Source organism: Haemaphysalis longicornis, unplaced genomic scaffold (assembly GCF_048455015.1).
Source record: "Haemaphysalis longicornis isolate Haplotype H1 unplaced genomic scaffold, Haemaphysalis longicornis Haplotype H1 scaffold_10, whole genome shotgun sequence".
Taxonomy (NCBI): domain Eukaryota; kingdom Metazoa; phylum Arthropoda; class Arachnida; order Ixodida; family Ixodidae; genus Haemaphysalis; species Haemaphysalis longicornis.
Genome location: NW_027526204.1, coordinates 8,581,455 through 8,722,736, shown reverse-complemented (window position 1 = coordinate 8,722,736; position 141,282 = coordinate 8,581,455). Strand labels below are relative to the sequence as shown.

The 141,282-nt window shown below is 49.1% G+C and overlaps 3 protein-coding genes across 5 annotated transcripts; 1 reads left to right on the top strand and 2 right to left on the bottom strand.

Annotated features, from left to right (window-relative positions):
- Positions 1–12,989: 12,989 nt before the first annotated feature.
- Positions 12,990–15,594, bottom strand: LOC144158094 (uncharacterized). Its single transcript, XM_077688751.1, has 2 exons — positions 14,644–15,594; positions 12,990–13,094 (listed from the first exon to the last, which is right to left on the bottom strand). The coding sequence occupies exons 1-2, from the start codon at positions 15,592–15,594 to the stop codon at positions 12,990–12,992; spliced, it is 1,056 nt and encodes a 351-aa protein (XP_077544877.1).
- A 33,841-nt stretch (positions 15,595–49,435) lies between these two features.
- Positions 49,436–81,155, bottom strand: LOC144158162 (uncharacterized). Of its 3 annotated transcripts, none has more exons than XM_077688838.1 (6): positions 81,006–81,155; positions 76,208–76,466; positions 63,840–63,985; positions 63,713–63,775; positions 62,214–62,349; positions 49,436–51,304 (listed from the first exon to the last, which is right to left on the bottom strand). In XM_077688838.1, exons 3-6 carry the CDS (start codon positions 63,961–63,963, stop codon positions 50,158–50,160), a joined length of 1,470 nt encoding a protein of 489 aa, XP_077544964.1. In that variant the 5' UTR covers positions 63,964–63,985; positions 76,208–76,466; positions 81,006–81,155; the 3' UTR covers positions 49,436–50,157. The 3 variants fall into 3 exon arrangements, with proteins under 3 accessions (XP_077544964.1, XP_077544965.1, XP_077544963.1); XM_077688839.1 differs by having other exon boundaries at positions 49,436–51,301; positions 80,687–81,145; XM_077688837.1 differs by having other exon boundaries at positions 80,687–81,144.
- A 2,172-nt stretch (positions 81,156–83,327) lies between these two features.
- LOC144158164 (uncharacterized) lies at positions 83,328–135,411 on the top strand. The gene is made up of 4 exons (XM_077688841.1): positions 83,328–83,346; positions 84,098–84,288; positions 86,447–86,573; positions 133,740–135,411. Exons 2-4 carry the CDS (start codon positions 84,168–84,170, stop codon positions 134,434–134,436), a joined length of 945 nt encoding a protein of 314 aa, XP_077544967.1. The 5' UTR covers positions 83,328–83,346; positions 84,098–84,167; the 3' UTR covers positions 134,437–135,411.
- Positions 135,412–141,282: the final 5,871 nt, after the last annotated feature.

The following is a 141,282-nucleotide window of genomic DNA, read 5'->3' as shown; positions in this document are numbered from 1 at the left end:
CCCCGACCTCTGACCACGTCTTACGTGGCGGCCGCTGGGAAAAAAGACGTTCTACGTCTCCCGCGGTGGTCGAGGGGCGGCGCTAGTTGACCGGCCTCAGAGCACTTGTAAATATAAACCCCCGCTTTAAAGTCGAAAGAGGAGCCGCTGCGGGATAGCATAATGGTTAGTGCACCGCACCGGTTATGTGGAGATGTGGGCTCGACTCCCGCTCCCGGAAAAAAACGGCGGATTTTTTCTCGACCTATATTTTCGCTTATTTTTCACGGTATCGAAGAAACATGACAAACACACGTCATTCGGCCCTATTAAATATTTCGAAAAAAAGCCGAAAAGCACTGGCAATGACGACTGCAACCTTGATATATATATATATATATATATATATATAAAAGTTGCAGTCCTTATTGCCAGTGCTGTTTGGCGTTTTAACAGTGTTTGATAGTGCCGAATGAGGTATGATTGCTTTTTTTTATGCAGGAATAAATAATTGAAAATTCAAGTCGAGAAGAAATGCGCCGTTTTTTCCGGAAGCGGGAATCGAACCCACAATCTCCGCATAACGCGTGCGGTGCTCTACCATTGAGCTAGTTCCGCGGCGACTCCTCTCTCGACTATACCGCGGGGTTTTGTATTTACGACTGCTCATAGCCCGGTCAACTAGCGCCGCCCCTCATATATATATATATATATATATATATATATATATATATATTTATATATATATATAATATACCGTAGAGCGAACAGACGAACGGGTAACAAACAAACTTTATTGACGTTTCGGCCTTGGTCAGGCCTTCGTCAGAATAAAACCCAAGCGCACGAGCATCAGCTTATAATGCTTCAAGGGCCAATCACAGCAAAGAGGGTTACACGTGCTGCGTGGTACATCAGAACAACAGATAAATCTTTAAAAGTGATGTGCGATGCAATATCAAAACGTAACTGGTTTTCACAGTGACATGTCATTCATGGCTGTAGCGAACAAAACAAAAACAGAAAAATGGAAGAGAGGGAGCAGTACAACAAAATCAGCATTCAATTACAGTGCAAAGTGGAAAGAGAGCAACCGCAACATTCGACCAATGCGTCACTGTTAAACAATATAAGATGGGGCCCAAGAAACTGATAATGGAGTAAAAACATGAACACTATACCAGTGAAACTGGGAGCACGCGCGAATTATCATACACGAATTCCCATACACAAAGATGTGTAATCAAGATGTGAAAGTTCACACAGACGACTATGAGTGCGCTAAAAAGGTCAGCGCGTCGATGTTTTTGTTTAAGCCTGATGTCATGGATTTAGATTTGTGAATAAGATAGGATTCTCTGACTTCTCTATCATTGTGCGAACGGAAACCGAATTCAAGAATTCTCACTTTAATTTAATCAAATGAATGGCCAGCTGCGTTTATATGTTTGGATAACGGCAGATTGGGAAGGGTCCTAATGTGTGACTTATGATTGTTGAAACGTAGTCTGAAAGAGTTGGCGGTCTGCCCAATGTACTGAAGTCGGCATTGCCTGCATTCTAGCAGATATATGTTCTATATATATATATATATATATATATATATATATATATATATATATATATATATATATAACAGAAATAAGAGTTGGCAGTCAAGAAAACCTTGGAAAGCAAAGGGGAGGATGTGGTAGATCATTGAAACCGATAAAGAATTTGGAAAGAAAGTGGAGAAAAAATGCCCGCCAGGTGGGATCCGAACCCACGACTTCCAGAATACCGGTCTGGTGCGATAACCACTACGCTACGGGCGGGGCGTTTATGCCGTCCACTTTCTGGGGTATTTATGTTTAAGTATTTTTGTTTCCTGTGCTTGGGGTTGGTAGCCAGCGCCACTCGGACTACTCGGGGTGAAGCGGAGCATCTTTTTAACCCCCGGGCCATGACTCGAGTGTCTACAACATGTTGAGAGTGGTCGACCAGCGTTGAACCCTCTTAAGCTTCCTATGGCACCAAGACTGCCAGAACCGTGGCCCTCGCTACGCATGTAGTGAATCAGAATAGGAAATGAGGGGCTCGTTGAAAATAACACCGAAATAAGAGTTGGCAGTCAAGAAAACCTTGGAAAGCACGAGTACGGATTTCTGGGCTAGTTGGTGATGCTTTGACGAAAAATTCATAGCGCATAAAAACAAGGACAGAGAAGAAGAGAGACAACACGGAGCGCAAAGGGAAAGCAAAGGGGAGGATGTGGTAGATCATTGAAACAGATAAAGAATTTGGAAAGAAAGAAAGTGGAGAAAAAATCTTGATTACCCCCCAAGCACAGGAAACAAAAATACCTAAACATAAATACCCCAGAAAGTGGAGGGGAAAATCGCCCCGCCGGTAGCGTAGTCGTTATCGCACCAGACCGGCATTCTGGAGGTCGTGGGCTCGAATCCCACATGGTGGGCATTTTTTCTCCTCTTTCTTTCTTTCTTTCCAAATTCTTTATCTGTTTCAATCATCTACCACATCCTCCCCTTTGCTTGCCAAGGTTTTCTTGACTGCCAACTCTCATTTCTCCGTTATTTTCAACAATATATATATATATATATATATGTATATATATATATATATATATATATATATATATATATATATATATATATATATATATATATATATTGTTACGAGGAAGGCGCAAGGAATACTGGTGTATTAGCAGGTATTTACAGAAAATCAATCCGAGTGGAAAGAAGCACCAGTCCGGCAAGGCGGCCGCAATACGAGCGAGAGACAAATCCTCGTCTTCCTCTTCGTTCCCTGTCAGCGCTAGGCGCATAGCCGGCATGGCGCGGGCACATAGCCCCATGGTCTCTCAGGCGGCAACCATGAGGTTTCACCACATCATCGTCGGAACACAACCCCCGGGACGAAAAGCACCGTCCCAGTGCTAGCTAGCAGGAAGAGGTGTGGGCGCGTGGTAGGGCTTGAGTCGTGTCACATGGACGATATCTGATTGACGGCCACTTGGTGAACCCGTTGGCAGTACTGGCGAAATCTCGTAGGTCACATCTGTTACCTGGCGCAAAACACTGTACGGACCGTTGTAGAAGTTTCTGAGACAGGCCCAAACGACGACTGGGTGACCACAACAAAACGAGTTTTGCACGAGCCACTTCGCGTGCGAGATGTGCCCGTGTGATTGCTTCGTTAGCGTATTCCGCAGCAACCGGGCAGGAAGGGAGGAATGTGTCCATCGGTAATGTCGGCTCACGTCCGTAAAGAAGATAAAGGGTGAGAATCCAGTCGTGTCATGCCGGGAAGAGTTGTAGGCAAATGTTACATAAGGTAACGCATTGTCCCAGTCTCGATGGTCAGCTGACACGTACATCGAAAGCATATCCGTGAGTGTTCGCTGAAGACGTTCCGTAAGACCTTTTGTTTGAGGATGGTAGGCGGTCGAAATCTTGTGGGCGGTAGAGCAGGAACGAAGAATGTCGCTGACAACTCGGGACAGAAAGTACCAACCTCGGTCGGTAAGAAGCTGTCGAGGGGCGCCATGCTGAAGAATGACGTCACGGAGTAGAAAATCTGCAACGTCACTCGCACAGCTTGTCGGAAGGGCACGGGTAATGGCGAAACGCGTAGTGTAGTCCGTTGCAACCGCAACCCATTGTTGCCCGAGGTAGATTCAGGAAAGGGACCAGTAAGTCGACGCCAACCCGATGGAATGGTACATTTGGGACGTCTATCGGTTGTAGCGGCCCGGCTGGCGGAAAAGGTGGGGTCTTGCGCCGTTGACAGGAGTCACATGCGTGGATGCAGCGGCACACTGACCTGTACAGACCAGGCCAGTAGAAGCGCCGGCGTGTGCGGTCATAGGTGCGAGTTAAACCAAGGTGACCAGCTGTGGGAACGTCATGGAGCTGCTGTAGTTCCGACAACTGCATGTGCTCGGGAACAGCAAGCAGCAAGGCTGGACCATCAGAGCGAAAGTTCCGGCGGTACAGCACGCCATCCTGGAGCAAGAAGGCGTGAAGCGACGGGTCGGCATTTGCAGACTCAATCTGTTCAATTATGCGTCGCAATGAAGGGTCGCGGCGTTGCTCCTGCCCTATGTGCAGGAAATCAGATAAGGCCAATTTCCAATTTATTTTCGTGTTCCCCCTTTCAAAATAAAACAAGAAAAAAAGTGGGGAACAACACCCGCACCAGCAAAGCTATGGCAGGTTTGCAGCCAATCAGATATAAATGAACAGGGGCTAGCGCCCAGAATGCAAATAAAAAAAAACAATTAGTCGAATAAGAAAAACACCAGAATACATGAAAATCACAACACGAAGAGAGCACGGGAGCACCACACTGCACTTTGAAGAGGTCGTAAACTCTAACACATACAACTGCTAGAGGCAGTATCCGCATTTCCGAATTCATGCAGTCTGTCTCCACCACAGAGCCCGGCTGCAGAGAAGCTCACCCCGAAGAACAGCACCAACGCGATGATCTGAGGATGAGCACAAGCTGTCCACTTCAGCACAGGTAGCAACCACTCACAGCACCTTAAATTCCATTAGGACAGGCCACAGACTAGAACTGACAATCACAGAGGCTCGCACTACACCCCCAAACAACACACATCGCTTCGGCGACCATTTCATGAGCGCGAAACGTCCGGCATGTTCTTGCTCACAAAATCGGCAAGCTCGATGAGGATTTGCACGGTCCGAGAAATGTCCAGGGCTTGTCGCAGATGTGGAGGCTCCAGGGGTAAGCGGACGACATGTTTGAGTCTGGTTATAATCGAGGCTGTCCTTGTGCAGTCCCGGAGGTAGTGGCTCACTGAAGAGGCAAGCTGTCCACAAAAACATCTGTTTTCAGGGAGCAAGTCGATCCTGTGAAAGTAGTGCGGGAAACGGCCATGTCCGGTAACTATGTGGGCGAGTCGTCTGGGCGGAGGAAAGCAGCGCGGCATAGCGAGCACGCTGGGAACCCAGCGAAACAACTCAGTGTCAGCGTTGTCGGTGTTCCATCGCTCCTGCCACTCTAACCGACCAGCCCTCAAAAATCTCTCCCTGACGATGTGCTTTGAAGCACGCGCTCCCACCTCTTCACCAATGGTCGCCGCAGCTTTGGCAACGAAGTCGGCAAGCTCGTTTCCCCACACCCCCGAGTGTCCAGGAACGTGAAACAGGAAAACGGCAACAGAGGAAACCAACAATCGATAGCTGTTCTGAATTTGGTGAATAGTGTCCGATGTGTTGAGGGGGTTTTCTATAGCAAGGAGTAGGGATAAACAGTTAGTATAGACGAAAACAGTGCTCGAGGGCGTGTTATTTTGAAGGTAAAGGAATAGACGATATAGAGCAATCGCTTCCGAATCATAGGAGCTTGTGGGAGGGCCAATTCGGAAGCGTTGGGTCGTTACTATAACGTCCGGAGCACTGAACACGACGAATGCGGCACCAGCAGATGTCATGGTGAAGGAACCGTCCGTATATGCGTGTAACCCTCGACTTGTAAAGAGTCGTGAAGCCGTTTGAGAGTCAATTCTGTTGTGCGGGATTCCCAAAGGAAGAGCAGGATGACAGCACGTCCTGTCTAGAGGGTGGTCCACCTCCGTTGGAGGAACACGTGTATTGGGTAAATCAACAGGCCGTTTAAGGTGAAACAAATTGAAAAGACGTGTTTCAATGACCAAAAGGATGGACAAAGGAAGTGAATTGGCCAACACCTCTAGCGCTGCGGTACGGGTGGTCGTGTAAGCGCCAGTCACTACAAAAAGCGGAGAGCGCATCAAGGAGTGAATCTTTGCCTTAAGCGAATAATGCTGCCGGTCACCCCACCATGCCGGTGCTGCATAAGTGATGGCCATCACTTATGCCGGGTGGCAGATTAATGCGGTGGTAGAGGAGCCGGAGGTGGTTTCGGTCCAAACACGAGTGTAACCTCGCAAATGCGGTGAGTGCGGTACACATCTTTTCAACTCGGCCGCGCAGGTGATTCGCGTGGGCAACGAATGTCAAGTGCCTGTCAAAGACAACTCCCAGTAGCTTTAATTCTGTGACCTGCTGCAATGTTGTTCCGCCCAGCTTGATTGTCGGCTTCCGCTGCGCTCCCCGCTCTCCCCTAGAAATCAGGAGGCAAGTACATTTGGTGGGGTTGAGTTGCAGCTTAGCCGTGCGTGTCCATTTTGACACTTGCTCAAGGGTCTCATTGGAAAGATGCTCAATGGCCCGCCGCGTCTTACCCTTGACTACAACGACCCTGTCATCAGCGTAAGCTTGCAGGTGCACATCCGGCGATACAGGAAGGCAGAGTAGGTCGTGGATCACAATATTCCAGAGTAGGGGACTGAGCGGCGAGCCTTGCGGGCTGCCTCTCACGGTTTGTGCCCGCACGCACCCAGCATAACCATTGTAATGAACCACCCTGTGGTGCAAAAATGACTGGAGCAGGCTATAAATGTTCGAAGGGCACCCGTGTGTTCGCAAAAAGTGCAGCAAATACGGGTGCCAGATGGAATCAAATGCCACCTTGAAATCCAAAGATATAAGGAGGACCAATGATCCTTCGTCACGCCAAGCCTGAAGGCGCGAGCGCAGAGAGTGCAGCGACGAGGTGGTACTTTGGCCTTGCTTAAAGCCGTACTGGTTCACGTCTAGCAGACCCGACTCGTGTAGAAAGAAGTAAATGCGTCCATTGAGCATGCGCTCTAGAAGCTTGCCAAGCAAGGACGAATACAGATGATTTTGTATGATGAAGGATCATCTGGAGGCCGGTTTGGCTTTAGCAGAAACGTCACCCTTGATTCCTTCCACACTGACGGAAAATTACCAAGACTGAGGCACGCATTGAATAAGGTAAGCAGAAATGAAGAAGTTCGTCCGACCAGGAGGGTCAACATATTACCGGTTATGCCTTCGGGTCCAGGAGATGATTTGATATTTATATTTCGAGCAGCTGATCGAAGTTCATGCCAGGTGAAAGCATAGTCTTGAGATGTCTGAACGTACGGAACTTGTACAATCAGTGTCCTCAAAGCTCGATGAGCGAGAGAGAGGATAAACATCTTTATTTGGAGCTTAATGGTGCAGGAGGGTGTCATGTCGGTGGTCGTCAGCCGGCAGAAGAGTTCTAAATAGCAGGGCTGCAGATTCCAAGGTGGAGGAGGTAGTTGAATCGTCGGGAGAGCGGAGAGTGGGCAACGCGGAAGGTGAAGTGAACTTTTGAAATGCAATTTTGAAAGGGACGCCAAATAAGTTCTTCTGGGATGTGTTGGTGAATTTTCTTCTAACAACTTCATTCTTGGCTTTCTCAATGGGACGCCTGTACTGACCTAGCCATCTGTAGTAGCAGAATCTGAGGTCTGCACGAAGTAGCGGATGACGACACGCTTGATACTTGCGCCGCAAAGATCTCACGAACGACCGTTCCCTCGCCAGATCATCCGACCACCATGCATTGCCCTTGTGTGGTTTAGGAACACTTTCGAATCTCTTCCGCAGTCGGGCCATTTTTTCATAAAACTTGTTAACGGTGTCTTCCAACTTCTGTGGAGATTCGATGCTGTTGAAAGGCACTGTTTCAAACCAAGGATCCTGGACAAGATCTTCGACCAGACGTGACTCAGAAGCCTTTGTCAGCCGCTTCCTTCGTGCAACGGGGGCCTCTTCCATGCCAAAGACAACGTAACGGTGGTCGGAAAGCGTCGGAGTATCCCGAACTTCCCAGAAAACTCTGGAAGACCAAGCCGTTCCGCTCGCCAAAGTGACGTCGATCCGCGTTTGCGAATGTTCGGTGGCAAAAGTCGGAAGGGAGTCCAGGTCATTCAAAATTTTAAGTTGAAGGGAAGGAACAAACTGCGACAACTGCTGTCCTCTCGCATTCAATACATCACCCCCCAAAGGGGGTTTCTAGCATTAAATTCACCAGCAATGACCACATTGTCAGCGTTGTTGCTGTCCAAAAGAGAACCAACGGAAGAAAGAATATGGTCTAGAGCCACAGATGGCGCAGCGTACACTCCTATAAAGAGTATTGACAGGTTAGGCGCGTTTAAAGTGAGGGCGATCACGAAAGGTGACACGTGAAGGGGAAACAGGTCCAAAGATACATTTCGGGAAACAACCATGCAACGCGGCGTTTGGGCATGGTGAAATTTAAACCACCGAGGCGGAATGCCTGGCACAGTCCCACTCCTAACATACGGGTCGCAAACCACCGCGAAGTCAATGTTTGCGGCTTCCATATAAGATACGAAATGTTCAGTTGCAGCACGAGTGTGGTCAAGGTTTGCTTGAAGAAAACGTAGTGATGCCAGTTGTGAGGTGAAACTAAGTTGAGCCGGGTAATTTGGGAAGCGTGCAGAGTGTCCTCGTAAATGGTTTTGGCGCGAAGTCTTGCAATGCGGGCTGTCAAGACCTGGCAGCACGACGCATTAAAGGTGTGGTTGAAACGCTCTTTCCCAGAGGCACGACACTCCCGGCACACCACGTTGTTCTTATTTTCTAGGTTGCAAGCATCTGCCGTGTGCGCCTCTGCGCAATACGGACAGCTTACACGTTCACGTGGGCATCGGGTTGCCACATGGCCGTAAGGGCAGCATTTCTGGCAGGCCGCAACGTAGAAATTCTCCTTAATGGTGCAGGATGTCCAGCCTATCAAGAGTCGGTCCTTGTCTTTGAGTACTTTTACACCGATGGAGAGACCTCAATTATGTGCACATTGTTGCCAGCACGATCCCTGAAGTAGGTCCGATTACGGAAGCCTCCTCAGGAATGCCCAGTTTGTTGCGCGCGTTTATGTTAGCCCGCAAGATTCCAGGAACAATGCTGGGGTCGACGCCAGAAATCTTGAATTGCGGAAGGCGACGTGGAGGCCGGGTAACCCTGAGTGCAGTTTTAATTTGTGCATTTGAAGAAATCGCCTTTTATAGATTCTCGATCGAGTCGCGGTCGGCAGAGACAACAGTGAGACCCGAGCGAGATGGAATCAGCTTCACCTGTTTAGCCCCTATCCCCGATGGGTCGTTACCGAATGTTGATTTCAGCAATGTGATGGTGTGAGGACCTGGATTTGCTGACGGATGAATCGGGGTCACGACAAGGACATGGTTGGGGTTGTGAACGGCTGTGAACCATCAAAACCAGAACGTTGAGGTGCGGTGGGAGCGGACTGCGGAGCTGTGGAGTTGGCAGAGGTAGTCTCTGTGGCGTGGTTAGGGCCCTGTAGGATTTGCACAAACGTTGGCTGGCTGGCGCCACGCCATCAGGAGCGGAATATGAATCCTGGTGGCGCCTATCTTCAGACACCTGCTTGCGTAGTTCTTCAATGCACCCTTCCGCCCGAGCAAGATCAGTGTGCAAAACAACAACCGTGGCTTGCATAGCAAAAACCAAGCCCATCACCTTCTCTCGTACAACTACCGGCACCTTATAATGATTGTCCGAGAGGCAACTCAAAAGCTCCTTCCCAATTTGCGTGGTGTCCCGAGCGTCTGCGGCCATCAAATCTTCATTTGTCCGCGGTAGGCGGTGTTGAGAGCTACCAGAGGGATTTTCCACGTCGTCTTGATGCGGATCATGAGGGAGATTGTCCGTGGTTATGAGGGAATGATCCGAGCTATGACTTCTGAGTCCCTCTGCTGGTGTCTCGTTACATTCCTCAGCGTGAGCAGAAGTTTGGGATAACGCAGATTGAAGCGTTTCCTGGCGCAGAGGCCTTGTTGCTCGATTTAAGGGCTCCATCACTGGCTAACTGTAAGCGGTGGTGGGGTAGCCGAGGGTATTGCAAACAACGGCTGCTAAGCCTAACTGCCGATTTCAGTCAATAAAAACCTAACAGCCGACAATTCGCACTAGCAGCCACTCACCCGCTTGACTGCAGACGTTCATATTCTTGATGCAACGGCCGGATAAAACAGAGAACCGGTATAATATCCAGGAAAGGTCGTACCAGCGCAGAGCACAAAATTCGTGACTTCTTCGTCGTTTGCCTCGGGCAGGCAAAACCCGAGGCAAACGACGAAGAAGTCACGACGAAATCAGATAAGGCCATGACACACGCGTCGGAATCAAACGTGCACGTATCAGGTGGGTCGACGGGGAGGCGGGAGAAACAGTCGGCATCTTGGTGTAGACGGCCAGACTTGTACGCGACGGAGAAGGTGTATTCTTGAAGGCTTAAAGCCCAGCGGCCCAGACGTCCTGTCGGATCCTTCAACGAGGAAAGCCAGCATAGTGCATGGTGGTCCGTTACAACAGAGAAAGGTCGGCCGTAGAGGTAGGCGCGAAATTTAGCAACTGCCCACACCAAGGCGAGACACTCGCGCTCTGGTGGTGGTGGTGAAACTTTATTTCCAAAAAGGGTCCTGAAGGACACCTGACCGGTGTCAAGGTGTAGAGGGCATCTCCCTCGTCGGGACGGGGAGCCCGACACAACATATGACCCAAGTTCACACGCCCATCACACTTTGAACACGATGCAGTTCCGTCGTAGTCCGAGTCGATGTGGCTCATCCTCCAAGGATTGGCGTATGAGTCCGTTTGTAACATGCGGAGAGTGACTGACTGCGCCCTGTTGAGTCCTTTGTGTGGGAGCGCAAATTCCCGTCGATTTAAGTAGAAGTGCTTGGTGAGCTCGTTGTAGGTCTGAAGTTGATCCTTGAAAGCCCTTTGTGGAGACGGGGGTGGTTGGGAGGGTGCGCGGCTGCTGAGTCCTCGCGCCGCCTCGTGTGCGGATTCATTGAAGTTCCGCTGTCCTCCCCCGAGGTCGCCCATGTGGGCTGGAAACCAGACTATCGAATGATTACTAATGTGTCTATCTTCCAATAACTTGGAGACTTTGGCATCAACCACTCCCCTGGCGAAGGCTCGAGTGGCCGCCCTAGAGTCGCTATAAATGACCTTATGTTGAGGATCAAGCAGAACAAGTGCAATGGCCATTTGCTCAGCAACCTCCGGATTCTTGGTAAACACGGAAAGTGCGTTGCACATCCGTTCTTGAGCATCAATGACGGCTATCGAAAAGGCCTGTCTTCCATTTATCTGAGCAGCATCTACAAAAGCCGACTCGGTAGGGCTCTCGAGAGCTGCAGCTAGAAGTGCCTTGGCTCGAGACAGTCTCCTTCCTTGATTAAAGACAGGGTGGACGTTTCTGGGGAAAGGACGGACCACGATGGAGTCTCTGATTTCTCTGCTAAGGTGTTTAACACTCTCCTTATTCTGTTCGGTAAAGATGCCCAGAGTGACCAGAATGTCTCTGCCTGCTCTAGTGCCTGACAGTCGACCTACCTGCGCAGTGTGCTGGGCTTCTGCGATTTCTGATAACGTATTGTGAACCCCTAGTTTCAGTAGGAGATCTGTAGATGCATTGATAGGAAGCCCCAAAGCTACCTTAAAAACACGACGAATCATGGTGTCGAGGCGTTTCTCTTCGGTTTTCTTCCAATTGAGCATAGCCGCGACGTAAGAAATGTGGCATAGGACGAAAGCGTGGATAAGCCTGATGGCGCACTCCTCGCTTATACCCCTATTCCTGTTGAGAATGCGTCGAAACATTCGTAACGCGTTTTCAACTTCCCCGGTAATCTTCTGTAACATTAAGTTATTGGAACCGTTTCCTTCGATAATTAAGCCCAGAACTCTGATGGAATTGACCTCCGAAATGCGATTGCCGTGCATGTCAAAAAGCGCAACGTTGGGCCTCCTGTCCTGCTCCCAACCCCTGGGCTTGCGCCCTGGTCTAGATGGGCTATAGAAAAGCAACTCCGACTTCTTTGAGGAGCATTTAAGACCCGCAGGGGCGAGGTATAGCTCTGTGGCCCTGACAGCTTTTTGCAATCGAGCCTCCAATTCACCGTCACTGCCCCCAGCACTCCACAGGGTAACATCATCAGCGTAGATGGTGTGTTCAACCCCCTCAATATCGAGAAGTGTTCTAGCTAATTTGGACATGACTAGATTGAACAAAAAGGGAGACAGTACCGAGCCTTGAGGAGTTCCCCTGTCTCCAAGCTCGAGGGGTTCTGATATAATATCTCCAATGCGTAGGGAGGCGGTTCTGCCGCTGAGAAAAGATCGAACGTAAGAAAAGAAACGCTCGCCGAGACTAAGGTCCGATATGGCCTGAAGTATAGCCGTGTGGCGTATATTATCAAAGGCTTTTTCTACATCAAGGCCCAGAATGGCCCTTGTGTCTTGAGTGACCCGATCTAGCAGCTTCTTTTTGATCCGGAGCATAGCTTCCTGGGTCGAAAGACCCGGCCTGAAACCGATCATGGTATACGAGAAAAGCTGGTTATCCTCCGCATAAGCGGAGAGCCTGTTAAGCACAACATGCTCCGCAACCTTGCCGAGGCAGGACGTCAGAGAGATCGGTCTGAGGTTTTTAGGTCCGAGAGGCTTGCCCGGCTTAGGAATGAGTATCGTATTAGCGTGTTTCCAAGTATCTGGGACGTAGCCCTCTCTCCAGATATTATTGATTTGTCTGGTTAGATAGCTGATGGAATTATCCTCAAGATTGCGAAGAACTCTGTTCGAAATACCATCAGGGGCAGCAGCAGATTTACTGTTAAGCTCCTGAATAGCAAAACGAACTTCTCCCTCCGAAAAATCTCCGTCAAGCGCGTGGTTGGGAGAACCCGTATACACTACTGGCGGAGGGACGAAAGTCTGCGTTTTTATAAGTGGCAAATACTGACCGGCTAGATCTTCCAAGAGCTCGTCATCCTTAGCTTCCTTCCGCGCCTTGTGAATTATTTTGCTCAGTAGCGACCGCTGGGTTGGCTTGGATCTGGAACCTCCCTCATCTAGTAGATGTCTGAGGAGACCCCAGCCTCTCCCTTTGCGAAGTTGGCCGTCTAAGGAATTGCATATCTCATCCCATTGTTGTTTACATAGAACTTTACAGTACTCCTCAATCTCTCTGTTCAGCAGCGCGATCTTTTTCCTAAGTCTCGTGTTCAGTCGTTGGCCTTTCCACCGTGCTAGTATTGATTGCTTAGCCTCAAGGAGATTAGCTAGTCAGTGGTCCATCTTCTCAGTTCCAACATCCGTGAGGATGGTTCTTTCTGACGCGTGAATGTCCAGCCCAAGCTGCTCGATCCAGCTCTCGAGCGGAGGATCTGCCTCATCGGGAGAGGCATCGGGATTAGCCCTCAATTTGCGGAACTTATCCCAATCAATCAGTTTAAACTCCCTCAGCTTCTTACAGACTACCTCGAAGCTGACGACTACAATATAGTGATCGCTGCCGAGGTCAATATCAGTATTCACCCAGCTAGGTTTCTCGATTCCCCGGACAAAAGTTAGGTCCGGCGTCGAGTCCCTGCACGTAGAAGTGCCGCATCTAGTTGGGTGACCCGGGTCTGTAATGAGAGTGAGACTAACGTCCGAGGCGTGCGTCCATAACCTTTCACCCTTGCCGGTGGAGTAAGGGTATTTCCACGCTTGGTGAGGGGCATTGAAATCCCCACCAACAATCAGAGGAGCGTTACCGGCCAGCCGTGCCACTTTAGTTAGGGTGGCCTTAAAGCTCTGCCTCGATTCTTTTGGGCTACTATACAAATTGAGGAGAAATATACTGCTGCTGTTGCCTATATAATTGTTAGGAATTATCTCCACAGCGATAAATTCTACCTTACAATGCGACGTACGGAGCTCGTGCCGGATATAAGGGATCTTCTTATTTATCAAAATAGCCACACCCCTGCCTTTATCCTCCCGGAGGCTCTCCGCCTTGTATCCCGTGAAAGGGAGGTCAGCCGCAAGAGTCTCCTGAAGCAAAATAACATGTGGTTTCTCAGCTTGTGATCTAATAAACTGCTGGAGGGCCGCCTTTTTTGGGTTGAATCCTCGGCAGTTCCATTGCCAGGCTCTAAAGGCTTTAGTTATCGAGGCCATCTTGACCGTGTGGGATTGCGTTATTTAGGTTAGTATTACTGTGGGAAATACCCTGCTCTGCCAAAGGGTTGGGATAGATCTTCACCATAGCTGGAACTACCGTATCATTCAAGTATGCCTCGATCTTTTGCAGCCTAGCCCCGACGCTCTCCTCATTGTGCTCAATACGGGTGAGTCGGTCGTTTATCTGCTTGATACTATCATTAATCGCAGATAGAGCCTCCTTGATTTCAGACTTTGCCTTAAACTGCAACTGACTGGGCGGAGTAAGGGCCCGCTTCTTGGGAGCTGGGCACTCTGCGACCTCGCCCTCTGACGGAGCAACCTCCATGGACCTTGGAACTTCGCTATCTGAGGGACGCTCGCCCTCTGACGGAGCAACCTCCATGGACCCCGGAACCTCGCTATCACAGGGACTCTCAGAGGACTCGGACTTGTTACGAGTAATCTCTCTGCGGAGCTCGATCAATTCGAGAGTGAGCCTCTCTACCGCCGCCCTGAGGCTGTTGTTCTCCTTTTCCAGCGATAGAATCCTATCTCTTTCTAGACTACGATTCGCTTGGGTCATTGGCTGATCCGCGCCTTTTTCTGTGCCCTTAACCTTGTTGGCCCACGAGTATGCGCCACCACCAGCCGCGAAACGCGCCTGCGGCCCTCTGGAGCGGGAGCGACCTCTGCTCCTGCTTGCGTCTCGCTTTTTTGATGACGCACGACGTCGGGACCGAGAGCGGCAGCGCGAGCTAGCTCGCCCCCTGGATTCGGACCTGTCGCTCACCGTCTGCGTCTCTTTTTTGACCATCTGTGCCTTCGCGCGCTCTTGACGTCTAACACGCACCACGTATGGCATCAAGTAGCGTTTCTTGCACGATTTATCCGCTGTCACATGCAAGCCCCCGCACAGCTTGCATTTCGGGTTGCACACATGTGGGTCACTTGGGTTGCGCACGCCGCAGCCCCTACATTCCGAAACACCGGGTGTCGGGCAAACGTCCTTCCGGTGTCCGATCTTTCCGCAAGCGTAGCACACGTCCACTTGTTTCCGATATAAGTAGCAGCGCACTAGAGTAGGTCCATATCTCACAAAGTTCGGTACACGAAGTCCATCGAATACAATAATAACAGATCCGCAGTTCTTGATTCTCTTGACGCCGAGCGCCAACGGGTTACGGTCGTTCAAAATGTTCCTTTCAAGGGTTGCAGGCCCGTCTGCGATGTCCACGTTTCTAATAATCCCCTTGCACGTATCGCTGGGGGCGGTCTCGTAAGCGTTGACTTCGAAGACCTTCCCGGCCACCGTTATGAACTTGATGCGAGCGTACTTGTCCGCATTTTCTCTTAGAGGGGTGCTGGCCACCATAATGTTTTGCGTAATGTTTGGGCAGATTACGTCATGCAGCGTTTGCTCCGAGCTCAAGCTTGCCGCTTCGGTAACCGCCTTACCCACGGCGGGGCCCACTTTCTCCAAATTCAATCCCCCTCTGGGGCGTATCACAATCTTGATGTGCTCCTGAGGCATGGGAGCCATGCGTGAGGCCTTTACCACCCGATTCACGACGCTGGAAAACGGCCGGCGTGCACTCACCTTCTCTTCGCTAGCGTGGCTATCGTGCTGCTCTCGGCTGACTTTTTTTTCCCTTCGGCTGGTGACCTTCTTCCAGCCCGATTCCTTGTCAATATCGTCTTCGGCGATGAAATCGCCTTCCACTTGCATCGAAGCCGCCGCCATGTCAGCTGTCGCAGAGTTCGCCGTGCCAGCAGCGAGGGCAGCCACCGGCGCGTCGCCGCGCTAGGCCTGCCGAGCGTTAGGCCTAGCGGTCGCCAGCGTGGCGCTCGGGGAAAAAGTTCAGTACTTCGGTGAAAAGATCAACCACCGGCGAAAACCTGGTATCCACAGAAGCGCTGCAACTTCCGGCGTTGGTTGAAGCCAAAAACACAGCGATAAAAGTAGATTATCCGACCGAAATCGTTCAAACAGTTGGGAGCCGATCTTGTCACGTCTGCACTGGTCGGCGCCCCCACACTCGCGCTCTGTGATCGAGTAATTTTGCTCGGATGTGGACAGGAGACGACTCGCATATGCAATAACGCGCTCGCGACCATGTTGCTTTTGTGCTAGAACGGCACCTATGCTGTGGCCACTGGCATCTGTCCGGACCTCCGTTTGTGTGGATGTGTCGAAATGCCCCAATATAGGGGATGCTGTAAGCAGAGAAACCAAGGTTGAGAATGCTTCTGCTTGATCGGGGCCCCAAAAAAAAGTCGCGTTCTTTCGGAGAAGCTCGGTGAGGGGACGGGAGATAGTGGCGAAGTCCACTATAAAGCGGCGAAAGTATGAGCACAGGCCGACAAAGCTGCGCACATCTTTGGTAGACTGTGTGGGACAATCTGCTACACCCGCACGTGTAGCATAGTGAAGAGAATAAAGCTCTCACGCCCCGCGCCTCGCGCCACGACCTTGACGTCATGCGCGTGGTGCCAGGCAGGCATTCCTTCCAACATGGTGTCAGAAGTGGGATGTGCTGACCGCTGCTCTCCGCCTGAACGACACGTCAGCACACCCAACCAACCCTCGTTCTGAAGCCGCTTCTGCCTCGTCTACGGGCCTTCCCTCGACTACAGACCTGCGTGCGACCTTCGCGAGCGACTCACCCTCGATGGCCAACAAGAACGGCAGCGCGGCCTCGTTCCAGATCACGGCACCTGACCCATTCACCTTCTCACCGTCAGACTGGCCCCAATGGAAGAGACGTTTCCTCCGCTACCGGGCTGCTTCAGGGCTCAGCGATCGACCCAAAGAATGCCAGGTGGATGCACTGGTCTACCTCATGGGACCCCAGGCAGAGGATATCTTCAATACCTTCAAGCTGACTACTGACGAACAGAAGAACTTCGACGCAGTGCTTAAGGGCTTCGAGGACTACTTCATACCTCGGCGAAACATCATCTACGAGCGGGCGAAATTCAACACCCGAGTCCAACTGGATGGTGAGTCAGTCGAAGATTTCGCAACAGCCCTACACGCACTAGCAGATTCTTGTAACTACGGGGAGCTCCGCGAAGAGTTAATTCGAGACAGACTAGTCGTGGGCCTCAAGAACCATAAACTGTCGCAAACTCTGCAGCTTGACCCCAGCTTAGACCTAATGAAGGCGCTAACCATCGCTCGTCAGAATGAAGCAGTCCAACAGCAGCAGGCAGAACTCTTATCGGGCACGCCAAAGGAAGCTGTCAACCTCGACGCTCTGAAAGTACGGCGTAGTAGACCCGTTAAAGACCCAGTTGCAACGCCACCCCCAACCACACACCACCCGAGGCGTTTCAAGAAATCATGCGGCTGGTGTGGCAAAGAGCGTCACGTGAGGGCCATCTGTCCTGCCAAAGACTGCGTCTGCCAGAAGTGCGGGAAAAAGGGCCATTTCCAAACCGTCTGCCGCTCAACAAATGCTCTTCGGAACATCGAGCAGGAGCCAGGTTTCCTGGGCCTCATGGCGACGACGGCTTCATCCAGGTGGGAAGTCTGTCCCCTCGTCGAGTCCCAGACCCTGGTATTCAAAATCGACACGGGAGCGGATGAGACTGTTATCCCGGAGCGACAATTCTGACAGCTCTTCAAGCACGTCGTTCTGACTTCCCCCGACCGGGTGCTTCAGGGTCCAGATGGAAAGACTCTGCGCATCTCGGGACTGGCAAGGCTTCGTTTCAAGCTCAATGGCCGAGAAAGCGTAGAAAACGTCTACATCTTACCCGGTCTGCGCACAGCCCTACTTGGCAAACCAGCCATCACCAACCTTGGCTTGTTCCCGTCTGTGAACACTGTTTTGGATTTAAACATAGAAAGAGATTTTCCCGACGTTTTCCAAGGGCTCGGAAAGCTGCAACAGGAGTATGACATCGTGCTCCAACCTGACGCAACTCCGTTTGCCCTGACGTCTCCACGACGGGTACCACTTCCCCTCTACGAAAAAACCAGGGCAGAGCTACAACGAATGAAGGAAGTTGGCGTAATTACTCCTGTCACGCAACCCACAGCATGGTGCGCGCCAATGGTCGTCGTACTCAAGCCTTCGGGGGCACTCCGAATTTGTGTAGACTACACGGAACTAAACAAGTCTGTACTCCGCGAGTGGCATCCCATCCCAGCTGTTGAACGCACCCTTGGCATGCTTCGAGGGGCCGCATGGTTCTCGAAAATCGACGCAACCTCGGGTTTTTGGCAGATCCCGCTGACTGAGAGAAGAAAATTGATCACGACCTTTATAACGCCCTTTGGTCGTTTTTGCTTCAATCGTCTACCCTTCGGCATTTGCTCTGCTCCTGAACACTTCCAACGACGCATGAGTGACATTCTGCAAGGCCTCGATGGGGTCGCCTGTCACATGGACGACATTCTCATCTGGGGTTCGACCAAACAGGAACACGATGAGCGACTCCGAAGTACTCTCGAGCGGATTCGACGCGCTGGTGTCACCCTAAACAAGGAAAAATGTCAGTTTGGCGTCACGAAAATCTCGTACTTAGGGCACGTCATCGAGAACAACCATGTTCGACCTGATGAGAGAAAACTCAAAGCCATCACAGAAATGCCTAGGCCAACTTCCAAGACTGAACTTCGACGGCTACTGGGCATGGCGACTTACCTCGGTCGTTTCGTACCGAACATGGCCGAACTTCTCCAGCCCTTGTCCAGCATGCTGTCTTCAAAGCAGGAGTTCGTCTGGGAGGCCGCACAAGAGGATGCATTCGGCAAATGGAAGAAACTGCTCTCATCCAGCCCAGTTCTAGCCGTGTACAGCAACGACAGGCCGACGAAGATCACAGCGGATGCGTCGTCCTACGGTCTCGGCGCCGTATTGCGCCAAAAGCAAGAGAACGGCCACTTCGCTGTTATCGCCTATGCCTCTCGTGTACTTACGGAAACAGAACGTCGATACCCTCAGATTGAAAAGGAAGGTCTCTCTCTCGTCTGGGCATGCGAGAAGTTCCATGACTACGTTTTTGGGATGAAGTTTTGCCTTGAGACCGACCACAAGCCCCTAGTTGCGCTTTTAGGCTCAAAACCCATCGACGACTTAACGCCTCGTCTACAGAGGATGCGGATGCGCTTAATGCGTTACGCCTACGAGGTCGTTTACGTCCCCGGCAAAGAACTGACCGCAGCTGATGCCCTATCGAGGTCTCCCGTAAGCCACGGCGAGACGAATGAGCTCGAGAGAGAGATTGAAGGACACGTGGGTCAGCTGTTATCTACGCTCCCAGTTTCACCACCTTCCTTGGACGAATTGAAACAGGAATAACAACACGACGAACTTTGCCGCCAGCTCCGTGCATTCACGCAGAAGGGTTGGCCGAGCCATCGCGACCTAAAACAAAACCTTAAGGAATTCTGGCCACATAAGGACAGCATCACCGAAGTCAACGACATCCTGATGCATGGCTTTCGGATAGTCGTGCCCAAAAAGCTACAGGAGTCAGCTCTCCGCGTACTGCACGAAGGCCATTTCGGCATCGACAAATGCCGTGCGAGAGCAAGAAATGCTGTCTGGTGGCCTACGATTGACACCGACATCGAGAATCTTGTCAAGTCTTGCCGGACCTGCCTCCAGCACAGGACTAACCGGAAGATGCCGCTGCAGCCGACAGAATTTCCTGACAGGCCTTGGCAGCGAGTCGGCGTCGACCTGTTCTTCATTGGAGGAGCATGGTGGCTAATCGTCACCGACTACTACTCAAGGTATCCCGAGTTGGCCAAACTCACGAGCCTGAATGCGAGGGCAGTAGTAACTCACTGCAAGTCAATTTTCGCAAGGCATGGAATTCCCGAAGTGGTCATCAGTGACAACGGTCCACAATTTTCAAGGGGACCTGACTCACCGTTTGCAGCCTTCGCCAAAGAATACGGTTTTAAACACGTGACATCGAGTCCCCGGTACCCTCAAAGCAACGGGCTCGCGGAAGCTGCCGTAAAAGTGATCAAGAGCTCCCTCGAGAAGACGGGCGATCCCTACAAAACGCTTTTGGCGTACCGGACGAGCCCACTCAAGAACGGTTACTCTCCCGCTGAGCTCCTAATGGGTAGGAGACTCCGCACTACTTTGCCGGCTTCTGCGGACAGCCTAGTCCCCTACCTCCCGGACAGAGACAGGCTGAGGGCATACGAGGCTGAAAGCAGGAAAAAGCAACAGCACCACTTCAACATCCGGCATGGGGCACGAGACCTTCCGGACTTGGACCCCGACACTGACGTATGGATCGTGGACCTTAAAAAATTTGGCACGGTCAAAGAGCAAGCGGAGGAGCCGAGGTCCTACTGGGTCGACACGGAGTATGGATCTGTTCGCCGCAACAGAACTCACCTGGTCGCAATGCCTCAACATTCCAACGAGTTGCAGCAACAAGAGACAGTCCCGCGGAACCCATTATGCACAAGCAGTGACCATACTCACAGCAAGAGTGGCCGGTGCATAATTCCGCCATCGCGGTTGGAACCGTGACCTTTTTAGACAGGGGAGGATGTGGGACAATCTGCTACACCCGCACGTGTAGCATAGTGAAGAGAATAAAGCTCTCACGCCCCGCGCCTCGCGCCACGGCCTTGACGTCATGCGCGTGGTGCCAGGCAGGCATTCCTTCCAACAGACTGCGGCTTGAGAAAGTGCTGGACGGGGCGAATTTTCTCAGGATCAGGTCTGACTCCATTGGCGTCAACAAGGTGGCCAAGAATGGTTATTTCGCGGTGCGCGAAGCGACATTTTTTCGAGTTTAACTGAAGACCCGCCCGTCGGAACGCGTCAAGTACGTCGGCAAGTGGGTGAATGTGAGTGTCGAAATCGGGGGAAAATACGACGACATCATCTAGGTAACAGAGGCATGTGGACCACTTTAAGCCATGTAACAGAGAGTCCATCATGCGTTCGAATGTGGCGGGCGCATTGCAGAGGCCGAACGGCATGACTTTGAATTGATAGAAGCCATCTGGTGTTACAAAGGCTGTCTTCTCTCGGTCAAGGTCGTCAATCGCAATCTGCCAGTATCCGGATCGGAGGTCGATGGAGGAGAAGTATTTTGCACCATGGAGGCAATCAAGGGCATCATCTATACGAGGCAGAGGGTACACGTCTTTGGTAATCTTGTTTACGTGGCGGTAATCGACACAAAAACGCCAGCTGCCATCTTTCTTCTTTACTAAGACGACGGGGGAAGCCCAAGGACTCGAAGAAGGCTCTACTATATCTCTGCGGAGCATGGTGTCTACTTCCTCCTGGATGGTTTTGCGTTCAGTGTGGGACACGCGGTAAGGCCTTCGGTGAATGGGGCTGGCATCGCTGGTGTTGATGCGATGTTTCACAGTGGTTACCTTACCGAGTGGACGGTTGTCAAGGTCAAAAATGTCTCGGTAAGAGTATAGGAGATTGAGGAGCTCACCGGCGTGTGCGGGCGGTAGGTCGGTGGAAACCATCGCAGCCTAATGGTGGTCGGGTTTTGGAGTTCGTCATTCGTCGTTGGAATGATCAAGGTTATCATCGACGGTCAGGGCGGCAACGTGGTAGTCTTGGAGAAGGGAAATCGTTGCGAGAGACATGCCCTCCGGTAGGAGCTGCGCAGAGGAGCCGAAGTTGATAAACGGTAGCTCAACGTGGTTGTCAATTATAGTGACCAGGGTGTGAGGCAACGCCACATTCCGCGTGAGGACCACATTAACAATGGGCGAAACCTCGTATACGCCGTCTGCAACAGGAGGGCTCGGCGTCAACGGGACATAAGCGGCAGTAAACGGTAATAACCGGGGTGTGGTTTGCGGATACGAACCGTGACTTCTGCTGAATTTCGTCAATCGCGGCGTCGGAACAGGGTTGTTGAAAAAGAAGACGCCTCGCCTCCCTCGTGCCCATCATCATCATCATGATCATGTTCTATTAAATCACGAGTTAGAACGGGTCTCGGCGGCTTGTACCTTTTCCACATTTTTGGTGCCGAAAACCCGTTACTCGACGTTCTCCGAGCTTGCGACGAACCGTCGGGAGAACAGGGAACAAGAGACCTCCGGAGGTGAGCCACGCCGAGCGGATTTTGGCTTACTTTCGACCGCCTTCTCACCTCTGGAGAACAGAAATGAAGCCGCCGTACTCACGAACCCGTTGATAAAGCTCGACGTCAGTCAAAGAAGAAGGAAGATTCTCGTCGCCATGTTAAAGCTTGTTTTGCCCTGTACTTACTGTAAATACAGTTTGCTTTTCTTGCTTTCCGTTCGCCTTTGAGATTCTTCAACAAGGGTAGCTCAAGATGGAGAAGGCCTTCGGAACAGTCAATTAAGGCAGAATGGGCAGAAAGGAAATCAAGACCGAGTATAAGGTCATATAGGCATTGGTCCAAGACTGTGAAAAGAACAACAGTTTGTTGGTCAGCGATGTTGACACGGGCAGCACATACTCCGGCAACCGAAGGCATACCTCCGTCAGCGACACGCACAGCACAAGGGGCAGGGGTCAGTACTTTACGAAGACGACGACGAAGGGCAGCACTCATAATATAAATTTGCGCACCAGTGTCAATGAGGGCCTTGACGGCCATACCGTCTACCTGTACTTCCAGTAAGCTATGTTGAGCCGGTATCGTAAGAACAGGATTTCGGTCAGGGGTCGAAAATGCAGCATCACCTCCGGGAGCTGCATTTCTCAGTTTTCCGAGGAGGTGCGTCCGCCCGGAACCGGTGACTGGAAACGGCGAGGCTGCGGCGAGCGGGACTGGTGGCGCTGCGGAGATGGAGAACGGCTGAATCGGGAAGCCTTGAACGGAAGTTTGAGCATATGGCGACGAATCGGGATTCACGAAGCGGCGAGGTCTGGCGTAGACGGGCGAAGAATCAACAGGGGGCTGTATACGAAAACCAGCGGGACCGGCAGTAACGGGCCACATGACCGACCCGACGGCAGCTAAAGCAAATGGGCCTATCGTCCGCTGTGCGCCATTCAGCGAGGTTTGTTGTCCGAGAGCGAGGAAAGACGAAATCAGCCCGCGGTTCGGCGAAGGCGGAGTTGGGGCGGACATTGTGGCAATTCGCGGCGCAGGTGGTAGGAATGCCCATGGTCGCAATTTCTTGGCGCACGACGGCCTGAATGAGGGGCAGCATATGCATGCCACTATCAGGCACTTGGTTGGAAAGTGCAGGGGGCCATTCCCTCCAGCTCCCGACGTACGATCTGAGTGATGCTTGCAGTTCGGGTAGGACTGACCTCAGCCGCCGAACCAGGGCGTGGGGAAAGGTCCTCACACGACGAAGTCGCGGCAGTGTTGGGGAGGCGGGCGTACTGCGGCGCGATGCGGCGACTTTTTGCCTGCTCGAAGCGACGATACTCTTTAATTATTGCGTCGACACTTGCAGACAAGCAGGAGGAAAGCGTCGTCGGCGATGCCCTTCAACACATTCGCTACTTTGTCGTCTTCAGACACCTGGTTGTCGACCTTTTGACACAGTGCGAGAACGTCCTGAATGTACGCAACATACGATTCAGTAGACGTTTGCGCACGGGAGGCCAACTTGTTTTTGGCAGAAGGCGGTTAGCTTCGGGCTGGCCGAAAATGGCGCGGAGCTTTTGCTTGAAGTCGTCCCAGCTTGTTACCGTGGCTTCATGGGTGTCGAACCAAGTCTTTGCTGCGCCCCTAAAAGAATAGGAGACGTTCACCAGCATCAAAGTGTCGTCCCAGCGGTTGTGAGAACTAACTCGCTCATACCGGCGGAACCAGTCTTCAACGTCGAGGCCATCTGTTCCGTTGAACATACCGGGTTCTCTTGGTTGGGACACGATGACGACCGGTGCGGTGCCAACCGGTGCTTGAGTCGATGACATGGTCTGTAGACCAATGTGGCGACCGCTACGCACCTCCGTGTCGGGTGAATTTGACTGATAGGGATCAGACCGCAACCTCCACCATAAGATGTTACGAGGAAGGCGCAAGGAATACTGGTGTATTAGCAGGTATTTACAGAAAATCAGTCCGAGTGGAAAGAGTCACCAGTCCGGCAAGGCGGCCGCAATACGAGCGAGAGACAAATCCTCGTCTTCCTCTGCGTTCCCTGTCAGCGCTAGGCGCATATCCGGCAAGGCGCGGGCACATAGCCCCATGGTCTCTCAGGCGGCAACCATGAGGTTTCACCACATGATCCTCGGAACAATATATATATTATAATGGGGTTTATTGGCAGGTCTTGCAAGAGGCACGAACGAGGTCTGGCCGTTTCAGAGTCCAAACGAGGTCTGGCGTCCGCGCGCAGGTCTCGCGCCGAAGCACTGTCGATGGAGCTGCCGCTGTGCCGCTACGGGGACATATACCCACTGGGGGATTTACGCCACTCAGAAGGCCAGCCGCTTTAGCCGAACACATACCCGCTCGGGGAGACTGGTGCTCTAACGGTCGCTCACTATCTTTGTTACAATCACCCCCGGGGACAGAAGGAGCCATCCTTGGCGACTCAGGGTGATGCGACGATAAGCGGGTCGTAATAGGGCTTGAGACGCTGAACGTGAACCGTCTCGCGGCCACGGAAGCGACGATCGGTACTAGGAGTGACCGGCTCGACGATGTAATTGACGGGAGACGTTTTTTCGACGACTCTGTAGGGACCCTGGTATTTCGTCTGAAGTTTGCTTGAAAGCCCTGGGGCCGTAGACGGTGTCCGTAGCCATACAAGGGAGCCAGCAGCGTAAGTTGGCGGTCCACTACTGTCGCCGTGGCGATACTGCTGACGTCCTTGGTCTGCTGCCGTGAAGGAGCGTGCCAGTTGGCGGCACTCTTGGGCTCGCTTGGCGATTTCCGAGACTGGAACACATTCCGAGATGTCAGGGCGGTAAGGAAGGATGGTGTCAAGTAGGCAGGAAGGTTCACGCCCGTACAGCAGAAAGAATGGTGAGAAGCCGGTGGTTGACTGCGTGGCCGTATTATACGCGTACGTGACGAAAGGAAGAACTAAGTCCCAGTTCGAATGGTCACGAGAAACATACATCGACAGCATGTCGCCCAGTGTACGGTTAAAACGTTCTGTCATCCCGTTGGTTTGGGGGTGGTAGGATGTAGTCTTCCTGTGAACAACGCGGCATTAAGTGAGCAGCGCCTCCACGACTTCGGACGAGAAGACTCGTCCCCGGTCGCTCAACAGCTCCCTGGGCGCTCCGTGCCGCAGAATAAAACGTTGAAGAAGGAAGGATGCGACATCGCGAGCAGTGGCAGTGGACAGTGCAGCTGCTTCCGCGTACCGTGTCAAGTGATCAACTGCCACAATATTCCAACGATTGCCTGCGGCCGTTCTGGGAAGTGGACCGTAAATATCTATTCCAACACGGTCAAAAGGTCGTGCTGGACACGGTAGTGGCTGCAATGCTCCCGTGGGATGTTGAGGGGGACACTTACGACGCTGACATTCTGTGCACGAGCGGATGTACTTGATCACAAATGTGTACATCCCCCGCCAGTAGTAGCGCAAACGGAGCCGCTGATACGTTTTCAGCACCCCAGCGTGGGCGCACTGTGCGTCAGCGTGGTGGTAAGAGCAAAATTCGGAACGCAAATGGCCAGGAATGACGAGTAGCCACTTCCTGCCTTCAGATGAGTAGTTCCGGCGGTAGAGCAGGTCGTCACGTATGGCGCAGTGTGAAGCCTGGCGGCGCGTTGCCCGGGATGCTGGAACTGTTGATGGACTCGACAGGTATTGCAAGATTGCGGCAATCCACCGATCCTTACGCTGTTCTGAGGCCATATCTTGTATAGCTAGCGACGCCACCGCGCAGTCTGCTGTGGACAGGGAACCAGTGTCGGACACGACGGGTGACCGAGACAGGGCATCGGCATCACTGTGTTTGCGTCCGGACCGGTATATGACTCGAATGTCGTACTCTTGAAGTCGAAGAGCCCAACGTCCGAGTCTACCGGAAGGGTCTTTCAGTGAGGACAGCCAGCATAGAGCGTGGTGATCCGTGACAACGTGGAATGGACGACCGTAAAGATAGGGACGAAATTTGGCGATAGCCCGAACAGTAGCCAAACATTCCTTCTCGGTAACGGAATAGTTCCGCTCCGCCTTAGTCAGGGTGCGACTGGCGTATGCAACAACGTATTCATGGAAGCCTGCTTTACGCTGAGCGAGAACGGCACCTAGACCGACACCACTGGCGTCAGTGTGAACTTCAGTAGGTGCAAGCGGATCAAAATGGCGTAGTATGGGTGGCGACGTCAGCAGGCTTCGCATAGCCACAAATGCCTTTTCACAAGCAGGAGGCCACTCGGTAATTTCTGCGCTTCCGTTGAGGAGCTGTGTCAAAGGGGCGATAATGGTGGCAAAGGTTCGAACGAATTGCCGAAAATAGGAGCAGAGACCAATAAAGCTTCGAAGGTCTTTCAGAGTGGTCGGTTTTGGAAACTCTGCCACTGCACGAAGCTTTTCCGGGTCCGGAAGTCTGCCGTCTTTAGAAACAACGTGGCCCAAGATTGTTAGCCTCTAAGCAGCAAAGCGACACTTTTTCAAGTTTAGTTGCAAGCCAGCCGAAGCAAGGCACGTCAACACTTGTTCAAGGCGCTCAAGGTGCGTGTGGAAATATGGCGAAAACACGACAATGTCATCGAGATAACACAGACATGTTTTCCACTTGAGGCCGCCTCGAAGGTAGCTGGCGCATTACAAAGCCCGAAAGGCATCACATTAAATTCGTAAAGCCCGTCGGGCGTAATGAACGCCGTTTTTGAGCGATCGGCATCGGCCATGGGCACTTGCCAGTAGCCTGACCGCAAATCTAGTGAGGAGAAGAATTCTGCCCCCTGTAAGCAGTCAAGAGCATCGTCGATACGGGGTAGCGGGTAGACGTCCTTGCGTGTAATCTTGTTCAGGCGACGGTAATCTACGCAGTACCGGATCGACCCGTCTTTCTTAGTTACCAGTACCACGGGGGAGGCCCACGGGCTGGTAGAGGGCCGAATTACGTTGCGCGCAAGCATATCTGCCACTTGCTCGTCGATCACGCGGCGCTCCGCAGGTGACACGCGATATGGCCGCTGCCGTAGTGGCGCGTGGGAGCCGGTGTCAATTTCGTGGGCGACATTCGACATGCGTCCCAAGGCGGCTTGGTGGCAATCGAACGATTCCCGAAAACGTTGTAGGAGGTTGATGAGCTGGTCGCGTTGGGCCGAGGTGAGGTCTTTGTTGATAGACTGTAGGAACACGTCTGGACTTGCCGTACACTCGGGACTAAGTGCACTCACAAGGAAGAACGACGGTTCGTTGGGCACGGCCTCTACATGCGAGGAATCAACAGCTTCCACGAACCAGACATTCCCCATGGAACAGTGTTGTCGGGCAAGAGGATGCGTTGCAGACCGCCATTAAGCTTGAACCAGAGCGAACATCGAGGACAGCGGAGGGTAAGAGGAGCAACTTGCGCCAAAGAAATAAACTCTACGGTGTGAAAATCACGGTTGTGTCCGCAGCGACATTGCAAGAAACAGGAACAATCACGGAGCAGCTCGGGGGAATATCGGTATCTTCGGAAACCAGCAACTTGATCGACAGTTCGTTCTGCGGCGGCTCCCACAACGGTAGATGTTCAACTTGCGCACGAGCACAATCGATTATGGCGTGATGACGGGATAGAAAGTCCCACCCAAGAATGATATCGTGAGAACATGACGGGAGCACAACGAACTCGATGACGTAAGTGATGCCTTGGATGAGGACACGAGCGGTGCACATGGCTAGCGGCTTAACCTCTTGCGCACTTGCAGTCCGAAGAGTAAGTCCACCGAGAGGTGTTGTGACTTTACGCAACGAGCGGCAGATACGTTCACTTAACACTGACACTGCGGCTCCCATATCAACAAGCGCTAGTGCGGCGGCACCTTCCACAGTCACATCTATAACGTTAGCGGGTGATATAAGAGGACTTCGGCATTTTGACGGTCGTGCAGTTCTTGCCTCGGGAACTGCAGCCGTCAGTTTCCCTCACCAACCGGATTTTGTCGGGGGCGCATGGGCGACACGGAGCGGCGACGCGGTGAAGAAGGGCAACGGCTCGAAAATGGTGGTGGCTCGCTAGTACAGGAGCTCGGTGTCGGTCCTGAATCACCGGGGGCGAAATACGGCTGAGATCCGTAGGCCGATACAGGGTGGACATCACGATCAAGTGGTGGCCGCCGACGGCACATCCGCGCCACGTGCCCGGGCATGCAGCATGCGTAACATATCGGCCGGTTGTCTGGTGTGCGCCAAGGATTGAGCTGTTGAGGTGCCGGTCGAGAATACCGTGTCGCCCGCTGGGGTGCCGTGTACTGATATGCCTGAAACGCGCCTGGCTCCAGTTGTCGTACGACTGAAGCGTAATTCATCACAGCCGGTGAAGCGAGAGGCGCAGCCATGAGTACCGTTAGGGTCGATGCTACTGGGGAAGCGAGTGGCGCTGCGGCGGTAGTTGAAAAGGGCGGTGCCACTGCTGACGCTAAGTGTGAGGTCAAGGGTGAAGCCACGGATACAGGCACATGTGGCGGTTGGCAGGCTGAGGGAAGTGCCTCGGCGACCTGTTCTTGAATCACTCGCCGCACAGTCGGGGGCAGCGGAAAGGCAGGCTCTCGAGCGCTAGGAAGCAGGGCCAGCTGCCGCGAAACTTCTGCACGCACGAACGCCTCGATGTGCGGCAGAAGAGGAGAAAGGTCGGAAGGTACGGCCAATGACGACAGTGTCCCTTGTGAAACGTCTTCGTTGGGCAGTGTGCGTTGTCGAGTCACAACACGCTGTTTACGCAGCTCGTCATAGCTGAGGCACCAATTGAGGACTTCGTCAACAGTCTGCGGGTTCTTGCCCAGGAGCATCTGAAATGCATAATCCTCGATGCCTTTGAGGATGTGCCTGATCTTGTCGGACTCAGGCATCGCAGGATCCACCCGCTTGCAGAGGTCCACGACGTCCTCAATGTAACTGGTGTAACCCTCGTCGTCTCGCTGTGCTCGCACGCGAAGCCGCTGTTCAGCGAGAAGCTTGCGCACAGCGGGGTGACCGAACGCCTTAATGAGCTCGGTCGTGAATTCAGGCCAGGTTTTCATGCGCGGTTTGTGGTTATGAAACCACGTGTTGGCGAGCTCGGTCAGGGAAAACTCGACGTTGTTCAGCTTCATCCCGTCGTCCCATCGGTTGTAGGCGCTCACCCTTTCGTAGGCAGACAGCCAATCCTCGGCATCGGCGTCGTCTTTGCCATTGAAAAAGGCGGGGTCGCGTTGGCGAAGAGACCCGGAGCACACGATGGGTGCCTGCTGTGGCGACGCCATTTCGTCGTCGATTTCTCGATGCAGGGGCGGGAGCACTCGCTTGCTTCGTAGTTCCAGGCTGGGGATCGCGTGAAGACTAGGACCTCCACCAAAATATAATGGGGTTTATTGGCAGGTCTTGCAAGAGGCACGAACGAGGTCTGGCCGTTTCGGAGTCCAAACGAGGTCTGGCGTCCGCGCGCAGGTCTCGCGCCGAAGCACTGTCGATGGAGCTGCCGCTGTGCCGCTACGGGGACATATACCCACTGGGGGATTGACGCCACTCAGAAGGTCAGCCGCTTTAGCCGAACACATACTCGCTCGGGGAGACTGGTGCTCTAACGGTCGCTCACTATCTTTGTTACAATATATATATATATATATATATATATATACTAAGGGGATGTATTGCTCAACGCAAGGTAGCCGACGGAAGGCTTTTTAATGACCGATATCCAAGATGGAACGGGTCCACATACGCGCGCCTGTCGTCTTCGTCGTCGGTGGTTTTCGTTTTGGTTGTCACTTTCGATGCTGCTTTCGCGGCTACAGAGTCTGGCGCACTGTCGTCTTTCGTTCACTAGTGCCTGTACCATTAATCTCCTTTACAATTTCCCCGGGGCGAATAGGAGCCATCCTGGCGACTTAGGGGCACGAGACCATGGCGGGTTGGAAGTATCGCTTCAGGCGTGCTACGTGAACGGTCTGTCGGCCACGGCAGCGACTGTAAGACGAAGGATTCAGAGGCTCGACCACATAATTGACAGGCGACATCCGTTCGAGTACACGATACGGTCCGTGGTACTTTGAAAGGAGCTTGCTCGACAGCCCAGGAGTCGTGGTCAGAATCCAGAGCCAAACGAGATCATTCGGACAAAATTCTGTGGTAGACGTCGACGCATCATGGCGGAACTTTTGGCGTCCTTGCTCGTCTGACGTGAACGAGCGAGCCAGTTGGCGGCACTCCTCCGCACGTCGGGTGACGTCGGAGATCGACGAGGCTTCAGACACTTCGGGACTGTAGGGGAGGATCGTGTCAAGCAGGCACGTCGGCTCGCGTCCGTACACAAGGAAGAAGGGAGAGAAACCCGTGGTGGCTTGCTTGGCAGTGTTGTAGGCGTAGGTTACGAATGGAAGAATCATATCCCAGTTGGAATGGTCGGATGATACATTGCCAGCATGTCCCCCAAGGTGCGGTTGAAACGTTCGGTTAAGCCGTTTCTCTGCGGGTGATGTGCACTAGTCGTGCGGTGGACGATGCGGCAGGCCTTTAGTAGCGCCTGAATGACGTCACAAAGAAAGACACGCCCCGTTTCATTGAGAAGTTCCCGAGGAGCGCCGTGACGTAGAATGATGCGGTTGAGTAGAAATGTTGCAACGCCGTCGGCAGTACCGGCAACGCAGCGCAGCGGTTTCGGCGTACCGTGTCAGTTGTTCGACGGCTACGATGACCCACCTATTGCCAGCCGCAGTGCACGGGAGGGGTCGATTCGTACCCGGTCAAAAGATCGAATCAGGCACGCCAAAGGCTGAATCGGGCCAGGCGCACGAGGGGGTGGTGGCTTGCGCCGTTGACAGTCCGTGCAAGAGCGAACATAACGACGAACGAAGCCGTACATACCACACCAGTAATATCGCAGTCTAAGGCGTTCGTAGGTCTTTAGCACGCCGGCGTGAGCACACTGAGGCTCACTGTGAAAATGGTGGTGGTTGTAAAGGCCTTGTCCCGAGCCGATGACCATGCCAAAAGTCCCGTCTTGTTGCCAAGAAGTTGTGTCAATGGCGCAATGATGGAGGCGAAGTTACGCACAAAGCGGCGGAAATGCGACCATAGTCCTATGAAGCTACGAAGCTGTTTGATCGTGGTCGGCTTCGGGAATTCAGCCACGGCACGAAGCTTGTCCAGATCGGGAAAAACGCCACCTTTGGAAACGACGTGGCCAAGGATCGTCAGCTGGCGAGCAGCAAATCGCCACTTCTTTAGGTTTAGTTGAAGGCCTGCGTCCTTCATACAAGCTAAAACTTGCTCGAGCCACCGTAGATGCGTGGAAAAGTCGGGTGAGAACACTACGACTTCGTCCAGGTAACACAGGCATATCTTCCTTTTGAGGCCACAAAGAGTATTGTCCATCATCCGTTCGAATGTGGCGGGCGCGTTCACAGGCCGAACGGCATGACGTTAAAGGGGTCCTGAAATACCTTTCGCCGATGCATGGATGTACATGTAACCAAATAAAGCAATGTATTAGCAATCTCCTCCCGCAAGAATTTTGTTAAAGCGATGAGTATTAGCTGAGAAATTGTAAATCAAAAACCGCGCATTATCGTGGAGCCGCGTTTCCTCCTCGTTTCAATGTACTCTCCGCTGTTGACGGCGCGCGAGCCTTCCCTCCCATGATGCTGCGCTCCTCAGCGGTGACGTACTTCCGCTATTGCGCTGCTCAGACAGCCGTCTGCTACGGGCGTGGCTACGGGCAAGTTTTGTTGACACCATGAATCCCGCACTCCGCTCAAGGATGGAAAATCGAACGAAAAATCTGGCCGCATGTGTGCGGCGGCCTGTCCTTGCCCTTTCGCGGTGTACGTTGCTACAGTTGCTTTTGGCGGCGAACTCGCAGCCGCACGGGGAGGATCGTGCGCTCATTCTCTTTGATGCACCGCGCACTGTTTATCCAAAAAGCGCCGTATCAGATGTGGCCCCGCTGGTGCCGGGTCTTATTTTGCGGCGGTAGTAATTCCTGCCGGCGGCATGTGAAAAAGACATTTTAAACCGATACAGAACCCGTGCACAAAACGCTTCAATCATGTGACCAGTTCAGCTTGGGGCGACGCGTGGTGGAGAGCAGCTACGTTGGTAAAACGTGTTCCGCCGCGACTCTGAGCTTTCTAGCGCTCGAGCGAGCGCCATTTCTTTGACAATCTCAAACATCGGTTGCCTTGGCAACAAGGCACGAACCACTCTAGAAGTCCGTTACGGTTCCGTGATCCCGGTTCAGCTTGGGGCCCCACCTCGCGACATGTGGGCACTGCAGGCGTACCACTCACTCCCATTGGGAAGTGCGAGATGCGTTTGGCATTACAGGAGGCGCTGGTGTGTGTGTTGTGGACGCCTTTGTTTCGCAATGGAATGCGACGTTGTGCTTCTGCGGGTGGATAGGGCTTCCCATGGTATGGATTATCTTTCTCGAGCGACGTACGACTCAACCTCGCATGGGGTATGTGCAGTGTGCGTGGCCAAAAGCCATCTCGGCTTGTGCGCCAGAGTTAAGTGACTTGCTGTTCGTCCACGCAAACCGCGCGCGAGGTGAGTGTCGAATTTACGACGGGCAGGAGGAGGCAACCCACCGTCTGTCAATCGCGGTTCAGACTTGCAACGCATGTTGTGACGTTGTGTTCGTTCGAAACGCGTCTCTGGATTGTTTTGAAGTTGAATAAAATGTGTGCGTGAAACCCGGGCATTCAATTCGGCTCAGGGCGTTCTCTGCGATTGCACGAAAGAAGTGCCACGGGGCTTCAACGCTTTCTTTATGGAACGTACTCAGGTAAGAGAATATCCATGTCGTGTTATGGCCGTGTTGCATTCAATACAAACGGTTAAGCGTTTGTTTACACACGTTTCGTTTGTCGTAAAATGTCCAAGCACTCGGGCACTACGCTGGCGGATCAGCCGGCGAGCCGACGCTGAGCAGACGACTTATCTCTTTGCCGGAAGTGCGTGAAAAAGTCGCCCAATAGCAGGATGTCTAGCTCATGACGAACATCTGGGAATCGATGACGTAGACATGTGAAGATGGCGGCGTCCAAAAACACGAAGGGAAGGGAAAAGCGAAAAACTTTGCAACAACTGCGCGTAAAAGAGTAATACTTGGCGCAGATGACGTTGACGACCCAATCTAACGATTGCGCTAGTTCATTTAGTGTGCTCAAAACGGCTTTCAGGGCCCCTTTAAATTCATATAAACCGTCTGGAGTAACCAAGGCTGTTTTCGGACGATCCGCATCTGCCATCGGGACTTGCCAGTATCCGGAGCGTAGATCAAGGGACGAAAAATATTCTGCTCCTTGAAGCAATCTAGGGCGTCGTCGATGAGTGGTAGTGGGTAAACATCCTTGCGAGTTTTATTGTTTAGGCAACGGTAGTCGACACAAAAACGGATGGAACCGTCCTTTTTCTGCACGAGTACTACCGGTGACGCCTAGGGGCTGTTCGATTGGCGAATGATACCGCGCTGGAGCATGTCACTCACTTGTTCATCTATTATGCTCATTTCGGAAGGGGCAACGCGGTAAGGTCGCTGACGTAAAGGCGCGTGGAAGCCGGTGTCGATAGGGTGGCTCACCGTCGTGGTACGACCAAGCGACGTCTGCGCACAGTCAAAGGACGAATGAAATTGACACAGCAGTTTTATCAGTTGGTCTCATTGGGGCGGCGTAACGTCGGCGTTGATGGCACGATCGAAAACTTCCAGGGATAGCTGAGATGCAGTGGCAGGAGGTGGGCACAGTCCGGTCACCTCAACGTGCGGCAGGTCGTCTAAAGCGGCGATGAAAACGGCGGATTCCACGGACTCGGCGCGTCCAAGGCAGTCGCCGCGGAGCAAAGAGGGAGGACTAGCTCCAGGATTATAAACGAACAGGGCGGATACTGAGCAAGGCGAAAGGAAGCAACAGACATTGGCGTTGGCAGAACAAATGCGACGGCGTGAAAAGTGCATTGACGTCGGAAGGAAGATGGCAGATTAAGGGCACAGGTACGGGGGAGCATGAAGGATTAGTGGTGTCGTCGGCGACAGAAACTATTAAGGAAAGAGGTGTTGCAGAAATTTCAGATGGTATATCAAGCGGCGAAAACAACTCAACTTCGGCTCGGGCGCAGTCAATGATAGCGTTGTGCCGCGCGAGGAAATCCCATCCCAGGATGACCTCATGTGAGCATGAAGGAAGGGCAATGAACTGAACAGTATACAGAACGTCTTGGATGAACACCCGGGCAGTACACGTACCTACTGGTTCGATCGAAGGTGCTGAAGCAGTACGTAAGGGTAGTCCAAAATGCGGCTTCATAACCTTTTTCAGGCGGCGGCAAAGCTCTAGGCGGATAACTGAAACGGCGGCTCCAGTGCATGAGCGGCGACTCCATCTATTACGATGTCGGCGACGTTGGTGGGTGAGAAGGTAGGTCTTGAACAGTTGGACGATGACGCAGCTCTTGCCTCCGGAACTGCGGCGCCTAGTGTTCCACTTCAGGAGGCAAGGAACGCCGACGCATCGGCCAAAATGAACGGCGTCGCGGGGATGGGTGACGGTTGGTGGTGTCACGCACGCGAGTTGGCGGGCGGAGACGTCTCGGTAAAACTGGTCGGAGCACGAGGCATCGGCTGCGGCGAGACATACGGCACGTTCCAAAAAGGCTGCCGTGCAGGCATCCCCCCGCGGCGGCAGTAACGCGCCACGTGTCCGGGAGTTAAGCAAACAAAGCAGATTGGGCGATTATCCGGCGTGCGCCAAGCGGTGGTCGAAAATGACGGGTCAAGCCGTACGGGTGGCGGCATCTGCAACAGAGGCGGCACCGGCAGGTAGCTGGGATACGTTGTTCTTCCTGTGAGCTCAGTGGGCTGTCGCGGCATGACCGGGACGATTGGTTGACTTGTGACGGCTTCGTCAAAGGGCCTGGAGATGGCGTCGGCGTAGGTTAGAGGTCCCGCAACAGGTAGCGTTTGCAACGAGGTCACGTACGTGGGCGGAACAGGAGGTAGTGTGGTTTCCGCGATGCTGGCACCGATGAGCGAAGCAGTCCCAGGTGCGTGTTGGCGGGAGCATGGTATGGTATCGGCCACCTTCTGCTGTATAGTACTTCTAAACGAAGGGGCAAGGGTGGTGTCAGACGTCGGTGTGCAGGAAACTAGGGAAAGCTGACGGGCAACTTCTTCCCGGATGAACTGCTGAATGCGCGGAGACAGATTGTTGTCGTCGCTACCAGAAGTTAAACTCGACACATCTGGGCCAACGGATCGCCGTGTGAGAGCTCGCTGTCTCCTGATCTCGTCATAGCTCTGGCACAGGTTGATGACGTCGGTGACCGTTAGGGGATTCTCCGCCAGCAGCATTTCAAAGGCGTCATCGTAAATGCCTTAGAGGATGTGCTTAATTGTAAACGTTGGCACCGCCATTTTGGGTCAATCGCTTGCCGCCAAAGCAAGCCACTGTAGCAAGACCGCGCTATAATTTTCGCCGCAACACGGTTTACTCGCGAAGTTTGACTCATCTATTTCGCGTTGATGGATCTTCAAGGAAACGAAAACAGCTATGTGTTGAGCACTTTGACCCAATAGCACGGACGGGACCCTTCAGAGGGTGTTTTCACCCTCTACGGAAATCCCGTTCTTTCAATCTCCGCCTTGTTCGTTTCGCTTGGCCTTGGCAGTTTCACACTCCCCGTTTCCCCTCTTAATTTGCTCGACACGTCGGCCTTACCTTGCGCGCGCAAAGCGCAAGGCTCGTGGGTTAAAAATAGCGCCGGACCGAACAGGTGTGGCTTCGTGTGCGGCGCTTCGCTGGCGGGCTAGCTCGGACGCATGGAGGGGGGGTGCAACATAGGCGTTGCTTTTTTTTAACTTGAGATTTCAGCTAAATTTCGCAAATCACAGTAGAACGCGCAAATTATAGTAGGTAGTTTAAATAAGTTATTAGCCCACCTGTCGCGTGAGATCGTCTACTAGGCTGGCATTTACCCGCACCCCGGTCGTACGACACCCCGGTCATACGACGCTTTCTCGTCGTCCCTTGAAAGTTGTATTATCGGGATTCCACTGCATATGCAAGACAGTCGACAACTTAACAGCTGGATGTCTGCTCTCCAGAAGTAAAAACCACATACATGAGTGAACACCACAAGTGAATACCACATTCAATACCAAAGTGAATATAATACAGTGGAACCACGATAATACGACTTTTAAGGGACCACGCGGAAGCGTGGTATGACCGGGGGTCGTACGATCGGCGTACGGGTAAATGTCGCCCTAATATATGACCTCACGTGACAGGTGGGCTAGGTGGACTAAGTACTACATTCAGTGCATTCTCGTGTAATTTGCAAACCCTAACTGCAAGCTGAAGTTTCCAAAAATAAAACGTCTATTTGGTGCCCGCTCCTCCCCTCCATTGCGTCTACGCTAGCTCTCCAGCCATGCACCGCGCGCTACCCGACCCGCGTGCCTTCCGACGCTACTTATAGCCCAGCCCCGCGCTATTTATAGCCCCGCCTCGCGCGTGCGAGGTAAGGCCAACGTGGTAGAGCAAATTGAGAGGAAAAAAGGCGAGAGTTCGGACCAACAAGACCAAGCGAGTACGAGACAGGAGCGGAGCGGCAACGTGGCTTTGGAAGAGCAGAGATAGGGGCGAGAGCGCGTTGCGAAAGAGAGTAACTTGAATCGACCAGGCGAAGAAAGCAGTTGTTGTGGTGCGTCGTATGTTTTGACGTTCGTCGGCTCGATGGTAGCTTCAAATTGGCGATCCTCCGGGTCACTTGTCTGGACTTTGACTTCTCGCTGTTGGCGCGTTGGTTGACACCCGCCAACCAGTACCCGCCTCCTCGGTTGCGTCTGCTTGCCTGCGGGCCTTCGCACATCAGGCAGCGGCAAACTAAAGTTAGGAATAAAGAAAGATCTGGACGAGTCGGCGAAGCGGTGTAAAAGATTACAAAAAAAATCACCATCATCCCGTAGGGGAACCCTGAGTAGTATGCGAAGCAGCCATGGGGTCGATTCAAGTTCCCATTAGTTTTCAGTTGGATCGCGGCGTTGCGGGAGGAGACTGAGGGGAGCGGAGCGCGCGCGCGCGTCATTTATACCGCGGAGCTACAGTGGCGCCCCCAGCGGAGTATGCAGTGGCTACCGTCGCGCCTCTAACCCTAAGCTGCTTCGCAATATCACGCGCGGAGCCGCAGGTGTTGCCATTCGTTGCGCAATCCCGGAGAGGAGAGGAGCGTCGGAGAGGAGGAATGCCGGAGAGGAGACAGGGAGAGGCGAGGAGGGGGAGGTGGATGCGCATGCGCAGTGGGGGTGTGGACGCCGCACAAGGGGACGTACAACGGCGGACGCACAACGGCGGAGGGAACAGGCGCGACCATAAGCTGCTCCGCATCTAAAACGCCCGTTTATCCCCGCCAGGATGCGTCGTGTGAAGCGGACCACGTGCACCCGAGCGTTGTACTTTCGGGGTTTTTAAGGCATTGTTTATATGGGCAGTTTGCTGGGACCGCGGTGTTTCGTCGTAAGACAATGGGCGTATCATCGGGGTTACACTGTGTCAAATTCATACAAAATTCAAATTTTGAACACGATCGACAAATGATTGCCCAGTTTCGCAGTTTACTGCGCTTTGCGGTAATTGGTTGCAGTAAGAAATGGGGGAGGGAAAAACAGAATATCTGTGGGTACTGTTGTGGCTAATGCGTTGTCTAATCATTTTGTTGTGGTTTGTTCTCGAAGAGTGTTTAAAGGGTTCAAGAGGCAATATTCTCGTGGTACTTTAATGTGGCCGTGGTACGAAAGATATATAAAATTCTAATTTTCCTTGCGCTTTAAAGCTTATACAGTAATCCCTCGTTATAACGAAGTCAGCGGGACAGCCAAAAATTTCGTTATAAGCGGTATTTTGATATAAGCGACCACTCGAACAAGCTAAAGCAGTTGAACTTTATATTGCACCACAACTGCAGGGAATCAAACCACAAAGTATTCAGTGAAGCAAAGCATTATTCAGGTGCAAAAAAGGCAGTGAGCTTTGTCTGTTTCAGGTTTTTGCCGGGCGCGAGAAACCCCTCCTCCGATTTGACCAAGCATTGCATGAGGCTGTGGTCGCCGCCCAATAAAGTGCCAGTGGCTGCGGTCAATTTATAGGGGGACCGGCTGGCGTCACGGAACGCTAAGCGAGTTTCGAGCTGGAAAGCGCCGCAAATGCCGTGGCTCGAGTCTGATGTTGTTTGTTGCGCTAAAAAAATGATTAAACGCTCATTTTGGGTGCACAGCGCAATCACGAAAATTCGCCGGTTTTGCACTGGGGGCTTTGCATGATGTCTGGGAAATGTTTCTTTGAGGTGTGCAGCAGTGAAGTTCGCAAAAAAAGTTTTTCGAGGACCCGTAGTCCACGACACTGCTAATTCTATGGTTCGAGTGTCGGTGTTCGTGCAGCGTCACGTCCACGCCCTTGATCAATGTCTAGGAACTAAATTCAATGAGCCTACCATGCACTCGGAACGTGTATAAAGTTGGATGGCGTGAATCGAGCATGACCGGTTCGGGAAATTCGCCGCGGAAAGCCAGCTTGCGTTGACCTGCCATGTTGGCAGCCTGACTCACCGCTGGGTCGCCGCCGCTCGGCCATGCCTCCGCTCGCCACTTCGCTCTAAGCGGGTCGAGCTCGTCGCGCACTTCGAGAAATGCGGCCTGAAATGCATGCGTTTGGATTGGGACCAGAACAGGTTTCAAATAAAGCGATATTTTGAGTAAAGCGATTTCGTTATAACGAGGGATTACTGTATATGACATTAATATGCGCGACTCCCAAGTAAGGTTGGATGTAAGCGTTATGCCCAAGTATTTTACATAATTACTTTTATCAATTTCATTAATATCAAGAGTGTAAGCAACGTTCAGCGGATTTTTCTTTTCAGTAAAAGTTACGCTTACGGTTTTTTATGCAGTATTTCTGTGGACATTTAGGGCACCTAAAGAAGAGCTCAGAAGTCGCGTATACGATGCACACCAGCAGTGGGACCTATTTGTGGAACCAACTGCATGTCTAAAAGAGCTTCAATTGTGCAAGTTATTACATATTCATACATTAGGGATAATCTACATATACTGGCTTCTTGATAAACACGTAGGCACCGCTCCTACCAGGTAGAGAAATGGTCGCCATGCTGCTGGCAAAGTTTTGAATTTGGAACAAACGAATGGAACAAAGTTTGACAGTGGCTGTTCTCACAGCAGCCGCGAGAATCATTTTTACAAATTTTCAATGGCCATCGCCTCCCATTGGTTGTTTAAGCCAACGTTTTTGTCCATCAGTACAGCAGGGCAGGCAGGTGTGCCATGTTGTACGCACATATATTTTTTGATGGAGCCAGGCATACATCGCATTCTGAGATAGTGAGCTCGGGCAAGCCAAACTACACTGTGCGTAGTGAAGCTGGTAAGACTCGACCCTAGAGTTGGCTAAGCAACCGCCGGTAAAGCTGCACGATGAAAAAGCTTTCAAGGAGGGCCTACTAGAATTCCCTTTTGTGCAAGAAGTTACTGCGGATAGCACTCAGAATGGTAAAAACAGCTTGATATTGGCCACCTGAGTTCCACTGTAGTGCTGTTACGCGGGCAAGAAGTTTTTGGTAGCAGGCGCTGGAAATGAAAGAACCGAAGAGTTCATCTCGGAGCAGCTCACAGGCTTGCGACGGCACCGGGCAGCGACGGACTCATCGCCAAAGTGGTGCCAGTGCACGCCCGTGCTACCAGGCAGGTAGCAGCCCTGGTGCTACTTGATATCAAGGGCGCCTTTGACAACCTGCAGCGCCCTGACAACTCCCTGGCCATGGAGGAGGCCGGCATTGCGAGTAAGCTGCGGGGCTTTGTCGAGGAGTTCCTGATGGGCCGCAAGACGAAAATACCGGTGGGCAATGCCCTGTCGGCGCCTTGGCCAGTGGACGTGGGCACTGCGCAGTGCTCAGTCGTCAGCCCTCGTCAACCTGGTCACAGCGGCACTGCCAGACTGCCTGCTCAGAAGAGGGACCCACAGGGTGTGCATGTCTGTGTACGCTAAAGACGTGGCTCTGTGGGCGGTGGCCTCAAGGCGGGCTTCCGAGGCGTCGGGCCGCAGGTGCAGGCGGCCCTGGACGCAGTGCGGGCCAAGCTCGCCAATGTCGGCCTGCAGCTGTGGGCCACCAGATGGAGGCAACGCATGCGCACCCGGAGACCCACGCCCGCTGCAGGGTCACATGCCTGCAAATCGACACCAGCAGCTCGGGTGGAAGTCCAGGGTGTGCTATCTGGGGATCACGCTGTTGTCTTTTGCCAGGCCGTCAAGGAGCTCCGTGCCAGGGCCAGATGGCCTCCTCAGCTTTGAGGAAGATAGCCGCCGAAGAACACGGCTGCTCCCAACGTGCAGCCCTGCAGATGTACAACGCCTCGGCCGTGGGGCTGCTGATGTATGAATGCACTGCCACTGCTCACCTTGTGGAAGCCGAACTGGTGGCAGTTGGACGCTGACAAGCGCAAGGGCCTCCGCCCGGTGACTACGACGTGCGAGGATGCGGCCATACCAGATCCACCCAACTTGATTTTCTTCGACTGTTCGGACGCCGCTGCCGCTTGTGGACGTTGCGTGCTAGAACACCCCGTGGGTGAGCGTCGCAAGCGGGCGCTGTTGCCACTTGAAAGACGGCGGCCGTGTTTCCCCCGGCGTTTGCATTTCCGCTGGCACCTCCGCTGGCGTTTACGGTTCCTGGTATCTCCACCTCGTAACGGAGCATCGGCGTCCCGATATGCATCACGCCACTATCAAATGAAACCGGTTGCGGAGTGCTCGTAAAAAAACCCAGCACCTTCGATGGCCCCGCTCAACGGCCCCCCGAAAGGTTCTTGTAAGCTGCCCTATCTGCTGCTGCGATCGTCGTCCAGGACGCACTGTGGCGCAGCTCAACATCCTGATCCGCTAAAGTGACGGATCGAGCTTGCTCAGGCTGGGCGTGGTCGCACGCGCCCGAGCCGTACGATATCAATCCTAAAACTATGACGTGATACACAAAGAACTGCAGCGTGCACCGTCAGCAGCTAGTGTGTTGGCAAAGTAACTGGAGTCCTGATGTCGGCAGTTTAGGGCCAAGTGCATAGCGAGGCACTCCACGCGTCTTGCTTATGCCAATGTCGAAAGGGTATTCATTCTGAGCTTTCGCGTGCATGCAAAGATTGAAATTCATTTAATATATGTCGCATGATATTAAAATCTTCATAAATGAAGGAAACAGTTTGCATAATTATTGCAGCTTTGATATTTGATGTCAGTACTCCTTTAAGTAGAGCCTAATCATGTTCTGAACGTTTAATAGTGGTGCTGCTTCTTAAGGTATTTTGTACTTGCTTTGAGTTTGATGTTAAGAAACTGTAACATTCTGGCCGCCCATTTCTGGTCATCAGTATTTTTATCGTTCTTTAAAGTATTTTTTGCTCTGCACTTCTCCGAAATGTCGAGGACACTTAACTGAACTTAGTCGTGATTAATGCTTATCGTGCAGGTCAAGCAATCTCCGCCCTTGCACTCACCTGGCAGAGGATCATACTTACATCAGAAAGGCGTCTTGTTTTGCTGAATCTTTGCCACTTAGAACCACCACACAACTTGCTGCCGACATAAAAGGGCTCTCCAGCCGAATCAGCCTTAGGTGTCACAGGAGTGAAAGACCTTTAAAATACCGCAGTGTCTGGAGTCCGTCGTAACCCAAAATCAAAAACTAAAGTTACGTCCGACGGAACTCTAAGCCAGTTACGTCCGACGTAACCCAATGGGGAAAACTAAAGTTACGTCCGACGGAACTTTAAACCAGCATCCAGAGTTACGTCCGATGGAACGCAGAATTGAAAGCTAAAGTTACGTCCGGTGGAACTTTAAGCCAGTGTCTTGAGTTACGCCCGGCTTAACCTGTAACACGTTACGTCCGACGTAAGTGAAAATTAAAGAAAGGTACCTCGGACTTTCGCCGACCTCTAAAATCTTACGGCACGTCGGAATAAAGTCCCTTCTCCGATGAAAGGACTTTACGTCGGACGTACCCGGTGCCCAGAAGCTAACAAAGGCACGGCGGACTTAGCCGGTGGATGACTGTACAGGCCCGTCGGATGCGCCCGCAGGTGTATCCTGAGGTTGTCCTATGTGGTTCCCTCCGGAAATACAAATCCGGTGCCACGGAGGAACAGCCTCTCGTGTGATCTCATACGATTTACATCGGGCGAGATTGCCGCTGGGATGTCGCTCGAGTGGTCGTCTTGTTAAGCCTCTGGTCAGAATGCGATCCAGTCTGGCTTCGTGGCGACAAGGTACCGCCTCGCGCTCGTGAACAAGTCTTAGGTTCGAATCCCCCAGCCCCAGAACTTTCTTTCCTCTCCTTCTTTTTTGTTCAGACAATGACCATTGCTATGCATTTCTGCATCATGTTTAGAAAATGGACGCCAGTGTATTGCGATGCGTACGTATTGCGTACGTATTGCGATGCTTTCATTACACGAAGCACTGCAACGATCACTCGATTTCTGGAAGCTGATGTGGATCGATACCATTTAGCTTACGGTCCAGACAGCGTAAAACACGGTTTAAATTTCGGGAACTTAGGACAGGCTCACCATAAACTTGTTACGAAAGAGGCACGAAAGTTAAATTTGTTACAGTGCACACAGAGTGAATGTTCCACAGTTGTGGGTTGTCGATGAAACACTGTTTCGGCTTGTCAAGGAAGGATAGACTTGATTAAAGGAGCCATGAAGAGAAAACACAAGTTTGGTTAATTCGAAAGATTCCATCGTTAGAACCATACTGACACCACTTTTAACACAAACTTCGCTCAAATAGGCTACATAATTAGGAAAAAAGGGAATGACCAAGCGACCCGCCAGCTCATTTCCCGCAACAGAACCTATGATGTCACACGAGAATGCTCTGCAATTGGCGAAGGCCGGCAAAAGCAAACGCAAGTTAGGCAGGGCTTACCAGTTTGCATAGTGAGCTATATGCCCGTTAAACATACTGCACATTCCTTTTATGACACTAAGAACGGTGGAGTAAACGGTTGAAGTTCCGAATAAACACGCAAGCGTGTACGCCAATGCGTACGAAACTACCGCCAGCCGAACTCGACATCTCGCCGTCGCCACCGTCGCGCAGACAAATTTTCGGGTTCGAGGCTCTTCGGGGCCAACGAACCGTCCCAGTACGCACAGCCGCGACCTTGCTTGGTATCGTAATCCCTTCACAGGAGGTTGGCCGTCATATCGCCAACCAGCAAAGGTAAAAATAGAAACGAGGGGAGTAAGGAACAGCAAGCAGCGACGAGATAGTGACAGTCGTCGCAGTTTCGGAATGGTGTTGGCTTGCTGCTATTGTTAGGAGTTCGTTTCCAGTTTACAACCACTGAAAACTTCAGTTTGTTCGAGTACTTTACAATGAAATTTCGTTGCTACGTTTTGAAATGCCCATGTAGTAGGGACAAATCGTCGAGGGAGTGCGACATCCCCGCCGGTGAGGAGATCTCCTTTCATGTGCTGCCCAACGACGAACCTCGGTGAAGCAAGTGGCTACGTTTTGTGAACTTTGCAAACGGAGGAGAAAGAGAGCTAAAGGAAGTACGAGTGTGCTCGCTTCATTTCCGAGGAAGTGATTACGGCAGGGACCCTTACGTTAGCTCACTCCTGGGACATGGTGGCGCTCGTCGCCGACTTCGTCAAATCGCCGTCAAAGCGCTCTGACCTTGGGGGAAAAAATGCTGTACACACCGCGCATTGACGCTCGTATCTTTCTGGTCGAAGCAGAGAGCTCGCGCGAACGGCTTTCCATACACGACACCGGCCAACTGGCATACGCGATACTGCTACTGAAATTGAACTATTATTAACCGTAATAAAAATACGGCACATACGTACCAGTCTGTATTCGTCCGTCGCGACGGGGCTGACGAGGCAGCGGTGCCGACGGCTGGGCGTTCGTCTGTTGTGGCTATCGCGAAATGGTCGCTTTCCGGTCCATCCGCGTATCCCACAACACCTGCCGCTCGCAGCATTGAGCGTTCAAGTGGTGTGAGGTTGTTAAATGCAAGCCCGAGCTTCTCGGCGAGAGTTTTGTTATCCGGATCAGGCGATTCCATGACTAGGGCTGCGGGTGCACTAGGTTTTACTAGTATTTTAAAAATGGCCGCCGTCTCGGTTTCGGCACGAGTTCCGGTTCCTGTTTGATTCCTGCGTGTGGGTGCTATATGGAGTCAACATACTAAGTATCTGTTTCATGGACCGGCTCGTATGACGCCATTGTTCACGTCACGAAATGTGCAATTTAGTGGGAGATTTAAAATTTTGGCTTAAATTGCCTTATTTCTCAGTGAATAAAGCATCATTTGCTTGCGGGAAAGTGCTTAGGGTACTATGAAACACCTAATCTTTCGAATAAAACAAACTTTTGTTTTCTCTTCATGGCTCCTTTAAAGGGACCCTGCAACACTCTTTGAGCAGTGCAAGTAAACCTGCGCAACGTTTAGATTACACTGCCAGGAATACCTGAGCCAAATATTACACGTGCACGTGAAGCGGTGAGCGCGCAAATCGATGTGAAAGACGCGGAAAAACAAACCGCTCTCTCTTCAGTTGTCCTCATTATGCATGGCCTGAGGGACGTCACATAGGCCATGGCTGCCCGATCGGCTGTCACTGGTCAACTTCGCGGGTAGATTCTCCCATTTCTGTCGTCGTCATCGCTGTGTACGAACCTCTTCTATGCCTGAACCTGTAGGCACAGTTTTGCCGTTTCTTTGGTGTTTTGAGTGCGCGCAGAGTTTGAGTGATGAGCTCAATACTTCCCTTTCAACGGGACCACTCGACTACAAACATTTATTGCTTCAAAAACGCCCTACCAGCCCGAGCGCGCACTTGCGAGCAGGCACCCATGCCTGCTTTTTTGTGGCACCAGACCGGAAATAGGCCCCTCCGCGTCGCGGAGAAAACTACCCGGCATGTGATATATCGAAGGCCGCCGAAGAGAACGCCGCGAGCCGCCCCCCTTTCCGGGAGAGAGCGCGCAGCTTTCGTCGCGTTGCCCGCGGTCGAGTTGAGGCGCGATTTCTCATCGCGCGTAGTTTCGTTAATTGTGAACGGATTTTCATAATTCTTGCGGGAGGAGATTTCTGGGACAATAGACTTTATCCCAAAATACAATACTAGCAGTCGATGGCAAGTGTTGCAGGGTCCCTTTAAAGCAGCACAGACATAGATCACAAGCTAAAGATGGGTCATCTTTTTTTGCGCCGCGTGCGGGGAAAAAAACTTACGAGTGGCGGCTGGCACCTAGGAAGGTTCATCAAAAGTGATAGAAAAAGTGATAGAAAAGTTTTTTTCTAGCAGTGGTCATTGTCTCAAAAAAAAAAGACAGGAAACCAGGGGAATTTGACCCTAGGACTTGTGTTCACGACCGTGAGGTGGGTCCTCGCCGCCACGAAGACAGGCGGGATCGCACTAACAGACGCCCAACAAGACGAACAATCGAGCGACCAAGGCAACCACATAGCACAACCTCAGGATACACCTGCGGGTGTGTCGGACGGGCTGCACTGTCACTCCGCCATACCTTCCTTTAGCCTCTGGGCATCGAGAATGTCCGCCGTAAAGTCCCTTCAACGGAGGAGGGACTTCATATTGACGTACCGTAAGATTTTCGGGGTCGGCGTACGTCCAACGTATATTTATCCGCTAGGGGTCTAGATATGTCCGGTGTACCTTTAATTTTCATTTCCGTCGGATGTAACTTCAATATAATTTACAGGTTAAGCCGGACATAACTCTAGACACTGGCTTAAAGTTTCTACGAACGGAACTTGAGTACTTGAAATAATTTTTTTCATAATCTTTGTGGACTCTGCGAATATTTTTAGGCCAAAAATAATTTTTGTACTCACCGGAATTAATTCATGCATGAGAGGGCTATACACTGTTTTAAAGTTCCGTCGGACGTAACTTTAGTTTTTTTTATTTTGGGTTACGTCGGACGTAACTCTAGACACTGCGTTAAAACAAGATTAGAAAAAAAGCCCTATACAATAGCTTTCTTTTTTGGAACATGTTAACAGGTCGATCAACCTCATGCCGACTGTAGGATGTGACTTGTTTTAGAGGGGCTCAAGCAGAGATGAGCAAGTAAGTTGTCGTTGCAAGACAGCTTCTGCGACATGCACCCAAGTTGGGCTGCCAGCAGTTTACATGCAAACAAAATTGTATGCAAGATGTTTGCAGTTTCATTGCATGGTTTAAAAGAGATTGGTGTACAAAATTTTGGAGAAAGTTGGAGTTTTGACGTGTATTATTTGTCTTAGGGGTTCCTGTGGAAATGTACCATTATTCATTTTATAAATTTTTTAATTGATATAGGAGCGTTAATTTGTACATGCAGTTCTGTGTTCTGGTGTTCTGTATTTTTTATTCAAGATACTCTTATGGCCCCATGGGCATTAATGAGGGACGTACGTGGTGCATGAGCAGATTAAACGAAGAATAATAACAGAAGAGAATTCTTGCATGCCACACGCATGCAAGAAAAAAATTAAAGGAAAAAGATACAGCAGAAACGTCAAATTGTGTCCATACGCATACCAAAAAACATACATGCAAGAAACACATTTAAAGTGTACTGTGTTTCAGCTATTTCATCATTTGAATTTTGAATGATAAGCTTCTAAGAAAATATTTCTAGTGCTTGACCTGTTGTCAAAATGGTATTTCTTTTTGACTTTTCAGTGACAGAGGTCTCAACAAGCATCTGGATGCACCTACAACGTTTGGCTGGGCACCTCTAATACCTGTCATATTCTTTAGCTGCGAAACTGGGAATAAATAAAACTAAAAACTGTCTCCATCCTTTGGTATAGTCCTTTTACATTTTTAAAGCAAAATATTCAGGAACGTAGAAATACTTTGGAGGACAATATACCAGCACTTGCATATCATCGCCCCCTGGCCACTTATTTGGTATTTGTGGTGCAGTTTAAACAACTACCAGGTAGTCAACATTCACAACCATTTCAAGTTGCACCTCCGGAGCTGAAAAGTTATAATTCGTTTGTCCGAGGAACATTCTTAAAGGAGTACTGACACGAAATTTCAAAGCTGTGATAACTATCTAAAACGCTTCCTTTTTATCAGGAGATATCTCCCAGCAAGTTTCAACAGCAACAGTTCAGCGAAACATATTTAAAATCCATTTTAATCTTCGCCCGCACGAGAAAGTCCAGAGCGGGCCGACATGACATCATGTGCTACTTGCCCCAAACTGCCGACGTCGGGGCTCCCGTGACAAAGCCGACGCGCTGGCTGTGGTTGGCGCGCGCTGCTCGGACGTGTGTACACGTCATGGTTTTGGGACTGACGTCATGCTGCCCGGGCCTGTGGGGACGGCGAAGATCTCGGCCGGTCTGGGCGCGCGCGTGCGCTCGCTCGCGCGCGCTTCCAGAGAGGCAGCGATGGGGCAAGAATGGTGACGTCATGTGATACATCCTGTTATGGCGGCCGCTCGGCGTTTTTCAGTCGAAACCGAAACTGGCACGAATAAACGACGCCGTAAATGAATGTTTCCGCTGCGCTCGACCGTCTAATCTGTCATTCTATGATTAGTGGGCTGGTAGGCACGCATAGCAGCGAAAAAAAACGTAACACGAAAATTTCGTGTCAGTACTCCTTCAAGGTGGTCACAAGAGGAAATGATAAAGATTGAGATGCAACACTGCAGGTTCATTTACAACAGCAGGTTCCAAAAATTTTGCATATTTTAATACTGCCCTTCACATCTGCTCTTCGAGCCTCTAAGTTGGAAGCAATGTAATGCTTGCTCTACATCGGTTACTACAAAGGGCTAGTGTCATAGCAATCAAGCATCCTGCAATAACACAAACTTGTTTAGAGCCACTAAATAAGCTACGTTACCATCTATCGCCAATAAATGCGCGCTTGAATGACCTGATCTGGAAACTGTCTCGAAGGGGCAATATTTCATCCGACATTTTTTTAAGTTTAAAAGTGGCACACTGCACAAGTAAAACTATTGCGATTACTGTTCTCTCGGGTACACGCGCGCGCTCCTAGGAAATTTCGCAGCTCTGCACGGAATTTTTCTTTTGCTTTTCTCATCGTTCTTGAAAGAAGCAAGAAACCTAAATGGAAAGGTAATTCAGTGTCAGAGAATTAATGAAGAAGACGTCCTCCAAGTTTGGTGATTACTTCGTGCGGCAGCAGTAATACTAGCCTCACGGAGGGGAAAAATGTTGAAGTTTATAAGAGTAAAAGAACCAGCCCATGACAAACTCAAGGCGATACCATAGACGCGGCTAGGCAGGCATGCTCCGCATTCATAAAAAAATTGTCATCAAGCAAGACACCCATCAGAACTGAAATAATTACAAAAGGAAGTGTCAGTTCCAGTTGTTTCTTGAGCCGTGTCAGTTCCGGATGTTTCTTGTACCGTCTGCTGCTAGACGCCGGCAGAAGTCTACTGGCTCGCTACAACAAATTCCCTAAATGTCCCCTACTTTTGTCCCCAACTGACAGTGGTTTTAGGAGCCAATTAAAACGTGGTATATTTTCCTTCTTTTAGCCGCATGCGGCCGAAGCTGCTGGCCGTGCTGCGAGGAGTCCGGCCACTGGACCAGGTGTGATTAGGGACCAAGGGCGTAGCTAGCGGGGGGGGGGGGGGATGTTTTGGTGTCGGAACAGCCCCCAAAATTTTGTGAGCGCGGTACTCCGCCTCCCCCTTATCGGCCTTTTTTCGCTCATGATATTTACACACTTCACCGATATTTAAAAATCTAAAAACGAAGATATTGTTACGGGACTAAGGTGGGCAATGCCTCACAGCTCCTTGAACCAACGACGGTGACGACATCCATGAAGTGCCTGGCGCGCACTTTGCGCGCCAGGCACTTCAGAGGAATCTTGTACACAACGCTACGTCGGCATTTCACAGAGACGTCTCTGTGCTTGATGGCGCAGATCGTGTGGCAGACACTATATCGGCCAGACCGGCAGATGCTTAAACGTTGCCTCCAAGAGCACAAGAACAAGGTCAGGGGCGTTGCCACCGACGGCTAGCTGGCTGCCCACTAAAAAATATCTCGGGAAACCCGTGTCATCCTCTGTACGACCAAACAACCGTCTTGCATTTTCAACGCTCGGGCCTGACAAGAGAAATTGTGGAAGCGGCAGAGATAGCAAGGTCGGGTGATCAATGCGTCAGCAGGCCGTGTGTAGCTTTATCGAAACTTGAATTGGATTTCTTGTCATAGGCGGCACGTCACTGTTTTTCTTGTTTTGCCCACCGTTTTTTTTATGTTTCCCTTTCCTCTCCCCTCTCTTCATGCTGGCCAGACGTGTTTATAAGCGCTGGCTCTGCAATAAACTTTTTGTTGAAAGTTAGCGCTTGTCCCGTCCACTCCTTGTCCTGTGTTTTTATTTAGCGCGTTTTCCGTCTGACGATGAACCAACACGCCCAAACCTTTTCCCTTCTGAATAAAAATGTGCTGTTTTAATTACAATAACTCCACTAATACTCATCACTTTAGGAAAATTCAAGAAGGAGGTGACTTCCAAAACATTGCTTTATTTAACACATGTAAATCCATGTATCAATGGTGGGTGTTTTAGAATGCCTTAAAAAGTGACTGTTTATGGCCAAAACTCTGACACACATTGTAAACATGGGGCCTTTACAGCCTCTTTACAATATTTTGCCCTCATTTACATGTAAATTTAAAAGAACTCGATTTTGACAAATGCTACAGGCATGAGATTGTTCTCCACGATGGAATCTTTCATATGTCAAACATACGTTTGGGCAAAACATTTTTGGATATACATAGCAACATACGTTTCACGAGTGCAAATGCTTCTGTATGAGCTTTTGTTAAATGTTCCAGTTTTACAAAAGTACAACCATTTACGAGTAACAAAAAACTGAGAAAAAGCTCTCCTGATTTATCGAACACACACAATGCTGAGGACAAAATCACTAGCTATATCACCCAGGAGACTTATAGTGTAACTATTTTGATGGATATTACACAGTGCATTGCATTAGAGCGATCCTTCATTAAAAAACCGGCAGCCTTTTCTAGTAAGCTGATTCTTTCAGATGTTCTACAAGTGTACGGGTTCCCACTGATGTGAAATTCTTCATGAGCAAGCAAGTCCCTTTTCTATGTGTAAATGTGACAGAGGATTCACAATTAGGGCCTGCTCTCAGAGTGCACTTTTTCATGGGAGACCAGGCTGGATCTATGAACAAAGCTCTTCTGACAGGTTCCACAGACATAGGGTTTTTCACCAGAGTGCTGTCTTTCATGAGTAACCAGGTGGGATTTGTGAGTAAAGCTCTTCTGACAGATGCCACACACGTAGGGCTTGATGCCAGAATGCGATCTTTCATGAGCAACCAGGTGGATTTTTTGAGTAAAGCTTTTCTGACAGGTACTACACACATAGGGCCTCTCACCAGAGTGTAGTCTTTGATGAACAACCAGGCTAGCGCTTTGAGTAAAGCTCTTCTGACAAGTGCTGCACACATATGGCCTCTCTCCAGAGTGCAATCTTTCATGAATAACCAAGCTTGATCTGTGTGTGAAGCTTTTCTGACAGGTGCTACACACATTGAGGCTCTCGCCAGAGTGCAATCTTTCATGTTTAACCAGGCTGCCTCTTTCAGTATAGCTCTTCTGACAGGTCTTGCACACAAAAGGCCTCTCTCCAGAGTGCAGTTTTTCATGTTTAACCAGGTTGGAACTTTGAGTAAAGCTTTTGTGACAGATGCCACATACATAGGGCTTGATTCCAGAATGCAATCGTTCATGCTTCACCAGGTCACCTTTTATACAAAATCCCTTTTGACAGGTGCTACACACAAAAGGCCTTTCTCCAGAGTGCAATCTTTCATGATCAGCCAATCTGGTTCTGTGTGTAAAGCTCTTCTGACAGGTGCTGCACACATACGGCCTCAGCCCAGAGTGCAATCTTTCATGATCAACCAGGCTAGCTCTCTGAGTAAAGCTCTTCCGACAGGTGCTACACACATACGGCCCCTTGCCAATGTGCAATCTTTCATGATCAACCAGGCCAGCTTTTTGAGCAAAGCTTTTCTGACAGGTGCTGCACACATACGGCCGGTCGCCCTGGTGCAATCTCTCATGGTCAACCAGGTGGCTTCTTTGAGGAAAGTTCTTATGACAGGTGCTGCACACATAGGGTTTCATGCCAGAGTGCACTCTCATGTGGCTGTCCAGGCTGCATTTTTCGTGAAACCTTTCTTTGGCACACGATTTCACTTGACCAGGGCGATACTTGCATTGCTGACAGGACAGGCAGGAGTGAAGCTTCCTTCTGGAATGAATTTTTTCACTGTCACTTGAAAAACTTAGTTGGCAAAATAAGACACAAGGATAAGAAATATTGACTGAAAATATTTCAAGAAATAAGTGAAATAATTGTGACCTCTGTGAGACACCAAACTACCTTTCTGCCCAATATATAAATTTACACAAACTCTGCACACTGCACACAGAACAGAAAAGTCAAGGTGCCTGAAAACTTTTTTCAAAGTTCCCTAGCATATAATAAAAAATTTTATTGTTTGACAGAATAGTATGGCAGCAGGTTACATGTTCGTAGATAACAATGCAAGTGCAGTACATTAAATTTTCAGCACACAAAAGAAAACTATTTAGGTCACACTTGTCCAATGTCTGGTAGTGGCAGTTAGGTATGTTATGAAAGGAATATTAATAATTATTCATCACGCAAACCCAAATACATAAACATTACGGGCTTATATGCGCGGTTGCAACAGCCAAAATACGATTTGGAGCAATTTTTGAAGCAAGAAAATCGTGGTTTTGGAGCAGGAAAATCCAAATTTGGAGCAGGCTATGGCAAAAATATACCGTATGCTCCGGTGTATAAGCCGCGTTTTTTTTCTGAAATTTTTGTTGGTGCCTTTTATCCACCGGTGAGTGCGACTTATGTGTGGAATGAATCCGCAGTACATGGCGGCTGCGCGTGGTCCGCGCGTGAAAAGGTGCCTGTGTGCTGCGTGGTGTCAGCGCTCGTTAAGAGACACAGCTCTATGGTCTAAATAATGAATTATTTGTTAGCCAGTCAGAGGAAGAAGGCTTCAATGGTTTTTGCCTCAATGCCGTCTGTAAGTACATGCCACCTGTGAGTATCAATAAGCCATTATTGAAAAGTTAGTTCTTCTGGACTTTGGATGGTAGATCTACGTGTCTAGCACTGCTTACTGGGAGATGCGTTCAGAGGCGGCGGTCGCCACAACCATGTACTTTCGCCGCACTTTTAACAAACTGATCCTCTACGAGTTTACCTGATTAGCAAGTGTGTTTAACACCGGTGCACCGGTGCGCCTTGAACACCGGTGTCTTGAACACCGGTGCGACCTATATACGTTACTTTTTTCGTAAAAACTTTTTGAGGGGGGTGCGACTGATAGAAAACTGTGACTTATAGACTGGAAAATACGGTACCCTCATTTTGGAGTACCAAAAGCTATTTAAAATCGCTTCAGACATGCTTTAGCTTCATCGGAAAATGTCTTGCAAATGTGACCAATAAATCCCCAGAAAGTCGCAAGGCATGGTGTATTTATGCCAACCTGCACAACAGGTTCATCAAGATCAACCAGCAAAAAAAAACAAAAGAATGGTGTAAAAGCTTCCAACGATACTGTTATTTGTACCCTAAAGTACGTGCCCTTGCTGCATAACAAATAGCTTTTCCGCCTGAGTAGCATCTGGGTGCACTAGATTGAAATAAAAAAAAAACCTTTTCAATAAATGCTAGAGATATATATATACATATTACAGTAGATACATGACTAGTGCAGACTTAATTGGTATGACATCAATGCTTTCACCTTCACAAGTTCACCAAGAGTCTGCTCAAAGCTTCCAATTTCTTGCTGGTTTTGTGCAGCGCATCATCTACAAATCACCGCTGCGGCACTTGCAGTATGAACTGTACCAGTGCATTTGCTGTGTGAGAATTATACTCGCACCCACTCAGCTTGCGACAACGAGCTGCTTTTGTTATTGCAAGCGACATGCATTCCATGCCTCTGTAGTGCACTTGAAGGCCATGCACAAGGAGGCGGCAGCAAATTACATGGTTCGGTTGTAGCTTATTATCTGCCCGCAGTACGTTTACAACAGCACCAAGAGTGCAGATCACTGAAAATACTTATTGAAATTGGGAATTTCATGATAAGCCACGTGTGCTCGTTGGTGGCCGGTATCGCACCTCTGCCCTTTTACCGTGATTAACACAACTGGGGTAACTATGCCACAAGTAAGGTTGCCCTCGCTCTAAAGAGCAAGTTTAGGCATGGGTACAGTGTACTAGAAGAGGCATAGCCAGCATAGGCTATGGACAGTGCATGAAGGCATGGGCTGTCTGTCTCGCTGTTTGAGCAACTGGATTGGATGACATACAAACCTCAGGTTGCCAAAGCGTTAAAAGCTTTGCTAAAGTTAGCGAAAGTAGGAAACTTTGCGCCTAGTCGGGTGTTTCGGTGCAACGTGGCGCAATTTTCCAAATATGGTGAACTCACAAGTTATGTGCATTTACTGCTGCAATATTTGATTACCTTGCTTTCATGTTATAAGAACCCGGAGATGGGGCCATCACGAAAACTCAAAGCAGACGACGCGTGCCGTTTCACCACTTCTACCTTTCCCTTCAGCGATGCAGGAGCATTACCGTATTTTCCGGTGTATAAGACGCACCGTTGTACAAGACGCACCCCCCACTTTTCGCAAGATTTAAAGTAAAAATTAATATATGATGCACCTTTGTAAATGACGCACCTTTGTAAATGATGCACCTTTGTAAATGTAAAAGAGCTCAAAAACACTGTTATAAAAGTAACAAAGACGTTTTAAAATAAAACTTTACGAAAGCGCAGCTTGGAGACAGAAATTACCGTGTTTTGGCAGCTGCAAGTGCACTGAATAGCTCGCGATACAGCAGACGCCATGGCCGCTGACGCCTTCGACTATGTGATCGAGCTAATCCAGAAGTAGCCGCTTCAAGCCAGTAGTAGCCTCAGAGCTTGTAAACAAGTCGGGACGCCATTTTCCATTTTTGGTCGGTGTGCTTGGAGCTCAAACTTTATGTGGATTCCCTCCTGCGAGATTTTCATTCCCAGTGCTTCTAAACCGGGCGTCCCCGTGAATGTTTGCCCAGTGGGTGGTGGTGGAAGCTTGGGCAACGATCCCGAAGCCATGGCGGCGGCATCGCCGCACAAGTCGTTATGGCACCGAGAACGCCGACCTTTACAAGTGCGAAGTGGGAAAACTTGGATACCACCACCTCTGACAGCAATTTCGCAGTGTCCCTGTCGTCTCGCCCCGATAAATTTCATTGTGCGCAGACAGTTCATTAATTCTTGGTGTCTGCTTAGCTTGGTGTGTGCTTTGCTATAGAAATACCTTTTTTACTCTCTAAACTGCACCCTCGCCTTATAATCGAATATGGTTACACATAGGTGAAAAAAAATTACGTAATATTGCACAACCATGGAAACATCCCGCATAACTGCAGGAGAAACACTTTATTTCTGGAAGCCTTCAAAACCTTCATCCTCAGATGCGCTCTCGAAAAGTTCAGCTCTGGCGGCAGCGTCACTGGGGCTTCCTCGCACGAGAAACACTTCATTCCTGGAAGCCTTCAAAGTCTTCATCCTTAAATGCGCTCTCGAAAAGTTCATAGTAACAGCGCTAACAACACAAGACAAAAAGACGAGGGCACAAACACGGCACTGTTTGTGCCCTTGTGTGTTTGTGTTTGTGCCCTCGTCTTTGTGTCTTGTGTTGTTATGTTTGTGCCCTCGTCTTTTTGTCTTGTGTTGTTAGCGCTGTTACTATGAACATGTACCAACTCGCCCAGTCTTCCGTTTGAGCTTCGAAAAGTTCGGCGAGCTCTGGCGGCAGCGTCGCTGGGGCTTCCTCGCACGAGAAACATTTCACAAGAAACGCCTCATTCTTGGAAGCCTTCAAAGACTTCATCCTCAGATGCGCTCTCGAAAAGTTCGGCGAGCTCTGGCGGCAGTGTCGCTGGGGCTTCCTCGCAAGAGAAGCACTTCACGAGAAACACTTCATTCCTAGAAGCCTTCAAAGACTTCATCCTCAGATGCGCTCTCGAAAAGTTCGGCGAGCTCTGGCGGAAGCGTCGCTGGGGCTTCCTCGCAAGAGAAGCACTTCACGAGAAACACTTCATTCCTAGAAGCCTTCAAAGACTTCATCCTCAGATGCGCTCTCGAAAAGTTCGGCGAGCTCTGGCGGCAGCGTCACTGGGGCTTCCTCGCAAGAGAAGCACTTCACGAGAAACACTTCATTCCTAGAAGCCTTCAAAGACTTCATCCTCAGATGCGCTCTCGAAAGGTTCGGCGAGCTCTGGCGGCAGCGTCGCTGCGGCTTCCTCGCAAGAGAAGCACTTCACGAGAAACACTTCATTCCTAGAAGCCTTCAAAGACTTCATCCTCAGATGCGCTCTCGAAAAGTTCGGCGAGCTCTGGCGGCAGCGTCGCTGGGGCTTCCTCGCAAGAGAAGCACTTCACGAGAAACACTTCATTCCTAGAAGCCTTCAAAGACTTCATCCTCAGATGCGCTCTCGAAAAGTTCGGCGAGCTCTGGCGGCAGCGTCGCTGCGGCTTCCTCGCAAGAGAAGCACTTCACGAGAAACACTTCATTCCTAGAAGCCTTCAAAGACTTCATCCTCAGATGCGCTCTCGAAAAGTTCGGCGAGCTCTGGCGGCAGCGTCGCTGGGGCTTCCTCGCAAGAGAAGCACTTCACGAGAAACACTTCATTCCTAGAAGCCTTCAAAGACTTCATCCTCAGATGCTCTCTCGAAAAGTTCGGCGAGCTCTGGCGGCAGCGTCGCTGGGGCTTCCTCGCAAGAGAAGCACTTCACGAGAAACACTTCATTCCTAGAAGCCTTCAAAGACTTCATCCTCAGATGCGCTCTCGAAAAGTTCGGCGAGCTCTGGCGGCAGCGTCGCTGCGGCTTCCTCGCAAGAGAAGCACTTCACGAGAAACACTTCATTCCTAGAAGCCTTCAAAGACTTCATCCTCAGATGCGCTCTCGAAAAGTTCGGCGAGCTCTGGCGGCAGCGTCGCTGGGGCTTCCTCGCAAGAGAAGCACTTCACGAGAAACACTTCATTCCTAGAAGCCTTCAAAGACTTCATCCTCAGATGCGCTCTCGAAAAGTTCGGCGAGCTCTGGCGGCAGCGTCGCTGGGGCTTCCTCGCAAGAGAAGCACTTCACGAGAAACACTTCATTCCTAGAAGCCTTCAAAGACTTCATCCTCAGATGCGCTCTCGAAAAGTTCGGCGAGCTCTGGCGGCAGCGTCGCTGGGGATTCCTCGCAAGAGAAGCACTTCACGAGAACCACTTCATTCCTAGAAGCCTTCAAAGACTTCATCCTCAGATGCGCTCTCGAAAAGTTCGGCGAGCTCTGGCGGCAGCGTCGCTGGGGCTTCCTCGCAAGAGAAGCACTTCACGAGAAACACTTCATTCCTAGAAGCCATCAAAGACTTCATCCTCAGATGCGCTCTCAAAAAGTTCGGCGAGCTCTGGCGGCAGCGTCGCTGGGGCTTCCTCGCAAGAGAAGCACTTCACGAGAAACACTTGATTCCTAGAAGCCTTCAAAGACTTCATCCTCAGATGCGCTCTCGAAAAGTTCGGCGAGCTCTGGCGGCAGCGTCGCTGGGGCTTCCTCGCAAGAGAAGCACTTCACGAGAAACACTTCATTCCTAGAAGCCTTCAAAGACTTCATCCTCAGATGCGCTCTCGAAAAGTTCGGCGAGCTCTGGCGGCAGCGTGGCTGGGGCTTCCTCGCAAGAGAAGCACTTCACGAGAAACACTTCATTCCTAGAAGCCTTCAAAGACTTCATCCTCAGATGCGCTCTCGAAAAGTTCGGCGAGCTCTGGCGGCAGCGTCGCTGGGGCTTCCTCGCAAGAGAAGCACTTCACGAGAAACACTTCATTCCTAGAAGCCTTCAAAGACTTCATCCTCAGATGCGCTCTCGAAAAGTTCGGCGAGCTCTGGCGGCAGCGTCGCTGGGGCTTCCTCGCAAGAGAAGAACTTCACGAGAAACACTTCATTCCTAGAAGCCTTCAAAGACTTCATCCTCAGATGCGCTCTAGAAAAGTTCGGCGAGCTCTGGCGGCAGCGTCGCTGGGGCTTCCTCGCAAGAGAAGCACTTCACGAGAAACACTTCATTCCTAGAAGCCTTCAAAGACTTCATCCTCAGATGCGCTCTCGAAAAGTTCGGCGAGCTCTGGCGGCAGCGTCGCTGGGGCTTCCTCGCAAGAGAAGCACTTCACGAGAAACACTTCATTCCTAGAAGCCTTCAAAGACTTCATCCTCAGATGCGCTCTCGAAAAGTTCGGCGAGCTCTGGCGGCAGCGTCGCTGGGGCTTCCTCGCAAGAGAAGCACTTCACGAGAAACACTTCATTCCTAGAAGCCTTCAAAGACTTCATCCTGAGATGCGCTCTCGAAAAGTTCGGCGAGCTCTGGCGGCAGCGTCGCTGGGGCTTCCTCGCAAGAGAAGGACTTCACGAGAAACACTTCATTCCTAGAAGCCTTCAAAGACTTCATCCTCAGATGCGCTCTCGAAAAGTTCGGCGAGCTCTGGCGGCAGCGTCGCTGGGGCTTCCTCGCAAGAGAAGCACTTCACGAGAAACACTTCATTCCTAGAAGCCTTCAAAGACTTCATCCTCAGATGCGCTCTCGAAAAGTTCGGCGAGCTCTGGCGGCAGCGTCGCTGGGGCTTCCTCGCAAGAGAAGCACTTCACGAGAAACACTTCATTCCTAGAAGCCTTCAAAGACTTCATCCTCAGATGCGCTCTCGAAAAGTTCGGCGAGCTCTTGCGGCAGCGTCGCTGGGGCTTCCTCGCAAGAGAAGCACTTCACGAGAAACACTTCATTCTTGGAAGCCTTCAAAGACTTCATCCTCAGATGCGCTCTCGAAAAGTTCGGCGAGCTCTGGCGGCAGTGTCGCTGGGGCTTCCTTAGCTTCCTCTTCTGAATCGCTACTGCCCCTGCTTTCGTCGAGTTCAGGCTGCCCGGGCACTGAAACTAGAAGGCCTGCCTTGCGGAACCCTGCAGTTACAGTGGCCTCTGATACCCCACACCAGGCATCGTGAACCCACTTCGCAACTTCACTGAACGAAGCGCGCCTCATGCGCCTTGTTGCCGTATAACTGTGGTCTCCTTCAGTCATCCACGACTCCCAAAGGCGCCGCAGAATAGCTTTAAAGCTGCGGTTCACCGCGATGTCCAGGGGCTGCAGTATTTTAGTCATCCCGCCTGGGATAACCGCTGCGGTGCAGTTTTTGACTCGGATCTGCTTGAGCGACAGCTCGGCGATATGGGCCCGCATACTTTCCATGACCAGGAGGCCCTTTTTGGCATGAAAAAAGCCATCTGGTCGCTTCGAGAAGCCCTTGTGGACCCACCTGCCCATGATGTCTTCATCTACCCAGCCCTTGGCATTTGTCTCTATAACAACGCCAGGCGGGAAGTTGGCCATAGTTTTTCTTTTTAAAATGGTCATTGGCGGGAGCTTTTTTCTGTCGGCGCAGCACGTGAGCAGAACCAGGCAATGCGCTTTTCCATGGCCTGTGGTTACAATAGTGATCGCATTATCACCTTTTGGTGCCACTGACCTTCGACATTCCATGGGAATGTCGAAGGTCAGTGGCACCTCATCCATATTTAGTATGGCTGTCAGTGATGCCATTACTTTCAATTTCTTTCTTTGTGAAAGACAGAAATTTCTCCACCTTCTCCTTAAAATCTTGCGGCAGATTCTGGCACATGCTAGTGCGGGCTCTAATCGCCAGCGCTTTGCGGCGCATGAATCTGGAGCACCAGGATGGCCCGCCAACAAAACCAATGGCGCTCATTTCCTTGGTCTGTGCTTTGAGGCGCAGCTGCACCGTCGACAAAGCCCTACCTTGCGCACGCTGTTCCAAAACCCACGTATGCAGGCATCCCTCAAAATCAGGCCATCGCGCTTTCTTGCCGCGGTCCGCCCTTTTGCTGCTTTTCATAGCCTGGAGCTTGTCCGCAGATTGACGCCATGTGCGAACAATCTTTTCGGTCACGTCGAAATGACGTCCCACTGCCCGGTTCCCGTGTTGCTCGGCGTAATTCACAGCAGCCCGCTTGAACTTCGCTGTGTAGCTTTTCCGTTTAGGTGGCATACTGCAGGTGAACATGTGAACGACTGCAACACAAGCAAACCAAACGAACAAAGCTGCAAATGGCGACTGGCCAATGGACCTTTTTCCAGTAGCGATCTCCGCATGCCAGGGGGGTAAAGCGAGCTCTGGGACCGTACGAATCGTGGGCGCTGACATGATACAATTCCCATGGTTGTCAGATCAATTGTATTCAGCCTTCTAAAAAGTTTTGTTCCGTAATTATTTAACTAAAACAAAGAACTGAAGCAAAATAGTTACAAATAATTGCCTCAGTAAATAAAACTAGCTTTATAAAATTTTTACTGTAATTAAGCTTTAATTAGCGGAGAAAGAGTAAGGGCATAGTTCAGTTTTGGTTTCGGTTTTCTTTAATTAAGTGTGCTAGGAAGTGGCGAGGCCCTTGCGCCTGACTTGCGCAGTGTGTGTGTGTGTGTGTGCAGTCTCCAGCTCAGATCTGCGTGCGTACAAAATGTGTACAACTGGTACAACTCGGATGCATGCGCTGAGCAAGTGCCTCCCCGGGCGCTTGCGAGGCTGTCATTCTTTCTTCACTTTAAGCACGCCGGAACAGCGATTCCGATCTGACCTTGACTACCGCAAGTTCACTACAGGCTACGGAGTGGCAGCCAGCGATCGTTCCCGTTGGAAGAGAAATAAAAGGAGCTTTTATAATCGTTCGGTTCCAGTTGCTTTATTCATGCAACTTCTTAAAGCTCTTCGTGCTTCGAACTTTCGCGCAAGCATTCGTGAAGGTAGAACAAAAAAATAGGTAACGAAATGCGGTTTCTTTTTTAATCAGTCACAGCAAATCAATAAGTCAATGTTCTCTCCTCGCGCGCTCTGTGCGGTAAATTACTGCCCATTCAATACTGCGCTGTCAGTCCCGCAAGCTTTCCCTTTGAAGTGGTGGAAAGCAGCTAGAACTTGACGAATACAGATAGAAAGGAAAACGGGACACGCCGCGGACTGTATTTCGCATGCATTCTTGGCATGCATGCATTCTGCCACTCCGTTGGCCTGCGATCGACCGCGCTCTTTCGTTCTTGTGCTTCAAAGCGCCGCGACTCACCGGCAATATCAACGTTGGCCCATGCGATGTTTTTTGTGTGTGTGTGTCAATAAAGGTTTTACATTGAGCTAAAGCCACAGTTCACTTCACTTCGTTTGAAAAGCATTGAGCGACTCGCAAAATGTCACAGAATGGCAAATAAAGCGGCACAGCGCGAAAATGCACAGAGGTCATACGGAGATTCATTTTTCTGTGCGCTCAGTGCGGATCAGCTGACTCCTTGGCGTCCTCGCGCATGCGATCAGACACATTCGAGCTTGCGCTCAAGTGTTGTGTACGCGTTGCCACATCTTGCTCAAATAGTCTAAGTACATATAAGTCACATGTACGCTAAACCGAAAACACGTCGGTTACCTACCCACAGGAGGTAAACTACGCAATGCTGTCGACGCCGCCTACATAAAATCCGCCTGGCCAGCGGTCCGCCATGTTACAATTAATCCCGGCATGCTTCGCTAGCCGGACGCGGAAACGCCACAGTACCACGTTGCCAGATTACAACCCATCGCTTTCGCTGTTTTTAGTAAGCAAAAGCTCAGCTGGCAACCTTCAAATCATTGTATCATGTCTGCCACTGTGTGTCGTACGGTTCCAATGCATTGGCTCAGCGGCGCGCTTTCCCTCTAGAGTCAGTATATTATCTCTATGCCGCATGCGCGGGCTGCCGGTCCGCCATTCTTGGCAGGCGCCTCGGGCAAAATAAACAAAAGCGTGCCCCTCGGTTTTCTACTTAGGGAGCGGCTATAATCTGCACGTTTTCTTTTTTTTTTCTCTTTGGACTCCTCATGGTGGGTTCGTACGTGCATACAATAATGGCTTTCTAAGAAAAGGGGCGAAGACTCTTGAGACTGACCACGCTGCCAGCACATGGCTGCCAGTGAGGGGGTTACGAAAATGAAAAAAAAAGGGGGGGGGGGCGCTTCGAACATGGCAGATTAGTCACGAGAACGTTCGCCTGCTACCGTGACATTCATGTGAAAGATGCGGGTGACGGGTCAGTGCGGGAGGGGCAGCAGGACCAGGATATTTTGTGCACGAGTTCTCCGAAAGCCAAACTTTCTTGGGGGTGTGCCTTACTGCAATTTTTAGTTCGCCGTGGCGGCCGCTAGAGGGACCGGTACTGGAAAAAGGTCCATTTTTCCGGTCGGCCGGCTGTGCCTGCAAGCAGCGCAACGGCGCCAGTGTCGCCATCTTACGTAATTTTAAGTAAGCGCTTGCGGCCTCCGAAACCTGTGTAGCCTCAGGTAATTACATTTATGACGCATCATTTGCACCTGGATGTTCTAATGGCAAAAAAAGAATAATCAGCATCACCACGTTTTATCACAATTTTGAAAAAAAAAACACACAAGACACATTGCTGTATAAGACGCACCGCCGAAAATTTTGAAAAAAAAAACCCGCGTCTTATACGCTGGAAGGTACGGTAATTTATCTTCGGGTATATTTTCTTTTCCTTCAGGCTAAGTTGCAAACCTTGGACCTTCAAGCGTGTTCTATTCCTCAGCACCTAAGGTGGAGCTAACAATGTGTTTATTTCCTGTTGCAGACTACTTCCATAGCTCCCACTGCGTTGCACAATATGCATGAAACAAAGTATAGCAGAACTAAAGAAACATTGTTCTTGAAATTCTCATGACCTCATAAATTTCTTAAAAAATTGAAATTGAATATTATTGAACATTATAGCAAATAAAATATTTTCCAATTTCGCCGTTTACAAGTTTTGGCTGGGATTACAATCCTGTTTATACTACATATGGGTTCATACATAATGTTTTGCGAGCTACTGGTACAGTTTTCATTGCTATTCGTTACAAAGCCATCTGCACTATATTTGCTGCACTAGATACTCAGCAAAACACATCACTGCTTTAAGCTCGCACATTCCGCACTGTATATATTTTGCAGGCAATAAAATTCAAGCACGAGAACCCACACTGTGTTGCCAGAGTGTCCGTCGCATAAGGAGGTGTCAGGACTAGGTTCCGCCAAAGTGTTTGCACCATCTTGTGAAGTAGTGAAATTCTCCGAGGCACTTGAATCCCAAACTAGGGTGTTGCTCCCCTCCAGAACTGCAAAAATCAAAAGGCAGCTGACGGCAACGAGTGCTATACAGATCCTCAAACTTGTATGCAGAGCAGTTTCCTCAAAGTTGAACTTCGTGATGCCAAGTCCACTGTGTTTATTAATTTCACATTTTCAATCTCCCAGAGTTTTCAAGGCTTTCTGGGAATGCTTCTGCTCAATTCCCCGAGTCCCCCAAAAGGTTTAAAATTAAGATGGGCTACACCATATCACCAGATGCTGTCACTCTCTAAAAAGCTTGTTAAAAGCCCCGTCTCCACTGTGATTTTAACTTCGCGCGTGGGCGTTGCGTTTGTGTGCCCACAAATGGGAACGTAGAAGTTTATTTCATTCAAAACGGAAAAATAAGGAAGAAGTTAATAAAATTCACAGCCAATAAAATACCTTCGAAAAGATGGTAGAAACCGTTTCGAAGTTCGTCTACATTGTCCTGAATGTGACGTATTTTTACCTACTCATAGTAACCCCAATGGTTCAGTGCCTAAAAATATCTGCACTGTAGATCAAACACTGTAAAGTGGAGGTGGTGGTCATCCAAGAGCGCACGTGCGAGCGTTATGACACGCATTCTTTGCATGTGTGTTCATACTTGCGACTAGAGCGAGCTACGCAATCTTTTTCCAGACACTTGACGATGCAGTGTTGCTGTCGTGGTGACTAGAGCGATTGGTCTACATCCATGGTCTCAATCAATTTTTGTTGACATCATCGCGGCCGCCACTCTTCCAGCACAATAGGGCAGTTGATGTCGCGTAATTTTGAGACATCACATCCTGCCAAAATGCCCGGATATTTTGCATTGGTACAGCACAATGACCCCCACACAATGACCCCCATGCGGTTAAAGGGGCACTGAAGTGATCTGTAAACATTGCGGGAGTACGAGTGCAAATTGTAGTCTGGAGACCAGATAACACAGTTATCTGAAAAAAAAATGAACAAGACTGGAAGACAGCAAACATTAAGACACTGGCAACGTCCGTGTCTCTTGTCTACAGGCTACATCGCTTGTGCTTTTTTAGCACTTTCTGAATTCGCTTTAAGACCATGAGCAAATTTACATGTGCCAGGGTCCGCTAAGAAATTTGGGCTTTGCACCACCTGCTGAACCCCTACAATACTGATGTATTCACCGACAGACCTTCTTCGCTATACCTCAAACTAGAAGTGGCATGCTCCGTGCACTCTAATTTGCAAATAAGAAATACTCATGGCTTCAACTTATCACAACAAAGTATAATGAAATTGCCCAAAAATTATTCAAAATGAATTTTAGTATAAAATTTTTTTCTACTGTCTTGCTTGCTCTGTGATGTACTTCTAACAGAAAGAACAATTCGGGAACTAAACCTGAAAACCCCATTTCCGTTTGGGAGCCAGCACTGATGAGTGATGTCCGGGCACACTGCGTGCCTGAAAAAAAAAGCATAGTCAGTAACGCATACTACCTAGCGGTTAGGCAGAATAGGCCCAGTACCAATTGCACTTGTAGTAATGGCCGTCTGTGTGTATTGGCTGCAGGAGACACCCTGGCTGCAGGCAGCATCCTGAAACATCGCCACGACACAGCTCTTTGGCATCGACAATGTTGCACGTGGCATGCTTGCTGCTTTGTTGTGTCTCCTGGAAGTGAAAAACACAACCACAAGGACCATTATCCCACTAAATGGAAAGAGAGCCAGTAATTTTACACTTGCTAATTTTACATTACAAAAAGTCACAGACATCATTTAGCCCAGATATGCCTTTCCAACAAAAATAAATGCAAAACAAATGAGCTTCCTTCCAATGCAAAACAATGGACACGCTATCCATGCATTGGTGTTGTCATTCAGCCATATTTTTGTTAACACGGCAATAATGCGAAAGGAGTGCCACCCAGAATTGTAACTTAGTTGCTCAGTTTCCCTCAATTAAGGAATACTGTTCCTAATAATGAATTTACTTACACACTTGATTATTCGTACTGAATAACACAACTGAAGCCATTTGAGTGTAGAATACTTCATGCATGTTTCATCACGTGAAAGCAATAGTTGGCAAAAAAGCCTTAATGTGGAAGGAGAAATAATTACACTCAAACTTAAATTACTATTGCAGCGAACTGGTGCACTTTAACATTAGATGCGAAGCATCTCATGGTCGGGGCTATGTCCCTCCCTTGTTGTTGTGCCGTCCACACCCCCACTACGCATGCTCGGCTTGCTGCCTGGAGCGACAGTGTTGCCTGTGTCTTCCTGGGCCGGCACGAGATGAGCACGCTTCCCGCGCCTTCGACGGTTCATCGTCGTTGGCAGCGGCGTGCGTCGGCGAGTCTCGGTGGGCCGTGATTACAAGCAGCCCACAACCATCCGGGGAACGTGCATCGACCTCATCTTCAGCAACTTTAGGGTTCATCCACTACAACAGCCCTTGAATTTACATTTCACAGACCATAAGGCGGCCATAATCAAAGTGGAACGCCAACCACAGCTTGACGTCACCTACTTTGAACATGATGATGATAATGCTTAAAGACAAACTCATACCACATACGTCTCTCTCTCTCTCTCTCTTTAATGCCTCTCCACTCTAACACCACCCCCCTGTCCAATAAAATTACACCGTATTCCCATAGGGGAACCCTGAGTAGTATGCGAAACAGCCACGGGTCAACGCAATTTCCCATTTCGTAGTTGTTCCGGTAAGTGAAAAGTGTGGTAGTTACCATGGAAACCAAACGGTAAATATAACGATAGCTACGTACCTCAACCTAACGGAAACGACGAACTAATGGGCACTTGAATCGACCCCATGGCTCCTTCGCATACTACTCAGGGTTCCTCACGGGAAGATGGTGTTTTTTGTAGATACCGGTGCACTTTATATAAAAATTATCATTACTCATATTTTCTATGGAAGGGCACTAGTTAACTTCACAGGTTGAAAATCTGGTGTGTCTGGTAAACTGAAGACAGCCAAAATGGTCAACAACACCAAGTATAAGGCAAATCCTGCAGCAACAAAATTGACGCACTGTGGAAGAAATTTCGTTCAAACGGAAATTCTTCAAGGCGAAATCTGCCCCAACACACTATGTAAGAACAAGAAAAACAGCCCCGTATGAGACCCACATCACTGACAACATAGTGCAACGTATAGGAAAGGAGTGACGAGCAATTACGTTGAGTTTATTTGGATAACAAACCTACTAGTGGTTATCAAAGTTTTTGTCACCACGTAAAGAGCACGTTACGGGGGAAGAAATGCGGTCGTAATATATATATTCGGTCGCAAACAAGGTGACCGCATCAGCTATCTGTAAGCTGATTACTTACAAATAGCTGCTGGCCATCGCAAGACCCCCTCTCGCTTGTGACAGGAGTGTGCCTGTCACCTTAATGCAACTATGACTGGACATGGCGGCTCTGACCTTCACAGGCAAGCAGTTCAAGCGCGTGTTCACCGTTAGGATAGGATGATGCGGGTTCAAGGGAGCATGAAACATTATTTTTGCTTTTCACTTTGAACAATGGTAGAAGGAAAGCTGCAATGACCGCTGTTCACATTGCATACATGATGGCGCAGCGCCAGCAGGGCCCATTCACGCTACTTCAGCTGGATACAGATTGGCTGTAGCTCCCATTTGGCAAAGAGGGCCTGCTCCTCGTGTAAAGACAGACAGCCACATCGTTATCACAACCAAACAATGGCATCCATCTATAAGTTCGTTTTTATTTTTGGTTGGTGGTGTGGGCACTTGGTGCACGTTTTTGGTGAAACTAGGCGCCCTGATTGCATTGAAAAGCTACAGATGGCTAGTGCTAGGCCTATTTTGTTGTAAAATAAATGTTCAGACCCAGCCCCGCTGAGGGAAAATTTCAGTGAAGTGAAAAGCCAGACAAATGGTTCATTCCAGCGGGGACTGTGTTGCATTGACTTCTATGGTTGGCTGACAGGAAATTGGAAATATTTAGTTGAAGCAGAAATTTCGTTGAAGCGGAGTTATTGTAGAGAGGTTAGACTAAATAACAGGGAGGTCGGGTAATGGTGGGTATGAGCAGACGTTTTACAAAGGACTCTCTAATCCGGGATCGGCATGTATTTCCAGACCACCACAGCTCAGAAAATTTAGTTGGCTAAATCTCGACCTTCTGAACCTGTGGAAACCCACGATGGAACCATTGGAAACCCATGATGAAGAGATGTACAGCCAAATAAAGTTTTAATAATAGCATGAAAGCAATGACCAGCGTGCAGCGAACGGGTAATACCAGTGGTATATGCAGAACAACCCTGCCATTGCAGCTGTCTACAATACTGTTCCCCCAGGACACAACCCCTTCTGTATAATCAGCTGGCTATTTTTATTGCAGTAAGTGATCAGAGCAATGTGTACAAATGCTTATAGGTGTAGTACATGTGTCTTTTCCCTATCTGCTCTTACACTCATTGGCGGGGAAAAAAATAATGACTTTAGGATGCATGCTTATGCATCTGTATGCGACACAATTTTGAACGAGCAATAAAAGCATCTAGCTTCGGGACATAGGAGTGCGAACACAAACAAATGCAATCCTAGACAAGGAAAAGCGAGTTTTGTCTGTTACTTTATGTTGCTGCAATGCAAGAGCATAATTGCGTTACGATATATGAAAGAAAGGTTACAGTAGAAAGGTGCATAAGAAGAATCTAAGCCTGATGTGACACGACGATAGCCACACAATGCGACGCGTACCCGACATGACCAGGCCTGCTGATGAGAAGGCAACGATAACGATGGCGCATAGTTGCCAACCATCAACACGGACAAGCCGGGACACGACACCCCGACGCACCCGGAACTCGAGGAAGGAGGCGTTCTACACAAGTTGTCCATCGACCGCTTTCATGTAGTTGCCTTCATAGACAGGGGAGAAAACTACTCAGTAATGAGTGGATCATTTGCGTCTAAGCTGACAAAAGTTACGACCAGATGGGAAGGACCGCAGATACACATAGCAGGTGGCCACCCTGTACCGCCAAGTGGAATACACACATCACGCGTCATCATAGACGGCACCACGTACCCTGCCGCGTTCGTCAATTTGCCTAACTGCTCCCGCGCCGCAATTGCTGGAATGCACTTTTTGAAGGACAACAGTGCAATAATTGACCCACAGACCAAATTGATCTCTTTCTCCTCCGATCACTCCATAACGCTGCAACCGAACTTCAAACACCATGCTGCTGTAAGGATCGCCGATGATCATGTCACCCTTCCACCCCGCGCAAGCTTGATGATCACCGTCTACAGTGAAGATGCTGCTCCTGACGTCGATGGTATCATAGAGTGATCGAAGGTTGCTTCTCGACCGGGGTGTCTGTCGCAAGAGGGATTGCGCACTTCAAGCAACGGGAATCCCACGTTTTGATCACTAATTTCCCCAAGGAGTACCAGCATTTAAACAAGGGCGCTGCATTGTGTTGCTCGAAGAAATGCAACAAGCAAGTGACGTGATCGTGGTCGCAGACTTTGACCGCACACCCGAAGGTACCTTCACGCTTCTGTATCCTTTTGATGTGAATCGAGCGCTACCGCTTTGCTGCGTCGCTACAGCGAGTGTTTCTCGTCCATCTCAAAATTACGCCAGACACCTCTGATGAAGCACCGAATTATAACCGCAGATGGAGCTCGACCTACCCGACAGTGACCAAGCCGCGTGTCTTCACACGAGTGGGAAGCCATCCGGACACAAGTGGACATTACACAGCCATCGAAAAGCCTGCTGGGCTGCGCCAGTCGTACTCGTGAAGAAAAAAGATGGCACATTGAGTTTTCGCGTTGACTACTGGCAACTGAACAAAATCACCAAAAAGAACATGTACCCGCTGCCACTAATTGACGACGCCCTCAACCACCCCTGCCACGCGAAGTACTTCTCATCGATGGATCTAAAGACAGGCAACGAGCAAATAGAAGTGGACGAGAGAGACTAAGAGAAGACTGCATTCATAACCCCGGACGGCCTTTACAAGTTAAAGGTGAAGTCGTTCGGGCTGTGCACAGCACCAGCAACGTGTCAAAGAGTGATGGGCACGGTGCTAGCTGGCCTGAAGTGGCACACCTGTCTCGTATACCTCGATGACATTGTGGTATTCGCCCGACCTTTCAGCAAACACCTCGCAAGATTGCAGTCTGCACTCGAGGCCATTTGCTCGTCGGGGCTAACGCTGAAGCCTGAACAGTGCTGCTTCACGTTCAAGGAACTCAAGTTTTTCGCCCATGTCACCAGCGCCGCAGGAGGTCTGCCTGACCCGGTGAAAACTTCAGCCATAGCGAACATCCCAAGACCGAAAGACAAGAGCGTGCAAAGATTTCTCAGACTTTGCGCATGCTACAACCGCTTCGTCGCAAACTTCAAACGCATTACAGAGCCACTCATGCACTTGATGAAAGATAGCACCCCTTTCAGCTGGTAAAACACCCAAGAAAAAGTTTTCTGCGAGCTGCAACAACGCCTGCGAAGTCCGCCTGTGCTCCCTCATTTCGACGATACGCCTAAGCAGAAATGTACACAGACGTCTGTGACTGACTTAGGTGCCGTCCTCGTCCAAAAGCAAAGCAGTTGCAAAAAAGTAATCACCTTCGCTAGGCGTGATCTGTAGGAGGAGAAAGACTACTCATCCTCTGAGAAAGAGTGCCTCATAATTATATGGGCCATTTCAAAATTTCACCCATACTTGTATTAAACGTTGTGACAGACCACCATGCACTCTGTTGGCTTGCCAAGTTAAAGGACCCCTCTGGCTGTTTTGGGCCGTGGAGCTTCCACCTGCAATAGTTCAACGTTACAATAGTCTACAAATCCGGCAGGAAACACTCCAACGACGACTGCCTGTTCCATGCCCCCCCTGACGCACCACCACTAGACTCCAATGAAGAAAGCGCGTTCTTCAGAGTCGTGACAAAGAGCGACCTGGCCTCCCAGCAAGGTGCCGACCCTGCAGTACGCGTCATGGTCGACTACCTTGAAGGACGCAACGTTGCCGCGCCGAGGGCATTCAAACGGAACTTCCCAGCATTCACACTGAAAAACTCCATCCCCGTGAAGAACAATTTCAGCCCCGGAACGAGAATGAATTATCTTCGTGTCATCCCGCAGACGTTCGTGACGAAATTTTGGAAGCGTCCCATGACAGCCCGTCTTCCGGACACCTTGGCACAGGTCACACTATTGGAAAAATCATGACAAAGTACTACTGTCCCCACCTTACATCCGATGTCACTCACTACGCCCGGAGCTGCCGTGACTGCGAGCGACGAAAAACGCCGCCGATGAGACCCGCTGAACTTCTCCAGCCGATCGCCGTCCCATCAAGGCCTTTCCAACAGATTGGAAGAGACCTTCTGGGCCTGTTCCCTACGTCACGATCCGAAAACAAGTGGATTGCCGTAGCGACAGAATACATGACGTGCTACGCAGGGACCGCCACTCTTCCGAAAGGGACTGCACAAGAAGTCGCGAAGTTCTTCATAAACCAAGTTGTGCTAAGACATGGGGCCCCTGAAGTCCTAATCACGGACCACAGAACGGCCTTCACTGCGGAGCTTATGCAAGGAATCTTACGCTACAGCAGCATGGATGACTGAAGAACAATGGTGTAACACCCCCAAGCAAATGGACGAACGGAATGTCTCAACAAGACGATCACAGATATGCTTTCTTTGTACGTTGACGTTGAACATAAGACTTGCAACGAAGTCTTCCGTATGTCACGTTTGCGTACAACACGGCTATCCATGAAACTATGCAGATGACACCGTTCGAGCTTGCCTAAAGAAGACGGCGCACTACGATGCTTGATGCCATGCTTTTATGCATAGAAGACGATGAGTTTAACGCCTACATCCAAGGATACCTTCAGCGTGCAGAGGAGGCCCACCAGCTCGCTTGACTTCGCGCAACGGACCAGCAGCTGGCGGATGCCAGACGCTACAACCTCCGACGCCGAGACACGGAGTACCGCCCAGGGGTTCGTGCTTGGGTATGGACTCCCATCCGATGACGTGGAGTCAGTGATAAGCTTCTGCAATGGTATTTCGGACCCTACTGGGTTCTACATCGTGTTGGCCAACTTACCTACGAGGTGATCCCCGATGGTTATTGCAGAACATCGCGACGACGCACGCAGCCCGAAGTCATCCATGTGGTTAGCCTTACAACAGAAGGTGGCGGACTTTCTTGTTGTTCGGGCTGTCTTTTATTTTAGCACTGGGTCGATGCGAACGCTGCATTGGGTTCATTTATTTATGTTTTGTTTTTTCCCAGCAGCTGCGCCGGGCTGTTATCTGTGTTATCCGTGGGACAAGTGAAACGCATGTTCCATTCTTTGTGCCGCACGTGTTTTCTTTTTAATAGAGAGAGTGTTTTGAACTAACATCACCAGCCTAGAATAATCTTTGATCTACAGTGTCCTGGATGCAATTCAACGGTTCGAGAACCACTCGCACTGAGAAATAAATGCCCGTAGAGCATATGCTGCGGTATTCGACTCGTCGACAGTCCCCTGCGTATGTCACCTTGTTGACTGCTGATACACAGCCTGTGTATTTGAGTTGTTAAGGGAGCACAAGTTTACTCTAACAAACTTGTTTGTCCTTCAAAACAGCTGCGTCGTCTTTGGCTACGTGACAATATCACAGAATAAAAGTGTTTTGACATAGCGTACTCAGCATTTCTTAATTATCACTACTAACTGTAATCCAAGACTTCGTGTACTGCAAAAAACGGACAAGGACTGAAGGAGGCAACGGGAACAAGCGTTAACTTCAAATTGAGCTTCATTGAAAAAATGCGTAGATTAAACACGGAAGCGGGACATTATCATAGACGAACAAATAGAACAGATGCATAGAACATCATAGAACAGATGCAAGGCATCATAAAATTTGCACACAAAATTATTCACACAACGACGTGACGTCGACAAAAGGCAGCACGAGGCATTGACTAAAGTGGTATCCACCCCCTTAGATAGCCAACCTTCTTATCAGACAAGGGCGCGGATGGTGCGAACACACTTGGCGCGGAAAACACAACATTTGCATCAGCTTTCGCACCAATCTTCTTCAGCCTATGTGCCAGGTCATGAAAGTACGGAATTACAGCGAGCTGCTTTTTGTTCACAGGGCTATCAGCGCCGTTGTGAGCCTCAAGCAGTGCACCTCCACCGGCGTACTTGATATTCCTGAGTAGGCCCTCAGCAAGACAGGCAACAAGCTGTTGCAGGAACCCCGCTTGGTGAAGGTGCTCCACCTGCTGCAAGAAGCTTTCTTGAATTTTGCGAGGACAAGACCTTTGCAGCGCACTTGCTAAACACAGGTTTGCCACCCCCCTGTTTCCCCAAGCGAGAGTGCCCTGACGAGAAGGGTAGCAACGGCTTAATGGTGCATGCCTCGTAGCTCCAAGACGTCTAAAAACCTAACATGCTACAGTGAAGATGAGTACGCCATCTTTTTGAAGTGCCGTAAAGTTTATGTTGGGCAAACAGGTCGTTGCCTGAACGACCGGCTGCGTGAGCATGACTACAATGTTCATAAGGTGGTCAAGGGCCGCTTGGGCATTCACTGCCGTGGTTTCATTGCCCCTCTGAGAGCTGTGCCATCACTGCTCGACACGCCATTCAGAAGACTAGGGAAATAACTAAGGCAGCCGAAGCAGCACACCTGGAGGATTGTTGCATGACCGCACTGTCCATGGCCTTGTCAGATAAGGAGACCGGCTATTTAAAAGGGGGTTAAGTGGCACCTTGGTCAATGGATCGTGCCACCTTTTGTCAACGTCACCTTGATGTGCAAATAATTTTGTGTGCAAATTTCGTGATGCCTGGCTTCTGTTCTGTTCTTTGTTTGTTTACGATAACGTCCCGCTTCCATGTTTAAATTCATGCATTTCAGTTGGAAGTTAGTGCTTGTGCCCGTTGCACCTTCTGGCCTTCCCTGTTTTTTTGGCTACACGAAGTCATGGATTACAGCTACCAACCAGCCCAAACCCAAACTCTGCTAATAACTGTAAATTTGGCTAACTCCTTGAAACACAAACTATTGGAGACATTATTGGCATTTCCACCACACTGCTTACAGTAAGAAAGTTTACTGTAGCTGGAGAGATTGGGTACATCTGAGATTGAATTACACCAAGTTTCTCTTAACATAATTATACTAAACTGGCAGCTAAATTGGTAAAATAGAGTTGTTTATGAAATTGTTTATGACAAGAAAAAATTTATAGATGCTTCTCCAGTGAGCTCTGACGGTTTGCAACTTTTGTGACTTCATAAACCATAGTACTCAAAGCGTACGGGGCGTCGACACCCGCTTTCATGTTTCTCTCATTTTTAGCCTTATTAAACAAGTGTCAGTCACAAGAATGGCTGAGAATCTAAATAGATTCTCAGAACGGTAATCTATTGATATAGACCATCTTTTTTTTTAACTTTAATATCCATTCAATGACTTCAGCATTACTACTCAAGAGCTCAGTAGTATTTTCCTTTTCTGTCTGAATGAAGCCCTTCTATTTGAGCTAGCACCTTCGAGAGTAGTTTGCATTGAATTACATCGCTCTCAAGATTCCTAATGCACTTTTTGTTGCTACAGCACCCTTTGTAAAGTTTTCATTTTCTTTTTTTTAATCCTTAGTTGTGTGACTTGAGAGCCTCAACTTGGTTTCTCATATTTAAGGTTGATTTTCATTAATGCTTTCTTTCATTTCATGCAATTCAACCTGTGACAAGTGTGTGGCGCCCCCCATCCCTGATATTCGTTGGCCGCTAAGTTCAGTGGCCCCACCAGGCTCGGTGGGCAACCTTGTGTGTGGCCGGGCAATAAACACCTCCGAGGACGGCTGCTCGGGGGTCAGTCACCGTCACCACCAGCACGCTGCATGTCGTCTCTCGGCTGGAGGGTACCCCCACCCTCCAAGGTTCACGAACGCCGGTCTAGATCGTGACACTGGCGACGAGGATGGGATTCGTCGGCACTCGTCGCCATTGACACTGGCGACGAGGGAAGAAGTTCGCGGAGCGGCCGAAGCCACCATGAACGCCGCCACCGAGAACGCCGAGACACCGCCCCCTCAAGCCAGCCGCCATTACGCCATGCCGCTGTACGGGAGGCTCGAGCCGTTCGAGGGTGAAGGGTCCGCCTGGCCGGTCTACGAGGAGCAAGTCGGCGTGTTTTTCCGGGCGAACGACACACCCGAGGCAAAACAGCGCGACATCTTCCTGGCCAGCTGCGGGACCCGCGTCTTCGCTCTCCTGCTCGACCTGCTCAAGCCGGCCACGCCGCACGAGAAGTCGCTGGGTGAGCTGCTCGCGACGCTACGCTCGCACTACAGCCCGGCTCCGTCGACGTTAATGGAGCGTTTTCGCTTCAATAACCGGAGCCGCCGAGACGGAGAGACGCTCGGGCAGTTCGTCGCAGCGCTGCGAGGGTTGGCGAGCGGCTGCGCCTTCGGGGAGCAGCTCGACTCGCTGCTCCGGGACCGTTTCGTCTGCGGCATCAACGACCCCGCCATGCAGACGCGACTCCTGGAGCTTCCCGACCCCTCGCTGGACGACGCCGTGAAGGCCGCGCTGGCGATGGAGGCTGCGGCCAAGGACGCGGACGAGCTAGCGCGTGCGACCGGATCACCGTCGGCGGAGGCGGCGGTGAACAAGATGGCGGCACGGCATGGCAGGTGCGTTCGCTGCGGTGGTGACCACCCCCCCTCCCAGTGCCAGTTCGCGCAGGCGGAGTGCTTTGCGTGCGGAAGAACTGGGCACATTGCTCGGGCGTGCCGAGGGGGGACGACAGCGGACGGACGGAAGCAGCAGCCGGCGTCGAGCACAGGTTCCGTGCCAGCCCAATGCCAAGGGAGTCGGCGCAAGGGTAGGCGGCGGGGTCGTGCGGCAGCAGCTTCGGGTGCAACGGCTAGGCTTCACGTCGTGGCCGAAGACCCGCAGATGTTCGTCATGTGGCACGCGGCCACAGTGCAGCCGCCGGTGCCACCATACTGGCTGACCGTCGAAGTCTGCGGGCGCCCCATCTCCATGGAGCTGGATACAGGGGCCAGTGTGTCTGTCATGGCCGGGAAAGTATTCAGACGCACCTTCCCTGGCGTGGCCGTCGAGGCGTCGGGCGTCATGCTGCGCAGCTACTCCGGACAGCTCGCCCAAGTCGAGGGTAAAGCCCAGGTCAGCGTCCGCCTTGGCGACAGGGAGGCCACCCTTCCCCTGTACCTGACCAAGGGGCCGTCACCGACGCTGCTGGGCCGGAACTGGATCCTGGCGTTGGGCGTGAGGCTGCCGGAGTACCAGGAAGCAGTGCATGCAGTGGCAGACGTCCCGAGCCTCCTGACCAAGTTCGAGGCCCTGTTCCAGCCCGAGGTGGGGACATTCACCGGCACGGCGGCAAGCATTGAGGTGCCAGAGGGAGCACTGCCCTGTCCAGCCCGACTGCATGGACGGCGTCATCGAGCAGCTGCTGCACCGGCGAGAGGCCGGCACCAACGGCGGCGGGGTGCTGGGCACCAACGGCCGCCTGCTGCACCTGGTGGTGCTGGGTGCCAGGGCCAGCGCCCAGCAGGTGGCACAGGCTATGCGGCAGGCGCTCCCACAGGGTTTCCGGCTCGACGACAAGGCCCAGTACGCGCTGGATTTCAAGATCGACGGCGACGTGGGCCTGCCGCACAACTCGTTCCACACGGAGCCCCTGCCCCACAGCTGCCTGTGCGTGTACACCAGCCAGCCGGGGCTGGAGTACATCCGCGAGAGCCTCGAGAAGACCCTGCTAGCCAACCTGGAGCAGGAGAACCGGCTGCCCTTCCACGGCCTGCCCCTGGTCATGGTGTTTGCGGGCCAGGGGGACTTCCTGCGTGAGGAGGTCGTCAACCGGGCCAAGAGCCTGCAGTGCCCCTTCGTGGACGACGGCGGCGGCCTGGACCCCGTGCGGCTGGAGCAGGCGCTGTGCGCGCTGGTGGAGAGCATCGAGCGGCTGCACATCTACCAGGCGCTGCCCGCGGTCGCGGGGCCCCGGCTGGACATGCGGCTGATGCTGTGCATGCTGTGCGGGGACCCGTATGCGCCCGAGCAGGTGCTGGCGCCCCTGCTGGTGCAGCCGGACTGCCTGGCCACGGGCCTGCTGCACTGCCTCAGCCAGGACTCCTTCAAGGGGAGCCAGCTTTACCGACCGCTGCCAGCACAGCACCAGGGGCTGGTGCTACTCGTGCCACTGTGGCGCCACGCGCAAGTCCTCCGACACCGGGAAGGCTGACAGCTGGTGCGAGAGTGCCACAAGTGGCACCCAATGCTGCCACACTTGCATGGACACCTGTGCCCAGGCGGAGTGCGAGACTGCGGAGACCTCCGGACCGGTACTTGCCGGGGGGACAGGTGTTTTGTGTTTGTGTAGGACCAACAAACTTGGGGGTGAGGGGTGTGACAAGTGTGTGGCGCCCCCCATCGCTGATATTCGTTGGCCGCTAAGTTCAGTGGCCCCACCAGGCTCGGTGGGCAACCTTGTGTGTGGCCGGGCAATAAACACCTCCGAGGACGGCTGCTCGGGGGTCAGTCACCGTCACCACCAGCACTCTGCATGTCGTCTCTCGGCTGGAGACGACCCCCACCCTCCAAGGTTCACGAACGCCGGTCTAGATCGTGACACAACCTGCAAAGTGTCACTGAGAAATTCCCTTTCAGCCATCTTGTTGAAGTATATTTGAAACTAGAACTACAAGCAGGCACCCAACCGTTACCAATCAACCGTTAGCAACCACTCAGGAGCAGTGGCAGCAGTAGTGACATTATAGATCGCGTGTGATGCAATTCTTTTCTGTCACTAACCTGCAGAAGTGGCTGAGCTGTGTTAGTGCTGTGTTTCCATACGCTGCTGCTGCTGCTGGAAAGTGCTGGCTCTCAGATCGACGATGCTTATAAATACTGTAGCCTGAAGATTTCACAATCCACTGGTCGTTTAGTCCAGCCCATGGAGCTGCAGGCCTGTCATGCCACGCTGGTCAGGAATGGCCGTCTTCACTTGCTGCACCAGGGTGGAGTGCAGGCGGTGGATACAGGCGGTGGAGAAGATTGTCCGAAAACCAGCCTGCAAAAGTGAATGAGCAAAGGTTATTGCCATGCTTCCATAGGCCACTGCTGCTCAAAGCCTATCACATTTGCACAAGCGATGGAGAACCAGAAAGTGGCACTGCCCCTCTAAAGACAAAATGGCGAGCAATAGCGTTCACACCCATTGCTTTGAGTTGAGGGCACAGTACTATCTACTACCCAAGGGTCTACCATGGTTCTACTACACAGCGACTTGCGGCGTGGCGTATTCCACGGTGTAAGGCATGCTTTCATACCTCGACATTGCAAGGCTAGCCTCGGCCTTCGAAACAGCGCACTTTTCCAGTGCATTTCGGAAGCTAGTGCCCCCGTTCTGGGGATCTGCCCTTCGGAGATGCTACTCCTAGTCAACGGCGGGAGCCGGCTCATAGGTTGGAGGCCTGCTGCGCTCCTCACCAAGGCTCAGTGATGAGTGGAGTTCACCATTACGATAAAACAGCACAAATTCAATAGGACGAGAAAAGAACACCATGGGCTCTTCTCTTGCCCCTTTCAGTTTACGCTGTTCCATAACCAATTATACCAACACGCCCAACTCTCGACTTCGTTGAGTTTACCACCCTGGTGAAGAAGCAGCAGTTCGCACTTGGGCTTACAGCATCTGCTAGCACCCGTGGCCTGGGCCACAGCATCTCTGGTAATGGCACACAGCAGCGGAAATCCAAGACCAGGGCACGGTCTATAGCAACTTGACCGTGCTGAGGAATCCTCAAGCCGGGTCACCAAGAATGTGTTCGTGTGGACACTTCCAAGGTGGTGACAGCGATTGAGCCCCATACTGCTGCATCTTGGCAGCTCTTGGCCAACCTGCTGCTGGACAGGGCAGCCTCTAATGCCAGCCAGAGGTTTAGACCGGCGACACACGTCCTCAGTTCGATATGTCATAGGACCACGAAAACAGTCTCTATTCATGGACCCACACTTTGCGTTTGAGGGGGGAGGGATGTAGGGATTGCCTTGGCACCCCTCCTCAAGAGGCCTCCCCAACCTTGTTCAACCACTCATTGCGAAAAATATTTCCTAGTGCTCCTTGAGAAATGTCACCTTGAGAAATGGACTCTGCAGTACAGGAGAAGCAAGGGGGAATGTAGTGCGACCTGTGTGCTGCTGCTTGTACATGATGACAGTTTGGTTGAGATGGATTGTGTTTTAGTATACGCTGAAACGGGCAACGATGGACTCGGTCCTTGTTGTTTAGTGACCAATACAATGTAAAAGGCACGTCATTCCTTGGCATTGTGGAACGCAAGTCCACAGTGTGCACAGCATGTTGCCACTTTAAAGCAGTGAAGGAGTGCCCTAACTATGGGGGGGGGGGCTCCAGTATCAATAAACCGCTTATTTCAAGACGGTATTTCTTAGACCTAGCTTATGTTTCACCAAATCACACCACACCACAGGCAAGTGACAATGAGACCACAAACACTTTCCGTACATGTCTATTAAAAGGACCGACAACCAACTTTTGCAGTGTCTCTACAGCAAATGAAACTTAAAATACCTGAACCGAAACGGTTTCTGATAAGCTTGAAAGCGGCATTTTTAGATCTACCAGCCGCCAAAAAGAATGCTGGCATCCACAACTATGAGCCATGCAGCCACATATTTTACACTGATGTGAGAAGTAAAGAGGTGTTTATTTACTTGTACCAAGCTAAAACTTATAAAATGTAACCTTTGCTGTTCCTTCAATCCTTCAAGGCATTTTTGAATCATGCGTTGAAACCAACTGAACTGTTTGTATACGTACCGTAGTGCTACGTTTAGATATGGTGCCACCTTTCGGAAAGGTATGTGCCAAATTAAAATTATTTCCACAAATTCATTCAGAAATTCCTTGAGGCTACCTCACTGTATGATGCACTGGCTTTCGTATGAGCTATAGGTGATGCACTCCAAATAAATTGGTTGTTTGTCCCTTTAAGCATCATTATCCTACTCACCATAGACTCAATGAACGAATTCAAAATCTTCTGCAGTGCTTTCCAGCGTGTGGCATCAGCGCTTCGTGAACAGTAAGACAGGGACAAAGCTAACGAGGAGACGAAACACACGCTAGAACATCAACTCAGTTTATGCCACAGAAAGTAATTATGAAAATGCAGCGAAAATGAACAAAAGAGTATTGCAAACGTCACACCTGCTCGTATTACAAGTCACACCCCAGCACTGGCCCATACCACATAGCGTAAATTAAACAGACATGAGTACAGAATTCACCCCAACGATTTTCTTCGCGGACAGCGTCAAGGACGGTGCTGATGCACCTTACAGGATGTGTGTCTGGGAGCAATTTGGAGTGAAACTTGTGGACCTGCAGCAGTGATCAGCCAGGTGGCCAGCCCCCATATGCACGTTCACAGCTGCATGGTGCTCTCTGAGCCTCACACCGAAGCAGCTGCTTGTTTTGTTTGTTTTTGCTGCGTTTTTATGATTGCCCTTTGCACATGTATCATGTATAGATATAGGTGTTTTCCGTGTTTCTGTGGCATAAACTGAGTTGAAGTTTTAGTGTACGTTTCGCCTCTTCTATAGCGTTCTCCCCGTCTTAATGTTCGCTAGTACGATGAATTCCCTACTTCACAAGTCGCTAGTTTGTTCTGAAGCAAGCTGTTAAATGCTTCAGGTCAACTGGACTGGAATGCATGTTTTTGGGGCGGGATAACATGACAGCTCAATAAAAGTAGTAATTCGTATGGAGCGACTTCGTTGCAAAGAGGGTTTGCAGCATGTCAATTGAACTTCATTGTTTGGAATGTCACATCACAGTTTGCGGCCCACAGTTTTCGTAGAGAAAGTATTCTACTACACCCTCCCCCCCCCCCCCCCCGAAAAAGGGTGTTTTTCCAATTGCAAAAGTGATAAAGCCGTAGTATCGACACCTAGGCAAAGCAAACAGCGATTTAATAAAAATGCACACGAAAATAAGTCAAACCCCAGTGGCCTACAGCAGCCATCGGTGTGGTGTCACCGCTGCAGCTCTCCCGTCTCTGCAATGTCCACGCTTATTCAGAAATTCCTTGAAGTTACCTTCCAAACTGGTGCCATTTACTTGGAAAGGAGCATCTTGTGTTGACTCAACTGGCAGCCCTGTAGCTCCAATCAAGAATGGAACCTATTCCCGCAGCCTAACACTGTTGATGTAGATGTAATCAATGTGAGCACCAGTTTCCTTTTCTGCGGGTCTGCACATTTGGCATAGGAGCTCGTTCTTAGATGTTCTCCTTGTAACACAGCATAGCATGGGGGTGGAAAGGACCGCAAATTCCTGGGTTGACCCAAATTGTGTGTTTATCGCTTGCACCCTCGCAAACCACAGCACAACCGCAGGCAGACATCCATCTAGAAGTTAAGCAGCACATTTCCGATTGTTTTTAGCGATGTCCAAACAGAACTTGTAGCGGAAAACAGCGACGCTTCATCCCCCATCATCCTGTGTAACATCTGGCGCTGTCTCAGTCGAGAGTGCAGGTTAAGCTGTGTTCAGTTCGATGTGCCTGAAAAGGTTTACGGAACCACTCCGCGCGTTCCGCGTAGCCGGCATCATTCACAGGGTCATGAACGAGCCCACCGTATTTACTCTAACAGTGTCGGAGTTAACAGCAACTGCTCATTGACGGTCCGGTTATCCCCCCCCCCCCGAGCCATTGTTGTGTTGCGTGTGTGTGCGTGAGACATTTGCTTCGGCATCACCTGCCCTGGGTGGCAGGCCAGCAGACGCACTAGTGTACGGGCCTTTCTGTCTAGCCTTGCGTGCCACCCAGGGCCAAGTTTTCCGCAAATAAAGGTTATTATTATGCGCTCCAAGAACATGCTCTAGGCCCCTGGCTAATAGGCTGAAGGGGCTCATTCAGGGGTATTAAGGTAGGGCTGGCAGGGGGATTTGCAGTGATAATGGCTTTTTGCTAACTTCAAGGCTTTTGAGGCTTGCCGCTTATTTACAGCACACTCAAGGGCTTCCCAACATCACGAAAACAGCGCGGGTCATTCATAATTTCCCATTCGCTAAGCATTTTGCGTATTCTAATAAAATTAGCAAGGCGGCATGGTTATGATATTGCTGGCGTGGCCTTCGCGGTGGTATTGGCTGACACTCGCGACCGCCGAGCTATATTTCAGCTTCGAAACGCCAGCAGCTTCAAAACGCCAGCAGGAACGCCAGCAGCTTTGATGAGACGATGGGTCGAGCGACATTACCTGAAATCGGTTATCTACGGAAGTTGGAGGCGCAACCACTCCTCCACTACGGCTGAGACCGGCGGCCGAGGGATGTCACAACACTCCACTGCGCATCAGACTAAAAGCAACTGCGGCCGAAAGGTCGACGCCGGTGGGTGAAGGGGACATAGACAACGAGGCAGGAGACACGACAGGCGAAGGCACACGTTCTCAGAGGCTGCTCCGAGGACAACAGCGTTGTCTTTGAAGGAGCTCACGTAATCTTCGTTTTCACACGCACACAAAACACTACTCTGGACGCGTATCGGCACTAGTACGAGCTGATTTTTCGACCTACACCTTCGCGCGCAGACGGCTTTGACGCACTCTTGATCGCCAGCATGTAAATTGTCAACCAAGAGATGCAAGGCAGAACGATGGAACACGACGGAGAAACGCTACGTGGACCATTAACCCGAGTATAGTGAGGACGCCAGCAGTATAGCTGCAAATCCTATTGACAAAGAAATTACGCCTGAGGACGCTAGGTACGCACAATTTTTTTCATGGCCATGCTGATGCGCTGTTGGAAATTCACCTGAGGGTAATCAAAACTGAACAAAACGGAGTTTTAGGTTCAAAAATGGCTGAAAACTCTGATAATTAAATTTACCTGACATACGTAAACGTATTAGGGACGCCAAAGTTTAAGCTATCATCCTGAAGTTATTTTAGTTTGTTTATATATTTTTAACCTCAACAAATTCGACATGTCTTCGTGTCGTCTGCTAAGCGAATCCTGTCTGTATGGTCCCTATCTTTCTAGGGATCATAGTGTCTGCTTGCCAAAAGCCCGTAAGCCGTTAACATCGAGCAACAGCATCGAGCTTCACCGATGAAATCGGATGCGTTATGCGTGGCACGCTTTCCTGTGTTGACTAGGGAGTTTGATGTATCCTCTGGGCTGGGCTTGCTGCATGAGCCAGTTGCCGTTTCTCTATGCCGAAGCTAGCCAATAAGTAAAAAAAAAAATCTCAAGTCATAGTTTGAACTGTTTATCCGCTTCAATTTTCATGAAATTTGAGCGAATGTTATATGCAGGCGACAACTCTGATTTATACGTCGCAGGCCGTCGATATAAGGCTCAGTTAAAAAAAACCGTCAAACGGAATTCGCGCTTCACCTAAATTAGAGTGAACTACAATCTACCTAAATTGAGCCATAGAATTTTTTTATTTATGGCCGTATACTTTCTCACTAGTAATACTGAGAAGGCAATGCCTTCTGCCAAACGCGTGGTACAAGACGCTGCCAAAAACCACGCGCAAGGCACGGCGCAAGGCTTCCTCCATGGCGCAAGGTACAAAACGCGTCTTCATGACGTCACGTGTGGGAGCAGTCATTGCGAGGGGGACGTGTTTTCTGCCACACTTGTGGCACAAGACGCTGCCTGCGAACAATTCAGAACTTCCTCTATGGTATTCCGTTGTTCGTTCTGTGGTTATTCTGCTCTGCATCCTGTTGCTGTGTGCGCCGTTTTTATGCTTGCGGTGGTGTGTGCGTGAAAGTCGTCTGCGTTGGAACGTGCAGTCAACAAAAATGCCTGACAGCGCGCGGACTACCATTGTGTGCGTGTTTGCCAAGACGGCCGAGGATCTCGTGAGCTACAGCGAAAACATCTCCGCGTGCCCCACAGCAGCTGCCTTCACTCATTGTGCTTCGCTCCTGCCTTGCGGTCTGTCCCGAGCTCGTTCATGTTCGTATATCGGAGCAGTTCGGCTGGCTGGCTTTGTCAACTGCACGGAACGTGTTCTCTCGGGGACGGCCACTCTTCGGCCGCCGACGCCTTCAGCCGTGTTTTAAGTAGAGTGGAATGACATGTATCAGTAGCATTCCGCAGGCGCATGTTGAGGTGTGATGACGCCTATTCTGTTTCAGGCGCCGAATGCAAATGGAGATTAGTGGTCAAAAAATATTGGGCCAGTTTTTCAGCAGAAGGGGCTCCAGTAAACTTTACATGATAATCACTTCGACACTGCAGCATTTTTAATCGTTTCAGCAACAAAACAAAGCACGTTGGACTAAGCACTGTGAGAAACCCGGAACAGAACATGTGTGTATAGCACGCAGAGCCATCGCCTCCTGTATTTTTATACAGGAGGCGATGGCAGAGCGATAGCGTGACAGCTTCCTGCAATCCTGGCCATCACAAAAGGGGCGGGAGAAATGCACGCGTGGTTCGTAGTCCTTTGGCTGTTTTGGATAATAAGGGAACGACACTTCTTAGCCATCCATTTCCAGAGGGCATGCCTGATGCCATTATCTGGCAGAAGTGAGACTAGCAGCAAGTCCAGGGCAGGATGTCTTGGTGTTCGTGTGTCTAAATGGCTGCTGGCTGAATGACTGGCTGCTGTGTTTTCCACTTCCAGAATTCACACGCTGACAGCAAACATACCACAGGCAACACCAATGTTTGAGGGCTGCGCAGTGGCAATGCCCGCGGATGCAGCCTTGCGGCGGGGTGTAACCTGCAGCCAAAAGACACAAGCCGCCGTTCCTACCAATGCCATAGGTACCTGCCTTATTTGATGTGACTGCTAGTGTTTGTGCATTGGAAACTGCATTTTTTTTGTCAGGTACACAGTGCGCCCTCACGTTCCTCATCAGCACAAGCTCCCAAACAGAAGTGGAATTTCCAGGTTAGAGTTCAGGTTTCTTGTTCTTGTATGAGCATTTAGTATGTATGTCGAAAAAACAAATTTGTGTCATTTTTTTTTTCACCCTTTATTCTGGCTTAGTTCACCGTGAAGCCAGGATTTTCTTTCCTGTCCAAAGTACAAATTGCACCAAGCATACTGCTGATAGCAGATGCCAATCCTGCTCGAAATGTGCAAAAGTGCACCAAACGAGAATTCTTGCACAATTCTCATGAACACCTTGAGCAAAAGTGCTTCAAATGAACTGCCGTGGCTTTAGAGGGTGTCATTTTATGCCACCATCACAACCTTGAAATGGCTGTGGAGGCAATGAGGAAGTGTAGATGCTACTGGAGGACATCTAGCATGTAGCGGCATGTAGAGCTACTAGGTAGCGTTTAAACCTCTATGGGCATGCGCGTGGCTTCAATTGGCTTTGGTGCTGTTGCCTCAGCTGCCTTCACTGATGGCTGTAAACGACTGTTTAATACTGTTCTGTGCGCGTCCGCCAAATTTGATGTGGTATGATGTCATTGAGAAAATTTTCATTTATTTAAAATTTGCAGTCAAGTTCTGCTTTGGTGTCTTTGTTGGGCGAACGCCAGAGCACACCACAAACAGCGTCGATTTTCGCGCTAAAACTGGCAAGGGCTCCTTCGAGGTATGATCCAATTCAGGAAAAGAACAAATAATTGTCGCACAAAAGTCAAAATGAAATATCCTGATCACCTAAGGACCGCCGCTAACATTTCAGTTGCGGTCCAAAACCCTGGTTGTGCCCAAGGCGTGCAAAACTGCAGTTTCAGACTGGCATTGTGGACTGCATGGAAGTTGCGGACTGCCAGCCCGCAACTGCCAGTCCAGCACTGACAGTTGCGGACTGGCAGACCGAGCAGTTGTGGACTGGCACTGGTTTTCACTGGCTAAACCTGGGTCTTCCTGTCAGTAAGTTCATTTCTTTTGCCGAGCTTTCTTGCGACAGGTTTTTTTTTTGTCAGTATGAGGCTGCCTAATGTGAATTGTATACAAAAACACTACGCAGCAGTGAGGTATGGTCAGTCAGGAGTGCCATTTCCTTTTAGGCTTGCAGGCAGCCTGCTCTGTGGATTGAAACTCACAGAACGTTTTGTTTTGGCATACTTTCTTGACTGTTCTTGTAGTGTTGCCTTATCGCGGGCACGGAAACCTCATGCACAAAGCATTTGCGATGCCGTCAGCTTTGCGCGCTCAAGGCTCTGATTTTGCCTCTTCACTGGCTTCAAACTGTGATGAGGCACTTGCATGCACATCGGTCAGCATTTGCGGGGTATTTTTGAATATGTATGTATATTATAATGTTGCAGATACCATTGCGCGTGCCGGAGGGCACAGAGTAGGGGTGGCTTCAGAGGGGCTGGAACCCGTAGAAAAAGTAAAGGGGACCACAACATGAAAAACCGGCTAAAAATCAATAAAAAAAATCTCTGCAATCACTGGTGGGGCAATGCAGGCGATTGTGTTGCAAATTTTTGCCTTAATTGGACAATAAGCCGACTCAGTTCCACTATCACATCCTCCCCTCGCGAACCCAGAAATTTCGCAGGGGGCCGCGGCCTCCTCGGCCCCACCTTGCAAACACCAGTGGCAGTCAGGTATCTGAGAATTCTGTATACGCAAAATTTCTTGCAGATTGTGTTGTCACTGTAACAGCAGAGCCTTTAAGCTTTTAGATCTCGCGTCGAGCGTTACCAGAAAACTCAGCCCATCCGAGCGCATGGCAGCGTGCACCTCGTGAGGGGCGCCATCGTGGTCCAGGCTTGTGTGTGGGCAGGAGCTCGCAAAAAAATACCAAGTAAAATACTGAGCGAGCATTAGCCTGGGCCTCCTGAGAGCCTGGTGTCAACCTTTGAGAATATGTTTGGGGCGTTATCTTTTGCGTGCTGTTCTTGTCAGTTCACTTGCATTTGCATATGAAGTGGGAAGCACAAACTCTGAGTTCACACTACAGACACGGAGTTTACAAGGCCGTTACCACAGGTTTTAGTGTCTGCTACGACCCAGGCATGTTAGTCATGGACAACTCTCAGCGGCAAGTTCGGAAATCCATGTGAGGTGCAAGAGAGGGGCTGCTTTTTCTCCAGCGTTGCACCATTAGTGCAAGCTGCGTCAATTTTTTTTATAATGTGGTTCTAATTTTGCATTTGCTACGTTATTTTAAATATTTGAATACGTCATGCCCGGAACCCTTTAAAAAAATAATATAACTTTTTTTGAAGTAGCTGCTCGATTGAAATTTTGTTTCGCATGTTAGAGTTAATCTGTTTCATTCCTTTACGATATTTTCGGTATATTTATAATGTTTTTGTCTGTTCCTTTGATCTTAAACATTGTGTTTCTGTAATATATTGCAACGTATAACGTCGAATAATGTTATGTTTCTGCTCACTGGTCACCTTTCTTGGTTAGCATGTCCCCCCCTTGCCTTCTACACCATACACCATTCTACACCAAAAACAAACATATGTTCACAATATTAACCGGGTCTCTGAAAGGCTCCAAGGCTGATTTGCAGCCCTACTTGGGTTTGTTTACAACTTATACTCCAAGGCCATAGGGTGAAAATACTGAAATACCCAACAGCACACATTTCTCGGAATTTTTTAGCGGGAGGTGTTTTGGTGCGCATTTGTTGCAGCACTTCAACATCCTCAAAAAGTTTTAATAGTTGCTCCAAACTGTGCCGTAAAGGTGCTCCAATTTACTCCAAAGTAACATTTTTCGGGCTCCAAAAATTGCTCCAAATTGTTGTTCATGAGTGGCATCACTGCTGATAGCATGTGGTCTGAGAAACAATCTGCGTGAAATTGGAAGGCAGTATTTTCACTGCCAACTTCTACAAGGCCAGCACTGGATTCCAGGCAACTGATTCGGGATTAAAAAAAAAGATTGAGGCAAAACATGTCATAGCTTTCACGTTCAAGCCAAGACTGCTTGGGACATGTAACTATATTCGCTCATTTAGATGATTCGTATAACCCTGCTTCCAAGCATTGAAATAAGTAGCATTTCTGACGATTGTACAACAGTCATTGCTTTTAGCTGCACTGACCATTCATTTTTTCAGTTCAGGATCTAGACAACACTCGAGATGGTGCATCGCAGAATTTCCCTGCTTCAGGAGGTGGTGCTGACATGGCGGCTGGGGCTGGTCCTCACATCTGCCTCTGCTCCCAGTATTCTGACAACACAGGGTGGGTTGCAATGCTTCAGTGTTGTTGCTTGTAGAACGTATGCACTGTGCAGAGCCCAGACTAAAAACATGAGTTTGATTTGAGAAGTGTGACCTGTCTGAAGCAGCAAATCTAGAGGGCTATGCTCTTGTCTAAATGAAAATAGAACCAGCTTGCGGAAATTTCGGTCCAATAAATAAAGGCTTACTTTATGTGGTTGTCAATATTATTACGGCCAGGATTTTACACAGAAAAATTGACACAATGCTTTGTGCATCGAAGCTTTGTGATCTGCATCTAAGCACAGTGAGTATTAAGGTGATGATTTGGGCTCGTTAGTTTACATTCATGAATGTCTAAAACTGGTAACAAATTAACAAACTGCACGACTCAAAAGTGAAAATTTATTCCACCAGAAAGAAGAGAAGCCATGAGAAAAATAAAAATCATGCACCCCTTTATCAAATGACGACGACGATTGAACGCGAAGCTTTCTCATGATGGATTCTTTGGTTGTCATCTAAGTTTTCCAAACCGCTTCGACTTTTCCAAAATGGAGCAATCGGATAGACGCCGGCTGACGCGAGGGACCCAGGCTTGATTCAGGCCACTAGAAGCATTTTTTTGCTTTCACTTTGGGGTTCTCGTGTTACAGATGCCATCAATGAGAACGCTAAAACATCGCTTTAACACCAAATAGAAATTCTGAAGCCATACGAGTAAAGCGCTAACCACATGGAGCGATTTTTCCAGCGACGCGACTAGGATCCGCAGTCGCTCGCCAAGGCAACCACATGACAGCGACTGCTCGAGCGACTGAGGATGGCGATTTCAATGTTGCCGCACACACGCGCTTGGTACGCTGGTTGTTTACAAACATTTTTTTGTTCATTTGTCATAAAAAGCATGACTAAAAAGTATTACGCCTTTCTACCTTGCTTTTTGCACTTCATTGCATCTTTAAAACTAGTTTGGGTTAGCGATAGCGCACGCTTTTCCTTCTGCGCCTCGTCTCTCGGCTCCAACATGAACGCCGTGAAGAATTCGCTTTCTTGACGTCGTTTTTCCCACACGGGTCTAACCCAGTGTGTGCGGGAGCCTTCTTGCTCCTGCTTCAGCGTGTACACAAGCTTTGCCACGCGAAGCTTTCTTTTCCGCTGCACCGCTGCGGAAAATCCGCTGCTCCGCTGCGTGGATTTGCAAAGTCTTCCCCCCGTTCTCTTCCAAAACCGGAGGTTGCGTGCTTACGTAGGGGCTCTCCTATCGGCTAGTCGCTGAGGCCACTTCCGGGAGGCGAGCGACTGTTTCTGGCGACCCAGAACCGAGCGATTCGATGAGCGACTTGGTCCGCGGCGAAAAGTAGTTCGTCGCTAGTCGCGTCGCGCCCCAAGTCGCTCGCTAAATCGCTCCATGTGGTTGGGGCTTAAAAGACAACATGGGGCAAAGGCTGAAGTCAATCATTGGCACATGCAACAAATGTCCAAATCGAAGTCACTTAGCAGAGATATGTCGGGGGGCACAGGCGAAAAAGTCTTTTAACAGCTTAACAAAAGGCCTGTGCCCTGTATACAGCCCTAGCGGTGGTGTGGGATCAGATGTGTACAATAAGTGGGGGAAATACATGTATCCCAAAGTTAAGTAAGCAACGAAGCGAACAAAGTACAACATCAAGATAATAATGTCACGTACAAAAGCCCAGGAAAACCAAGGCAACAGATATGCATAGAAATAAAGAAAAACTACACAGTTAAATCAGAGATGAATTTAGTACATAAAAATTGAATTGAAGCTTTGTCGGTTCGTGTATGTACCATTTGCAATTGTCTGTACACCGTGTTTACCGGACTTACCTCACTAAATGCTAACCTAATAAATGTTCACCTGACTTGTGAATGCAGGGACTTCTTTTAAAAATGAATTTTATTTTTAATGCTATATTGGACATGTAAGTAACAAGAAATTATAGAATGACTGCACAGGAAGTAGCTTAATGACCTGGAAAATTGGTTTAGTATGTGCATCATAAGAGGCGGGGCATTTACGAGAGCTCTAATGGTCTTTTCTGAATGGGTGTGAATTTTTTTTATATTTGTCTTTGCATAGTGCCCCATACAAGAAAACTAGCGTAATGTGGGCACAAAAAGGGAATTTGAAATCAAAATTCTACATTTTATGGTACGACACTATGCAAGCAGGTAATACACCAACAGTATGTGCAAGCCTACGACACATCTTCAACATGCAAATTGCATGAAATGTATTCATGAAAAATTACACCTTCATTTTTTACCCTTTAACTAGTTTTATATTACTTGTACCAAGAGTTAGAGATAAAGAGAGGTCATTGTTTTATTGTTGAGATGAAGCAGGACTGCCTTGGTCTTAGGCAGGTTTATCTTAGAAAATTAGCTAAATTAATTCAATAATGGTAGTGCATTGTTTGCCTTTGTTTGAGGTCTTGTTTGTGTTCTAAAAAAATAAGAACTGATGTCAGGGAACATAACAAATCAGCAACTTTCATCAATATATGTAACATCATTGACATTGATATCAAATAACAGTGGTCCAAGAATTCTTCATTCTGGTATACCACACCATAGTGAAACAAACTCCTATTTGTGATTATTTATTCACACTTGTTGGTTAATCATTAAAATAGCAGTTTAAGAGCTGGAGAAATTGCCCACAAACACCAGAGCATTCCAGTTCTTTGGCGAGGGTTTTATGGTGTATTCCATCACGCAGCCAAGGACCACACAGGTTTTTTCAAAGAACAAATTTATTGAGGCGAACTTGGGTGCTGCTAAGAACTAAAAAAATAGATAAGTGGCAAGAGATCAGTCAACAAAGTGATGTGCACAGGCAAGTGTTGCTGAATAAAATGCTGCTGCATCAAACCTGTGAGCAGTTATCTTTCTGCGTTATGCTTTCTTGAACCATCATATTAGACTGAGAACGTTTGCGATCAAAAAAGAAAGTTATAGTCTAGTGACGACTGGGTCAAAAACTCTCCCTATCGAATAGCCTGTGTGTCCTATAAAAGAAAGAAAACGGAACTGTTTCTGTGCTTGGCAAACAAGACAGCTGGGTTCAGCAGATGCTCGCAACAAAATACATAAGTCAACAAAGCCGAAGGTGTGGTTCATGCCATTACCCCCGAGAGTGGATTGACCCGATGCTAAAAAAAATGTTAGTCCAGACAACAAAAAGTTTGTTACCACTTGTAGTAACGCTTGAAGCGAACCGCATGGATAAATTTGGGCCGCGTGCAGCTTCATGACGACCTTGTAGATAAGTTGGCAAACATGTCGAATTGTGTACATTCTGAGATACTGTTGGAGGAGTTTCTCATTGAGTTCGTGCTGTCGAATGGGACCCCAAACCCACCCAGGGTCACCTTGGTGATATACTAGGTGTCTGGCATTCGAGCTGCTGGTCAGTTAAATGCACTCGAGCAAGCTGGTGGACCTCCGGCGCACTTTGCAGGTACCCTTGTACGTCGCTGTTGACGTCGTCGTCTTCTATATCCGGCAGCAAGGCGTTGGGCATCGTAGTCAGCTGCCTTCTGTAGACAAGCTCGGAGTCATCTGCAGGGTTTCCTGGACAGCTGTGTTGCACACAAACTTGACGTGTGGGACACGTTCTTTCCACATCTTATGTTCAACCTCAATGTACATAGGCAGCATAACTGCAATTGTCTTACTTAGGCATTTGGTCAGTCCATTCGTGTGGATGTGGTACGCCGTGTGGTTCTTCAGGGACTTGTGTGGCTTTAGCATAGCAGTCCTCACATGAGCTTTGCAGTGAAGGCCATTTCACAGTCCGTGATTAAGTCTTCTGAGGGCTCCATGTTGCAGCTCAACCTACTTTGAAGAAGGTAACCGAGCCTTGAAGAGGCATACACACGGAGAGCGCAGGGCAACACATGCGCTACCTCTTGAGCAGTTTCCTAGGGAAGAGCGGCGGTCTTTCTATAGGGTCTCGTGTAGACTGTGTCTACAACAATCCACTCTTCGTGGCTTGTGATGTAGGGAAAGTGCCCAGGAGGTCCATCACGATTTGTTGTAAGGGCTTTGTGGTACGATGATGGGTTGGAGAAGTGGGGCAGTTCTTGTTGGCGGCATTTTTTATTGCTGGCAGTTACCGTAGCTCTGGATGCAATGGTGATATCAGATTTCAGACGGGGCCTTTAGTATTATACTCTGATTTTTTCAAGTGTATGAGCTGTGCCCAGGGCCCGGAAGATGGGTCATCATGGCATACTTCCAAAATTTCATCTTGGCGGTCTGCAGGAATGACAAGAAGATGCTTTGTCCTTGTTCGGTTTGTGGTGTAATTCAAACGTCAAATTACGAAAACACTGGAGATCAAAGATTATTCTAGGCTAGTGATGTCAGGGCCAAACACTCTCCCTATCAAAATAAGAACGCCCGCGCGGCATTTAAAAGAAAGGAAAAGCTAAATGCACTTTGCTTAAAACACAGCACAACCAGGCGCTGCCGGATGGTAAAAACAAAACAGAATTATACAAATGGAATACATGGTTCGCGGCAATATAAGTTAAATATGGGAGCTCAAAGAACTGAGCCTTGCGGCACGCTGATGTGTTAGATTTTGCACTTAATACATTACCTGTTAATTTGCTACATAGCTTCGGATTAACTTAAAGGAGCCGTGAAGAGAAAATGCAAGTTGGTTTTATTCGAAAGATTTCGAGTTTTATAGTGCCCCCAGCCCTTGTCCGGATACAAACGGTGCTTTATTCACTGAGAAATTAAACAATTTAGGTTAAAATTTTGATTATCCCGCTCAATCGTGCGTTTTCGTGGCCCCAAGTGACATCACGGGAACCGACTGCTCTGCAGCCTAGAGTACCTTCATTCACGCATCCGCCGTACAGGGTAGAGACACGTAACGCTGGCGCCGCCATGTTCGGTTGCTCGCTCGCCGCCGAAGCAAGTCATTGTGTCAAAACCGCGCTAAAATTATCGCCGCAACGCGGTTTACTGAAGAAGTTTGAATCATATTGTCTGTTTCGCGTTGCTAGGTCTCGTGGGAAACGAAAAGAATAACGCGTTGAGCCCGTTGGCCCAATTGCGGCGGCACGGGACCGTTCAAAGGTTGTCTCCACCCTGTACAGCGGTGTTGGTTTGTTCTCGCGTTTCTTTACGTTCCGTAACCTAGATGGCGCCACCATACCGTGGCAAGCGTTTGGTTTGTTTTTGCCCGCATTTAAACCTGGCTTGTTTTTGTTCTGGGAGAAAATATTCGTTCCCTGAAACAGTGCTCGCTCGACAAATGGGGTCACGTAAGACACCGTTGCTTGCGTCAATCGGCCAGTGTCGTCTGAGACAACCCCAAGCCCCGTAGTGCTGTGCAGCTAAACCAAAGCATGCTGTGCGCAGTACGAACAGCAGAACGCATCAGTACTTCTGTGTTTACATGTGCTTTCGTAACTTCCACTGTTTGTCCCATCATTCTTATTGCTTTGTAAAGAATGTGCCCTAAATTTAAGCGCAAATCGCTCGTTCGTCTCGTTTGTAAGCTCTACCTAATTTGCGTCTGCTTCTGCCAGCCTCCGCCAATCGCAGAGCTTAGCCCATGTGACATCACAGGTTCTGTTGCGGGAAATGAGCTGGTGGGTCGCATGACCATTCCCGTTTTTCCTAATTATGTAGCTTATTTGAGCGAAGTTTACGTTAAAAGTGGTGTCAGTATGATTCTAACGACACAATCTTTTGAATGAACCAAACTTGTGTTTTCTCTTCATGGCTCCTTTAAAAGCAGGTCCTTCAGCCATACAAAGGAAATGTCCTAGATAAGGTAAAATTGATAGAGTCAAATGCTTTTTATATCAATAATAGCAGATCCAACATATTTCTTTGTCAATTTCAAGTTTGAATTCATTTGTTACAGTGATGGGGCAAGGTTTCTGGAAATAAATTTTGTATAATATAAAGCTGCTGTTCAGTTAGCTTTTTCACCACTTCACTAAAACACAGTAAGATTGAGATTGGTTAGTAGTTGCCTAGTTTTTGTTTCACCTTTCTTAAATATAGGCCTGATTTTACTGCTTTTCAGTTCCTGAGGAAAGTCCCCAGTTTGAAAGATAAGGTTGGCAATGACCGGAACTGACCGTCATTGGGACTGATAGTTACGAGATAATAGCCGCCCATACTTCATTAGGGGTTATTGGGAAGACAAAACAATAGTGACACGTGTCGCAGGTTATGCGTGGGCAGCATGCAGACAGCAATTGATTGATGCAAGGAACTGAAAGCATTGGCTATGTAAAAAAAAAACTGCGGTAGTTCCTGGGTGAAATTGCAAGACATGGTAGCAAGTGATAGTTAATTGTTAGCGTGGACTAGTGGCGACAACAAGGGCTCTCTCACTGCGAATTATAAAGATCCTCTTGGTTACCTTCTATGCTTTCAATATGCTGTCGCCAGTGCACAGGAGCCACCAGTTCCCATTTTTAGTGAGTGCCTTTGTGAATAGCCTTTTTTCCCTAGTGATATGTTCATTAACATACCGTATTTTCCGGTCTATAAGTCGCACGTTTGTATAAGTCGCACCTTCCTCAAAATGAGTTTTCCAGGAAAAAAAAATGTATATTAGTTGCACCGGTGTACAAGACGCACTTGTTAATTAGATAAACGTGTAGTGAATCGTATCGTTAGAAAGTGCGGCGAAAGTACATAATGGCGGCGGCCGCCGCCTATGAACGCGTCCCCCCGCAAGGACGACTAGACACGTGCATATACCGTCTAAAATCTAGACAGAACTAACTTCTCAAAAATGGTTTATTGATACTCACAGATGGCATGTACCTACAAACGGCGTTTAGACAAAACCGTTGAAGTCTTCTTCCTCCGACTCGCTAATATAATTCAGCAACTTCAAGTGGGAGTTCCGCCAGCACATTGCTGTCGTCCTCCGACTCACTGATGTCTTCTCCGCCAACATCGTCACCACTCGCGGACCGGATCACTCCGGCCTTTATGAACCCAGCTACAACTGTTTTTGTAGAAATGGAGTCCCAAGAGTTGGAGACCCATTTGGCCACCTCTCCAAACGTTGCGCGTCTCTTGCGTCCTGTCGTACGACAGGTGTCATGGCTGACTAAAGTGACGCAAACGGATGCGGCCCGAAAATCGAAACTTATCAGCAAGCTGTCATTTTAAAAATTAGCAGCGCGTTTACCTCCTTCAGAGTAACTCTGTAATAATTTATAAGTTGCATTTTGTTTTTGCAACTTAGTTTGTTGTTACTTTGAATTTATCTGGACTATCGTTAGTGCGCATGGCAGAAAGTGATGCGCGGTTGTCACAGGCCATTATTATTGCTTTTGATTTTTGACTAGAAAAAGCTGCAAATTATTTGGTTCACACTGATGGATAAGACACACCAATGAAAATATCAGAAAAAACCGTGACTTATACACTGGAAAATACAGGGGTTGAGTCATTTGTCCTGTGTTTAAGTCAGGTTTTGCCAGCTTTAGAAAAAAAGCCTGCTTTCTTCGCGTGATAGCAAAACGTAGTGATAATGTATTTTGTGTCTGAGGATGAAGGCATGCAACGAACAGTGTCAAAGTTGCTCTTTTCTGTGGGGCAGTCAATTTTGTTCATGATTTCTTGAATTATCTTAATCATCGGTTTGGGCGAGTTGGCTCATATTGTCTGCAAATTTCAGCATGAACCAAAAAAACATGGAGGGTAAAAAGGAAGCATGGACACCATGCTGTGCTGTGAACTGAATTTACTAATAATAAAGTGCACATATATACATGAACAAGCAGTGTTTTGTAAAGGCTATTCAACAATGGACCATATTCACAAGATCAATCAGGTGATTGAAAAATGTGCAGAGTATACTCAACCCCTATAGATTAGATTATGAGTCCCTTCATAGATTATAAGAAAGCATTGACCCTGTCGAAACCTCAGCAGTCATTAAGGCATTGCGGGTACAGGGTGTAGACGAGCATTACGTAAGAATATTAGAGGATATATACAATGGGCCCGCAGTTACCACCATCCTCCGTAAGGAGAGCAGTAAAATACCTATAAGGAAAGGTGTCAGACAAGGAGACACAATCTCTCCAATGTTATTCACATTATGTTTAAAAGAGTTATTCAGAACATTGGATTGGGAACAGGTTTAGTGGAGTTAATATAAAAGGGTTAACGGAGAATACCTCACTAACCTCAGATTTGATGATGTTGCCTTGCTAAGTAACTCGGGGGACAAATTTCAAACCATGCTTATCGCACTGGACAAGCAGAGTAGAACCGTGGGCCTTAAAATTAAAATGCAAAAAACTAAAGTAATCCTCAATAACCCTGGGAGAGCACAGCAGTTTGAGATCAATGGCGAGGCAGTGGAAGTGGTAAGCGAATATATCTACTTAAGCCAAGTGGTGACCCCGGATCCCAACCATGAGGCAGAGATAATTAGAAGGATAAGAATGGGGTGTAGTGCATTCGGCAGACGTTCTTAGATAATGAATGGCAGCTTACCAGTGTCCCTGAAGATGTTTATGACAGCTGCATCTTGCCGGTACTCACTAACGGAGCAGGAACTTGGAGGCTCACTAAGAGGGTTCAATTTAAATTGAGGACAACTCAGCGGGCAATGGAACGGAAGATGATAGGTGTAACATTAAGGGACTGGAAGAGAGCGGAGTGGGTGAGAAAGAAAACGTGTGTTAAGGACATACTAGTAGAAATTAAGAAGAAATTGACATGGGCAGGGCATGTCCATGAAGGCAAGATAACCGTTGGTCATTAAGGGCGACAGAGTGGGATCCATGGAGAAGGCAAGTGTGGCAGAGGTGGCAGAAAGTTAGATGGGCAGATGAGATGAAGAAGTTTGCGGGGATAAATTGCGTGCAGTTTGCACAGGACCGGGATAATTGGAGATCCACCTACAGGTGCACTTTGTGTGTTAAGGTGTTGGTAGTGGCGACACCGTGGACCCCGAGCCCATGTGGGTTGGACCCACCCATGCCCCAGCTGTGCGTGGCTTAGCTGTGTCCAAGGAAAAGGGCATCCTGGTGGCTGAGTTGACGCTGACGTTGTTTTGGATTTTTACGGCCCCTCAGCTGCAACAACACGTAACTTCGGCCCCTGCTTCTTGCAGACGGCACTCCAGGACTGACCCTGGAGAAATCAGCTAGTTGCCTTTTCCTATCCTTCCTCTCCCTCCTTTTTCTATTTTGTAATCTTTCCATTCCTGTCCTGTCACCTATTACTTTCCGGTGCTCTTCCCTTTCCCCTCAGGTGGCAAAGGTTAACCCTGTGGTTATAATCAGCCTTGATTAGACGTCATGGGGTTATAGTAGCGCTGTGCGGTTAGCATGAAAAAATCACATTTCCTTGTTTGGCTCCGTGGTGGGTGACCAGCACCACTGCCGAACACTTTACTTCTCATGGAAAAGAAGGAAAATCTAGACCCTGATCACCCTCCTAAACGAGTGTGCACTGAAGTTAATGCCTTGCATAGGTCGAGCAACCCCAGCAATCGTTCACCCACTCACATGACCTTCCCGAAGTTTCTGGTGATGCAATCTGGTGACCCTCAGAAACCCTTGAGGAAAGTGTTGCCATTTGCCGTAGCCAGAGATCTGAGCACACTACTTGGACCGAAATACAGCGTTAAAAAGCTGCTGATCGGGGATCTCCTTGTGGAGGTTCAAGCGAAATTCGAATCAGATGCCCTGCTGTCAATGAAAAAGCTAGCAGCATGCAAGATTCACATAACTGCCCACCGCACCTTAAATACTAGGTTGGGGGTAGTGTCAGACGAAGACCTGATTGATGTGTCTGAAGATGAGATCCTGAAGAGCTTTAAAGAAGAACAGATGTATGTTATTCCAGTGCGAATAAAGATTCGCAGGAAAGATGAGGAAATTGCCAGGAAACACTTGGTTCTAACCTTAAACTCCAACACCTTACCCGACAACGTACACCTAGGCTACTGAATCTACGAGTCAGACCGTATGTACCAAACCCCAGGTGCTGCTTCCGCTGCCAGAGGTATGGGCACACACAGCAGTCATGCCGTGGAAAGCCGACCTGTGCACTACAGGTTAGCGCTGAACATGGAAATGATGCCTGTGATGAAGAAGATCTGAAATGTGTGAATTGCAGCGGTCAACACCCGCATTCTCCAGGAAGTGCCCACGCTTCAGACAGCAGAAAGACCTGCTAGCCATTAAGGTAAAAGAGAATGTATCATTCCAGGAGGCCAAACGATGCCTGGCCTTCGCTCAGATAGGATCATTTGCTGAGGTAGCCCGTCACTGGACGGGACTGCCTCAATTCCCGACACTGGCGCTGTCCACTCAGAGGAACTTCACAGAGTCGCGGCCCCCTAAACAAGTCAGACTTAGCCAAGCTCCCGGCCTCTTAAAAGGGCACGAGATGGATTTCAAAGTGGTTTTGTTTGTGTCAGAAATCTACTCTCTAGTTCTTGTAGAGGCAAGTCCAAAAATGGTAAGCATATTCGCTTGCGCTAACAAAAGTTATTACCCCGACAAAACAGAACTATTCGTTGGCTCGGCGGCTTGCGATGATGTAGAAGTCCGACCTCGTCTGAACAAAGCACTCATTTCATGGTTGGCCGCCGGAATTCGCTTTTATGTCCGCGATTTTAACGGCGGCGGTTCTCACTTACAGTGTCGTCGTTACCATGGTTACTTCAGCAAGTGGGTTGCATTTGAGACGACGCTTTTTTTTTCAAGCTATCTTCACAGCTCTTATGGACTTTGAGCAGGAGATACTGATTCTGGGAGTCGACTTTGCGAGCGCTTCCCAGTTAGCTTTCGAGTGCTTACAGATTTTGAGCAGATGGATTGCGGGAGCCGACCTTGCATGCGCGAGAGTTACCGTGAATGGTAACTGCGCCGGCAAACTGTACTCTCGCGTCTTGATTAGATTACAGAAAATGCATTGCCCTGGCAGAATCTCGTTTTTAGCCCCGCGCATGGTACGAGACTGGTGAAATATTCTGGTAATCTTAGTTGATGTTTTTTATTACGTTATTCATGGTAAATGATGCTCAGGAGTTCGACAAGTGACAATTCTTTTCAGATGGGCAAGCAAAATCTCCGCCCCTACTTAAGGGTAGGGGCGCTTCAAATGGTTCCATGCTTCAAATGGTTCAGATGTGTTTATGAACACGCAAAGCTCTTTTGCACTTTTCCCCGCACGGGGCACCTTGAGCAATCTTGGTGACGGTACTGGCGATACCGCGGACCCCGAGCCCCCAAACATACGCTGGATCCAACCGTGGCAATGTGTTTATAGGTGGAGGGTTAGAAACCACGAACGGTGGCCGTCGGAGCCCAGGTCAAGCTCCGGCGGATGGGCTCCCTGTCTGTCTACCAGGGAGGGAGCTCCAGGACCTCTTTGACTACCAGGGTAAGGTCAAAGAAGAAAGTACCCCAGTCTCCCTGCTTTCCAATGTATCATATGGCATTTTCCAAACCCCCCCCCTCAAACGTGATCGGCCCCCGAAAAGGGGTCGCACCGAAGTTTCGTTCCCACCTCTTTCAACAACTGTCTTGTCAACAACCGTGAATAACTATGCTTGTTTTCTTGTGATTGAGTCAGCTGACTCAGCAAGACCTGTCGCTTCCATGTCCGTATTCTTGATCTCTAAATTTCTGCAAAGCACCATAGGTGGCAAATATTCAGCTAAAAAGCTCAGGACTGGAGAAATCCTTGTAGAACTCAATGCCGAACAACAAGCCCACACTCTTCTTGCACAAACCCGCATCCATGATCTCAACATCAGGGTCACGCCACACAGGAGCCTGAACAGCTCTCAGGGTGTGATTTCTGAGACAGATCTCCTGACGGAAACAGATGCCGACCTTCTCGAAGGTTTAAAGGATCAGGGCGTCACAGCTGTGCGGCGCATCACGATGCGCAGGGACGACAAGATAATCCCCACCAAACACATCATCCTGACCTTTGACCGCTCGGCACTTCCACAATATATAAATGCAGGCTTCATCCGATGCTCCATTCGACCTTACATTCCGAACCCGCGCCGCTGCTTCAAGTGCCAGCGGTTCGGGCACAGTGCAAACTCTTGCCGTGGCCGAATGACTTGTGCAAAATGCGCCGCGTACGATCACCCCAGTGACAACTGCCCATCCGACACCCTCTAGTGTGTGAACTGCGGGGGGCCGCATGCAGCGTACTCCCGCAAATGTGAAAAATTTCACACAGAGAAAAAGATCATCAACATCAAGATAACTGAGAACATCACTTTCCCAGAGGCGCGAAAGAGGTTCGCCTCTTTCCCCCTGGGGAGGTACGCCGACGCGGCTCGCCGGGGGGCGGAGCGGCGTCTGGTGTCTACAGGGACCCAGTTCAGCGAGTCTGACCTGGTCCCTCCCCCGCCCCCCCCTGGGGTGCCTCAGGCAGCCCAATCTGTCGCCACGCCGCTTGCTGAGGCAGCAGCGGTTGTGGTGACAACCTCTTCTGTAGGGACCGGTGCCGCTCCCGCCTCCGCCTCCCCGTCCTCCAGTGCGTTGGAGGCTACCGAGGTGATGGACACCACGGGCCCCGCATCGGCTCCCACCGCCACCGCACCGCCTGTGCCACTTTTGGCGTCCCCGACGCCCGCGGCGGTGGCGGCTCAAACGAAGGGCTCCCGAATGGGGGCCAAGTCCGGGGGGCCCGGTCCGTCGGGCACCCCTCGGACATCCGAGAATGAGATGGATGTCGGGCCGTTCCTGCCTGCAACGCAGCGCAAGGAGCGGCCTCCGACACCCAAGCCAGCAGCAGAAAGGCCCAAAAAGCCAAATCCTAGAGTAACAGCCCCGAAAGACACATGAACACAAATACACACAGACTTCAGTAGCTTCTAAATCTCCATAATGGGAAGAGAAAATATTAGTCAATGGAACTGTAGAGGCCTCATTAAAAATCTTGATGATGTCCATGAGATATTGCATTCGAACCAGCCAAGTGTGATGTGTCTTCAGGAGACGCATTTGAATCCCAATCACACAAATTTCTTAAATAGGTACATGGTATTCAGAAAGGATAGGGTTGGCTGCACACACTCTTCGGGCGGTGTAGCCATAATAGCCCGGAAATCCCTAGCATGCCACCCTATCACTCTCAACACCGTCCTTGAGGCTGTAGCAATACGCACAATAATTTTTAATAGGTTGGTAACGGTATGCTCAATTTACATTCGTCCTGATTATGCACTTTCCAGCTCTGACTTCGAGGCGCTGGTCGACCAGGTGCCTGAACCGTACATCCTAACAGGCGACCTTAATGCACACAACTCTCTTTGGGGCTCCTCCAGAACGGATGCCCGAGGTCGCCTGATAGAGAAATCTCTTACATCTTCAGGAGCATGCCTTTTCAACAAAAAGCAGCCTACATACCATAACTTAGGACATAATACATACATCTCGACTTGGCTATTGGTTCCGCAGTTCTCTTTCCATGTCTTGAGTGGGGTGTGGGCACAGACCCATATGGTAGTGACCATTTCCCCACTTCCCTAACATATATAGGTAAAGGCCCATGCAGTCCATCTTCCCATTACAGGTTTAATGAATCAAAAGCAAACTGGAGTATATTCACAGAAACATCTAAACTACACCACACAACCATAGAACACCTACACGTAGAGGAAGCATCCCAACTCATCACGGCACACATCCGCGACGCTGCCGAAAAATCCATTCCCCACGCCTCCAGCGCTCCACGCAACCAAAGGAGGCCGTGGTGGAATGAGGACTGTAGGCGGGCGCGAGAGGCCCAGAACAAGGCGTGGGGTGTCCTTCGCCGGTACCCCACATCAGATAATCTCATTTCGTTTAAACGGGCCAAGGCTTTTGGGAAGCGAGTGCGCCGTGAGGCGAAAAGGGAGAGTTGGCGCACCTTCCTCACTTCCATCAACTCCTACACTGACACGCGAAAAGTATGGACACGAATACATAAACTAAAAGGACAACAGACACACAGCCTGCCCCTGGTTAGTACAACAGGGGACACACTGGAAGACCAGGCTGACACGCTCGCACAACACTTCCAACATGTGTCCAGTTCAGCGCACTACACCAACACTTTCATAAAACACAAAACATCCTGTGAGAAGAAGTCCTTACGAGACAGTAATAAGTCGACCTCATCTTATAACACCCCCTTCTCACTGCATGAGCTGAAGATCGCACTTAGTACTTGTAAACCTTCAGCTCCAGGCGCAGACAACATTACATACACTATGATTCAACACTTGCACACAGACACACTTGAAACCCTCCTTCACCTCTACAACAAAATATTTCTTTCGGGGCACCTCCCAGGGTCATGGAGGGAGGCCATTGTAGTGGCCTTTCTGAAAGAAGGGAAGGACCCTTCCTCTCCCGCAAGTTATCGTCCCATCGCCCTCACAAGCTGCCTGTGTAAGCTGTTCGAGAAGATGATCAATAGGAGACTCATGTACTTCTTAGAGTACAATGGTCTTCTCGACAGCTGCCAGGGCTGGCTTCAGGGCTGGGAGATCCACCAATGATCAACTGGTTGCATTGGAAACATATATAAAAGATGCCTTCATTCATAAGCAGTATTGTATAACAGTCTTCTTCGATTTGGAGAAGGCCTATGACACGGCCTGGCGGTACGGCATCTTGTGTGACCTCAAGTCGTTTGGTGTTTCCGGCAACATGCTGAACACGCTCAGTAGCTACATGTCGGAAAGGACCTTTTGAGTGAGGGTTGGCAGTGCCCTTTCGAATGTATACGTGCAGGAAAATGGCGTCCCTCAAGGCGGTGTCTTGAGCTGCACACTGTTTATTGTTAAGATGAACTCACTTCGGAAGGCACTGCCACCAACCATTTCCTGTTCTATATATGTAGATGACATTCAAATATCTTTTAAGTCCTGTAACTTTTCAGTTTGTGAACGCCAAGTCCAGCTTGGGGTGAACCAACTTGCTGGCTGGGCGGACACAAACGGTTTTAAACTGAACCCTGGAAAGAGTACTTGTGTTGTGTTCTCCCGCAAGCGCGGGATTAAGGCAGACCCGGAGATCACCCTTCATCGCGCTTCTATCCCTGTAAAAAAGGAGCACAAGTATTTAGGTGTCATATTTGATGAAAAACTCACGTTCATTTCACAAATCAAACAACTTAAACATAAATGCCTGAAAACACTAAACATTCTCAAAGTCCTCTCCCACCAGTCCTATGGTGCAGACAAAGAACTCCTTCTTCGCGTTTTTACCGCCTTAGTCGGGTCTCGGCTAGACTACGGTAGTGTTGTGTATGGGTCGGCATCAAAAACAGCACTAAAAATGCTTGACCCAGTTCTCCATTTGGGCCTGCGCCTTGCGTGTGGTGCTTTCCGCACTAGCCCGGCCCAGAGTCTGTACGCTGAAAGTAACAAATGGTGCCTGGAACATCAACGAATGTATATAGATTTATTATATGCTTTTAAGGTCTCATCATTCAATAACCATCCTTTTAAACCTGTCCTCAACGATACATCTACAACCCAGCTATTCTCAAATCGTCCATCTGTTCCTTTGCCCTACTCTCTGAGGGTGAGAGAGGAAGCTTCAGGTCTTTCCGTTGGGTTTTTAGATGTCTGTGCATCTTCTTCATTTTCTGACGTTATACCACCATGGCAACTGCAGCCTGTTTGTTGTGATGTTTCATTTATGAAAATAGATAAAAACAGGGTTCCGAGAGCTGCGATTCTGCAGCATTTCTTGTCGCTTCAGGATAAATATAAATGTGCCGAATTCTATAGCGATGCCTCGAAAACTTCAATTACAGTGTCGTGCGCCGCTCATGGCCCCAACTTTATTGCTTGCAGAACCATGAGTGTACACACCACTATTTTCTCTGCAGAAGCATATGGCATTTTACTCATCGTTCAGCACATTCTTAAAAAACGAATTCTTAAGTCCGTCATCTTCACAGACTCTTTGAGCGTTGTACGTGCATTGTCTTCGCACAGACCCAAGAAAAACCACATTGTCAATCTTGTCTTTAATTTCATAATGTCTATATATTCAAATAATTTTCAACTAATCCTGTGCTGGGTTCCAGGCCATGCTGGAATCGCGGGGAATGAGACCGCAGATGAAATGGCCGCCACTGCTGCACTTGCAAACACAGTGGACATAACAACAATACCCTACACTGACCTCAAGCCACACATCCGACAACACCTTCGCAAAACATGGCAAGCCAACTGGAATACACAGACAGACAACAAGTTACACATAGTAAAGCCACACTTAGGACAATACACTAGTGACTCACACAACAGATTCATCGAAGTTGCCCTAGGTAGATTACGGATAGGCCACACACACGCGACACACTCCCATCTGCTCACCGGATCTCCAAGACCCCTGTGTAGCAGGTGTGGGGAGGGCCTATCCGTACTTCACATCCTCATTACATGCAAAGCACTCCAGACAACAAGACGCAAGCACTTCCCTCAACTCTACAGACAACACATTCCACTACACCCAGCACTCTTTCTAGCGGATGATCCCGTGATTCCTGTGCAACGCACTTTTAAGTTTCTCAGTGACATCAAGTTTTTACATCTCATTTCCTATCACGCGTAGTTTTTTAAAGCTTTATTTCATGCCACGCACCATCACAACCTGGCCCTTTACACCAGCCATCCTCACTGTCTTTTATTGATTTTACTTTTTTCATGCTTACTGATATCAGTGTCTAAGTTCTCACCTCTCATATTTAACCACTGTTTTGGCGCTCTTTGCCCTAGTTGGCCTTGCGCCATTAACATCCAACCATCATCATCATCATCTTTTGCACTTTTAAAATGGTGTTGCGAAAGAATAGGTATCGAAATATTTAGCGGAGGCGTGAATTCTGCTTACTCGATGCAAATTGTTCTGTTTAGATGGCGGCATCGTCATCATGTTTTCTTTTTTTTTTAAGCTCTACAGCAGACTTCTATGACTTTATTAAAATAAAATTATTGTATTGTCAGAGTTTAATCTAGAACGTCCAATATTTAAGCTATTTCAAGCATAAGCGAACAGTTCTGGGCAAAAAACGTGTCATTTGCTTTCAGACGACTTCGTCAGATGTCGCTACTTGCCAGAATCCAGAAACCGCAAAGTCCAGTCTTTTTGTCTTCAGTGGCAAACGACCACTCTTGGTTCCGTTAAGACGGTAAATGGAGTGGGCTAAGGACACTAGGCAGCATAATTCACTCAGAAGGCTGAGCGCACCAAACCACATTTTCCTGCGATCATGATTTGATGGGAACCACTGAAATGAAACTCTTTATTTATTATTATTTACAAATACTACTGGCCAGAGGCCAAAGCAGGAGGGGCAAGATAATACAGTTATCATACACATTTCAATACAACATCAACAAAAGAATGCAGAAAAATGAAAAGCGGTAAGCGTAGCATTTTTATACAAAAACAACGAAAGGAAATAGGGGGGAGAGAAACGCGGAACAGTTGCAATAGTTTGAAAAGAAATTTCAAATTTCGGTGTAAATAGGCTCAGGAGAGTGTATGCTGCTTGCAGGGAAACCGTTCCACTCTTCAATGATACGAGGAAAAAAAGAAAATTTGAACAAGTTAGTATGAGCAAAATATGGTGTTAAAGAAAGTGCATGTGAATGCCAGGTCTGATGTGTTCTTAGTGGTGTGAGGTAGGGGTCAGGGTTCAGAGCAAGCTTACGGTTTGAAAGGAGGTACAAAAGTTTTAAGCGCAAGAATCTGCGTCTTCACTGTAAAGATGGGATGCCATTTGAAAGCATAACATTATTAAAGAACTACCACGCTTATCGAGAGAATAAATCAAACGAACTGCCCTCCGCTGAATTTTTTCTAATGCATCAATGTTAGTTTTAGTATAAGGATCCCAGGCAACGAATGCATATTCTAATTTCGGGAGTATCAAGGATTGGCTAAGTGTTCCACTTTCATAGGAGCATCCTTAAGTTTGTGCCTTAGCATGCATAATTTGCAGAAAGTTGCGGAAGAAACTTGTTTAATGTGGGCATTCCAACTTAAATTATTTGTTAGAGTGACACCAAGATACTTGTATGCCTCAGTTAGTACTCAGTTAGTACTGCCTTTTTCTTGTTAGTGACAGGGAGCAAAACTAATTTATCCCAGTTTACTTTCATCCCCCATTGGTTGCACCATAGACATATATTGTTTAGAGTGGACTGGAGAGTTGCTTGGTCATCAGGATTAGCTATGGAGTAAAACAAAATACAATCATCACGATAAGACGAATATTAGCAGGTGGGTTTACACAATTTACTACATCATTACAGTATATCAAAAATAGTAGGGGACTGAGTACACTGCCCTGTGGAACACCTGAAGTAACTGGCAGAAGAATTGAATTTTGATCATTAATGCACACAAACTGGGAGCAATCAGAGTAGTAGTTAGAAATCCAGGCTAATAGAAAATTGGGAAGTCCAATAAGCTGTAATTTAACCATAAGTTTGTCATGGGGGATGCAGTCGACAGCTTTGCAGAAACTTAATATGACATCGACTTCGCCGCCCTTAACAATCAGAGATGTGTCACGATTTAGCCCCGCGTACGTGAACCTGGGAGGGTAGGGGTACCCTCCAGCAGAGAGGCGACATGCAGCGTGCAGGTGGTGACGGTGACTGACCGAGCTGCTGTGCTCGGCGGTGTTTATTGTCCGGCCACACACAATGTTGCCCACCGAGCCTGGTGGGGCCACTGGACCTAGTGGCCAACGAATATCAGGGTTGGGGGGTGTGGAAGAAAGGAGTTCGAAGCCACCGTAAAAGAAAAGAATAACTCTATTTACATGAGACCGCTATGAACGTACACCGATTCCGATCATCATCTTCTTCCTTCTCTTCACACGAACGCTGCACGATCAGGCGTCCTCTTCTTCATTGGGGTAATTGCCCTACGTCCACCGCAAAAATATAACATCCTCCCACCCCGGCACAAAAAATGGAATTAGCAAATCTCCCCTGAAAGCCATGACTCCCAGGTCTTCTGAGCGTTCATCAAATGAACAAAATGTAACATCCTTCTTGCCCCACAGATAAATGAAATTAACCAGTTACCCTTGAATATGCGAACCCCAAGGTCCTACGAGTGTCTGTCAGGTAATTGACTGCCCAGGCTCCGAGCACGGTATACATTAAAGCCATTCCTGTCAAATCCGCTGAAGCAGTCAGCGGATTTGACAGGATAGAGTGCTGCAAGAGCCCGTCTTTTGCGCACACAACGGGAGTTTCGGTGCAGACGCCGTATCCAGTTTGCAACTCGCATCCCGTCTTCTACGGTCTTGAACTCTGATTCGAATTTTTCAGATATATTCCCAGGGGCCTCAGGCGAGTTGTTTAGCACCTTCCGCGTCTTTCTTGGGGTTCTGGTAATTGGTGTGTACATGTGGGATTCATTCACGACAGGAGTTTCGGTCCAGACGCCGTATCCAGTTTGCAACTCGCATCCTGTCTTCTACGGTCTTGAACTCTGATTCGAATTTTTCAGATATATTCCCAGGGGCCTCAGACGAGTTGTTTAGCACCTTCCGCGTCTTTCTTGGGGTTCTGGTAATTGGTGTGTACATGTGGGATTCATTCTTGCCACCCTTCCGACAACAACCGTTGTGACCTGTCTTAATAAACTTGCGGCGTCCATTATGGGTAATGGCAGTCTAGACCTTTGAAGAATCTGTCGTCCACTATAAGTGTCCCATCTCTATGTTCTACTTCCGCAGGACCATCGGTTGTATTTACATGTTCGGGACTTTTGCTATATGGGGCTTGTGGAGATGCTTCCGTGCTTGATGAGCAGACTATGTTACTTGGGGTCATTTCCGGGGACTCTTCAGGTGAACGTCAGAGCAAAGCATCTTCAGTTTGGATGTCCAGTGTAGCCAGGGAATGTGACATAGTCGCTCCTTTAGCTTGTGATAGAAAATGTGATGGGAGCGAAGTTGCGGGCGAGCGTATTTCTTCAGCAGCGTATTCAACATCGGGTGGCTTGTAGCACATCTTAGTCAGTGTAAAAAACTCTTTGCCTATGCATTCAATGTCTTCATGACTTTGCAATGTTCCCTGGTGTCCGCCTTTTCTTTTAACCAGTGGTACAATCGGCTCAATATGTCAATTATCTGGTCTTCATACTCAATGTTGTCTGTGAATTCCTCATTCAGGCAGTCGTTGTCGATAACCTGTTCAATCGCATCATTTAAATGCCTTAGCACAACTTCAGCTCTTCGTATGTCGCGCAAAAAATTCTTCAACATACCATGTACACCAGTGGTCCTTACATTCAAGCTTAATGCTGCCCTTGCTTCGCTGCATAGTTTCCGAGCGATTGCCCTTTCTCTATCCCTTTTTACCTTTAGATCTTAAAGCAGCATTCTAGACTGAGTGCAACTGCGTGCGTGTTGTTGAAGTAGCCTCTTTTTCGTTGTGCGGAAAGCAGTGACACTCACCTCAGCATACGCCAAGTCACTGTCCGGACCCGCCGAGGGCAATCGTGAGAAGTGAGGATGAATAGTCGCGCTCTCGTTTGTCCATCCCTTCTGTCGCCTTTGGGCTGCACCACCGTAGCTCTGCCGAGTGCATCCGTCCGCCGTCCGCATCGTTGGTGTCCTTCTTGTAAGAGACCGATGGTCCGAAGACTTGGAATCTTTGCCGATATCTCATCCACCTTACGGACACCGACTCCGCCGCTTTCACTTGGATTGAAACCCGTTCCACCAGATTGGTGGCCCAGACTTCTTCCTTCCCGGGTTTCCAGGCACCATAAGATGTGGAAGAAAGGAGTCCGAAGCCGCCATACAGAAAGAAAACCTCTATTTACATCACACTGAATTGCTTAATCTCCTACAAACATGGCGTCCGAACGCTGCTCGTCTTCCTTCTCTTCCTTTCTGCCGACCCCTGAATCGTCCTCTTCTTTATTTTCATTTTTGCCCCAATGTCCCGCGCAGAAAATGCAACAGGGGGTGGCCACACACTTGTCACACCCCTCACCCCCAATTTTGTTTGTACAACACAACCACAAAACACCTGTCACCCCGGCGAGTAACAGTTCGGCGGTCTCCGCTGTCTTTCACTCTGCCAGAGCACAGGTGTCGATGTCGGTGTGGCAGCATGGGGTTCTGCCTGTGCCACTCTCGCACCGTCCGTCAGCCTTGCAGGTGGCACCGGACTTGCAGGTGGCGCCGCAGAGGCACGAGTAGCACCAGCCCCTGGTGCTATGCTGGCAGCGGTCGGTGTAGCTGGCTCCCCTGCCTGCTGTGTTCCTGAAGGGGCGGCTGAGGTTGCCAGGCGAGGCTTCACATGGTCAGCATGACAGTGCCATGTGGTCCCGTCCGACATGCGGACAAGCAGCGACGACGCACTGGCAGGAGAGACCACTTGCCCGGCAGACCAGGGTGGACCAAGCCAGAAGTTCCTAGCGAAGACCGGAGCCCCAGACTCCGGCAAGGGCCTAGGACGGCAACCTCGGTCAGCCGCCAGCTTCTGCTTGAGCTGCTTCAGGAGTGCTGTGGACCGGAGGTCTGGCTGCAACACGTCCAACGTTGTCTTCACCATCCGGCCCAACAGGAGCTCGCAGGGGGCACAGCCCGTGACGTCATGGGGTGTGGTCCGGTACTGGAACAGGACCCGGGCAACCTGCATCCTGAAATCCCCAGCCTTGCTCTTCTTGAGCTTGTCTTTCACTGTTTGCAGCACCTCCTCGGCAGCACCATTCGACCCAGGGTGGTACGGCGGAACCATCATCCGACGGATTCTGTTCTTCATCAGCCAGGCCAAGTACTCCTCGCTGGCGAAAGCGGGACCGTTGTCGGACACGATGGCGTCCGGCAACCCCTGGGCTGCGAAGACTTGTCACAGCGCTGCAATGGTTGCTCCTGCCGAGGGAGTGGTGACCGACCGGCAGCACCTTCACCCACTTGGAGAAGGCGTCTACCACCATCAGGAAGTAGTGGCCCTTGAAGGGGCCCCCGAAGTCCACGTGCAGGCAGGACGAGGGTCTCTCCAGGAACGGCCAGGGGGAATGGCGCAATGCTCGCTGGTTCTCCTGGCAGACTTGGCAGCTCTGCACCATGCAAGCAACGTCCTGGTCCAGGCCAGGCCACCAAACGTGGGACCGTGCCACCATCTTGGTCTTCTCCACGCTTGGATAATCCGCGTGCAGCAACTGCAGGACCCTGGACCGCAGGCTCTGCAGAATCACCATCCTGGAACCCCACAGCAGGCAGCCCTGCTGCAGGCTCAGTTCGGCGGCCTTGTGGCTGTACGTCCGCTAAGCCAACTCCTCCCCTCGGGACACCGCCTTGACCACCAGAGACAAGACTGGGTCCCGGCTGGTTGCCTGCGACACTGCCGATCTGGATAGCACCTCTGGGTAAGCGTGCTCCAGCATGAACACTTCGGCAGGTTCAGGTACAGCAGCAGGCACCTCCGGCAGGGGCAGTCGGCTCAGGGCGTCAGCAGGTGCCAGGTCCTTTCCCGGACGGTAGACCAGCCGGTAGCTGTAGGCCGCGAGCCTCAGGGCCCAGTGCACCACTCGAGGCGATGCGTGCACTGGAACCGCTTTGTCAGGCCCCAGCAGTCCCAGCAGCAGCTTGTGGTCCATGACCGCCTCGAACTTCCGGCCCCACAGGTACTGGTGGAAGCGCTCGACCCCGAACAGGAGGGCCAGGCCTTCCTTGTCCAGCTGGCTGTACTGCTGCTCTGCCACATGAAGCCGACGGGAGGCAAATGATACAAGGTGTTCCTGGCCATTCTTCTCCCGGTGGGCCAGGACAGCTCCCACGGCGTACGGTGACGCATCTACAGTCAGGACGACAGGCTTGGCCGGATCGAAGTGCACCATCACCGGAGCCTTGGTCATCAGCTCGTTGCTGTGCTGGAAGGCCAAGTCCTGCTGCTTCTTCCAGGCCCACTGCTGTCCATCTCGAAGTAGAAGATGCAGCGGCTGCAGATGCGATGACAGGTTCGGCAGGAAGCTCCTGTAGAAATTAATGAGGCCGAGGAAGCTCTGCAGCACTTTCTTGTTCTGGGGCTTCGGCGCCTTGAGCACAGCTTCAACCTTGCAGGGTTCCGGGACCAGGCCTGCCTGGGAAATGACGTGGCCAAGGTACTCAACGCTGGGGTCCAAGAAAATGCACTTATCCAGCTTCAGCTTCAGCCTGGCATCCTGCAATCGTGCCAGGACGTTGTGTAGGTTCTGCAGGTGGTCCTCGTCGTCTGTACCGGTCACCAGGATGTCGTCCAAGTACACCGCCACGTGCCTCATGCCCCTGAACAGGTTGTCCATCTCCCTCTGGAAAATGGCAGGAGCTGAGGCCACGCCGAACGGTAGGCGCGTGTACTGGAAGAGTCCCAGCATTGTCGATATGGTGACGTACTTCCGGGACAACTCCTGGAGCACCAGATGCTGGTACGCATCTCTGAGGTCGACCTTGGTGAACTTCCGTCCCCCGGACAGCACCGGCCAGAGATCTTCAATGCGTGGCAACGGGTACTTCTCGACCGTAGCGACGGGGTTGATGGTGGCCTTGAAGTCCCCGCAGATCCTGACACTGCTGTCTTGCTTGAGGGCTGGCACGATGGGAGCGGCCCACTCCGAAGATTTGACGGGCACCAGGATCTTGTCTCGCTGCAGCCGTTGCAGCTCCTGGGTTGCCCCATCCTTCAGGGCGAACGGCCGTGGGCGTGGCTTGAAAAATCGGGGACGGGCTCCCTCTGGCACATGAATGCTTGCCGCCGTGCCGGTGAATGTGCCCACCCCGGGCTGGAACAGGGCCTTGAACTTGGTCACGAGGCTCGGGACGTCTTCGACTGTACGCAAAGCTTCCTTGTACTCTGGCAGCCGCACACCCAAAGCCTGGATCCAGTTCCGGCCCAGCAGCGTCGGTGACGACCCCTTGGTCAAGTACAGCTGCAGGGTGGCCTCCCTGTCGCCAAGGCGAACGCTGACCTGGGCTTGACCCTCAACTTGGACGAGCTCTCCGGAGTAGCTTGCAGCCTGACGCCCGACGCTTTGACGGACACGCCAGGGAAGGTGCATCTGAAGGCTTTCCCGGCCATGACCGACACGCTGGCCCTTGTGTCCAGCTCCACGGAGATAGGGCGCCCGCAGACTTCGACAGTCTGCATGTATGGTTGCACTGTGCCCGCGTGCCACATGTCGAAAATCTGCGGGTCTTCGGCCACGACGTGAAGCCTAGCCGTTGCACCCTAACCTGCTGCCGCACGCCCCCGCCGCCTACCCTTGCGCCTACTTCCTTGGCCGTGGGCTAGGGCGGAACATGTGCTCGATGCCGGCTGCTGCTTCCTTTAGTCCGCCCTCAGCACGCCCGAGCAATGTGCCCAGTTCTACCACACCAAAGCACTCCGCTTGCGCGAACTGGCACTGTAAGGGGGGGTGGTCACCACCGCAGCGAACGCACCTGCCATGCCATATCGCCATCTTGTTCACCGCCGCCTCAGTCGACGGTGAGCCGGCCGCACGTGCTATCTTGCCCGCGTCCCTGGCCGCAGCATCCAGCGCTGCCTTCACGGCGTCGTCCAGCGAGGGGTCGGGAAGCTCCAGGAGTCGCGTCTGCATGGCGGGGTCGTTGATGCCACAGACGAAACGGTCCCGGAGCAGCGAGTCGAGCTGCTCCCCGAAGGCGCATCCGCTCGCCAACCCTCGCAGCGCTGCGACGAAGTGCCCGAGCGTCTCTCCATCTCGGGGGCTCCGGTTGTTGAAGCGGAAGCACTCCATTAACGTCGACGGAGCCGGGATGTGCGAGCATAGCGTCGCGAGCAGCTCACCCAGCAACTTGTCATGCGGCGTGGCCGGCTTGAGCAGGTGGAGCAGGAGAGCGAAGACGCGGGTCCCGCAGCTGACCAGGAAAATGTGCTGTTTTGCCTCGGGGGTGTCATTTGCCCGGAAAAACACGCCGACTTGTACCTCTCGTAGACCGACCAGGTGGACCCTTCACCCTCGAACGGCTCGAGCCTCCCGTACAGCAGCATGGCGTAATGGTGGCAGGCTTGAGGGGGCGGTGTCTCAGTGTTCTCGGTGGCTTCGACCGCTCCGCGGGCTTCTTCCCTCGTCGCCATTGTCACGACTTAGCCCCACGTACGTGAACCTGGGAGGGTAGGGGTACCCTCCAGCCGAGAGATGACATGCAGCGTGCTGGTGGTGATTGTGACTGACCGTGAGCTGCTGTGCTCGGCGGTGTTTATTGTCCGGCCACACACAATGTTGCCCACCGAGCCTGGTGGGGCCACTGGACCTAGCGGCCAACGAATATCAGGGTTGGGGGGCGCCACGCACTTGTCACAAGATGCAAGAGAATGAATGACTGTACAAAACTGAGTTGTTGTTGAGAAGCCTTTTTGAAAACCATGCTGGTACGGAGGTAAAATGTTATGCTCATCTAGGTGTTTTGATATGAATATGGTGACAATGTGTTCTAACATTTTGCTAGAAGACGATATAATTGAAATTGGCCGGTAATTGGAGACAAGAAGAGGGTCTCCCCTTTTTGGGAATTGGCTTGACATGAGCCATTTTCAATTCTTTAGCTAACGTTGCAGTACAGATTGTATTTGGACAAGGGCTCAGCGTACCATTGCAAAAATCATTTGGTATTCCCTCTGGCCAACTGGAAGATTTTACTTTTATTCGAAGAACCATGTGGAATATCTGGATCATGTACAAAAGCTACAGGCTGAGAAGACTGACAGCAAACACTATAAAAAAGGAGTTAAAATGATCAGCAATCGCTTTCAAGTTTCAAGTTTATTTTTTCCAACATTACAGTGTTGGGGGTCCACCAGGCGAAAAAGCGGTCAGTGACCACTTGAAGGGTGCCTGGCAGCCCGTAAACACAGCAGCTGTCTGGCAAAGGTAAAAAGCATACACATGCTAATATATACGTTAAATTAACAGATATATACAGATGCATAAGTGTACATGCAATAACAATGCATAAGTGCACATACTCGTAGATAATATTAATCATGACATACATTAAGTAACAATAGAAAAAATGCATAGACACAATAAACACAATTCTGAAATATAACAGAACCAGCTATACCTTATCCAAGGCATGCGACACTTCACTGTGCGAAAGAAAAAGAAACCAGTACAAACAATAAAAGCCTATACAAGTGCACAAAAGTTAGACCAAACATTATCTGGCCACAAAATATTTTCGCAGATTCGTCTTCGTACACTTTCTGTAGTCGATACCATCTTTTTGAAATTTGTTAAGGATCGAGGGCAATGAATATTGCAAGGACTGTAGAAAATACCCGGTGCGCCGAAGGGGAACGAGCCACCTGTCACCGCTGCGTGTGCGAGAGTTGCTTGCTTGAGGAGTAATGCTTGAAATTGTTGTAATGAAGTTTCTGAACTTGTCATTAGAAAAAAGATACGAATTAAGTAGACGGAAATCATAGTAATTCTTCGCGCTAACTATTTCATGTCGGGTAAAACAGCGGTGCACTAGGATCTCTGAAAGGGACATTTGAAATAAATCGAAGTGCTCTCTTTTGCAGGCGTAATATTAAGTCTAGGTTATGCATCGTAGTTGTTCCCCACACTAGGTGGCAGTAGTTAATGTGGGTAGCAAATAGGGCGTGGTGAATTTTTAGCTTAATGTGTTCTGGGAGAAAATGGCGACATCGCGATATCGCACCAGCGGCGGATGACAGGGATCTAGCTAGCATTTCAATGTGCGACGTCCATGTGAGATCTGAAGAAAAGGTGATACCTAGTATTTTATGTTTGTCAACTATTTCAACAGGCGTTCCCCCTAATGTTAATATACTTTCCACCTTTGCTGCTTTGTTCTTAGATTTAAATAAAACTGCCTTGGTTTTACCCGCGTTAATTTTAAGTCCATTTGTGTTTGACCATTCAAAAACTTCAGTAAGTGCTTTTTTATGCTTTTAACATGATTTCCTCTATATTACTGCCCGAAACAAAAAGACTGGTGTCGTCTGCATACAACAGGAAGGTAGCATCACAAGGAATGTTAACGATGTCATTGACATATGCATTGTAAAGTAAGGGCCCTAGAATGCTTCCTTGGGGTACACCACAGGAGACTGTTTTGAAAGAAGAATAAAAATCGCCTATCGCCACGCGTTGCTGTCAATCAGAAAGATAGGACGTAAAAAGGGAACTTGACACGCCGCGTATTCCGTAGTCATACAACTTATTTAGTAATATTTTATGATTTAGATAGTCGAAGGCTTTGCTAAAATCGATAAATATACCTAACGTCATTTCGTTTTTTTCTATGTTGGCGATTATAAGCTCCTTCTGGGTTAATAGCACCGTCTCTGTAGATTTGCCTTTCTGAAAGCCATGTTGGCATTCCGAGGGTATGTTATATTTACACAAAAAGCTGTTTACGCGTGAGTAAATTATTTTTTCTAGTCCTTTTGAGAAAACCGGAAGTATGGATACTGGTCTGTAGTTATTAGGGTCATTAGCATTGCCACTTTTGAAAAAGAGAGACACTTTTGCCTTCTTCATAGCACGTGGGAAACAACCGGAACACAGAACAAGATTAAATATATGTACAAGGCACGGCACGAGAATATCCATTACATACTTAACGGGTTTTATTTCAATATCGTTAACATCTTTAGCCGTGCTGTTTTTTAAGCCCATAAATGTCCGGTAAACCTCAAGTTCATTCGTTGGATTGAGAAACATTGTGTCATTGTTCTGAAAATGGGTTGGGGAGAAGGTTTTTTGCTGGTCGAACCATATTTACAAAATGCTCATTAAAATGATCACACAACGGAACGCCTTCTAAATTGCGGCCCTCTACAACTATGTTAGAAAGAATATTTTTTTCCTTTTTACGTCCTAGAGCTTCATTAATAATTTTCCATACTTTATCAGGTCGTTGCTCTGAAACGTTACCAAAAAGATTTTGGTGGTATAATGCTTTCGCCTTCTTTAGCTCAGAGGTTACTTTGTTCCGATATTTTTTGAACGTCGAAAAGTCAGAAGGATTTTTTGTGCTTAGAAACGTTTTGAAAAGTTGGTTCTTGCATTTGATCATTTTTATGTGTTGTGGTCCTACCCAAGGCTTCCTTATCTTTGTTTTAAATTTTGCACTGGTGTATGGAAAACAGGCATTGTAATGTTTACAAAAGATAGACAAGAATTTACTGTAACTAGAGTCTACATCGGTCTCAGCGTAAACGGATGACCAGTCTTCATTTACCATGCATGTCCGAAATAAATTAAGGTTGTGGTTTGAGAACGATCTGAACTTTACTTTAGCTTTAAGCCTGCGAGGTTCTTATGCTAGAACGCTACTTGAATAACGAATAAAAATAGGGCAGTGATCGCTAAGGCCGCAGCTTATCGTACCAGCCAAATGAACCTCGGTGTCTGCACTAACGATAAAAAGATCAAGAATTGATTGACCAGATTCTGTTACACGTGTCGGCGTTGAAATAACGTTTTGGAATCCACACGAGGAAATATGATTACAAAATGTCCGGGAACTAGCGGTATTATCTAGCAAATTGATATTAAAATCCCCACCTAGCAGCATTTGGTACTGATGAAAGGAAGAAAATTCAAGCAGTTCTGCTAAGAATTCAAAAAATACAGTTACATTACCAGAAGGGGGGCGATATAAGACAGCGTAAATGTTGCTACCATTTGTCAAGCACAATACCTCGTAGTCCGGAGTCACACGTGTGTACTGTTGTAGCACTTCGCACTGCAAACGTTTTCTAACATGTATCGCCACCCCACCACCGCGCATTCCAGTTCTGTTGATAAAGTAATGATTATATTCATCTAAAATTAACATGTCACTATGTATGTCGTACCAGGTTTCAGATAGCATTATGATGTCGAACAGAAATTGAAATTCAGTGAAAAACATGGTCAGTTCATCTTGTTTAGGCGAGGCGGAACGTGCATTAATGTGAATAGCAGAAACAGTGCTCTGCGCTTTTGGTGCAACTCCAATTTCACATGGCAAGGAATATTCATGATAAAACATGCGACAAAGAAGATAAAAAAGGAGAATGGGAGCTACTCGCTAAATCAGCAGATTTTGCTCTGGTCACGGTCTGTCTCGATGCGAACTAAGCCGCTTCCTTCTGACTGGCGTGCAAATATTTTCCCGTTCCGCGTCCAGACAAAGCGCCACTGACACTGCCTCTTCCTTCCTATAGCCAGTGACAACAGACGCTTCAAAGCGGGACAGAGATGCTCATTCAAATAAATTTGGGCTTCACTTGACAGACCAAGTTCGCTATTAACGCGATGGGTGCGTGCCGTTTCAAGGACAATGTCTCGCTTCTGCCTGCTCTTAAACTGAACAACTACGTTTGTCTTTCCTGGTTCCCGAGTCGGCACTCGGTGGCACACTTCGATGTCAGCAGGCAGAATAGATTCTTCGATCGCTCCACCGATCTTGCCGACGAGTTCAATGATATTTTTGTCTTCGGTTTCTACAAGCCCTTGGATTTCCAAATTCGACCTGCGTGAATACTGCTCACAGTGTACAACTCTCCTATGAAGTTCCTGAATCACGGAGTCTTGACTGGCGCACTGCGCACGCAGCCCGTCATTTTCCTTTTTCAAAGCCTCTCGTTCATTGCGCTCAACAAGAAGTAACGCCTTCACTTCGTCCATTGCTTCTTTCATTGCCTTTAACTCATTGCGCATCTCACGCAGGTCATTTCGAATTTCCCTATCTGTTGGCGAAGCGTTCTTTGTCATTTCCACACAAAAATTTGATTGCTATACAATACTGAACAACCAGGGTAAAAGTAAAAACTGAAAAATAAAAACATAAAAAAACTACAAATAAAAATAAAAACAGCAGCGACACAACTTTTCACAATTTGGCAGCAGCAACAGCAAGGATCCAGTCTTGTGAGGAAAAAAAAAAAGAAATGACACCAACCAACCTGCAATGTGACCAAAACTTGATTAGACAGTGCGTCCACTGGCTGTTGCCGCTGCCAAATGCGTCGTCCGGTGTGGGGCCTCCTTTTATAGGCACTTGTGGCGGTCGCAGAACATCAACGGAGCACTTCCGGCGCTACGTCAGTTCCTGGGCAGAAGGGGGATTTCCATGCTGGAACTCGGCCACGTGCGCGGTCTGGTCAGCTGGGCTGATGACGATCTTCTCCGGCTGCAATGCGACCAAAACTTGATTAGACAGTGCGTCCACTGGCTGTTGCCGCTGCCAAATCGTATCCGATATCAGAGAACCATTCACAGAAATTTGTTCTACGTTCTTTTTGCGATCGCTAATGCAGGCCCAAAACTTCTGCGGGTAATCTTTAATAAAATTAGCCAGTGTAGTATTGAAATAAAAGCTTTTCTTGTGTTGAATCGCTTCATGTGAAGCTGACCGAACTTCAGTTAGATGGTGGGAAGCTGCCCTGTTTTTACTGAAATGTTCAGCCTTTCGTTTTAGCTGCAGTATAGGTCTCGTGACTCACGAAGTGAACTTAGTGCGTTTTTTAGTTTGTTGGGAATTAATGTATCTAAACAAAACTTGCGCATGTTTTTGAATTTCTCCCAAAGGGGCTCCACATTGTCGCCACAAAACTCGGCCACATGATCATCCAGAAACTCAAAAGTGCGCGGATCTTGAGCGCACGCAAAATTTTTAACAGATTTTGTGGCATGCATGTCCTTAGAACGGTTTACACGCAAGGGGAACAAAACACTAACCAAACTGTGGTCCGATATGCCAGTGCTTACGGACACGTCGTGCTGAACAATTGATCGATGTAAAAATACCAGATCAAGCAATGACGATGTTGACTCTGTAATACGTGTAGGATCAACCACAACTTGCACAAGATTGTGGTTAATCATAACATCAAACATACAAGAAATATTGACAGAGTCAGAGCCTGCTTCTAACGTTTCCCAGTCAATACCAGGAACACTAAAATCTCTTGCTGATATTACTTTTCGATCATTGAATTGTAGCATGTGCGCATGCAATTTTGTCAGATAATCACTTGTTAAATCAGGAGCTCGGTACGCTGCGTACAACATGAAATTCTGGGAGCCAAGTGTCACGTTTAAACACGAGCACTCAAGGTTGGGCACATGAGATAGCAACGTAGTTCTTATACAGTCTTTCAGAATAACCGCCACACCACCCCCACTAGTTGCCCTGTCTCATCGAAAAATTTTGAAACCCAGCGGCACCATGTCATCATCCCTGACGAAACTGTGAAGCCACGTCTCGGTAAGGACAACTAGGTGAGGATCGTGTGATAGAAGTATAGCTTCAAGTAGTTCAGTTTTGCTTGCAATACTGCGAGCGTTTATATTTAGTAGTCTTACATGTTGGTTGGTCATATGTCATGCGCTTCCATTATTACTACCTTCATGATCATTCCTCACAACACTTTCTGCGTTCACTGCATGCGCATGCTGTTCCTTTCGAGTGATTTTGCTACGTTCATTCGCCATTTCGTTGACAAAAACTTTTTTGTCAACATGCAATTGAGCGTGAACTAGATAAATGTTTTTCCCTTCGGATTTTTCATCTTTTGTACTGTCCAAAAGCAGTTCTTTTTAAGGTTTGCTTGGACTAGTCATTTTGGACAAATATTTTAGTTCCCTTGAGTTTTTTGGCATTCTTTAGTACAGCGGATTTTTCGTTGAAGTCTTGAAAGAACAAGATAACAGGTCTTCTTGTACTGGATTTCCCTATTCTATGAATACGCCCTACCGATTCGCACATGACACCAAGCTGATCTTTGAATATCGCGTCAATTACTCCTGTTTTAATTCTGCTTCAGTCTCTTTGGGGCTTTCTGAAATACCAAAAACCATTAAATTCGAGTGCCTACTTCTATCCTTGAGGTCATAATTTTCTGTCTGAAAGCTAACTGAATTTTGGTATATTGAAACAAGAGTGTCAAGTTCATCTAGTTTGGATGAATTGGTCTTAAGTTCAGTGATGTTTTTCAATCCATCGAACTGCAGCTTGATATCCGCAAACATACCCTTAAGGCCACAGATTTTGTTGTGCAATTCGTCTTGACCTTCTAAAACCTTAAGAAGTAATTCTTCAACAGCAGGTCCGGGATTAGATTCAATGTCTCTGCACAATAACAACTGCATGGCACAAAAGCATTCGTAAGCAATGACAGAGCACTGGTGGAGGCACGGCAGGACTAAGAAAGCGCGAATCGCTCTAAATAAACCGAAACACAAACCAACCTGCACAAGTCAGAAGAACAGCTTGGTTAGCGACATGCCGCTGCCATGCCCGCCATGCCCACTGAAGTTGAAGTTCAGGAGCAGTTCATATATGGGTGCTGTATCTGCTGACGTCACGGCTTAGACAGTGATAGCTGAGGAAGGACAAAAGGGGATGTCGCTCGTTGTTGCGTCATGCTGCAGCAAATGCGTTGGCGCATAAGGTGGTTGTTGAAATGTCGGCGAGGTCGAGTATGGAAAGAACAAGAACAAAAATTTGTCGTAACGGGATGTGCATGCTCTTCACCTTGTCATTCCCGGCACAGAGAGATTCAGTCGCGACAGTGTTTGGGCAGTTTGGGCTTGCAGATTTATTCAGCCAGTGTGAGCGCAGGTGAGTGTGTGCCTCGTGATCACGAGCAGTGGTCGGCGTTGTCCAAGCGCTACGTGAGGAGCTCCTGCCTTCGTTCTCTCGGTGCAGCGGGCCCTTGGCACGCCGTTCGCTACAACCGCATAACTAAAACAACGTTGAGGCTACGCTAGAAACACAGATGGTGCAAAGAATCCTTTTGGGTGCAGCGTCCAAGAAAACAAATGCAACTGAAACTCTTACACCAGAAAGGGAGCGCTGAGTGATCACGCTGCGGGCGTCGTTGCTCCTGCACACTCTGTATCCTTCCGCCGAGAACAGATGAGCATCGAGCTAGGTGTGTAATTGCTTTACACTTCATTATAACACAAATATCTGGCACGGCATAAGCGGAAACAGGCACGAAAGATGTTTTTGGTAGCTTTCGGGTGTTTTTACGCTCGTAAAAAATTGCCTTAATCAAGGTCGGAGTAGTACGTCAGGATTAGTTCAAGAAATAGCCGTTGCGCTCCGATACCGTCAACCCCCCAAAATCCCATATCAGAGGCCTTTAACAAAGTGGTGTGGTGTGGCTCCCAATCTGGCAAAAGACTGTGCAGGCTCTGCCCCTGCTACACCATCGGCCTACTCTCCTCGGGTGACGGTCGGCACACCTTAGAGGAGGACGCCCTCAGGAAGTGGCACCGCTGTAGGTGCTGCTCCCGGGCGGCAACGGCCTGGAGACCCCCAGACCCTCAGCAGAAGCCGAAGGGCCAGGGAAAACTACCTGGACCCTCCACTGGTATTCACAGCACTGAAGGCAGTGCTGTGAATACCAGTGCAGTGGTAGGGGAGGAGATGGAGGTGAGCCCTAGTGCCTCTGGGAGCCTGTCTTCATCCACACCTCCTTGACCCCAAAAGTGAAAACCCCAGTATGGTGCAATAGTCCAGTGGAACTGCCGTGGGTTATAGCACAATACAGCAGATATTCACGCAATTATACACAAATGTGAACCCAAAATAATGGCTTTACAGGAGACAAATCTAACAAAAAGACAGGACAACATCTTTCGCAACTTTTACCTCCTCACGATTGAAAAAAAAGACTGCACCCGTCTCAGGCGGTGTGGCTTTAGCTGTGGCACCAGACACAATTCTCAAGTCGATACAACGTACACTACGCTGGAGCCTATTGCAGCACAAGCTTGTCGCTGTTTCACTCTGCTTGCCACCATCAGATCATGTGTCCTTACAGGAACTGAATGACCTCGTGGAACAACTTTCTGTTCCAATAATTATGGGAGACTTCAGTGCTCATCACTACCTGTGGGGGAGGTGAAAGAATCAACAGCCAGGGAATACTCATTGAATAGTGGGTTGCTCCCAACAACTTAGTTGTTTTCAATAATGGAGACAAGATGCATTTTTCTGCGTGCAATGGAAGCTTTTCTGCTATCGACCCGTCCGCTGTTGTGTCGCCAGACACCCAGATGGATTATGAGTGGAGTGCTGTGAATGATCCTCGTGGAAGCGACCACTTTCCTGCCGTGCTGCGCGAAGTGCAAACCCTTCCTTTCCTCAAAAGCTGTTCACCCCGATGGAAGCTTGAGAGGGCACATTGGGAAAGATTTAAGGAGTTAGTTTGCTTCAATTGATTTGACAGCAGCATGTCCATTGTTGAGGCAAATACCTATTTACTGTGAGGAACTTCTTACAGCTGCAAAAGTTGCAATCCCTCAGACATCTGGATGGATTTCCATGCAACCAAAGCCGTAGTGGAATGATGCATGTCACGAATCCCGAAAAAAGCAGAACAAGGCTTGGGGTGAATTTAGATGGTACCCCACCTTAGAGAACTGCCTGATCTTTAAAGCAGCCCATGCTGCTGCCCGGAAAATCAGAAAAGTAGCCAAAAGGAATTCGTGGCAAAGCTCTGTAAGTACAATAAATACTACCACTCGCACAAAAAAGGTCTGGGACAATTTGCACAAAATCAAAGGCAGCTACAGAAGGTTCAGCATACCACTTTTTTCTACAGATGGTGCGTGAAACTGCTGGAAACATGCAGATGTTTTAGGTGCCCACTTTGCAGAAGTCTCTAGTGATACAAATTGTACAAAAGAATTCCCGACACATCAAAATAATGCTGAAAGGTTCAAGAATAAAAAGAATGGCAATAACACCAAGGAATGTAATAAAGAATTCACTTTGTACGAACTGAAATGAGCATTAGCTCAGTGCAAGGCTACCTCCATCGGCCCTGACCTTTATTCACTATGCCTTTCTGCAGCACTTAATAAGTGATGGGTGTTTGGAAGTGATTTTGAAGCTGTTTAATAAAATCAGGAAAACAGGTAGGCTGCCTAAAGCATGGAAAAAGGCTATCGTAATTCCATTACTGAAAGGCTGCAAGCCCCCAGACAAGGGTCGCACAGGTCCTTGAAAACCCTTGAATTTAGAAGTGTAAATTTCAAAGCCTGGAAAGTCCTGGAATTTTTTAAGGGTCCTTGAAAACCCTTGATTTTTTCCAGACAGAATCAATGGCCCTATTTTTTCACAAGAATTTAAAGTGCTTGTCGTGAATTTTAGGTGTTAAAATGTAAAGAAACATTGTAACAATCAAGTTTCAGTGTATTGCATGAAATTACGAGTTGTGGATTCTCATTATTACGAGGTAACATTGGGAACAGCACTCCTCAATAGAATTCATGTCATGATACAATCCCGTGAAAGCCAGCTTCTGTTCTCTATCTTGCAGGTTCCATCTAGTCTATGGACGGCCTTTCATTACATGCTTGCTGTGCCTCATACGCTCCATCTGCGTTTGCTTTTACTTGCAAATGGTGGATGTGTACATAGTTCATCCTGCCTTGCAGCAACACTTGCTGAGTTAATTTCAGCTGCTATGGACGGCCTTTCATTACATGCTTGCTGTGCCTCATACGCTCCATCTGCGTTTGCTTTTACTTGCAAATGGTGGATGTGTACATAGTTCATCCTGCCTTGCAGCAACACTTGCTGAGTTAATTTCAGCTGCTATGGACGGCCTTTCATTACATGCTTGCTGTGCCTCATACGCTCCATCTGCGTTTGCTTTTACTTGCAAATGGTGGATGTGTACATAGTTCATCCTGCCTTGCAGCAACACTTGCTGAGTTAATTTCAGCTGCTATGGACGGCCTTTCATTACATGCTTGCTGTGCCTCATACGCTCCATCTGCGTTTGCTTTTACTTGCAAATGGTGGATGTGTACATAGTTCATCCTGCCTTGCAGCAACACTTGCTGAGTTAATTTCAGCTGCTATGGACGGCCTTTCATTACATGCTTGCTGTGCCTCATACGCTCCATCTGCGTTTGCTTTTACTTGCAAATGGTGGATGTGTACATAGTTCATCCTGCCTTGCAGCAACACTTGCTGAGTTAATTTCAGCTGATACTCTTGCTGACAAAGCAGGAGATGCAGGCAACATTCACTAAGCTTTGAAATCAAACAGCCTCAGCAAAACACCAAGAAAAAAGAAAAACCCCTAAATATCAACTATGAAAAAAAATAAAGCTGGGGGAGCATTCATGAACCCATAGCGCCTACCTAATTGTGCATTAATGTTAGGTATTAGGCAATATCAAAATTTTGCATTTTGTTGAAAAAGTTATAAATAATTCCAGATAAAACATAAGATTGGGACCTTGAAAATGTGTTTTATCGTCCTGAAAGTCCTAGAAAACCCTGGAATTTTTGCTTTTGAAGCCTGTACGAACCGTGCCAGAGTGTCCATCTAGCTCCCGACCCATAACTTTGACCAGTTGTCTGTGCAAGACTTTTGAGAAGATTTTGAACTTTAGGTTTGTTTTTATTCTTGAAAGTTCTGGTTATCTAGATAGTTTTCATGTGGGTTTTGGCAGTTTTGGTCTATGACTGACCACCTGGTGAGGGTTGAAACAACAGTATGAGATGCCTTTGTTAATAATCAGTTCTGCCTTGACATATTTTTTGATAAGGCAAAGGCTTATGATACAACCTGGCGATATCGAATTCTCAAATTCTCAAGGATTTATCAGCAATTGGAAGAGAGGGCAAATGTTTTCATGTATCGGAAGATTTTCTCCAGGAACGAACCTTCAATGTAAGACTTGCCAATACACTATCCCGTACATTCACTCAGGAAAACGGAGTTCCTAAGTGCAGTGTACTGAGTGCGACCCTTTTTGCCATTAAGATAAATTCTCAGAAAAAGTTATCACCCGTTATCAAAAGTTATCACATTTACTCCCTTTATGTAGATGACTTGCACATCACTTTTCGCTTGTGTAACTTCTTGATCTGTGAAAGGCAGGTTCAAACTATGGTAATCGGATACAACAATGAGCGGGTAAAAATGGCTTTTGTTTTTCTCCCGAGAAGTGTGTGTGTGCTTTACATGAAAACAAGGTATTCATCCAAACTTTGATATAAAAATTAAGGATGTTCCCGTTCCAGTACACAGCGAGCACAAATTCTTAGGTGTCACATTTGAGTCGAAATTAACATTTGGAGCTCATATAAAGAAACTCAAAATAACTTGCATGAGAACATTGAACCTACTGAAAATTTTGTCGCACAACTCATGGGGTGCAGACCGCACATGTATGCTAAGAATTCATGGCTCGGTGGTTAGGGCTCGTCTTGACTATGGCTGTATCGTGTATGCGTCAGCCCGCCAGTCTGTCCTCACCTTACTCGACCCAGTACACAATCTGGGCCTCGACTTGCCACAGGTGCATATCGCACCTCCCCGATCGACAGTCTCCACTTTGAGTGCAATGAATGGCCCCTGGAGTATGCATAAGTGACCCTCCGTGTGCCCGTGAATCATTTGATATAATCGGTAAAAGAAATTGTATGAAAACAAGCCCTCTTGCCCTTCGTTTGGAGGAATACATGTCTCGGTATTCTTTCAAGATATGCTCGTCAAACCTTCTGAGTTTTTCGGATGCTGTAGCCCCCGGGACAAGAGGGCCGTCTAATGTGATCTGTCCTTGTTGAAATACGACAAAAAAGCATTTTCACACTGTCACGATTTAGCCCCGTGTTCGTGAACCTGGGAGGGTAGGGGTACCCTCCAGCCGAGTGACGACATGCAGCGTGCTGGTGGTGACGGTGACTGACCGTGAGCTGCTGTGCTCGGCGGTGTTTATTGTCCGGCCACACACAATGTTGCCCTCCGAGTCCGGTGGGGCCACTGAACTTAGCGGCCAACGAATATCAGGGATGGGGGCGCTAGGCTTCACGGCTAGGCTTCACGTCGTGGCCGAAGACCCGCAGATTTTCGACGTGGCACGCGGGCACAGTGCAGCCGTCAGTGCCACCATACGTGCAGACCGTCGAAGTATGCGGGCGCCCTATCTCCATGGAGCTGGACACAGGGGCCAGTGTGTCTGTCATGGCCGGGAAAGCCTTCAGACACACCTTCCCTGGCGTGTCCGTCGAGGCGGCGGGCGTCATCCTGCACAGCTACTCTGGGCAACTCGCCCAAGTCAAGGGTCAAGCCCAGGTCAGCGTTCGCCTTGGCGACAGGGAGGCCACCCTGCCCCTGTACTTGACTAAGGGGTCACCGACGCTGCTGCGCTGGAACTGGATCCAGGCTTTGGGTGTGCGGCTGCCGGAGTACCAGGAAGCAGTGTGTGCGGTGAAGGCCCTGTTCCACCCTGGGGTGGGCACATTCACCGGCACGGCGGTGAGCATTCATGTGCCAGAGGGAGCCAAGCCCCGGTTTTTCAAGCCGCGCCCGCTGCCGTTCGCCTTGAAGGACGGGGTCACCCAGGAGCTGCAACGGCTGCAGCGAGACGAGATCCTGGTGCCCGTCAAATCTTCGGACTGGTCCGCTCCCATCGCGCCAGTCCTCAAGCAAGACGGCAGTGTAAGGATCTGCGGAGGCTTCAAGGTCACCATCAACCCCGTCGCTACGGTCGAGAAGTACCCGCTGCCACATATCTCTGGTCGGCGCTTTCTGGAGGACAGAAGTTCACCAAGCTCGACCTCAGAGATGCGTACCAGCAGCTGGTGCTCCAGGAGTCATCCTGGAAGTATGTCACCATATCGACAACGTTGGGACTCTTTCAGTACACGCGCCTACCGTTCGGCATGGCCTCAGTTCCTGCCATTTTCCAGAGGGAGATGGACAACCTGTTCAGGGGCATGAGGCACGTGGCGGTGTACTTGGACGACATCCTGGTGACCGGTACCGACGACGAGGACCACAGGCAGAACCTACACATCCTGGCACGATTGCAGGATGCCGGGCTGAAGCTCAAGCTGGAGAAGTGCGTTTTCTTGGCCCCCAGTACCTAGGCCACGTCATTTCACAGGCAGTCCTAGCCCCGGCACCCCGCAAGGTTGAGGCTGTTCTCAAGGCGCCCAAGCCCCAGAACAAGAAGGAGCTGCAGAGCTACCTGGGCCTCGTAAACTTCTACAGGAGCTTCCTGTCGAACCTGTCGTCGCATCTGCAGCCGCTCCATCTTCTGCTTCGAGATGGACAGCAATGGGCCTGGAAGAAGGAGCAGGACTTGGCCTTCCAGCACAGCAGGGAGCTGATCACCAAGGCTCCGGTGCTGGTGCACTTCGATCCGGCCAAGCCTGTCATCCTGACTGTAGATGCGTCACCGTACGGCGTGGGAGCTGTCCTGGCCCACCGGGAGAAGAATGGCCGGGAACACCCTGTATCGTTTGCGTCCCATCGGCTTCATGCGGCAGAGCAGCGATACAGCCAGCTGGACAAGGAAGGCCTGGCCCTCATGTTCAGGGTCGAGCGCTTCCACCAGTACCTATGGGGCCAAAAGTTCGAGGCGGTCACGGACCACAAGCCGCTGCTGGGACTGCTGGGGCCTGACAAGGCGGTTCCAGTACAGGCATCGCCTCAAGTGGTGCACTGGGCCCTGAGGCTCGCGGCCTACAACTACCAGCTGGTCTACCGTCCAGGAAAGGACCTGGCACCTGCTGATGCCCTGAGCCGACTGCCCGTGCCCGAGGTGCCTGCTGCTGTTCCTGAACCTGCCGAAGTGTTCATGCTGGAGCACGCTTACCCGGAGGTGCTGTCCAGATTGGCAGTGTCGGACCCAGTCCTGTCACAGGTCGTCAAGGCGGTGTCCGAGGGGAGGAGTTGGTGGAGCGGACGTACAGCCAGAAGGCCGCCGAGCTGAGCCTGTAGCAGGGCTGCCTGCTGTGGGGTTCCAGGGTGGTGATTCCGCAGGGCTTGCGGTACAGTGTCTTGCAGTTGCTGCACGTGGGTCATCCAGGCGTGGAGAAGACCAATGTGGTGGCCCGGTCTCACATTTGATGGCCTGGCCTGGACGAGGACATTGCTCACATGGTGCAGAGCTGCCAAGTCTGCCAGGAGAACCAGCGAGCCTCGCGCCATGTGGAGATCACCCCCTGGCCGTTCCCGGAGAGACCCTGGTCCCGCCTGCACGTGGATTTTGGGGGGGGCCCTTTAAGGGCCACTACTTCCTGGTGGTGGTGGACTCCTTCTCCAAGTGGGTGGAGGTACTGCCGTTCACCACTCCCTCGGCAGGAGCAACCATTACGGCATTGCGACAAGTCTTCGCAGCCCACGGGTTGCCGGATGTCATCGTGTCAGATAACAGACCCGCTTTCGCCAGCGAGGAGTACCTGGCCTGGCTGACGAAGATCGGAATCCGTCGGATGATGGTTCCGCCAAACCACCCTGCGTCAAATGGTGCTGCCGAGCGGGTGGTGCAAACGGTGAAGGAAAAGCTCAAGACGAGCAAGGTTGGGGATTTCCGGACGCAGGTTGCCCGAGTCCTGTTCCAGTACCGGACCACACCCCATGACGTCACGGGCTGTGCCCCCTGCGAGCTCCTGTTGGGCCGGATCGTGAAGACACCGTTGGACGTGTTGCACCCCAACCTCCTGTCCACAGCACTCCTGAAGCAGCTCTAGCAGAAGCTGGTGGCGACCGAGGTTGCTGTCGTGGGCCTTTGCAGCTCCGGTCTTCCCCAGGAACTTCCGGCCTGGTCCACCCTGGTCTGCCGGGCAGTGGTCTCTCCTGCTAGTGCGTCGTTGCTGCTCGTCCGCATGTCGGAGGGGATCACGTGGCACCGGCATGCTGACCATGTGAGGCCTCGCCTGGCAACCTCAGCCGCACCTTCAGGAAGCCAGCAGGCAGGGGAGCCAACTACACCGACCGCTGCCAGCACAGCACCAGGGGCTGGTGCTACTCGCGCCACTGTGGCACCACGTGCAAGTTCGGTGCCACCTGCAAGGCCGACTGCCGGTGCGAGTGTGACACAGGTAGCACCCAATGCTGCCACAACTGGTTCGACACCTGTGCTACGGTGGAGTGAGAGACTTCGGAGACCTCCGGATCACTACTCGCCAGGGTGACAGGTGGAGTTTTTGTGTTTGTGTGGACAAACAAACTTGGGGGTGAGGGGTGTCACAAGTGTGTAGCGCCCCCCATCCCTGATATTCGTTGGCCGCTAAGTTCAATGGCCCCACCAGGCTCGGTGGGCAACATTGTGTGTGGCCGGACAATAAACACCACCGAGCACAGCAGCTCGCATTCAGTCACCGTCGCCACCAGCACGCTGCATGTCGTCACTCGGCTGGAGTGTACCCCTACCCTCCCAGGTTCACGAACGCGGGGCTAAATCGTGACACAGACCAGATTTTGTGCCAATTTCTCACACCTAAAGACAAGTACAGTAGCTATTGCCACTGCTTTACTGATGGCTCAAAAACCACCTGTCATGCAGGTTTTGCTGTTTTCAGTCCATCGGTGACAGTAGGAAAGAGGATTGCTGATGAGAGTGGTGTTTTCACTGCAGAAATCTTTGGTATAACCTCAGCTATTGAAGATGTATAAAAGGGAGTATGAAAAGTGGCCATTTTTACAGATTTTTTAAGTGCCTCCCTTGTCCCTTTAAGGAATACAGCTGTAGGTGAGCTAAAAAACCGAATGTGCCGAATGTGAATATATTATATTATTATTATTATTATAGCAGGGGTCAGTGTTGTCTTTTGTTGGGCACCAAGCCATATTGGCATCCCAGAAAATGAAACTTGATAAAGCAGTATATGACACCAAACATCTTTAAATAACAGAGTTGAAATTCTTGCCTACCAGGACGTTCAAAACGCCATACGAAAGTCAATGAAGTTGTACTAGCGGTCTGAATTGGGTAAACAAACCAGAAAAAAATTACATTTAGTAAAACCATATGTATCTGAATGGAAAAGTTATAGACACCGAAATCATTTTTTCAAGGTTGTATTGTGCCAGCTCGTATAGGTCACACTGTCTTACCATGGCTTCCTGGTGAAAAAGGAACAGGAACCCATCTGCAAGCAGTGTGGAGTAAAGCTGTGCACGGGCCGAAAATTTGGGCCCGGGCCCGGTGCTTATCGCAGTAGGCCTGGCCCGACCCGACGAAGGAGGCCGACGGGCCGGCCCGAGACCTTAACCTTATGGCCCCAGCCCGGCCCGGCCCGACTGTGTGTTTCTAACCCAAATACTGTAGGGGCACGTCTGGAAGCGAAAACTACCTCATGGCGGTAAAATGCATCGTAAGGGATATGATAACAGGCAAAAACAACATTAAACGGGCAAAACAACCCTAATTAAACATAAAGTCCTGATCCGTGCTTTTACCGCGTCAGCAACATGTAGTTTCTGTGATATAGAAAACCTTAGTATTGCTTCACTGTGCCGGGCCGTCAGGATGGCCCGGCCCATCGGAAGCATTTACATTTCGGCCCGAGTCTGGCCTGGGCCCGGGTGAGAAGTAAGTCGGGTGGCCCGAGTGCCCGGGCTTTCGGATAAGCCCGAGCCCGTGCACACCACTGTGTGGAGAACCTCTTAATGCACTACATATCCTAATAAGTTGTCCATACCTAAAAGCGGCATGCATTGGACATTTTAGAGCTTTATATACCTTTTGTATACCTTTACACCAAGTGCTTTCACTTAGTGATGAACCAAGGCTACCTTTGACTAAAGTTTTTGAATTTTCTAATACACTGGCTTTGTACACCAATTTTAGCTGCTTCCATCTCATGGAACGGTTTTAAAAATAATCATTTCTATATTTATGATACCTTGAGTAAAACTTTTAACCTACATTGATATCTTCTTACCTTGTGTTTGGTACATTATAACCTAAAGGTTGCTGCACCGCAAAAACTCAGCGTCGTCAGTTGGAGATCCATGTGAGAGGCCTTTGCCCTGCAGTGGGCGTAGATAGGCTGGTGATAATGAGGATATGCATAAAACATTGCACAAAAGTGAGAGAGTGCCACGTTTTCTCTTCCCATGAGACATTCACAGGATTGTCTGGAAGCAGGCCCATTTCTTTTTGTGTCAGTGCCACGGAAGCTGTCTGATGCAGGTGTCACTCGTCTTGTCGATAAGGGCTGCTTAAAAAATTTCACGTACAAGGCAACTGCAAACTGAAAACAAACAAAGCAACTGAAAAACGTATGTGCATTGACGCATGCAGTGCATGAGCAGTTGGGGCAATAAAACAGAAGTTGGCATAGCAGCATTGTCTGGGGTGAGTTCGTGTGTTCCCATGCCCTGTGGAGGTGTGTTCTTATGCACCTGTCGGTTTGTTCCACATTCAAAGAAAAGTTTGCAGGCCTTCTCCATGACAAGTTTTGGTAAAACTTAGGGCGCGATTGAACTAGGATGACAGAAATACGACAAACAGGAGTGCTTATGTTTGTCTCCTTCCTGTCGTCCTTGTTAATTGATTGATTGATTGATTGATTGATTGTAGGGTTTAACGCGCCGACGCAACGCAGGCGATGAGGCGCGCCGTAGTGGAGGGCTCCGGATTAATTTTGACCACCTGGGGATCTTTATCGTGCGCCGAAATCTCGTACACACGGGCGTTTTTGCTTTTCGCCTCCATCAGAAAAGCGGCCGCCGCGGCCGGGAATCGAACCCGCGACCTTGTGCTCAGCAGCGCAACGCCTTAGCCACTGAGCCACCGCGGCGGGTTGTCGTCCTTGTTAAATTGCACTCTAAGTTTTACCAAAAACGCGCCAACTTGCCCAACAGTCTGTTCTACTGAAGGACATACAAGGAGGACTTGCTGCTTCACATCTTCAAGTGCTCTTTGCAGTGTCCTTGAGGCCAGCCAGTATCAGCAGAGGTGACTCCGTGCATCACTGTACAAACCTTTTCTTGTTAGACGCCCTGCAGGGTATTCAACTACGACACAGCCCTTTATAAGTGCATGGTTTTTAACAGTGAAGTTGTTCAGCAATGTGGTGATTCTGGTGTTTTACCAAACTCAGTATAACTGTATAAAGAAGGGAAATCACCGGCACCAGCAGGATTCGAACCTGTGTCTAGCAGATCAACGGAGTTAGATCAGTCGACTTACCCACTTGTCAATACCCACTTGTGACTTACCCACCTGAAAGTCAATAGTCAATGACTCAGTGAGTACCTGGGAGTCAAATGGCTTACTCACTTGGCTGTGACTGTGGGGAGAGGAAACGCCACCTCCTCGACACTAAACACATGATAGGGTGCACGTTGCACCTGCAGGCGCCTAGCTTAAGTGTGCGTGTTCTGTTCATTTATTTCATTTCTTTGATTTGTTTCATCCCTTTTATAGCAACAAAGATGGAGTAAAGGTCTTTGCAGCAGCGAAGAAGCAAATCGGCTGCAATCGTGGTCTTAAACCATGGCGAAGCTTGCGCGCAGCTTCGCTACCTTCAAGTCTGAGCGTTAGTGTGAACTTCCTTAATTTTTTGTTTAGACACCAGAGTCCTATAGATGGTATCCACAAGTTTAGCAGGCGATTTCTTCTCTTGGTAGCACTGAAAACCCCCAAGACAGAGCCCACCATGTGTGCATCTGCATCTCGTAGAAAAAAAAATGGGTGGCAGCATCTGTCCTCTGTGCTGTTACCACCTGATTCTCAGCCGTGGCGACAACAGACATGAAGAATCGCAGTGACATTGTGTGGTGATGCTCTAGTTTGCCTAAAGAACTCTGCATCAGCACTTTACAATGGAGCCACGGTTGCAAAAGGAAGCGGCACGACGCACGAAATGCCTACGCTGCAGCGCAGTTGCTTGCAAACACGGATGTGGACTCATGTGCACCTGGACCTTGAACATTGCAGAGTTGTTCTGTACAAAAGCTAAATAATTATTTCACATAAATTGTAAATGTTCCCATGCACACTGACTGAGATATGATGGCCGCGCAGCAGTGCATGCATTGTTAGCTGTGCATGCACCAGCTACATCTATCGGCAAGTGGCCGAAATGGAAGATGCTCGCCAGCAGATAGAAATCTGTGGCTGATACCAAAACACTGCAGCTGGCACTGAGCTGATCTGTGCAGACGACTTCATTCGTGTCTTGCGATAGGTAGGCTGCACGAAACAGTACTTAACATCGAGGTAATGCTTTTGAGCTCGATGGGGTAATGACGTAATGCTTTGGAGCCTCATGCATGCTCTACCTTGCGGGAGCCTGAGTGTCCCCGTTGGTAAGGTGACACACGTGGTTGCCGGCATGCACGCTACACCAGTGAATACAACCTATGCTATTCCTTCCCACATGCTGAGCTGTTGAAGGTGTTAAGTAGGCGAACAAGCCACTATGAAGCCTTAAGCTTCCACATTGCTTGAGAATGAGTGTCGGCACTTATTTGGGCCTGGGGCCTTCATTGGCACCAAAGTGGATATACCCACCCACATACATAATACCGCGAACCATGGATTGTATTTGTTTGTTTATGTTCTGTTTTCGCCGACTGACTGTGCCGGGCTGTGTTGTCTGTGTTTCCGTGGGCCAAGTGAAGCGCGTTCCATTCTTTATGCCGCACGTGTTATCTCCTCTGATAATGATAGTGTTTCAAACTAACGTCACCAGCCTACCTTGATTTACAGTGTTCTCGATGTAAATCGACGGATCGAGAAACACCTGTGCCAAAAGATAAATGCCCCCAGAGCAAACGCCGTGGCATTCAATTCGCCGACACTTGCCTGCGCACATCATTTTGTTGACTGCTGCTTCGCTGCCTGTGTATTCTTTGAGTTAGGAAAGCACAAATTTGCTCCAATAAACTTGTTTTTCCTTCAAGACAGCTGCGTCGTTTTTGGCTTCGTGACAATAATTTCACAACTGAAAGTGATGCACATGCATCGTAAGGGCTATGTTAGGTTTCCTGTGACTTTTTAGTTTTCAGCTGCGTTCACTTTGAACTGAAATTTTTTCATTGCGACTGTATTTTTAATTCTTGGTCAGGTATATCTTGTCAGATTTGAATGACAATTTCGAGTGTTATGTTGTTTTTTTTATCGATGTCGAGGCAAAGTCTGCCACTGCTGTTGTACATTTGGAGCCGCACTATGACAACATTGTACCTCATTGAACCGAGCAAGTAAAATGAATGTACCAGTTTACTGTGATCACACTGACCAAACCGAACTATTCTGGTATCATGCATATTATGCCACGCCCCACATAACAGTTTGGCACTTAAATGTTTTACAGCAAAAATATCGAGGTACTTTGCCAAAGTTGTCTTCTGTAACATTCTGCATACATCGGTCCTGTACATAGTGGCTCGCAAACGTGCTAATGCTCCTGTTAGATGTGCAATAACTAATTTAAAAAGAAGTTTTAACAGTGGTGCTGTTTAAGCTTGAGCCCTTTCCTTGCAGATTGTTAATAGAAAACTCCGCTAAGTGAAGTGGAAAGGAGAAAATGCTAGGCCAAAAAGTGTGATAAAAAATGGCGAGCAGGCAAGGAGCTCATGAGCAGGTGTTGGGAGTGCACACTCAAGAAAAAAATCGAACGTGGGTTTTGTGCACTAAGAAACCGGTGTTGGTCCGATTGTGCTATCATTGCATTCGGGGCGCACAACATCTCTCAGTTCGTAGAATGGGTGTTTTCTTTTGACTCAGGCTGAGTTGAAGTGAACTTTGGCTTCAGACTTTGGCAGTTTGTAATTCGGACCTTGGGAGATTGGATTGTGGACTTTAACTCAATTTGCATGGAGACAGCTTCGATTCTTAGCCATCTTTCTTAAAAAGCGACAGGCCTAAGAAAAGCCAAGTTAGAGCTAGTGAAGAGCATCTGCTCTGCTGTTTTCGCAGTCTGCATCACAATTTTGAAGGTGGCCAATTTTTTTTTTGCTATGTCTTGTGCATGAGGAAAACATGATAGTTTGTCTAACACCCGATAACGTATTTCTAGCCAGCCTTTATTTAATTATGCTCTTATTCATATAGAAAGATTACTTTGCATTTTTTCTGTATGCTTGCGGTGGCCTAATTGGAGATTATTTTGCTTGATCAACATGAAACAAGGAACTTGGAATGCAAGCTCTGTGCATAGGATGTACTGGGAGGTTTTTTTTAGCTTGTCAGTCAATCTGTAAATTTGGGTAATAGATGCTAAGTAAATCTTGCAGCACATGGGGCCTTCTCTGCTCGTGTACTGGGGAGTGGTAACGTGAACACTGCTTGTTTTGAACGTAAGATTGGTTTCTTAGGTCAGGCAGTTTGCAATTGGCTCCTGCATTTTCGCGCAATTTTTCTAATCTTGTCTCATTTTGCTCCCTTAGGAATGTTTCCGCTGATGGCAAGAATATCCAGTTCGTGGGGGAGCTGTATTCCCGCCTCCACTGTGAACAACGCAGCCACCAGGCCACTCATGGGGAAGTGTGTGCTTCTAAAATGCCCTACATTGGTGCTTGCAAACAAGTGTTCCATAAAAATTGCAACCTGGACAGGCACACGGGGCTGCACACCAGCAAGGGGCCCCCCATGTGCAGCACTTGTAATAAGAGCTTTGCATGCAGATTCGACCTGGCTAGGCATAAAAGATTACATTTTGATGAAAGTCCTTACGTGTGTAACATTTGTCAGAAGAGCTTTACACGCAGATTTAACCTTGCTAGGCATGAAAGATTGCACTCTGATGAAAGCCCGTATGTGTGTAACATCTGTCAGAAGAGCTTCACTAGAAAAGATCTCCTGGTTGTTCATGCAAGGTATCACTCTGGCGAACGGCCATATGTCTGTAGCATCTGTAAAAAAGGCTTTACCACACGGTGCCAACTGGTTGTTCATGAGAAGCTGCACTCTGGTGAAAGGCCCTATGCATGCTCCATCTGCCGGAAATGCTTCACTCAAAAAAATAACCTCGTCCAGCATGCAAGATTGCACTCTAGTGAGAGGCCCTATATTTGCAAAATCTGCAAGAAGAGCTTTGCTCATAGATCCAGCCTGTTTTGGCATGAAAGATTGCACTCTGCTTAGGTCTATGTGTAGAATACCAGAAAACGTGTTGAAAAATGTAACCTGCTTGCTAATAAAAGATTGCACTCTTCTGAAAGGGCTCACGTGCGTCACATGTCAGTCGAGCTTTAAGCAAACATGCACCCTAGTTGCTCATGAAGGATTGCACTCTGCAAGAGGCCCTACATGTGAAGCATGTCAGAAGAGCTTTACATGAAGAGGCCACGAATTCCTAAAAAAGACTGCACTCCGGCAAAATGCCTTATGTGTGTCGCATCTGTCAGAAGAGTTTAATGAAAAACGTGGCTGGGACAATCATGAAGGATTTCACTCTGGAAAAAGGTCTTATGGGTGTAGCACATAACTGGATAGCTCTGCTGACAAATGGTCACTTGTAAAATGAGAAAGTGCATACCAGCAGTTAGCCCACTTCGTAATGTTCCAGAAAAGTTGCCTGTAAAGAAGCATTGGTATCTCACAATGACAGCACACCCACAAAAGATTGCTGAAAAGTTTGCAGCAGAATGTTGCTCTGTGACAGATTGTGCACCGGTGTAAAGACAGTGGGTTGTATCCATTGCAAAAGCTATGCTCAGAGGCATACGTTGGTCATGCATGAGGTGGAGCAATGACGAGTCTCCATTTCTTGAGGGTCTCCTCCAAGGGTTTTCACGAATGGAACAGTTCCATCATGAGTGAATGCACTTCCTAATAATCAGTGTTCAATCAGTCGAAAAATATGATACAGAAAAATGTGGCTGAGCAGAACATTTACAGGCTCGAAAAGAATTCCTCCTAAAAACCTGTAACAAAATCACCATATAAATATAACTTCGTTATCGTTGAACGTGTTGGGACTGGTAAAAGCTGCATGCAGCACCTGTCAAAGTTTTGTTAAGGGAAACCTGATAGACATAAAAAATTGTTAAGTGGTGAAAAGTGTAATGTGTACAGCCAAAAGAATGATGTTTAACAGTACCGTATGTGCCATGTTAAGTGTAGTGATCATTTGCTAGACATTTTGTCTCTGAGATGCACCCGCCGCGGTGGCTCAGTGGCTAAGGCGTTGCGCTACTGAGCACGAGGTCGCGGGTTCGATTCCCGGCCGCGGCGGCCGCTTTTCTGATGGAGGCGAAAAGCAAAAACGCCCGTGTGTACGAGATTTCGGCGCACGTTAAAGATCCCCAGGTGGTCAAAATTAATCCGGAGCCCTCCACTACGGCGTGCCTCATCGCCTGCGTTGCGTCGGCGCGTTAAACCCTGCAATCAATCGTCTCTGAGATGCGCTCCATAAAGACGATAACTGGCCAGTGTTCTGAAAGAAAATATCCGTTAAAATATCTGCTTTGAAACTCTTAAAGCAGATATTTGCTTTAAATAATGTTGATGAAAATCTTTTAAATAATTGGTAGAAGATTCAGAGCCTTTTAACTGTATGAAGATGGAAGCCAGCAAAGCTGTTATATGTTGGACCTCGCTATGGTGGGGTTTCGCTTTTGCCCTAATAAATTTATCAGCAGCAGCTATCTATGCCCACTGCAGGGCAAAAGCCTCTTTCATAGGTCTTCAATTATCCTGGTGCTGCGCTGTGACCAATTTATCCCCACAAACTTCTTGAGCTCGTCTGCGCATCTAAGTTTCTGCTGCCCCGTCACGCTTCCCTTCTCTACCACTCTGTTACCCTTAATGAGCAACGGTTATCTTGCCTTCACATTACATGCCCTGCCCAAAACCATTTCTTCTTAATTTATACTGACATGTCCTTAAAGGGGCCATGTGGACAAAATACAAGTTTTATTCGAAAAATTTCGTGTTATGTAGTGCCCCTAGTGCTTGTCCGGCAGAAAATGCCGTATTCACTGAGAAATTAATCAATTTAGGTCAAAATTTTGATTTTTCTCCCAAATCCTGTGTTATCTGGACGTCAGCAATGACATCATATGTGCACGTATTCAAAAGAACTTTCACTGTGTCTTTCGGCTCTGCAGCCTTGCTTGCCGTCAGTCCTTCCAGATGGCGCTGCCATACTCATCCACGGACCGTTGTCTACTTTTGCTTTGTTTTTGACCATATTTGCACCTGGCAAAAGAACCACTCATGCCGAAAGATGAAAAGCGTGCAGAGCAGACGCCGCAGTATTCAATTCGCCGACACTCGCCTATGCGCGTCACTTTGTTGACTGCTGCTTTGCCACCTCTCTATTTTTTGAGTTGTTAGGGGAGCGCAAGTTCGCTCCAATAAACTTGTTTTACCTTCGACTCAACCGCGTCATCTTTGGCTGCATGACAATATTGTAATGGAGTGACATAATGCGACAAAGTATCCGTCCAGTCCTCAGTGAGGGAGCCATCCAGCCTCCGGAAGCCCGTGGCTTCAAGGTTACCGGAAAAGTGAATTGGACAGCAGTAGAGGTTGGTAAAAGAAGGTTAGAGTGTTGGTGGGGAAAGAGCAGAGAACAGTCTGGGAAGACATGAGCAAAGAAGTCAGACTAGCACAATTTCATAAAGGTATTTTTATTTGTTTTTTTTATTTTTTGGGCGAGGTGATTGTACAGTGGCGTTACGACTAAGGCTGCTGTGCAACGCCACCCTGTTCCAGAGGTGAAGCCGCTAATCATCACCAATAATCACCATAGGATTGAAGAGCACGGGAGAGAGGAATGCACCAGGCCAGTAGGCTCCCCCCCCCCAGGCGGAGCAGCACACTTATGCGTGCCTCTCCTTGTAGCCTCACGCTGCACCAAAAGCTACTGTGGTGTGCCTGGTGCACAATGGTTTTTGCCGCCTTTCAGAGGTATACAGTCTGGGAAACACGCGAACATGTAAAGCCGGTGGGGGGGGGGCGTGCGGATGTCAAAACGATCAAAGTGGTCGTACGAAGCGAGGTTTCAGTGTGACCAGTGTCGGCGCCATCAGCGAAGGTCCACTTTCGACTCGCTCTGGCCAACCATGACTTTCACTTCCTTCATAGCTTGCAGCTAATTTTTCCTGATAGAAGCACAAACTCCCTGAGTTTTTTTAGACTATTGAAATGACATGACCATTCCCGCTTGGTAGACGCTGTATTTATTTCACAATAACGCCGAAGGTCCTCCGGGAAAGGTTATTATATAGGGAAAACATCGATATTGGTGAAGCGCAGTACAGTGCATCATGTAACCATGCACACACAGTACATCCAGTCATAAATAAGTACAGTCTTCACAATGTCCTATGCAATGGATTTCTTATTATTGTTGTATGCCTATGTGTACCTACATGTCCTTCCTTTGAACCAATATCTCTTTCAAGCGTAATCAGTGAATGACAATTAAAATTTGTAGTTGGATATCTCAGAGCAAAGACACTAGAATTCTTCTAACTGATACTGTGTAGGAACACAACTGCCTCTTAACTTTTCAACGCAAACATACCCACTTACAGCAGTCAACAAAAAGTTTATTCAATTTTAGTTAATTGGGCTTCTGGCAGCGATGATTATCATCTCACGTAGTGTCCCCTCGGCACAAAATTAATTTGCAGAGGTGGCCTTCGCATGTCTGCCAGTGACTAATTTTAAGAAAACCATAAAGCAGAATTTTGAACGCTGGTATATTTAAGGGGGGACGTGGCTTTCAACTTCAGAAAAATGACCAAAACGTTTTTTTGAAAGCCACATATTTAGCTTCTGTGTTTCCTATTCTGTGCCTCTGCAAAGTTTTTCCGCTGAAAAGGTCGACACATCAAACGCTGCGGCGCGCACGACATAGCCGACGCGCATTGGAGCATTACATGTCTGCGCAACCGGTTGCTATTGAACGACAGTAATTGTAATTAATGCTTGCGACGTTAGATTTAATCTTAAAAGCTTAAAAGACAAGACATATCACGGATAATCAAAGTACGATATACCGCGGTAAGCGTGCGCTGCGATGCGCGCGAGCCTATCGCCTTTCTTGCGCAATGTTTCCCATGCACTTCTAATAATCATGAAAACAGGTTTGAGTTAGGAATATAGGAATAAAATTATGTTCTCTGCGTTAAAAATTTGTCTTACTGTCGCAGCATTTAGCAGTGTTTTTTGTAGGAAAATTATTGATACCAATGCATATAATCTATGGCTTAGGGCATACTGACTGTGCTGCGAGAAATATTGGATGCCTTGAACGTCAAAAGTAGTGAAAAAAAACCCCCTCCCATCAAGTTGGAGTTGTGCACAATATTATACCAAGCTTCAAAGTAACTCATTTGCATCCTTGTGGTACGCAAACTTTTGGCAATGAACACCTGCATGTATGAGTACTAAGTTGCTGCGCCAGGCAAAGCAATAAAACATAAAAGAAGGCAGACATTTTCAAATTTAGGTAAAAAAATGCTTCACTTGTTGCCACGGGGACAACACTGCAAAGGGAAGTTGTCCAGTGTGATACAGCCAGCCAGCTAATCTACTTTGCATTGAAAGCTAATTGAAAGCCATCTCCCTCCGTTTGGTCTGCTAACTCTTTACAGAGGAGCTGAAAATGATGTTTTGTGGGAAGAGAAAGGCTGTAAAAGGCACTCCAATTTCAAGGCAAGGCCTTCCAGAAGCCCCATGTTCAAAAGAACATGAAAGGCTACAACTGTGACGACTTTTGACAAGTGAAACCCGTGTTGCAACTTCGGAAGCAGTTTTCTCAAAACAGTTTTTTTGCCACCTGTGTCGCTTGTTCCAGGGATTTCTTCGTGACCGCTGGGTCTATTTTGATTCCGTTTCTTGCATTACATTCCTTGATGAACAGTTCAGGTCGTGACACTGTTGTTTTTCCAGATTTGTTTTTGTGATTTTTTTATTCAAATAGTCGTTCACAGTTGACATGCCTGTTGCACATTAACCTCTAAAAAATGAAAACTAAAAAACATCGTGTTGTAAAAAAAATTCTAAAACTTTCACGACCTCGTCCATTCATTTGGGATTGCAAAGCACTTCGAACAAGTTTTCTATCATGTTTTATAAGTCGCTCAAGCTAGGTACGAGTGGAACAGAAAGAAAATTTAATAAATGAGAAAGTTATCAAAATATTACCTTGAAATTTTTAAGGTGTTATCACAGGAGCATTTCCAGTTGCTGTGCCAATTTTCATCAAAATCCACAAAAAATAAAAAAGTTGATTTTGAAAGCCACGTCCCTCCTTAAGCGAAGGTATGTAGATTATTCAAATAAGGCTGCTAGTATCCAGTGCCTATTAATGTAAACAGGATGATAACCAACACTTCTAGGGCATAGAATAATTTATACAATATTAGAAGTCAAACCAGCCAACACTGATTCTAATTACCAAACACCAACAAAAATTATTGGGACAACATGTAAAGGCCGCAACTCTTACATCAGACATAAATTCAGAAAAGAAAGCTTAGTCAAGAGCTGTATGTTGTGAAACCAAATCTCATCATGAGCACACAGCTTCGAGGCTAGTGGTGCCATGCAGGTCTGATTATCTGTGACCTCTGCAACCTACACCTGTGACACCCCTCCTGAAAGAAGGCAAGACATCACTGATGCTGCTGTTCTGCCTGTGAATGAAAGCCCCTTGGTTTTTGGTAGCTTTCGGGCTTTCTTCAGGTGGTGTGGACAGTATATGCCTAGTGCAGGCAAGAGGAATAAATGCGGCAAAAAACTTGCCAAGGGTTACTATATTAGCTCATGAATGCGAAAAATTCTTGCAACTTTGCAAGCGTCATCACTGCTTCCTAGCAGCTATGAGGCAACATGATTAAAGAGCACAGCATGTAAAACCTCTGCTCTCTACATTGTGCACATGTGCACAAAGACCAACCACCTGGGCACAGGGTATGAAATCCCAAACTTGGCAGTGTGCCCCATGTCAATTATGACAATGGACATGTGCCTCCACATTTTTCTTGCTTTTGAAAGTGCGAATCCGGCAAAGCTTTAGGAGAAGTATGCCCAAAGGAGGTTATTGGCTTATAATGAAGCAGCACTTCTGCCTTGGACCAGCCTAACACAATTCATGGAGCACTCCCACAATGGCGATGCCACTGATGATGCTGCGGATAAGAAGTCAATTTGGAGCTAAACGGAAAAATCCTCTGTGACAATGCTCAGTGCACCAAGAAGACAGAAATATTCATTACCTGAACTGGAATCTTGAGAACTGCTATGCATTTGTCATGAGATTTGTCATGAGGTCATTACTCATGTTGCAAAAGGAAATAAGGGGCCACATGAATTCACTACACGGTTCTGGATGCAGCTGGTCACTTTTTTGCAAATTATCCTATTATTCCCCTCAAAAGGTGAGATCAATGGTCCACAAGTGCAGTCCATGACAGCGACAGCATCAAAACAATGGCAGTTTCCACTTCATGTGTAGTGAAAGGGGTATAAGCAAGGAATTAAATTTTCATCATCAAATATTCCACCTTCCACTAGTGATGAATTCTTAATGCCTAACCAGTTCCACCTTTCAAATCTTTTAGAAACAGGTGCTGCAGGCACCTGTTCACCAGTATTTACTCTTTAATAACCAGTTCAGATTTTTCATTGAATTTTTTAAGAGTTTTACACAATGATGTCATTTTAATGTGTGCAATCATTCATTCTTAGTGACACCTTAACAATAGAGCTCTTCTAATCGACACTAACACTGCAGTGCCTATCACAAATGTAGTGTCTCATCACTGACCTGCACAAATTCTGATTAAAGCCCATTTGGGAGATGTTGCACCCCTTGTCATTGTTCCAGCTCATGTATGACCAAGTATGTCTTTGTGTAGAGCTTTTGTGATACGCTATGCAGTGTGCAATCTTTTTTGGCAGATGGTGACCTTTGTGCCCATACGAAATCATTCTGCATTCTTCTTCATAAGTGTACAAACATCTACTTTG

Excerpts from the sequence above, each read along its gene's own strand:
- LOC144158094 (XM_077688751.1), bottom strand. The coding sequence starts at position 15,594 with ATGGCGGCGGCTTCGATGCAAGTGGAAGGCGATTTCATCGCCGAAGAC. Across the intron at positions 13,095-14,643 it reads TCAAAAAAGAGACGCAGACG|GCAGATCCTCCGCTCGAGAG; the intron begins GTGAGCGACAGG and ends TCTCCCGATGAG.
- LOC144158162 (XM_077688838.1), bottom strand. The coding sequence starts at position 63,963 with ATGCCACGTGCAACATTGTCGATGCCAAAGAGCTGTGTCGTGGCGATG. Across the intron at positions 63,776-63,839 it reads CATTACTACAAGTGCAATTG|GCACGCAGTGTGCCCGGACA; the intron begins GTACTGGGCCTA and ends TTTTTTTTTCAG. Across the intron at positions 51,305-62,213 it reads GGACACTCTGGCAACACAGT|AAGGAAGCTTCACTCCTGCC; the intron begins GTGGGTTCTCGT and ends AATTCATTCCAG.
- LOC144158164 (XM_077688841.1), top strand. The coding sequence starts at position 84,168 with ATGGAAGTTGCGGACTGCCAGCCCGCAACTGCCAGTCCAGCACTGACA. Across the intron at positions 84,289-86,446 it reads AAACCTGGGTCTTCCTGTCA|TTCAGGATCTAGACAACACT; the intron begins GTAAGTTCATTT and ends TCATTTTTTCAG. Across the intron at positions 86,574-133,739 it reads CAGTATTCTGACAACACAGG|GAATGTTTCCGCTGATGGCA; the intron begins GTGGGTTGCAAT and ends TTGCTCCCTTAG.